This window comes from Tauraco erythrolophus, chromosome 22 (assembly GCF_009769465.1).
Source record: "Tauraco erythrolophus isolate bTauEry1 chromosome 22, bTauEry1.pri, whole genome shotgun sequence".
NCBI classification, from domain to species: Eukaryota; Metazoa; Chordata; class Aves; order Musophagiformes; family Musophagidae; genus Tauraco; species Tauraco erythrolophus.
Window position 1 is genome coordinate 9646710 of NC_141486.1, and position 143164 is coordinate 9789873.

Sequence of the window (143164 nt, forward strand, 5' to 3'; positions counted from 1 at the left end):
ACTTTATAGACTAGAAAATTTCTGGGAATAGAAAGCTTTTTACTCTAGTGCAAAGTGACACATCCAGAACTTGCAGCTGGGCAAATTCAGGCTGGAAATAAGATGTGATGTTTAAATGGAGGTAATTAAAGAGTGGAACAACTAAACTCTCAGGAACTGAGCACAGCCCCCATTAGCTGGTATCTGGAAGAATGGTGCTTAAATCTGCTGCAGTTCAAACACAGGTTCTGGGTCTGCTGCAGCACTCACTGAACGAGAGTGTTTGCTCTGTTATGTCAGAACTCTAATTAGACAATCTGCTCTGTTATCTGTGAAACCATTCTTCTTGGTTTGCCTATTGATCAGTTTTATCTACTGATATTTGATATTGTTGCTGGGCTGGCAAATCTCCATGCTGTGGTTGACTGGCCAGTTGTGTTTTCAGTGTAGCACGTGCTGCAGTATCGACCACACTGCGTGATTAACAGCCCGTGTTGCCTGAGGGACGAAATGAGAATTAAAGTCCGCTCGAGGTGTCTGTTGAGATCAAATAGTTGTGGTGTTTGTTGATTGCAGCCTGAAGGCTGCCTTGGCCTCTTGGAAAAGAACAGGGCCCTGATTCTGAATGAAAGGTTTGGGAGTGGCAAAGCACAGTGTTAGTCCACGTTTACCATCCCATCCCCTCGCTTTTCCTTGGAAAAGCAAAGGGAGTTAAGGTAGCGGTTTGCTCCTCAGAACAATGTGTCTACCTCAGGCTGCTGCTTTTGCCTTTCCTTTGAGAGCTGCCAAATAATATTGCCATAGAAACATAAAAGGGGCACCTGGGAACCCTTCCAGCCCGGGCTGCCCACAGGACAGCACATTTCACTCACACCTATCGAGGTCTCTACAAACTTACTACCTTTGTACCAAACAGCGCAACTAACCAAATCCACGTTTTCCTACCGAATTCCTGCGTAGTGCTGGCACTCCTTGCTCACAGTGGCTCAGCCCCTAAATAACCATCATTTCCAGGTGTCCAGGATCTCTTCCTTCTCTCAGTGAAGTAACACGCCTACCAACTTTGCTGCAAGCAAACAGAAATTCCTCAGGGTCAGCTTCTCTACTTACGTAAACTGGGATAGCTCTATTTACTGGCACAGGGCTGCAGCGAATTTATCCGTCAAACATTGCTGTGTTTATTTTCCATTGGAGGTGGCTGTGCAGCTGCTATCTATTTTCCTTTGCACTTAGCTCCATATAGATTAATTTTGTCAATAATAAGGCAATATTTTTGCTGGTTTACATTCCTATCCATAGAGACAGAAAAAAAAAATCCCAGACAAACAAATTCCAGTCACAGTCATAAATGCTCTCGGGTTAAACGGCTGTGATCTCTAGCATCCCAGGGGATGGCAGCAATGAAACTCTGGCAAATCTGAGGGCAACCTGACTTGACAGAGCATAACATAGCAGAAGACAGTCTGTTGTGTTAGCTTACCCTGCTGTTTCTCCATTGGCAGTATTTTGGGTAATCAAGGGGAAATTGGGTGAATTTACGAGCAGAGGATCAATGGCCCCAGAGAATGTTCTTAGTAAGTGGGATGTATAAAGGTCTTCTGCTCTCAAAACCTCTTGTAGTCACCCATACTGGTGTCCTAACTGGGGCTGGGTAGATCAGCTCTGATGCAAGACAGATGTTGTGCATCATAGATGAGCTGTCACACTGCATCTGTACACACCACAATGCACTAGCTCGTCCAAGGGTTTCTACCTAGGTAATTAGATAAGCTTCTTGCTGTCTCATTTGCAAATGATGCAGATTAATGGCCTGCAAATTGCTGAGTAGATATAAAGAACTGAAAGGTGGCAGGAGAGATTTTGAAAGCCACTGAAGGTCCAAGGAAAACACTACAGAGGAGAAAACATGCAAAAGGGAAGTGGAACTCTGGCTGGCAGCATCTGCTGTGAGGGCAGCACTCAATGGCACAGAAACAGGCAGCAGCAGAGGTAGGACATGAGGACGCAATTCCCAGATTTTGGCTGGACTGTTTGGATTTTGAACATATAACTCTTCTTGAAGGAAGAAGCCAAAATCTTGATATTCTTGGTAGCTGTTTGATGCTTTGTTAAAAGGTTGAAGCAGAACAAAGTAACATTTGAAGAAAACGGTGTGGAGCACAGTAAAACACGCTTACAGAGTGTCCAGAGCTTTGAGTCCTTGCTGCCAAGGGCTTTGTGTTCTCCAGCTCAAAAGGAATACTCCTTCTCGTATTTAGTGTCACAAATACACCCAGGTGTGTACTAAACTGCGTATTTAAATCCAGTCACACCAAGCCCAGGACACATGGTAAGTCAGGAGATTTTGAGCTTTGTTACTAGATGTGGCAACACGGCAAATTACTGAAGCACACGCAGTTCTGCAGGAACTGATGACCACACTGGCCCCATGGTGGCTCCATGTGAGTTAGACTGAACCATTGCCTGGGAGCAGGATCGGACCAGTGTACGGTGTCCGATCCAGGAGAAGATTATGTGGCACTGTCAGTCAGGTCTTGGTAATGTATGGTGATGAAGGCAGCACTGCAAAAATGTTATTGCTGTCTCATACCACTCCATATATCACTGTGCTTGAATGTCAATAAATGGGAGAATCTGAAAACAGAAAATCATTCCCCACTCAGCTGATCCCTTCTTACAGAAGCACTGTTTGTGGCTTATAGCACACTTTGTCTCACTTACAGGTGTAACAAGCTGTCTGGGGGCCTTTACCAGATAGACTCTTCCCCAGCTCCAAACCGAAAACACAAACTGGGCAGAATTCCCGAGCTGCAGGGTCTACCATCTGCAGGGCTGGGTAAGCAGGGAACAGACTCTGCTTCTCCTCTATCTGAGTTTGTTGGGCACAGGTACGGTGCATCCTTGTGCCTACTGCTCTGTTTTGGTGCACAGGGAATGGATGCCTGCTTGCCACCAAAAGCCACAAGAATCTTCACATCAGCTTCTGCGGGTTTTAGGTCAGGCTTTAAGACAGCTCGTAACTTTGTACTCTTGTAATTCTCCCAACCCCAATACCTTTCCTATTTCATTTTACAGTGCATAGAGACAATGTACAAGGAAATGTGCCATTTTACCTGTAGATCGTTGATTTAAATTGCCTAGTCCCAGCTCGGTGCTATAAATCCTCTCATGCAGCTGGAGAGCCCCGTTTACTACAGCGGGTTTCCATGGCAATCCTGCACTCCCACGTTCGGCTGCACAGTGCAGGCAACCCTCCTTCTTCACTTCAGATTCCATTCACATAGTCTTCTTTTGATAGGAAAAACCCCAAACAGGCCATGGATAGCTGTTTGCTCTCTTTACACACTTGCCCCCAGGAACTGGATGATACAGATGTATTTTAGCACATAAAGGGGACACTTGCCCTTTTCCAGACATCATCTAGCACGCAGCATATAGTCCACATATTCTGAAGGTCTAGTCTTTCCTGACACATGTTATTCTTGTTATTTTAGGAATCAGTAGGAAAATACAAGCTTAATATTTCCTTGTGTTTCTGGCTGTAATCACTGCAAAGGAAGTGTATCTCTCTGTTGCAGCAAATCTTTCCCTAGGCTTGGGGCAGCTTCATGGTAGCCTCCCACCTGCGTTTGAGCAGTTCTCTGTACAGCACATGGTGCAACTCAGTTACTGAGTGTGTGACACAGACCATGGGAAAAGCACCTGCTTATTCCTAACAACATGGGAAACAGTATGAGCTCCTTGGATCAAAAAGAAAAAAAGAAATAAGATCAGTGGTACCAGCAAAAATTCTGCAGCCAGGGTCAGACTCCTCCCTCTGTATCTCTGAGTGTTTTACATGAATATTGCTATTCTACAACATTGCCAGTGGAGGAAGAAATTTGTGTCTTATCTCAGGAACTGTGACATGGTGCCATTAATGGGGCAGCCCATTTATCTCAGTCTTATTTTGCTGCTGATTTGAGAGGTGATACGTACCCTCAAGAATTACTCCAATATGTAGTGGTCAATCCTATGCTCTTTGAAGGTTCAAATCAAATATGCATTTATTAAGTGTCTTTATCCCTTTTAATTTCAGCTCATATTTTGTGACAGATTTCAGTGGGTGCAGGATTGGGCCCTTGACTGTCAGACTTCAGAGCAGTACACTTTTTTTTTTTAATCAACTGCCTCTTCCCACCATATGCTTACTATAAAATTCCTGTCACATCCAGCTTGTAATCGAAGTCTAAATTTGTTCTTTGATTGTTTGCTAACTGAGAATTGCTGTGAAAAGTGGTTTACAATGTAAATTGCTTAGTCAGGCACTGTAAAAAAAAAAACAAAAACAAGCAAAACCAAACAAGTACCATTTCCTTTCCTTTTAGCTGGACATATTTCCCAAAAGTGAGAGAACTCACAACACTCTTACAGAGCAAGGCACGCAGAGCGAACCAGCAAGAGAAAGAAAGCAGTGTGTCTGCCAGAGCTGGGAATTATTGCTTGTAAGATCCTTGGAGTGTATCTGGTGGGCGCCAAAGTATAGCTGCATGATACACAGCTGTTTCAAAACACAGAGACTTAGGAGGAATTTCTGGTTTTGGTTCACATACATATGTGCTTCCTGAATTTTGCTAGGCCTTGTGGGTTATTGGTTTAAATATTTCCTAAACAGTGACGGTGCACAACAGCGGAAACTGAAGCCGCTGGGAGGTGAACCTGCAGCCTGAACCATGTCAAAAACCCCTCCAGGCTCCAAACAGCCTTGTACAGGGTTGAGCAATGACCAAGCCCGCTTGCCTTCGCATTGCAGAAACACTGGAACACCCCACTGAAGCTCAGAGTGCCACAGCATGGCAGAGCTGGGCACTTCTAGTCCCACTGCATCATTGTGCATGCAAGTGTAACCATAGTGGAAACTGCTGGTTGGGAAAAGGCAGAGACTTGTGTCTGGACAACATGTGTTCTCTGTGGGATAATCCCATGCGATGGGTTAGCAGCATCTCAGATTCTTAGCTGCAAGAAACTTTGCAATGTCCTTTCCAGAAAAAGCCTAAAGTGGCTTTTGTAAAACCTCCACTGGGTGTGCGATAGCCTGTAGTCTAATTTGCTAAAATGAGTAGTTGCTAGTCTGAGTACCTCCGCAGGGGAAATTCAGTGTCTGAGTGCTGATGCATCATAAATGCCATATGAGTGAAAACACAGGGTCTAATTTTGTTTTAGTTCCAGAGCTGTGGAGGCCAGAACCGTACATGACTGGCTCATTTTGTTCATTTAGATCTAAAATACAAATCCAAATGGATTTGCTCCTATCTGCCTCAGGTCACGCTTGGCTCCCTGTCTTGGGAGTTTCGCACACCACGGAAGTGGGATTTGGCCCGATGATAGGTTTCACTTCATCTCTCAGCAGATTTGTAGTCTAACACTCCAAGATGTGCAGCATAACACGCTGGCAATCTGTCACTCTGCTGGCTTTCGTCAGATCCAACAGCTTGCTGAGGAAAAATGGTGCCAAAATAGATGCCAGCCTGACCTGAGGGACTTGAGAAGCGTTGTCTGTGCGCAGCTGAAAACTCTGCCTGTCACAGCACGTGCATTCCTGCTCTGCTTGGCTCCTCCATCCAGCCAGCAGGCTGGGACCAGCCTGGACTTTCCTGGTTCACTGAAAGTTGCCCTCCCACTGCTGAGGTTTCACGTTACTGTTCTTTCTTCTCTCTTCCGTGGAGCAGTTCGCTTGGCACGGTGGCTGCCTGCGAACCCCAAGACTGCAATGAGGGCTCTTATCACTTGCGCACCCTGAATAGCTGTGGCTTCCCTCCTGGACAAGCTCTGCATTCCCAGCACTGAAACCTCTCATCAGGCCAAAACATTGGCTTGGAACAGCTTGAAACGGGAACTTCACGACTCCAGCCTGCAGCTCACAAATTCCTTGTTTGGATAGACTTGAAAGGCTGAATGTTGGGGATATCTGAGCACAGACTGCAGTGACATTTATTAGATTAGGAGTCTGGTCTGTTTCTTCAAGAGAACTTCTCTAGAGACCACAGGGATCCATGTACATGAAAGATGTGGTGTCGGTGTCTTGCCTCACCATCTGACTACTTTCCAGTAATAACGAATGCTTACGATACTGACATTGCTGCCTAGAGCAGATCTGTAGGATTATAAAGCATGAACAAATGACTGAGGACATAAACCAGAAAAAAGAACCAGATACAATATACACCAAAATGCTGATGAAATAGTGCATCAGTCTCCTCTGCTCTGCAGTGAGGTGAGGATCTAGAAGAGGATGCAAAGCCTTTTCTCAGGGTACTTACTGAAATTCAGCCCATGACAGCAGTAAGTGATGGCCACTGCTGTAGGGTAACAAGAAATGTGTTTTATCCCTATTTGTTTGCCTTTATCATATTCACATGCCTTTGATGAATATCTGAGCCAACAGCAAGTATGGCCTTGAGACCTGCAGAATTTCAGCATATATGAGAGGATATTTGTGGGAAGCAGATTTACAATTCAGAAATGGAAAAATTTCACAGGAAACCAATGTCTAAAGACCATCCAACTGAGGAAAAGAAGCAGCATTGAATGATCAGCCTTGTCTTGGCCATTATACGTTGATTGTAGTAGTTTTGGTTGTAACCACAGATTCAGGAATTCGCCGTGAGTAACTGGGGCAAAAAGGTGCAGAAATCAAGTCTCCCAGAGCAATGCATGTGCAGCATGCAAACAGAAGGCAAATTCACCAGCTGAGATACACCTTATGGGATGCTGAGCCATCTGCAGCCATCATCTCAGGAGGGTTTAAGAAATGCACTGGCAGGTCTCAGTCCAGGACGTCACTGCCCACTGAAGTCCATCAGAGTTGCCCTGTGAAAAGGCTGAGTATGAAAATGAAGAAGAGAATGAATCACTGCTATAGCAAGAGTTTTCCTCCTGCTGCCCACTCCAAGTTGTCTTTGACCAAGGTGGCAACTGCCGTTATGGGTTGTCCTGGCATAAACTGGGGCCTGGAGCGACTCAGCACCGAGAGCCTTTCGTCTCCTGTCTGCGAGCTGAGTTTGCCCTCTGCTGTTTGCCGAATAAACTGTTCCCTCTGGTTAATCCAAAACGTAAGAAAAGCAAGACCTGAAGAACCAGAATGGTGACCCTCAGATTTCAAATATTTGATTTTAAAACCTGTAACACTTTAAAAATGACACCCACAAAGGTAGAAAAGCCTTATCTGAGACTTCAGCATACACTTACTTTATATTCTCAAGCTTTTCTTTATGATCACAAAGACCAGAAACCTTTTTTTTATTTTCCCTCTAAATAAAAGCCAATATTCAGGATAAAGCCCCTTGCTCTCTTGAGACCAGAGATTCAGGTGTGACAGGGAATGCTGCTGAGAGCAGGATCAAAGGCTGGAAGAGCCCACAAAGGAAGGTGTGAGGAGAGGTGCCCTATGATGACAAGAGGTGCCCTGCAATGAGGAAGGGTGTCCTGTGATGAGGACCCAGATAGGTCTGGTTTCTCCCCCTGTTCTGGCACCATATTCTCTTTCCATCCCAGAACTGCAGAGCTGCTTTCACCTGGGCCCCATGTCGGTTGTCCTGCTCCTCTGCCACCCTACTCTCCTCTGCAGCCATCCAGCCTCGGGAGCAGTCATCGCCACGATGCCAGATGCCCTGGAAAGGACACAAGGGCTTGTCAAGAAAGCTGCTGGCATCTTTCCACATGTTTGCAAGCTGAGATCAGCCTTGAGGCTCCTCTTGTTGCTGTTTGTTTTCTCCTCTTGTTCCTAACTGCCTCTCCCTGTGCTGTCACTACTGTCGCCCTGCACAGAGGGGCTCAAACAAAGGTGTGGCGACGGTTGATGGCCTCTGGACATCCCCCCCACCTCCCAGTGCTCATGGGCAGGGCAGGGACTGACCTGGTGCTTGTCTCAAAGGAACTTCTGCGTTCCCAGCTGGTGCCAGGGAGCTGGTGCCTGTGGACGGCTCAGCTCAGGGAAGGAGCAGCGAACGGGATGATCAGCACTGAGATCTTTCTTACAATTTCCTTTGGAATTGGCTTCTGGGTTAGCCACTGCAGAAAGACTGCAGCCCTCCCACAGATCGTCTCTAAAGTGCTTCTCTAGGTGCTTTGGTGCAGCTCCTGAGTGGACACTGTTCCATGCACGGATGAGGCTACAAAAGGTAAGCGTTAACCAGGCAGTAATAGGGGGACATGGGAGGGAGGTGACTTTCTTGACTCTCTGATCATATAGTCATTGCCTCAAGTGAGCACAGCAGAGTCCAGAGCTCCCAGGGCAGCTCTTCAAGGTGTATTGGCCCAGAACAGGACATTTACCAACTGTGTCATAGCCCTGTGTCTCCCCACGACTCCATCGCAAGGCTGAAAAAATTAATGATAGCAGGTAACATTTGCAAACACCACAGAAGTGTAAATGATGGGCAGTCAGCAATTACAGATGAGAAAAATAAATAAATTGACCTAGGCTATTCTCAAAGGACAGCACTGACTCGTCCTTTTGCGTGGTTATTTCAGATGTGGATATCAAGTAAGCAGAGCTCTAGCACAGCTGGAAAATGGACAACAGTTTTGCATCTGGAGAATCAGATCCTCTAGCTGGTACGTGGGTAATGAGCTTCCATTTCCCTCTGTATTGTCATAGCAGAGACTTGGATAATTTTATTTTAAATCAAGGATTTATCGCTTATTGAAATGCTTTAGCACTTAGTTTAAACTGGATTGCATGACTTCAGACGTAATGGAGCAAATATTTTGAAGTTTGGAGAGTGTTGCACAGTTTTTTAACTGTGCTTGTAGCTCTTACAGCAACACCAAAACTCCCCACTTCATGCTGCTTTCTAACAGGAATCTGCTCTGTGAATCTTCCTCAGCCTGAAGTCAGCAAGAGCCAATTACTGCTGAATGCAACACATCCACACCAGAAACTTCTCCCCATGTGTTGTGTTGCTTTTTTTTTCTGTTAAAAGGCACGAGCCATTCTTACTTTCACAAGTATTCCTGTATGGTTTGGGTTTTTTTTGTAAGTAACTACTACCAAATAACACTGAATGGAGTAATTCAGCTCAGTTTTTCATAAATACATGCAAAACTACCAGGTAGTATCAGTAAAGATTTTGCTGAATAACCACTCACATATCTCAAAGAGCATTAGCTCTGACAGAACTAAGCACACATGGAAAACAAGCCGTGTGTAAAAACAATCCAGACAGTTTTTCAGGAGCAGTTCTCTGTTTCAGTCACCAGCTCTATAACCTGTTCTGGCTTGGGCATGAGGACAAATTGTCTATCATGAAGATGCATGTGAAGAGATGCTAAAATAGGTCTTTAGTCCCTTGCTTCCACAGATGTGGCCTTGGCTTGGAAGAGTCTCCGGAAAGCCAAAGCAGCGGTACGTGCGGTTCAGGGAACACTTGCTGTCACGTACCTTTATCCCTCTCTGTCAGTTCCCTGTGCGTCACCTCCACAGAGTTTTCTTTCATGGATATAATGTAATTGATAGTGATGGAAACATGCTATTTTCGTCCTTTTGCAATTAACCTTTTTAATCATCTGCTAAACAACAAAAAGAGGATAAGAAGAAAAGCAAGGAGTCTTACCAAATTTCACGACACCCTTCAAATGAATTACAAGAACAGATAAAGGTTTGCCTTGCTTGTGGTTGAAGACCTGAGCAGAGTAATAGCTGACACTCACTGAGCTGGGACATCCTCTGAGTTCTCACTCTTATGTTCCTCTTAGTAGGAATCACAATGATATTTAGATGAGGCACAGCAGCTGCAATCATAATAGTGAAATTGCTCAGATGAATGCATAGAATTACCCAAATGCATCCAGTGCTGCTCATGCAGTCAAGGCCTGACACTGGTATCACACCGTTGAAGCTGCTGGTGGCTGGGGTGACTTCCAGCGTATGCTGGTCTTAAAACATCAGAGCAACTCTGGTAAAAATCTGAGGCGCACATACATACAAAGTGTAAATAATGGAGCGAGGTGATTTCATCTCTTATCTTCCCAGTCAATTGCATTCTTTCCAACGGTAGGAAATACCACATGGAACATGCTCAGACATGCCAGTATTTACAGAGTAACTAGGAGCTGCAAAATTAATCAGAGAAGCAATGTATGCCAGCAAAAGGCTACCACGGAAAAAAAACATATGTCTCCCTTCAAAAGAAAAATCTGCCTTTTCACAGCTACAAAGGATTGAAAACAAATTTTATCATCAAACGTGGAGCTGTGCCAAATCACAGGCAGCCAGAAGAGAGCTTTGGCACGAAAAAAGCTTTGGTGAGTTCTGAGTTACTGGGAAAATGCTGCGACAGGGGACTGCTTTGGTGTCGAAGGGAAGGTGACAAGAGCTAGTGAAAGGCTCTCTTTATGGAGGAAAGTGTACATTTTCATCAGCTTTCTACTAATGCTCCCAGGAGAATGTCACAATGCACAAGGAACGACACCTTGCTGGAGAGAGCTCAGGCAAAAGATGCAGCATTAATACCCACCAGCTACAGCAAAGTAAAAGCTACTTCTGCTTGTCCTCTGAGGCTTTTTCCTAGAGATATCTGAAGTGATGTAAATACAGAATTTTGTTCATTTGCTTTCGCAGGAAATGCATAATGTGTTTAAAATCAACTCTAAATGCAAAGTGAGATAAGAAAAAAGCAGGAAATTTAAATTCCGCAAGACTCTTAACAACTAATGATAAGAATAGACTTAAATTGTTTTTATTTTTGCATCTGCTGGGTATTTGTTTCTGAGGTGGCTTATTGGCTGGGGCCAGTTGAAACTGCCAGCCTTTAGCATTTATGGATGCTATTTCCTTCCTAAGTGGGGGGGGTTGTACCATGCTCATGGAGATGGCTCACTGCCTGGACCCTGGTCTCAGCAACGAGGATAGCAAGAGAGGTGTGTTAACAGTCCCCAGTAAAATGAACTGGTTTAATTTAATAGTTGAGGAACGTTCTTGACGTTTTGACATAGACATAATTTTGCTATGCTGTAGATGACGAGAGGAACAGACATGAAACAGCTTTGAATGAGAAAAAGAGCAATGAGATTCCTCCAGCCTGCAGGTAAAAAATAAACTTGATATACAGCACTTGGTGGATGAAGAGGCGAAGGCACACACAAACGGATTTAAAATTCTGGGATGCAGGACTTCTCTTCGTTAGTCTATCTGCCGATGCTTGTAATAACTTTTATCAGACCACAATTCACTTTGCACTTTCCCAGTTTGCCAGACTGCTGGTAACTGGCAAAATGCTGATCCTGTGGAGACTCTGAGATTACCATTGGAGCATGTTGTAGAAACTCAACTGTCAGTCATATTAGCAGTCTATGGAACAATTTCATAATATGCTCTACAGACTCAGTCTTGTTTTTCTTTTTCTTCAGAAAGAGAAACTGCTGCTGTCTCCCCTGCTTGGTGGCAGTCCTGTTTCCTCGAGACCCCTGCTGTGAGCTCTGGCCCATCCAGAATGACCCCTCTGTTCCCCAGGGGAGACCCCCGCTCAGCACCTTGCAGCCCTGCCAGGAGGGAGGCTGCAGATGGCAAAGGCACAGCTGGGACATGGTCTCCTGCAAAGAGCCTTTATAAACCAAGAAGGGACAACTTCAGGGAGCAGGCAGATTCAAGAGGTTGCACAGTACAAAAGGAAAAATCTCCCTGCTCTCTGCATCGCCCACTTCACTCTCCTGCAGGGATCAGTCCATTCTCAGCTGTCCCACATGGCAGCTGGAGCAACGCTCCCATGCCCACGGCTGTCCTGCTTCCTGCATACCACCTTTCATCAGCCAGCAGGCCCAGTGATCAGAAGCTGGAAGAGTCATGCAAAAAATCACCCCCAAATAAGTTAGAGCAACTCAAGAAGAGAATCCAGGAGCAGAAGCAAAAGAAGCACGCAGCCTCTCAGGAGCAGAAGTGCCCGATTTCTGCCTGTGCTAAAGAGCTGCTGCAAAAAAGACCCCTGAAGAGAAAGGTGTGCAAGGTGGCATCTGCTCCTCCTGCTCTGGTTTGCAAAGGTCAGTAGCAGCCTGGCATCTATGGAGAAAGGCTAAAACCATGTATTACCCAGGAGTGCTTTGGCACAGCTGAATAGCGAGCCGCCCACCGCCCACTCCACATTTTGGTTTACGTTGGGCAGTGACCACGTTCGTGTGATAAATTCATTTACCTTCGCAGCCCTTGGGGGAGCTGCAAACCGCCCTGTGCTACACGTATCAAACTGCTACCGAGTTCACTCCTCCACTGGATTTACTCCCTAGCATGCACAAATGTATAAATTTATTTCCACAAAATAGTTAAGAATTTGCTGCAAATATATTCTCTTCTCCCCTTTACTTCCACATTCTTTCTTTCGCCACGTATAAAGCATGAAATGGGAAGCAGCAGCACAGCAGTGTGTAGAGGCATCACAGGTGTTTGAAGCAGGAATTGTGCAGGTCAGAGGCATTACAGAGGATTTAACCGTTCGTTCAGTGGAACTAGTGTGGATCTGAAAGCTAATACTATTAGACTTCCTTATCCTGCTTTGCTGCTAAATTTGGGCCTGAAGTACCATTCATCCACAGCTGTCACTCTAGTTTAGTGTGATTTAAGATCTCAGGTTGCTGTGAGAAATGCATGGACTCAAGAGCAAGGGTTTCCTGCGGCTCTCCCAGTTAGCCTGCCCGCTCGGCAATCTTTTCAGCCCATGGGGGATTACTGAGGGTGTACTGGACTAGAGAAGACGAGCTGAAAAGCTGTACATAATAAATCTTATTGCCATAATAGCATTAGTGTTAATTCATTGGGCACTATGATCACTGCCACACACCAGCTTCCACGGGCATTTCCCTCAGATTTGTTCCAAATCACCTTTTACAACGATGTACGGAGGTATTTTATGGCTCTTACCTCGGGTCAGTGCGAGCACACGTCCGTGCTGCTGTGCCCCCCTTTCAGCTGAGCCAGGCAGCGCTTTCGACCACCGCTGCACAGTGTCCCCCCTCCTAACGCCCAGAAGCCCAAGCCACAATCCCTGCTGAGCCTCTTTTGAACATTCTCAGGGGGAAGGCTAGTTTACTTTGGTTTTAACCCAGATCATTTTACGTAACTGAGTTGGGGAACTACCAGACAAACAGTCGAACGTTTAGCACAGAGGCAGCCTCTGAGGCTGAAGAGTAACAGCTCCAGACACTCGGTTCAGCTGTAGCTTGTTCAGTTTGTCTGACTGTACCACTGAAAACAAGTGTGTGTCACAGCTGCTCTGCTCAATATTACCTCTGTCAGATACCTGCAGCCTGGCCTAGGAAGCCTGCTTCTGCTCTTCACACATAGCTCAGTGCTGTGAGCTTGGAACCTTGTAGCAGGTTTCAAATATCTGTTTGTCCAGGTTTCGGTGCTGTGAACTTGAGGTCTGCTCTTTCCTTGCCTGAGGAAGAGCACAGAGTACCAGGCAGAGAAGAATTTACCATCCCTGCACAAGGGAGGGGTTATAAAAAAAAAAAAAACAAGACCCCAGGTTAGCAATACTGTATGATAACAGTTTGCTACAGGCAGCTTGCCTAAGCCCGAGGTGTTTGTGTGTGCTACAGAGAAAGGTCGGTCTGGATCTCCAGAGGGACACCAAGGGCAAGGTGTCCCTCTGCACACACTGGATGGGCCAGGAAGGTCAGGGCCATTTGCACGGTACAGCATTGTACGTGTAGACCGGGTAATGGACACGACCCCAAGGATCCAGGCCAACGCTTGCTTTACTGGGACATCTCCAGAACCACAAAAAAAATCAAGACCTGCTTATTCTGGGACCAGTGTCATTAGAGACCTCCACTTTTGCGTTCCAAGTGAATAGAACTGGGTTTGGTTTGTTGGTGACAGCAGTTCTGTCCAAAGTTTGATATTAGTTGCACACTAATTCTTTCCATATTTTTTTCCCCTCCTGATTAAAGACCGAAGAGAAAGAAGCTCGGCACAGAGAATTCAAAAGCAAAGCCAGAGGCAGCCTTCACCCAAGCCCTCTGTTCTGGACAGAGCAATAACAGATAAAGGTAAGGATGAAAATAATGAGAAGTAACATAAATTGATGGACAAAAGTGCTGGAGGTCAGTGGCATCTGGGCACTCATCTGCCAAAATCTTTAGCTGGTTATTAAAATAATACCCAAAATCCTGGGATCCACAGTCGAAAATCAGGGCCTACTTATACCAAGCAGGTAACAAAGAAAACCACTGAGGGAACAGACAAAAACTGACATTTCTGCAAGAAGGCAGAAGATGACCATAGGCAGCACAAAGCTTAATTTCTGTTTTAGCTGCTGGTGAATCATGCGGAGGCCCATAGGATGGGTGATCAGACTGGACACCTGATAACACTTTCCGTTGCTGAATTTTGGGGTGAACTTTGGCAGGTCACTTCCTCACACCCTCCCTCAGGCACTCCATGTGTAAAGGACTTGCCAAACGCTTCCTGCCTGTGTCTGTGGGCATTAGCTAAGAATCTGCCTTTGTTGCTTTTGCCTGCAGCAGCTGAATTACAGACCAGCCAGGATTAAAAATCATTAGAAATAAAATTAAGCTGTACATTGGAGGTGGTGAGAGCTGTCTGTCACTTATTCAGTTCTGTGTTCCCTAGTGAACTAAGAGTGCCATCAAGAGACAGGGATTTCCTGGCCTGCAAAATAGGAACCAAATCAAAGCAGTGAAAAGTTGGATGAATTATCCACAGCCTTGCTACAAAGTCAACAGTAGGAGCAGAAGTCACAATCACTAGTTGTCACTTTTCTTTGACTGGTAAGAGTAAGTGCAGGTTTGAATTACCCATTCAATGCTGTTGCTTTGCACTGGAAATGGTTGCGTTCAGACTCGGTGGGGAAGCGCTATGGGTGCTGCTCACTCAAAGCAGCTGTATTTCACACTAGCCAAGGCACTAGGTATGCAACTTGTGTGAAACAGAGAGAAAAAATCCAAACTATCTAGTACTGTGCAGACGAAATTATGAGCAGAGTGGCATCATGTGCTTTACTACCTAAGTACTATTTAAAATGCATGAAATATATAATAATTTCCTTCTCTCTTTTTTTTTTTTTGTTTTAATGGATTGTTTGAAAAATGGCTTGATCTTCCTCTGAGAGTGGGTCATAATAAGACCATGCCACATGAAGCATTCATCATTGTAACTGCCAGTGTCATGGTGTCTTTATTGGCTATTAGTTTCTGTCAGTGAAAGAGCCAAGGCAGGGCTACAAAGAGATGAATGAGGGGCAGGGGTCAGAGCCACGGTACTCAGGAATTTGATGAATTATAAATTTGCTGTAGTTAACAAAAAATTAAGTCACAGCAGCTATAAAATATTCATGTTTCATAGGTAGAAAAAACTATGAGAATATTTAAATCAAAATATTTCTTTCTGGCAAGTATTTTCATCAGAAATGCAGGCTTGGACTTCAGCTTCAGCATAATAGTTTCTGTAGTTAATGAACACTGTGTAGATAAAAAGAAATTTAACTGAAATCAGACAACATAGTGAAGCAAAGATTGTTAGAGTTACATATAAATTTGTCAGTTACACTCAGAGGAACTAAGCATAAAAATAAATGCATCCTCCACTTGTAATACTGCTAAATGAGAAAACAAAGTAGTACAGCAGGGTGTTTCACTAAAAAAACTGGTGGATCTCAGCTGTGCCGAGTCCAACAGATTTTGCAATTCCATGGTTTGTGCTGTCGAACACTGAACTGCGTAGACCTAGTGGAGAATTCCACTGAAGGCTTCCCAAGTAAGTCCATGTGGTTATAGGAAGCGACTTCAGCCTCACAGACATTGAAGCTCTTCCTTGTCTGAAAAACATCATTTCTCTTGTGACACTACCTAAACTGCACGATTAAGATGGGCCTCCAGAGCGTGTCGAAGTCTGCTGCAAATTCAGCTGCTGTGAGTGGTTGTGACTCTGCCGGTGGCTGACTCCACCAGTGGCTGTGACTCCATAGGTGGCTGTGACTCCACCAGCAGCTGTGACTCCACCAGCAGCTGTGACTCCATCAGCGGCTGTGACTCCACCAGTGGCTGTGACTCCACCAGTGGCTGTGGTCAGAGCCCAGGGCTGGTAGCTGAGAAGCTGTTGCCATCCAGCTGTTGTTTGCAAAGCCAAGAGGAATCTGAGGACGATCCCATTAACCAGTCTCTGAAAGCACTTTGTGTCCAGCAGATGATTCTCAGAGGTGCTGCACACAGTCAGCTCAGCCCACAGACAAGTTTACTGAACAGAAGCTGGAAAAGCCTCACTCAGCACTGAACATCTTTGAACTGAGGCTGACACCTACATAAGAGTAAAATATTTTCTTAAAAAAACCCCTTGAATATTTTCATTGCAGTACGATTTGGTGGGGAGTTTCCATGAAAAAAAAAAAAAAACCAACAAACAAAACCCAAATAAAAACTGTGTAGTCCCCTTCTGCTGGAGAAGTGTTTGCAATAAACACGTAATTATACCAGTGCAAGTATTGGCATGCTGTGAATGCAATCGGAAATTATGAAGTAAAACAGTGATAAATGTTGTCTATTATGTGACACCACCTATTAAGCAAGAATAATTTGCTTGTGCTGCATACTGCACAGTTTATTTTTGCATTATACATTGTCCCTCATCCTGTATTGTTCATTGATTCTTCTACACTGCATCCTGCTGATTCTCACCAGTTTAAAAATGAATTAGTTTACTCTAGTGAGCTTGAAGTAGTAACAAGAAAAATTGTATTTCGCTATCCCCCTCCCTCCAGTTCTCAAATCTGCTGGTACCCAGTAAGTACCAGCTGTCTGCAGCTGCCATCATAGAAGGATGCTCTCAGATGCTCTCAGGTCAGTGTCCCGATCTCCTCTTAGTGTTCTTGAGCACTCTGGGACTCAGTGGTTTCTGAGTAAAACTTCTAAGAACTGTGAGCATGCGACAAGTATTAAAGGATAGAAACGCTAATGGTAAAGCCTTAGGAAATCACTGAACCTTCATATGTTGTCCTCATCCAATTAATGAACCGGCAGAGTGACAGCCTCCAAAGTCTGAGTGCTTTAAAACATTTTTGTTATCAAAGTAGCCTCAACTTTTTTTTTAAACCTGCTCTGACTAAAACTTTTTAGATCTCCGCACACCTCAGGTGTGATTCCTGGAAATCACCATTAAAAAGATTTATAAGAAGAGTTACAATTTTCTTTCAAAGAAAATGCGAGGGTTTAATAATTCAGTACAAATCCTCTGTTTCAGGCGCAAAGCTACCTGGTGCTTCTGCATGGAGAGAAGGTCAGAAGTTAGCTAGAAAGTTGCTTGGTCCACCCCCTACATTTCCAAACCTGAGGAGCACAGATGAAGAGCAGACCACAGCAAATACCTTTGGTACAGCTGCCTCTCTGCTACACTAGTTACTTTGGCACACAAACAAAAAAGCAGTTTATTAAAATTAGTTGAAACAAAAGGTTTTGAGGCCCTTCTGAGCACCTATCTGTAATGACTCTTGCAATAACTCACTTGTCAGGTTAACCACCACCCAGAACAATTGCTGAAGTCCATGGTCAACTGGCACAATGAAGCTATTGTGGTTTTGAAGAGATAACGCAAATGCACTATGTCCTTAAAGTAAGACTTGTCTGTGTGATGACACAGGTTGTGTCTCCCTAGCAGAGACACAGCATCAGCTCCACGTCCTGCACATCCTAGCAAACTCTGCTTTTCAGCTGGGTTGGTTTGCCACACACAGCTGTAGAGATTCCCTGGCTCTTCCAATAGCTGAGGCTGGCCACTGAATTCTCACCGTGCTACACTGGCAAGCATAAGAGATTCACGAGATAAAGCGTTTCACTGCCCATGTGTGCTAAATGCTATTTATACGGAAGGGCCACACACTACACATGATTTGTACAACTGGCCACTGCAGCTCCAAATTTCGCCCTTCCAGATTTATCTTCTCCCTAGAACACTGCCGATTTTACAACAGATTTACAAGCCTGGGCTACACATGCAAATAGTCCTCAAACCTATGGTAGGAAGCAGGTTTTGAGATGTACATGAGAGATACAGGAATTTATACATTTCTGATATAATAACACCACTGTTGTTTCCAAATGTTTTCCGCAGAACCTGGTAGAGGATTTGTAGCCATGCCAGTGACGGAAAACAGCTCCAGAGGAAAGGGAAATGAAGCTGTTGGAAAAAGCCTTGAAATCCAAAGCTGCATGCTTCCCTCCAGCAAGCCTGTTGAAAGGGACAGCAAAGCACTGACCAAAGACACAAAACAAATACTCAGGAACCTGCATTTGCAAAGCCAGTACCGTGATGAACACAGACATACCAGGCTCCCAGAAGATATTGCAAAAGGAAAGGTACGAGTTCTGCAGCAATACCTAGGGATCTGTTCTCCTTTATCTGGACCTCGGGCCACAACTCCCTCTGCCTTCAGTGGGGAAAAGCTACGATCTTCCTTAAGGAAAGCTGGAGCCAAGCCCAGCAGCTCAGGAAACTGCAGCAGAGGAAAAAGCACATCGCCTCAGAGACAGAAAGGCTCAAGCAGCCCTGCACAGAAAGGGTCCGAGAAAGAAAACCTGAAGCACTCTTTAAAGAGGAGGGTAAATAGTAAAAAATCTCACCCCTACAGCCCTCAAATTGTTCAGGAATTTATGTATCGAAAGAACGAAGAAAGGAAGAAAAAAAGCCTAGAAGAGAAAAAGTCTTTGGTGCAGGCTGTGGAGACGAGGAATAAGAGACTGCAAGAAGTATACAGGAAACAGAAAGAAGCTGTGGGAAAGAAAATGTGTTCTGACCAGATGCACAAGCTCATGGCTTCTGCAAAGGAAAGTTCTCAGTGTAAACTCGAGCAAGTAAGTCATAAAGGAGTGGCAGACTGAAAACTCTCCAATCTTGATCGGTACAGCACCCTGTAGGAGATAAAACACTTCATGCAAATGCCTTGAAGTTTTTTTGAAGGAAGAAAAAGGTTTATCTGGAAAAATAGAGTAATTAACTTCTAATTATGTCAGGAATTGCTGAGCTCATTAGTAAGGTTGGAACCTTAGAACGTAAAGGCCAAAAGCCTGGAAATCTTCATTGCATGAGCTAAAAGTTTTCCAGTTACATGAACCAATTATTAAGTGGAATAAAAGCCAAATGTTACCCTCATGTTGCCCAGCTGTTTAGTGCTTGCACTAATGGTCACTTCTGTTTCAGGAGCAAACCAGTGATGGAATGCTGGAGCGGAGTTCCATGGCCTGGATGGATAAAACATCCTGTACTCTATTTAAAGATCACAGACACAGGTACTCAGACAGAAAAAGTGTCCTGGAGAGCCTCTTTCTCAGCACACGCTGCAGACTTTTCACAGTATTCTGTCGTACACTAGAAAAAATAGAAAAATGGACTAATATACTCTCGTATCTCACCTTAAAGTCAGCCTCACTGCACCCAGTCCAGAGCAGTTACAGAACCTGGGAGTGTCTGGGAGTCTTTTGAGCATGAAAGGACACCGATGCCCTGGCTCTCCAGGTTGAGGCAAACTTTTCAGCCTACTTTTATGCTTTGTATTTTTAAATAATAATTATTCATTGCCAGCCCTTGGCTGGTTCTTCTCCGCATCTGTCAGCAGTTCATGCTGCATCCTTAATCTGTCATTTGACCAGAGTATCTATAGACAGGGAAAACTGTTTCTTTTCCTTTTGTGAAGTGCTTTAGCTGAGGACACCGGTCTGTGCAGAAAGCTGCTGTTACTTTGTCTTTATAATGTGCCATCTCTCCTTTTTGTTTAAACAGGAATCAACTTCTAGAAACAGTTCAATCACCTAAAAAAAGAGAGGCATTAGCTTCTCCAGCACCACTGGAATCCAAGTGCTGGTTTCTCAGTCCTCTGAAATGTGAAGACTTGAAGGATTGCTCTCCCTCTGCTCTGCATATGCCTCCCCTGAGCTTTCCCTTTCCTCAGAAAGATGCAAAACCTCACTCCAAGAACTTGGCTTCTAGTCTTTCTCCATACAGAAGTAAACAGGATCGAATGAAAGCCATACATAATCTATCCAAGGAACTTGCAGAAAAGATTGAGATGGCAACTAAGAGACTGAATGCAGCAAGCTGGGTTAAAGACTCTGCTGACAAAACATGGACAGAGACAACTTTGGACCTCTACAACGAGTCATTTTCTGTCCCAGAGCCTGAGACATCCAAGGATGAGCAAGACAGGACAATGACTATTCAAATGCTTCTGGACGCCCCAGATCCTGGTGTGTTACATGTGTCCTCAGACAGGGAATTTCAAGGACTGGGCAGGATTAGCCTTGTGGGTAGCACTGAGGGAACAACAGCCCTGGACAGATGGAAGGAAACAGCCACTCCTTTGCCTGTTGGGAGTGCTGTGAGCAAAGAGTTACCGTGGCTCACTCGTGATGGAGGACAGAAGCATCTCAACACTGCGGAAGACCTGAGCAACACATTGCAAGGTAGATCATACTGACATCCTGCAACAGTGAGCCTCAGATGCCATAGCCAAGTCTTTCAAAGCTACAAAGCAGTGTTTAAGCCTGATCTCCCCTTGGCTATTGCAAGTGGCGTGTCTTGGAAAATTCCTGAGCCGTGGGTCTTCTAGGCTGTATCCATACTGCTCAAAGGGAGTGGTTGCTGGAGCCTTGAGTTTTTGCAGGCTTGTTCTCTGCACAGCTCACAAATCTAATGCCAAGAAAAGTCACTTGCTGAGTGACTTCTCTCATTGCGCCTGTGAAACCACATCTCTTAATTTTACCTGTGGCTTTGCCACTGATTTTGGACACATCACTTCACCTTCTGGTTCCTAGGCTTTCCCAGAAGAAAGGAATTATAAGCCTAACCCCATGTACTTAAAAATCTGTGGATCAGAAGAACTATATGGAAGTTAAGTGCTCACACATAAGCAGGCAGAGAACAGATGGCGAAGCTTGGGCCATTTCATTTCTACAAAGAGCATATTTATTAAATGCCTTCATTTGTCTTTTTAAAAGGTTTTCCTGTGAATAAGGGCTCCGAGGTGGACGTACGCCTATTGCAGGAAAAGCCAATAACCAGTCCAGCCTCTTCACCTGACAGATTCCTCACTAGAAGGTAAACAAATCTGGATATATCATTCTCTGCTAAATGCGCCACACACACACACGTAGCTAAAATAAATAGCACCAATGCAGCATGGAGCCACGCTGCTCTTTGCTCCTTACCCAGGGAATTGTCAAGCACGCAGATTTTGACACCAGATATACTGAAAGAGGGAACCACCCATTTGCAGCGAGCTGGAAGATGAACAAGAAAGGTTCAGCTGGGCTTTTTGGGAGAGATGGATCTCCTCTATAGGAGTTTTGCCCCAGATGCAGCCTCCCAGCAGCGCGAGGAGTCTGGGGGGCTGAGGGGCAGATTTCCTCCCACGCAGCCAAGCCCTACCGACCTGCCCGAGGCAGCTCTGGCTTTTCCCCCCGCTCCGGAGCAGGGGCAGCCCCGGGAACGAGCTGCGGCGGGGCTGGGGGCTGCGGCCGCGCCGGTGCCGGTGCTGCCCGCCAGGGGCCGCCGCTCGCCGCGGCCGGGGGACGCGGGAGAACACGGGCCCCGGTCCCCCCCGGTGCCCCCCGGTGCCACCGTCGTGTTTGGGAAGGGGAAAGGAACACGTAGCTCGTGCCTCCCTCCCCAGCCCGGTGAAACAAACCTCTCGGTGTTTTACCTTGCGGCATTGGCAGAAGAATTCACCGATCATCTGAGTCCCGAGCTAAATCCCCACCGATCGACCCTTTGCAGGCGATTCAAGAGTGATTTAATCAGCTGAATGCTGTAAATTCATTTTCAGTAACTGTTCTCACGTGTTTTGCTCCAAAAGCGCGTGAAAATTCCGATTGCTGCAGCTCTGGAGGTTGTGTGTGTGCGGAGCAGGATCTACTCACGAATATTACGTTTCCTTGAACAGGACGTGTGTCAGAGCGTGGTGATTGTTATGGAAAATAGGTTTTGAAGCAGGAAGTTTAGAAAACAAGATTGCATGAATGTAGGTTGTTTTCAGACAGCCTTCGTTAATTAAATGTTTAATGTAGACGGCAGTCGATAGAAAACTCAGCGTTTGGCCTGTACCTTAGAGAGCAAAGACATGTTTGTGTCACTGCCCCAGGTGAGTCATCTCTGGTGACAGGGAGGACCATGAAGGGACTTAACTAGTTCAGATGCAATCACCAACTGCAAACCAGACCGTGCCCCTGCCCAGCCACGGAGAAGGACAAAGCCGGAGTCCCCTGAGGGGCCACACATCTCTGCAGAGACATCTTCCCTCAGAGGATAAATCCCCTGAGCCCCAGAAGATTAAATATGACCTGAACAGGCATTACCAAAGTGCAGCAAACTGGCCACCGTGTCCCCAGCTTCCCGTTGAGAGAGGAGGGTGAGGTGTGGGTACTGCGGGATCCCTGCCAGAGCGGGGATGGTGTGGCTCTGCTTACTGGGCCGTTCACTGGTGCCTGGGACAGAACTGGTTGTGCCAACCTGCTGCAGTTGAATTGCAGAAAGACTGAGTGGGAAGAGAACTTTTTTTTTAACTTAAGGCAGGATATAAGGCACAGTATTCTTTTTAAGATTGTTTATAGCTTTACAGTGCAAGGTAAACAAGAGGAAAATGAAAATTGGAGAGAGAAGTCCAGACAGCTCAGCTTACCAAAGTTATGAACCGTAATTACTGGAATTACTGAGAGTTAAAACCCCGTTCTTTGTGCGCAGCTACCACATTGAAAAGGCTGATTCCTGCTCTGAGACATCAGTTGCAAGGATTATGGAGCTGTTCTGTCACACAAGACGGCAAATGTATAAAACATGAGCGCTCAGCACTCAGAGCAGGCAGCCAGGAGAGCCAGAGCTGTGTACATGCTGCACCTTAGAGAGCACAGCCCACCGGGCCAACGAGAGTGGTGGGGTCCATTACTCTTGTCTTGGTGCGTCCGTGTTTATTTGCAACTCTAATTTCCAGTAATGGAAGGTAGGTGCAGGACCCCCATGGGCCCCGAAGGGAATAGCCCCTCAGCTGTAATGGACAAGCATCAGACAAAGTAGAAATAAGACAGATTGCACTGATCTCCTGAACAATGCAATTACTGAGAAAGCAAAGCTCCCATGTGTTCGAGCGGTGGCGTCAAACAAAGTCCTCAGAGCATCACGGAAAAAAAAACACCAATAAAACCTCTCAAACAATAAATCATAACCCTGTTGCCAGTGCTGTTTCAAAAGATGAGGAGAGCTACAAGCAGGTAAAATACCACTGTATTTAGAGATTAGGAGTAGAAAGTGCTGCTGTATTGTGAACAACTCCAGACTCATTTCCTGCGACTTAAGGGCTCCCTCTGATGCGGCAGTAGTGACAGAAAGGGGATGATATAAGGGAAAGACCACCCCATGTCTAACCCTTTCTTAGCTACTGCTAAAGTGGATAATGCAGAGGTTCAGAGAAGAATCATAGAATCATAGAATGGTTTGGGTTGGAAGGGACCTCAAAGATCATCCAGTTCCAACCCCCCTGCCATGGGCAGGGACACCCTCCACTACACCAGGTTGCCCAAAGCTTCATTCAACCTGGCCTTGAACACTTCCAGGGATGGGGCAGCCACAGCTTCTCTGGGCAACCTGTTCCAGTGCCTCTCCACCCTCTGAGTGAAAGAAGCCTGCCTTTGAATTGTCGTCAGCTTTCATCTGCATGTGATCTAGATTCTGATTTTGCACCGAGTCCTGAAGCCTGCACGCTCACTTATGGGAAGCAAAAGTGGGTGAGAGCCCTTTGGTACGCATGGGTAGGCAGCACACACCCGTAAGGACAACATGAGAGTCCCATGATCTAGCTGCTCCTGAAGTCGCTCTGGTATCAACGGATTCCCATGCCTGCTGAGGGCATACATCTACGATCTGATCAGACAGAAAGCTCAATGGCAAAGGAGCAGCAGTGTGTTAAGGAGGTGACTGAGGAACACGCTTTCCAGGGTCATAAATTCTCCTGCTCCAGAGACGTTTGCACATGAACTCCATACGGGGGAGCGTTAGCAGGGAGCGAAGGAAGCCAGCCTCTTGACTAGCACACAGGACTTGACACGACTCTGCTAGCAGGCAGGGGGAGTGCTGCATTCTTAGCCCTTGGTAAATCTGCACCTGCATAGCTCATCACCAGTGTAGCTAGAAGTAGGTTGGAAAATGTGATAGTAAATGCAGCTGAATGGGGTCTGTGCTCCGGCTTCTGCTGTTGCTACCAGTGACATGAATTATGAATCTGCACTTGGCGACAGTAGGTGTTCTCTTCAAGAGTTCATCTAAACAAAGCCACCTGTTAAAAACTGACTGTTTGCCAGCCTCGTCCACAAGCACAAAACATCCAGCGTCACCACATCGGTGCTCTTGAACATGATCTTATCCACAGCCAGCTTCGACAGCACAGTTTGATGTTTACATGTTTAATTACGGCTGTGAAAACAGAGACTCATGTTCATGCAAGAAATCCCGCAGGTGCCTCTTTCCATAAGAAATGTTCCCATTTCATGCACGGCTGCTCTGCAGTCTGCAGGGGCGGCTGACGGAGATTTGTTGCAAATGCAAATGACTCACTGATGGGAATTCTCCAAACTGCCGGAAAATGTTTATGCAATTTCGTCCTTATTTTGATTCCGTTACCTATAGAAGTGGCTTTCTGCTACATTCTGCATCTCTGGAGAGTCAAAAAGATTGTGACGCTTCTGCTGTAAGTTCAGTTTTGAGAGTGCCCTGGGCAGCCTGGCAGGTGAGGGCAGAGCAAGCAGCTGCCACGCAGAGGCCCGATGCCCCGAGCTGTTGGATCACAGCTCTGCCTCCTCCTGCGGACCCAGTAATGCTTCCTCTTTAGCCAGTGCAAATCCAGAGAGCCTCATCTGGGAATTGCCATGGTTTATGCCTTCTGCAGAGCTGGTTGTGTCTGGAGGAGAGGGGTTGCTAGCCACTCCTGTTAATCCCAGTATTTTCTGTAGAATCTGCATTGACTTCCACTGATGTTGGCAGGAGCCCCCCCCAAGAACAGGGCAGGGTTGGATTTGGACCTTGACATGAGTCTTTCCAAGCAGAAGTTCTCAAGAGCCAAAAGAAACAGTGGCATTGACTAAAAACTTAACATGACAAATATTAGAACTGCTTTTTAAGAAATCCCTGTTACCTCTTCTTTCTCATCCACTTGTGCTCCCACTTTCTGAAGACTACATCCAAGACGCGTTAGTGGAAGCTGTTCTAATCATTTTAGCAGTTTCTGGGTCATGAAAAACAAAGAAAAGCTTATTAATGAGAAAAATGAAATGAGATTTCCCTAAGCTGATTACCGATTAAAAAAAAATTTCCACATTCATTTTTCTGTATAAAAAAGAAAACATCTGTCACCGTTTCAATGCAACTCAGTGTCCCCGCATGGGTTTCAGCTGAGGCTTGATCAATAAATGCCCATTTTCACACCTTTCTTCCTAATCTTTTTAGTTAAACTCAGATAGTTACAGATCAAAACGAAGTAAAAACAGTTAGCTGAGACTGTTCATCAGGACTGTGGGACTTGGTGCTGACATTGTTTTGAAATATTAAAGTATATATAGAAAATCTTAGTTGGGCCACAGCCATACTCAGCACGTGTCCCAGCAACGCTGGAACAGAGAGCAGTACTTGGTGTTTCTAAAAAGATTTCAGATAACTTTGCCAAGGTTCAGAGCTAGATTGTGCAACCAAGTCCTAACAATGGCACAGATTGTACGATGCAGCCCTCATAAATTAAGCTTCCAAACTGCAAGGTTGTCATTTCTATTTGTCACCAGGCTGAAAAATACCCAGCTCTTTCCGAGCAGTATCTAGAGTAGGTAAAGACGAGTGTTGTCAGCTTTCCTGACAACATCAAGGTGCAGGAAGGGGATTTTGTGCATTGGCAGGTATGACTTTTCAGTGAGTCTTTTTTTTAAAAAATATTAAATGATAGCTTCGCTAAAATGAAATAACCATTTTTCAGTTCAAAAGATTGCTTATACACATACACTGTCTCAAAAACTCTCTAAGTAATTGTTGTTCTTGCCTTGACACAGTCCACAGAGAGAACTCACAGCTCAGAGAAATCACCACCGGTGTGAGACTATTTTGAAAGTTCAGAATCAAGAGGAGATTGCCAACCAGTCTCCCAGAGAGAGCCTGAGGACGCCCACCAGCCTCAGGATACAGCCCTCCGTCACTCTGAGCCCCGGAGCTGAGACTCACAACTGCTTTGAGCAGGACTTTGGTAAGGTGGCATTTCCCAAAATGTCAGTGCGGTGGTTACTCAGTGCCCTCGCAAGGTACTTCTTACGCTATTGCAAACGAAAGAACAGTCCTTCGTTGCAAGAGAATTCTTGCTAAAGGAAGACATTTTTCCCCCTGAGGGTGGTGAGGCACTGGAACAGGTTGCCCAGAGAAGTTGTAGATGCCCCATCCCTGGAAGTGTTCAAGGCCAGGTGGGATGAGGCTTTGAGCAACCTGGTGTAGTGGAAGGTGTCCCTGCCCATGGCAGGGGGGCTGGAACTCGATGATCTTTAAGGTTCTTTCCAACCCAAACCATTCCATGATTCTATGATTCTGACTAGAACTGAAAAATCTTCTAGGGTGAGGGGGAATTTCAAACAGCTGGTTCATGTTCCAGAATTTGAAGATGAAGAATGAATATGTGAAAAATTGTCCCCTCAGCCTTCATGTCCAATTTAACAGATGCATCCACTAAAAAATGCAATAGAAACGCTTTGCCTTTTCCATGCGTTGCTGTGCTGTCTCACAGGTGGGGATTCAGCAGTGTCACCTCCCAGGTTGCTCCTGTGCTGAGTGACACAGCGACAGCCACAGACAGCCCCTGATGGACCAAATCCCATTCAGAGCGGAGGCGTTTTCAGCACCTTGCAGCTTCATGTGAAGGACTCGAGGAGCCTTGCAATTAATTCCTCGTAATTACCACATGGGATAAGTGTGGGATATTATCCTACTTGTACAGCAAGAGATGTCAAGGCACGGAATATTCACAGGGGCTAACAAAGGCTGAATGGAGAGATGTGCTCAAGGATCCTGCAGGGCTGGCCGAGGCAAGCACGGGGTGCAGGGCATCACTGCTTCTGCTCAGAACAAATGTTTGCATAGAAACAAGGGAAAGTTTGTGGCCAAAAGGGTTAAATGGCAAACAGTAGCACGCAGGCCACTGTCTGAGGAGATCTCTGCTTGCTTCCACCAAACAGTAGCAGATGGTGCATTGTTTTAAGGGCTTTCCCGAGACAAAAGAACAAGATCAGATAACCTTTCCTCAAAGAGGGTACTTATAAAAAGCCTTGCTCTTATTGAGGATTCTTCATTGTTTTCCCCACAAAATTTTACAAATAATATTGGATTTTGAGGTGGTGGAGAAGCCAGTATTGTTTACTATGCTTCTCCCCATCCCCCAGAGACTAGGAGGGCATCTTACACGATTGGACAGCAAGTCTGTTGTCTGAAGTGTTTACCACAAGTGAAAGACATTGTATTTATTTAATATTAATAACTAAGGGTCCCAGTTCTGGAAGCTATCTGGCAAAAAGCCCCTGCCACCCACTGTTCACCACATGAACAATAGGGACTGCTGCCTCGCGTCTGTGCCAAGAGAAACCTTTGCCTTCTCCGAGCATTTGCAGGAGCTGACAGCCTTTGAGGGAGCTCCAGCCCAAGGCCTGCCTGTCAGTCCCACTGTGGGCCATGTTGCTGCAGATGAGGCACAGAGCTGTTGTTCTGAAGACAATGTGGGTTTGAAATATGGGTCACGAGCGGATCTGTTCACCAGTTTTACCAGGAAAAGGGCATTCAGACTCAGGGCTGTATTGTCTGCCATGATGCATCGCACCAGCAGTCGATTCTGTTCTCTCACAGAACACAGAAGTCGCTGTGCACATGCAGCATAATGATGTGTAATTATGCAACTGCTGCAAAATATCAATATTTGCCTTTAAAAGATACTTGCATCACCTAGCCACTGATTGCTACGCAAAGACACAACAAATTTTCTGTAGAAAACATACTTTGCAAAACAACCAATTTCATTTTCAAACACATTAAAGCACAGTATAAGAAGCAGATATGCACAAAATATTTGTAACTATTTACTGCCTGAAGTAAGACAGTGAACCTGTCCTGAACTGTTGAATTTTCTTTTTAAACACAGCCAGGATAAAATCTAGAATTGCAAATGCCATAAGCACGTGCTGTGGTGGACACAAATCATCCCCACAGGCATCACTGGGAAGTATTTCACATAGTTCCTACACGCATCTCTGAGCAGTTTAGGCACAAAACTTGGTACAACTGAGCGAGCTGATGGGGAAGGGGTTTGCACATTGTGCTTATCTCAGAGACTACATAAAATCTTCCCATCATTCCAGCCAGACTGCCAGGTCTCTTCCACAGGTTTCTGAGAAGATGAGCTGTACTTTCCTTGATACTGCAGCACTCGCTCTGAATGCAGCCCACAGTGCCCAGGTTTCTGTGCTGCTATCAAGGAAGGGAACAAGGTGATATAAATAAAGTGTTTTACCTGCTCCCCTCTCTACAGCCTGGAGGCTGGACGAGGTGCCAGATTAGGCTAAATGAGCCAGAAAGCTCATTTCACTGGGCCAGACTCTTAGTTTTTCATTTTTTGTATTTGAGACACAACAAGGTTTAAGCTGAAATTAATTGTTTGAAAAGTATTTTCTAAATGTTGGAGCCTAAGCATAGCTACTGGTTTCACGTAAACTGCATTAGGAAGTCAAATGGCGTGCCCTCCATTATTCTTAAAATGCAGAATTTTAACCTGGATTACAAAGAAAACATATTCATGCGTAGTGTCTTTCCCTCAACTAGTGATTGACACATTTTCTCGTGTCACTAGAGGGAGCTGCCTTCTTGCTTGTAGCAGAGGGAGAAAAGATTAAATTAGTGGAATCGGCAAAGAAGTGCAACAGCGTGGTTTCAGCCAATTGTTCTCTGATTGATAGCTTTGAGATAAGATCTCTTCGTGGTTTGCTTCAAAATCCTACACTGTCTCTTGTATTTTACAAAATTCTGCTTGGTGAAGCTTCAGGGAGCTCCATCATCAGCCTTCAAGTATCTCTGAAGCAGCCTGCAATGATGGCAGCGCTGAAGCACAGCCTGCTTCTTGACTCTTGTGACATGAGAATTGCTCTGGAGAATTGCTCCCGCTTCCTTCGATACCCGTTTTCTCCCTCTGAACTAGTTTCTTTCCGTACCCAGAGAGGCTGCATTTGCACTGCTCATCAGCTGGCTGATGAACCATCCTGCAGCTTGTGTCTGCGTAAGAAGTCAGGACTTTGTCCCTCTCCACGCTGCTCCAATAGTGTGCTGTTACTCGTAAAATCCCACTGCAAAGCAGCTGGACACACGTTTGGACAACATGGACAACATTTCTTGCTCTGTGGCATCCAGTGTTGCTTTGCCGTGCAGCTTGGGGCTTTGGTATCCATCCTGCAAGTGCAGTGGGCTGAGGGAATTTAGGATAATTGAGTGAGAGAAGGAACATTCCATGGAAATTTAGGGTTCTGGCGAGGTCCAGATTCAGGCCCAACTCTCTGTTGCTAGCCTGCAGCAAAATCTGCTCTGCTGCTTTGTATGTTGCATGGCACACGTGGAAGGGGCAGCAGCAGGGTGAGGTACTGCCATGTGCTGCAACATCTGGCTGGAAGCTGAACTCCAGCCAACCCTCGGCACTAAGGGATTTAGATATAAACACAAAATATGCGAGGGACAGGAGCGGCAGAGGCCACATTAATCCCCCCATTTAGCAAGCAGCTACTCCTCAATGACAAGTGGGGTACCAGACGTGTTTGTAGAGGAAAGAAGAAAGTGATTCAGCAGGCGTGGAAATCCTGATTCTCCAAGGTGCTCAAGAACGCAGATCAGCCCATTGATTTTCCTACGTAAACAAGCACAGCCTTCAAGTTTAGAGTTTCTTGCTGAGAGACTGCTCTTGGCTCACAGATTTGCTGGAAAAGGGCCAAATAGGCATCCTGTTCGCCTGTGCTGCACATCTCAGCTGTGGCCAGGAGTTAGCAAACCTCTTTTCTGCATCTCCATTTCCCTGCCAGCACTACAGCTCAGTTCCTGCATGTAACAAAGTACCGAAATGCCTGGGTGACACTTCACCATCCCTTCCCTTACTTGAAGAGCATCCTAAAATAATAAAGCAGTTGAGCTAGCACAGTAGTTTTGGAGAGGGGAAGGATTGCCCTGACCTGGGTATCAAATGAGTCAATTCCTTCTGGTTCTGTTGCTGCATTCCACTGCAGCCTTTCAGGACTCTTTGCACCCCATCTTCCTACAGCTCCAGGCAATAACGTAGTCAAAGTTGTGCTTACATCTAGAGTTGCAAGTATGTATTTTTGTAATAACTGCTTTGGACTGATTGCTGACATGGGCAGAAAGAGAAAAAGCTGTCCTTGAGTAAAGCAGCAGTAAGTGCTTCTGCCTGGCTTCAAGTGATTAGAAAAATGAGACTTTTAGCCTGGCTTTTTTAATTATATGTCACAGAGATTCTACAGGGCTTTAGTGAGATTCTGCAGGTGCAGCGGAAAGTGATTTAATAAATAGCATTTTTTTAAAAAGACTGAGTGTATGTACATTGAAGCTCTCTGGGTATGCAGCAAAATGCCATTCATCATAACGTAAGAGGACATGAAGTTTAGCCAGATGGTATTTTCTTTAACGCAGCATGTAGCAACACAAGAAATGCATCTGAAAATAGCCACAATTAGGAAAATTGTGTTCAAAAGGAGTGAAAACAGATCAGAACAAACTTTTTATTCACTTTGAGATCAATACCATTGGTTAGGCTTTGAGCAGAGTAACAATAATATAGTTCAGTTTGAGGCACCATTTGAAAACATTTCCCAATTTTAAACTGTATCCTAATAGATTCCCATATTTCAGAGTGGCCTGGACATTAGTATCAAAAGCTACTGAGACAACTTAGCGTCAATAAATTTAGCCTGCAACTTTTTTTTTATAAAATGACCTTATTTGTCTGTATTGAAGGTGGCATCCTCGTCTGGCTTTTGAAAGTGATGAGCTGTCTGTATACCTGCTGAAAAACAGTTCACTTGTCTTTTTTCTATTATATTGCTTAAAACCAGCAATAACATTTCCCTGTGGAAACAACAGTTCTTTCACCCACAGGATTTTCCTAAATATAGCATTTCACAAAATCATCTCTGGCAACTATAAGCATTAAAGAGTCTGATTCAGTCCTCAGAAAGATTGGGGTAAAACAAAAAAATTTTTTAAAAGGATGAACTCTTTATTGGGCATGAGATTTCTAGGTAATTCAGTATGATTTTTCTTTTTCAAACAACCCTCCAGAACCAGGAGATACATATTACTGAAATAAAAGATGAGATTTTCATCCAGTCTCTTGATTCTGAAAAGTAGGAGGTTAAGAACTTACTCCTATAGTAACACTGTAAGGAGTAAGTGAAATTTGCAACAAGCTGTTTTTATAAACAGAGCAGCATTCTAATAGAAAATCTGTGTCAGGCTTGAAGCATTCACATTTTATTTCTCTCACATGCACGTAAACACAAAAAGCAGCCTGCCATGCAAAGCAGCCCGCGCCTCTGATCCTTCCATGTTAAAGATCCTTCAGTATTTGAAGCAAAACCAAACCTCACATGTCGTGGGCTCGTCCTGAGGCACGGGGTAATTTGGATTCGGACAATCGGGATAGATATACAGATTTTATCTCAAGTTTCCAAGTCAAACCTATTTCTATTTATGACCCACACTTCAATTCATCTCTGGTTCTGGTTGCTGTGACAGTGGCAGGGCACAGAGTAAACACACAACCTGTTTGCATAAGCTTAGCAATTCATCTGAGAGGCTCAAAGCAGCCAAGAACACATCCCTGGTCAACATTACATCACCTGCACTGTAAAAGACAGACAGGAGAGTTACGACAAGGAAGTAGCAGTGAAATAAGTGCACTGGGAACAAGAGTTGTTTTCCTCACTTAAAAGCAAAAGCTTTTTTTCACAGGCTTGACTGCTCCATGACAAAAGAGAGAAATCAAGCCTGCACCCCCGTACGGGGAGAAGCTGCAAGATGGAGGGGGCACGCGTGGTGCTGGTCCCAAAGAGGTGACCAGGTTGGGTGGCTTTTCTTCTTTTGTAACCAGCGGGTCTGATCCTGCTGGTGCAGTAAAGGGGCAGTGGGAACAAGAGTGGCAATAACCCATGCTCTGGACTTCGGGCTTCAAATGGGAATTGCTCCCCAGTCCTTCTTCCTGGCACAGGCCCTCTTGAGTCCTACCTCTTCCCCTCTCCCCAGTACTCGCAGGACTTTATGCTAACAGATGTCTTGACAGGATGTAGGTAGTGGCATTTTCCTTCTTCAGATACAGTAGCAGAAGTAAATGTATGCAGAGAAGTTATTCCAGGAACAAAGGCAGATGTCAGATTTGGGAGGCTTCCAAAAATAGGCCCAGGGAGGATTCAAAAGGAAAATGCAGTTAGGGATGATGCACACATTCCCCCTCCCACTTTTGGTGATCCCTTGTTGAAGTCTGTGCGTTAGGACTCAGGCATGTTTTGAGAAGTGCAGCCAGGCCTGAAATGCAGCAAAGAATGCTGCGAAGCAGATGCCCTGCGACATGATGCTGCTGGATTATTTACGAGGTGCACCTAGCAAGCCAGCCCTGCTAGTAAAATACTTAGCAAGTGCTTAAATCGCCACGGACTTTGACAGTGTAGAAACACATTTTCAGGGAAGCATCCAACTGGAATCTGAAGGAAATCTGCTTCCACTGCTTCCCTCTGGTAAACTCTGATACTTTCTTCAGCTGGCACCCCTTAAATGGAACACGGATTTTAAAAAATCTTTCTAAACTGAGAAATGGTGACCATTACCATTTATTTCCTAAGCTTCTGCTGGTGAAGGAGACCCTAGCTGCACTGCACTGGAAGAGAAACACAGAAGTCATCTGGACAATTTAAGGCAAAACTCCCTACTACTGGCTCACAAACTGAAGGTACAGTAAGCAACCTATGCAACAAGCAAAGAGCAATTCCTGTTCTACTATCCCAGGTAAAAAAGTGCTACCTCTTCCTGGATTCAGGTGTATTCAGGTTATAATCAGTTGGCATCAGCTGACTCTGCATCAGGATTATAAACCTGATGTAGCTGCAGAGGAGAGGTGCTAACCTTAATTTGCTATTTGGAGGTATTGTTCTAGCACTGCTGGGCCAGAATGTATTGCTCTGCTGCAGCCAAAGCAAGAATTTGTGCTGCTTTCTGAAGGCAGCAGGAGGCAAAGGCAGTTGGCTGTGCAATACCTGTGCTGCCTTCTCTTGGAGTTTGCTGCCCTTTGGCCCCCAGCTCTGGGGAATCAGGTGACTTGGTTAAAAATATTGTTTATAGCATGTCATTTCCTAACGCAGGCCCATCAGCTCCAGCAGAAAGAGCAGCTTGCAGTGCTGAGGGAGAAAGCGAAGCAAGAGGTTCAAGAAAGCCAGAGGTTTTTGAGTGACCTGCTTCAGCACAATTCAGAGGTAAGTTATTGCTTCACACTCTGGGCTACTGCTTTTGTGTTCAGCAAAACGTTCCTCCAACTCCCTCTGGTTTGTTTGGTTTTTTTCTCATTCACAGTCACTTAATCAAAAGGGGGTTTTGAGCTGGTAAAGAACTTGGGTCAGGATAACTTTCTGGAAGTGCCCAAGTCTCTTAGGGAACAGAGCCCCTGAGGCTGTCATTTGGGCAGTTGATCTGAAATCACATCGCAGCTTTTGGTGCCTATGGCTGGTTTTGCTGTAAAATGGAGAGAAGGGTTTTTAAGTCCTTGAGAGATAATTGCTCAGACATGACAGCCTAGTTAGACGCTAATCTTGACTAAAAAGTATCCTTTTAAAAAAAAACAACCAAACATGCTGTTTATTTGTTGTTTACCTTCCAGCCTGGGATTCTGAAGTCAGCTAGGAACTGGGGGACTTAAGTGTCTATTTGTTAAATAAGAATTTAGCCCCATGTGCACAAACACAAGCTCAGATCTCCTGCAATTCCAAGCTCTCCTTACATGGTTGGGAGTATTTGCTTTGGAGGATGCTTTAGCTCAATTAATGTCTCTCAGTATGTTTGAACAGCTCAGACAGAAGTGATCTCTGTATGTTTGGGTTTTCTAAAGCCCTTAGGATGAACACAGTACCCTGACTCCCATCAAAGCAGCTCTAAATACGCAACAACTTGTGAGCTGTTGTACTACTTTACTTCCATATGCCCACACAGTTTTTTCACTGTAAGTAGTATCCAGCTCATTAGTTAATCCAACTCTTCAGAAATCATTGGCATGTGAAAAACTTTATCTACAGTGAAGGGCTTTCCCCAGAAGATGAGGGAAGAAGGCTTGGGAGTTCTGCCTTTCAATAGATATTCAGGTCTCTGGACAATTTCTGTGTTTGCAGGAGTGCAGTGGCTCCAGAGGCAGTTATTCTTCTGTGCCAAGATTGGACCATGCAGAGCAAACACGGAGAGGACACCAACTGGAAGGTGACAATGCAGCTGGCAGGTATGGAAGGCAGTGTACAATGAGGCACTCCGATAGTGTAGCCTGTGGTTTGACTAGATGAATGACTTGGGGCACTAAAGCTTTTGCATTGTGTTTCTAAAATGGATGGTCACTTCAAGTCATTTAAGAACAGCTTACCTGGCCCTCACATTATCTTTTAAGACTATGGCATAACCATTTTACTCATTCAGACCTCTGCTGTGAAGTATCCATCTTTGCAATACAATCTTTCTACTCGAATTTATGCACCAACTATAGTATGAACACCTTTCCAATGTTGCAGAACATTTTGCATTTTTTAAAAGGCAGAAGCTCCTTTGAAACTTGTGGGGAAAATACAGTTTTTCTTATTTTGCTTTACCATCGTATACCTTGCTATGAATGAGAACATTGTATGTGTGCTCTTTTACATTCATTTAAAGTGGCATAGATTAAAGACTTGAGAATTGCTTCTAGAGTCTTATGGATACCATTACCTTTGCATGAGTAAAACTTCCAGTATTCCATAAAAACGAGCACCATGCTAGTTTGAAAGACTCAGACTCCACAGAGGACTTTGCTGTGAAAGCTAGGAATTGAAATAGTATCTCCGGCTGCAATAAGAAAATATTTCCTTCCTTTCTTACTTTCAGTAATCGAGAGATGAATTCACTGAAACAATCTACATTGAAGATAGAAAGAGATCACAGCCCAGTGGATCCCAAAATAGCGGGAGAAAGAAGACCTCTGGGAGGAAAGGGTTCATATTGCTCCGTGCTTCAAGAAGGTGAACACCAAGTTGAAGGATTTGGTGGTACTGGGCAAACAACACCACTTTCTAGCACGGCATGAGAAACAGCATAGCATCCAGGGGCTGGAACACATAATCATAAAATTCACTAATTTTCTAACTGATTTTGACCTAAATACTTTTTCATTATGTGTATTTAAACCATACCAGTCTCCCTTTGTACCCCTGACCATTCTACAAAAAATATTCTTGGGAGTTGGGAGTTATTTACCCTGTTGATAGACCCCTTTTTCTTTTTACTTGCTTACCATGATTTCACTTGGCAGTGAAGCTGGCGTTCACAATCTGCTCCTGGAAGCCAAGGGCTGTGGGGTGACCCTCCTCAGGAGGCAGCGTGCAGGCCCAGCTGCCGGGTCCTTGCGAAGGCACCTTGAATTCAGGAATGGGTGCTGACTGGTGTACTGTGGGAGCTGCTTGGGGGGGGTCTTTTTTCCTTCTGTTACAGAGAAATGTTTTACTTACAGTGACTTTAAATCTCCTTAGGATCCCTGCCAGCGGAGCACGGGGAGCCACTGCCTGACCATCAAACCCCAAATCTGTTGTCGCCTCTGGTGAACCTGCCCCACAGTGAGACCTGTGCAGGGCACGACTCTGGAGAGAGCAGTGAACCAGCCAGCCGGGTAACACCAGCTCTCACGCCAGTGAGGGCATTCCTTCGTTTTGGCGGGTTTTTGTGGCTTTTAGTTCCCACATCAAACTCATCACCCACACGGCACTTCTCCACTAAACATGATACTCTGCTCTGTCCCCAGCAGAGCAAGGTCGGCCGGTGCTATGGAGGCTCCAGCACCTTCTGCAGCTTCAGCCTGGCCATGGCGGAGCAGTGTCTGAGGGGAGAAGAGCTGCGAGCTCGACACCAGGCTGCCCTCCTCAAGCTCCGCAGAAAAGCTCTCCGGGAGAAAGCCAGGGCTGAGCTGGCCTGGCTGGGCCACCAGAAACGGTGAGGGGCAGACGGGTGGGCAGGACAGCACCGGCCCGCCCTGACGGGGACAGGTCCTTCAGCAGGAGGTGGCGGTGCCACTGTCTGCTCAAAGCAAGACAAACTGTCCTGGCTTGGCTGCAGAGAGCAAATGTAACACACTCCTCTTGCAGGATAAATGCAGGTAAAGCAGGAGGAGAGGGGTCTGCGCAGTTTTATTCTCTCCAGAGCACAGTCGAGCTCCCTATTGCAGCCTCCTTCAGGTGCGGCGTGAGCCCCACGGCGCTGACTGGGCTGAGGTGCCATCAGGGATGGTGCGCGGTGTCCCGCGGCGCTGACTGGGCTGAGGTGCCGTCGGGGACGGAGCGTGGTGTCCCTCTGAGGTGCCTTCAGGAACGGTGCGCGCTGTCCCTCAGCGCTGACTGGGCTGAGGTGCTGTCGGGGACGGTGTGTGGTTTCCCTCAGCGCTGACTGGGCTGAGGTGCCGTTGGGGACAGTTTCAGCCCCCCCAGTGCATGGCGTCCCTCACCAGTCAGTGCTGTGTACTGAGAGGGCTCAGGGAAGCCTCGTTGCCTCTGGAGAGGTCTGGGTGATAAAGCCCCGAGGTGTCCTCCAAGTCTACCAGAACCTTCTGCAGAGCCTTCCACAGCTACTGCTGCTTTTACAGCTGCTTTGAGGGGCTCTTTGCTCCTATCCCTGGCATTGCCTTCTGAAGAGCATGAAATTAATGGCATTTAAGTATCTGATTGTGATCCTCATCCTTCTCTGGTCTCCAGGTGTCTGGAAAACCTGCAAGATAGTCAGGCAGCCTCCGCCATGGCTGCAAAGCAGCACAAAATCCTAACAGAGCTCAAACAGGAGGAGGTAATGCTGCAGCAAGAGGAGCTGGATTTTTATTTTATAGACAGTGGGAAGATGCAACATGGGGAGGTGCCTCTTGCTGCTGGAGCAAGTGGGGTTTGTTTTTTTTAAAAAAGCTACTGGTGTCATTTCACATGCATTATTCTGCTTTGCTTCCTACTTTCAGTGAGGTGGTTTTTGTGCCAAAGTCAGCAGTCTGTAAATCTTAGAGAAAGAGAAAACACCTTTTCTTTTTTTTTTTTCTGCTACACCACTGTTATTGTGGATTTTTCTATTTGTGCCATAACAAACAAGTCGTATAATATGAGTTTCCACTGATTTATGCTTCTGATGTTGAAATATATTAAATTAATCTGACAGCTAATTTTATAGTCTCGGTTCCCCAGCTACTGAGAGGCATGCTGGGCTCATAATTACACCTGGTAATCAGAAAATTTCTGTCCTACTCCTTATGCAGTACAAGCCTCTCCTTTACTTCAAGGAATTCCTGTGCAAACCGAGTGTAAACAACAAGCATCCTGTAGTTTTGAATGACCTGAAGATAATTCGTTTCCAAAGGTCTTGCTTCTCAGACACCCCATCTCTCAGGCAGTGAAATATCTCCTTAACTATAATTAGTTTTCACCGGTAACTCCCTGTTAACATAAGTGAAACACAAAACTGCAAAAATTTTTTACAAAAAAAAAAGAAACAAAGCCTGCATATTGAATTTTCAGGATATTTTGTGATCAGTATTGCCTTATGTTAAGAAATACTACATACATTTTTAAGTATGTCTTTCTTCTGTTATCTTAGTTCTTTTACGCTCCTTTCTTTTTGTTTTGTGTAGGCAGAAATCCAGCACCTGCAAAACCTCTACAGGGCAGCCCATCAAGAAAGAAAGCTTTTATTAAAGCAGCAAAGAGAAATCTTAATGATGCAGCATTCAACAGCACAACTCCAGGAAAAGCTGCGTAATTTGACTGGAAGGCAAGAGGTTATGAAGTCACAGTCACTAGATGTCTCGGTGGGCTTTTTGAGTGGTTGATAACTGAAGTCAGAGCTGACACTGCAGCTAAGGAACCTAGGTGAAACCTTCTGTATTACCTTTTCCTTTTAGCTTACATGGAGCCCAGCAACTGAAGAAGCAATAAAGCTGAAGACAACAGGGATTATTTCTAGCCCAAAGTTATACCCCTCCTTAGCAGAGTCTGCAGCCTACCCAGAAAGGCCTGATCTGTCAGGGAATAAAGAGAGTTGTGCCCAGCTAAAGAATAAACAAAGCAAGAAATATGATGAGGGGTGAGTAAAACCCTTTCCACGGTGATAGCTGATAGTGGAGAAGATGGAAGTAGTTACATCCTAGATAATTATGTGAGTTTTAAATGCTACCAAGAGGGAGTTTTATCATGATAAGTTTTGAAAACCTCTGTGTTCAAGCAGTTGATGCATCAAGGTCACTGCTTATCATTCTGACCAATATTGCCTCACTGTTTATTTGTGTCCTACATATGTCCAGTCTACCCTCTCACGTCCAAAATGGTAAGTTCTTTGGGGCAGGGACCAGCTTATGGCAAGGTAAGTGAACAGTGTCAAGTAAATTAAGGTGTCTGGATCCATAGCTGGAGATCTTTTCCATACAGCTTACTAAATTCTTCAGGTAGAATACATTCATCACTTCACTATATTAATAAGAAAGAGTGTATTTATTTCAGACTTTCCATTCTTTAAAAAGAAATACTCTTCTGTGCAAGGGGAAAAAGTGGTGTAGGTGAAATCATTAATTTTACCAGAAAGTTGTTTGAGTCTATTTACACCAACTGTACTGTTTATCAGGGACTGCTTCTTATGTTAGAAAATAAAAAAAATCTCCTGATGGTTACAGGGAGTTACATTATGATCTCAGTATGTCTCTGCCACAAATATTAACTCCTTCAAATAGAATAAGCTCTATCTGATCCTTAATCCTGAAATTTAGAGTCTATGTATACATCTGTCTGTGTTTGTATACATACACCTGTAATCATGCAGTACTGTGATTTGGATATATCGCTAGAAGTTGGACAACTCCTTTCCATGCTGAAAAAAGCCATGGTTTTCTGCCATCATAAGCTTATTGCACATGGAAAGGGCTGCACCGGGGAATAAATTATTTAACCCTGTGTGCAAAAGATGGAGTAATACTTGTTGCCGAGGCAGTTGTGCTTTCATTGGAAAGGCTCCATGCTCTTGCACTCAGTGTCACAATCCTCTGTGCTTGAAGAAAGCCATTTCTTGCAGGCTTTATATGTTAAACTCTGCATTTTAGTGCAAGCAGGTGAACATATTTCACTATGATTACCTGTACCATAAAATGTTAAGCAGTGGTGTTTAAGTCTTTGGGACTGGGGCCTGTCATTGCAACGTTAGGAACAAATGTAGCTTTAATATCAGGCCTGGACAATTAATTTATGTAGCACTAATAACTAGGATACTTTTTAATGACGCCACACAACTGCTAATGACAATTCACATTTTCATAATGACTTTTAACTACAAACTCAAAACATTTTGCAACTATATACTAATTAAACTTCAAAATACCCACACAGAATGAGTAGAAATGTATTGATTTAATTGGTGAAATTCACTCCCTTGTCATCCTCTGGCTCTAATCCTGTGTATCACTTAACCTCTCAGAGCAGGTTTGTGTTTCACTCAGCATTTAACCACAGTAGGCTTTTGTACTACATGTGGCTTAATTTTGTGCTTAAACTGAAGCACAGAGGTGTCATGTAAAATGCCCGCAGTCGGAGTTTATCCAGGAGTTGAGGCAGGCTGTTCTGAGAAAGCACGGGGCTCCTGTTCCCCAGCATCCCCCTTCACTTCCCGCTGAGGTGTGCAGATGAGGACTCGGCAGTATCCACGCTGCTCAGAACAGCAGTCTTCCAAAGCAGGCTCAGATGAACAAAAATCTAGTTTGCTTCAGGGGGGAAAAAAATAAAATAAATGCAGTTAAAGACAAATCCATCTCTATATGAATTAAAAACCTGTTCATTCAGAGTTACCCAGACCTTTAGCAGATCGGTGAGTCAGGTTTGTGCATTTACTTAAGTCCCCACAGGGAAAGGCTTTCAAATAAATCCCTGCATGGAACTGATCTATAATTCATGGTGCTATTGATTACAAGTCACAGAAATCTTTAAAAGGTTTCTTGGCTGGGCTTTCAGTTCTTATTACTGACGAGCCTGCTCATAGGAGAACAGTGAATATCGGCGTCAGTCTGGAGCAGACAGGGCCTGGTGGAACTCGCAATGCACCCAAACTCTTGCTGCTGGGTGATTGTGTATGGATCTCTTTTCTCTGGAAGAGTGCAGAGTGGTAATTATGCTCTCCATCCACCAGTGCCGGTGTCTTCATGTCTTATACTGATCAGGAAGCCAGCTGATGGGCTGTAAGGGGACAGAAAGGGACTGAAATAATAAATTACAAACATACAGAAAAAGCTGCTGGTTTGGGGTTTTGTTGATGGGTGCTAAATACTAGAAACAAGGAATATAGAAACTTGTAATTAGTATTAATGAACAAGCTTTTAGCTGAGAATTGGGAATATATCTTCTGAATTGCAATACTTATTTTGAAGTCCTTAAATGTTAGTGGTGTTGAATACTCTATAGGCCTGCTTTTTTCACGTTAAAAAAAAAAAAAATTGAACAGGGATTTAGCTTCTAGACACTGTCATATTGTTAATTTTAATCTATTTGAGAACATATTTAACTTTTTAAACTGTTATTGTAGTAAAAAAAAAAAAATCCACAAACCTCAACTAAACCAAAACAAAAAACCCACATGCAGGTCGCTGTGTTTTCTGCTCAACTGTGTGTTCTAGAACTTGTACCACTTAATGGAAAAGCCTGTGAATATGAATTGTGTTGCCTTGTGCTTTTGCAGTAAGCAGACTCTTTAGAAAGTTCAAAGTCACCATCACAATCAGTATCTGATGTCTCAAATGTCCATGAAGTTGTGGTGCTATATTTAAAGTGGTAAATTTAATGAGATCTGTTGATATCTGGTACGGTATCGTGGATTGGAAATGGAGGAGGCATATAAGTTCAGATTTTGACCCTAGTTTTGCCTTTTCAGCACTGATGATTTCTTCACTCTCTTCCTGTTTTTGTCTCTGAAGATTAGAAACGTGACTGTATGAAATACAGTATCAAGTGAGAGGGAGGGGAATGGAGAAATAAATACACTATTCCGAGTGCTTCTGGCTTTAGTGACCTGCTGGTTTATAAACATATGTGCATGTGAGCACTCTACAGGTACTATCAAGCACTACCAGAAGCATTGACTTCATATCTTTATTGACTTCATATAGATTTGTCATGATTAACTTGGGAACACGAAACCAACTTCCAGTCATTAATTCCTTGTCTAACTGTTTACAGCTTTTCTACTGAGAACAAGCAAACACTGACACAATACCAGAAACAAGCTGAGGAGTCCTCAGGTGTGGAGCAGTCCCTTGGTGTGAAAAGTCCTGATGCATCGGAAATGGTGGCCAAGAAAGCGTGTGGTGCCACCAGTCAAACTACAGGCTCGGTCTTTATGAGTAAAGATTGCAAAACCACAGGTAACAAATAAAGACGACTTTGGTAGCAAACCATGTTTGCGACCACTTAGTTAAACTGAATGACTCAGGGCAAAAGTTGAAGTCTTGCTCTTTGGAGCAGTTCAAATCATGTTTCAGAAGAGGACTGTTGAGCTAATTAGCCCATGAGAGAGAAATTGTGCTGTTAGTCTGTTCCTTGGTTACCTCCAGTGTGGGTTTTGGTGCAAGGATCTATTCAGGATTAGCAAGAAGGAGGTGTAACAAAGGTGTAAGTTGTTTTGTTGAGGTAGCAGCTACGCACCGATGAAGAAAGAGAATCATAGAATCACAGGATGGTTTGGGTTGGAAATGACCTCAAAGATCATCTAGTTCCAACCTCCCTGCCATGGGCAAGGAAACCTTCCACTACACCAGGTTGCCCAAAGCCTCATCCAACCTGGTCTTGAACACTTCCAGGGATGGGGCATCCACAACTTCTCTGGACAACCTGTTTCACCACCCTCTGAGTGAAAAATTTCTTCCTTATATCCAATCTAAATCTGCCCTCTTTCAATTTAAAGCCATTGCCCCTTGTCCTGTCACTACATGCCCTTGGAAAAAGTCCTTCTCCAGCTTTCTGTAGATCCCCTTAAGTACTGGAAGGCTGCAATAAGATCACCCCGGAGCCTTCTCTTCTCCAGGCTGAACAGCCCCAACTCTCAGCCTGTCTCCATAGCAGAGGTGCTCCAGCCCTCGGATCATCTTAGTGGCCTCCTCTGGACCTGCTCCAACAGCTCCCTGTCCCTCTTGTGTTGGGGAGAGAGAGCGCAGAAATTTCTGGAAGTGGGCTTTACAGTTGCTACCGTGCACCTGGATGATACGTAAGGTGACAATTGGAGAAATAAGGTCATTGGTCCTTTCAGCTTCTGTTGGTGTGACAAGGAATATGTAGGACAAAACTAAGTTACTCAAACTATAAATGTCTTTAAATAAGCCTTTTTGAGTGAGCTGAACAAAAAGCTATAGTTCTATCACTCATGGAAAAAAAAAATGCAGCATTGGAAACATTGTCTTTTGATGTACCTTTCAGAGCTTAACGCTCAGGATTTTGGTTTACTACCTCTGGAACACACAAATTCGGCTAGAATGGATGAACCTATATCCACACCCATTACAAGAGAAGGCAGAAAGCGTGCATTTCAGGTAAGGATCACCTCTGGAATTCTGTTTCTGCCTACAGAAATGGTGCCACAGGTTGTTTGCCTTAAGATAGGACCCGCACAAGCCTCATTTCGCAGTTATGAACATCGAGTAGAAATCAGTCTTGTGTGTTGGTTCTGTGCACTTCAGATGGAGACTGAATTTTGACATGGGCTGAGCTTCCACAGCCTTCCTGCCTTTCCATTTTTTTTGTTGTGAACTGGTGACAGGACGTTTAAGCCACCTCCTGTAGGTAAGTGCTGTGCTGCTCCAGGAGAAACTAAAGCTGCTCCTGGAGCAGTGAACTCTTATTTGCCCGTAGCTGCTGCAGAGACCAGTCCCTTGCCCATTTCGTGCACCAGTGACACAGCCCCAGCATGGGTATATGTGCACAGGAGTCCACAAGCACTTATATACCTTAGTGAACATGTAGATTTAACTCTGATATCTTAACTATTTTGTGCCAGTCTGCCAACAGCAATGTCCTTGTCTCTTAAGACATTAACTCTATCTCTTAAATATTTGCATTCTAGGAATCTGTGCTGAAGGAAAAGGCATTTATTTCAAACCCAAAGATAGATCCTAAAGACAATGAAGATATTAATCCCTGTGACAGCAAGTTCACAGTGAAAGGCTTGGGGATGCTTTCTGCTTTGTGTAACTTATGCCTGGTTCAGGCAGAAAACACTCTTCAAGGAACTGGTAAATCATATTTAATGCTATTATGTCCAATCTGTTTCAACCACTTCAATCAAACTTTAATCCAGACAGAAAGAGAGACAATCTTCTCATTTATTACCTAAGTGTCTTGCTCACTATACCCAATTTATAAATCACTGCTAGGCAAGATGGTGGAGATGTCTCAAAGGTTTATTATGAGGTATGATTATATTGCTTCCTCAGAACAAAATCATAACTTATTCTGATTGTGTCATTAACAATTTACTCTCTTTTGAGGCATTTTTTAAATAATTTAAGGATATTCTTTTTAAAAGAACATAGATCAGTTGAAGATAGACTTCGACAGGACATACTGGAGTTATTTTTGTTTCCAGGTTTTATCCTCAGTTCATATATCTTGCTCTCAGTAGGACATATAAAAAAATAAAACTGGCTGTTTATATATGAGCCAGTTATATCATTTATATAGTTCTGGGTATGCATAATCTCTGTATTATAAATATTTACATATTGTGGCAATATTTTGTATTTGTGTTCTTTTTTTCTAATGAACTATCTTTCTGCATTTACTCCTAGATACCACAGTGAGGGAGACTATAGATTTGTGTAAACAAGACTTAAAAAAAGTGGTCTTGGTGATAGAAGTTTGGCACCTTAACTCCATTTTCAAGCCTAGCTTTGAGCATGTGGACATCAAATCGTCCAAAATAAATCCCATCCCTCAGGCAAAGAGAACTTTTTCCATGGACTTCAGTGGACCATGATTTCACCATTAGTGTTTTGGCTTCGTTTTTATGTTTGGCAAGGAGTCTTGAGCTGCTTCATAGCCTAGAGTGTCAGTGCATAGGCATGGCCATAAACCCTAGTAGCAAGCCTTAGATCCTTGTCACGGCTACTTTGTGTGACTGAGATGAAGAATCAGCCTGTATTTGCTTTCTGTGCCGAATAATCTCTGTATTTCAGGTGATGCTACATCATCCTTAGAAGATCTGGAGAACGAGTCTCTGACAGTGGAGAAAGCACACAAAGAGCAGAGAAGTCATAAAGCTCTGAGAGAAGAGCAGGACCCCTGCAGTCCATTCCAGGCACGTGGCAAGCTTATAATTTATCTTAACTGGGTCCTTTTGCACATAAACTTTCAACAGAAGAAATCCTCAGTATTGGCTGTCACGGAGATTTTGTGCTTGGAACTCAGCTTGCAGGCAGAGAAGCTGAACTCATAGGTTTTTTTTTCAAATCCAGCAGCAATTCACTGGTATTCTTTAGGTTTCCTGTATATTCAGTGATTCTTGATCACACTCTCTGCAGGCTGAGAAAAAGAAGAAAGTTCTTTCTTCTGATGATGAAGATGAGGAAAGAAGATCAACACTGATTTCAAATGAAGCTACATTAGTGAAAACTGGGTTGAGAAAAGAAAGATCATCAGAAGAACAGAGGTACTGTATCTGCCAAGGCCAAACCCTTCAGTTCTACCCTCCAGTGTTCTTACTGACGTGTCAAGCTTTGCTTGTTTTACGCCCATCATTGTGGTTGTCTTGTGGAAAGAGGAGGCAGACCTGACTGACATTTAGCCTGGGATTTTTTTTGTCTTGTATAGGTTAAAAAAACAAACAACAAAACCTCATACATCCTCTTCCCCCACAAAAAAAAAACCCCAAACAAACAAACTCCTTTTATAAAAAAGAGTTTGACATAATACTTGTCAAATTCATCAAACATTGCCTGCTAAGTTTTCTTAGGTGATCTAATTCATTGGAGTCAGTTGAAGCAGTATTGAAATCAGTTTGAGAGCAGGGGGAAATTGTCTCCAGAAGGCTTTGGGCTGGACAGAAATCATCTGAAGTCAACAGCTAAACCACTTTGCGTTATGCTGTCTATAGGCAGCTAATACCCCCAAAGAAATTTAATGTTCTACTCGACATTCCTGAATGACATTGTGCACCATACACCTGTAATTTCAGTTTAATCCAGCTGTAATGTTGTATTTTCAGGTTTAGTGCAGATTCTGAGAGAAAATTGGAAATCATACATATAGATGAAAAAGCACCTTCTGAAATCCCTTTGTCAGAAGGTAAGAAATGCCTTTTTCTAATAGGGTTTCTGTAGTTACTTAGCAGTCTGAGTAACAGCTCTTCCTGGAGTTTGTCCGTAGAGAATAATAGCCTACTACTTGTATCAGGTAGTGAAGCTAATTTTGGGGCTAAAATAATAGGGATTTTAATGAAAATCCTGCATTCAAACTCTTCTGATCAACTACATTGGGCACTGTTGTATTTGTTTATCTGCAACATTACTGAGTTCTTCATCTTTATTTGGTAAGTCTGATTTTTTTATTTTATTGTTTTGTACAATCATATTAAAAGTAGTTCCAATCTTGACTGTGCCTTTAATGCTACTGTCTTCCGAATGCAATTTACGGATGAAGATTACTGGATTTGAATCCTAAACTACCTGTCAGCAACCTCTTCTATAAAATATTTTTTTTTCTGAAATACTGATATTATTTTTTAAAATTTTCTTTTAAATATTCCAGTTAAAGAAGTGGAAGCGCCTGTCCCTTGTGAGATCCATCAAGTGGATGGTAGTCAGTGTTTGAAGCATTTGGACCATATTTCTCATGAAGCTTCTGATGAAGAACTACATTTAAAAGCGTTTTCCGAAGGATTAACTTCCACTGAATCATCGATCAAAACAAACAACTTCTCACTGAGATGTGAAAGTGCCAAATCAGACTCTTCACTCCCAGAATCTCAGAAAGTGTCTGCAGTTTGGATTGAGATTTCAGAAAGCTCCATTTCAGACTCTGAATTAGAGCTGAAAAATGGAGAGGACACAGATGTTGGTATCCCAGAAGAGTTTGCCTATGACAATGGTGATGCATTTCCTGATGGTTCAAAAGAGATGCTAATAGCAATAAGTAATGGAAAGGAAACGTTACCTGGTGACAAACGTGATGAACATAAAGTACCTGAAGATGACAGCACTGAGACTTCACCACACTCACAGAAATACCCTGGAGATGTTTCAGATCATGGCTGCTCTGATAATTTGCTTTGTTTCATTCCATCAGACAAAGCAAAGGCCTCCAAAACAAAGTCAGCAGATTCCTCCCAGTCTGATAACCCTGCCAAGGGAATGGATGAGTCACATCTGGATGCCTCAGAAAACTACCATAGAAACAAAACCTGTTCTCAGGACATCACAAACCAGAGCAAAGATGCAGTTGCCAGCTCTTCATGCAGTGATGCTATTTACTTACCTAAGACCTATGAGCAGCAGAAACCTAGTTCTACAAGTAGGGGAGAAAAAGAGGATGGTGGAATTAACAGTTTATTTGTGGATCAAAATAGACACCTAATGGGGTTTCCACTGACAGGTCCTTCGAAACAGCTAGATTTGGTTACTGACCAACTTAGGAGTACTGTCTCTTTTCCACCTGACAAAGATATTACAAATAACAGATTATTAGCCTGTCTATCTTCAAGAAACTTATCGGTTTCAGGAGGCGAAAATAATTATGCACAGCTTTTGAACGGGACACTTGCATCCAGCAAACTCAATAAGATTGTATGTCTGCCCACATCCATGCCAGGAATTTCTGAGGAAGTCCCTACAGAAACGAAGTCATTCACGTCTTTGCAAAGGATGGCCACAGAAAATCAAAACAACTCCACAACTGAATGGCAAGCCATAAAGGAAGCAAGGAGGGGACTGTTTTCTTCTGTCTCCTCAAAAAAGCAATCATTTCAAGCTGAGAACTGCTCTTCCAAAGGTGAAGATGATACAATTTTTATTAGTGATGCAGGTCTCCCTCCAACTGATGAGGATACCTTGTCAGAAATACTGTCTCCTGTTGATGAAGTATTGTCCTATGGAAGTGCTGACTTGCCATCCTCTAATAAAAAGGATTTGTCATTTCCAAGTGAAGACCCTCCTCCTCCCCCTTTAGGTGCAGATGCCATGAAAAATGATGATTTTACCTTCAGTATGGATGATTTCCCATCTCCACCAGAACAAATGACAGTCTCAGAGACCAGACAGTGTATGGATGAAGATGTATCACTGAAAATGGATGCATTACCCCCATCACCTGATAACGCTGTGCTTGAAGAATTTCCCCTGCTCAATCGAGAGACAACTGATGCTTTTTCAACTCAGGATGGTAGTGGCTCAGAACAACCTTTAGTTAAAGATATTTCCAGTTCAAAAGAAAGCTTATTAGAATACCAGCACGGAGAACACAAGACGCCTTTGCAGCATTTGGAGTTTCTGCCTGTGTCAAATCCTGCTTCTTCTGGTCAGGCCAGTAAAAGTCCTGACTTCATGATGAAACAATGCAAAACACACTTAACACTGCCCAAAGCTGAGGAGGACAGCAGCAACCCGTTATTATCGTTTGAAATTGGAGACAGAGTGTTAGTAAAGCACACCCAGCCTGGAACCCCAATGTTCCAAGGACGGACTTATTTTGATAGTGGCCATTGGGCTGGTGTTGCACTTGACGACACTGAAGGTGATAATGCTGGAACATACAAAGGGGTGAAGTATTTTGAGTGTGCTCAGCACTGTGGTATCTTTGTCAGACCTGATGAGATTTCATACCTGTTGGGGGCTAATGAAAGTGCTTCCACTTACATGGGGGATGAAGATTCTGACTCCTCCTATGATGGCGAATCCTTGAAAGGAGACTGCAAATACTCTGAAGATGATGAACAAGGAGGAGGGCTTACAGAGCAGAAAGCAGAAGACACAAACGGTGCAGGAGGATCAGAAGTGAAAGAAAACCAGTCTGGGTTACACACTGCCTCGCTGTCTGGAAAAGGGCAATGGCTTCCACATTCTGACCAGTGTAAGTGTAACAAATTCCTCTGTCAAAATAACGTAACACGCTTGGGATCAGACACAGAAAAAACAGAGCTGGCACAAATAAAACAAAGGGTTCTTGCAGACATGTTTCCATTGAAGAGCAAGACCAGTAACACAGATGAGGTAAACACAAGCAGAAATATTTGTTGCTTGGTAGAGGATCAGAAAAGAAAACTCACTGATGATATTGCAAGTGAACTCAGTGAAAAACTTCTGTTTGACACTTCAATTGCATTTTCTGAAACAGCTCAACGCAAGTATGGAAGTGCCTTTGAAAAAGACATGATGGATTACTGCAAAGGCCTAAGACGAGACAACAGCCAGAAACTGCTTCTCCTCAAAGCCAATGCAGTTGCTGTCTTACGCGAACAATCAGCCAAGGCTTCCGACGTTTTGCTGTGTGATTTCCACACGCGTAGCGTTCACGGTTGTCACGCAGCAGCAGAAAGAATCGTAACTAAAGTTGTAGGTGATGCAATTAAAGAATATAAGAAGATTAAAAGGAAACATGGATCAAAAGCAGACAAGATACTTAATTCAGCTTCAGAGACTTCTCCAACCAGTTTGCCAGTAAGTACAGTCGGAAAGTTTTTGTCTGCTTCAGTGTTGGACCTGAAATTGGGTCTACTCAGGCAAGCATTTGTGTTGCCCAGTTGTTTTTATCATCCATAAAAATTATATCAACATTTGGAACCAGATCGCCCACTTAATGTGACCCATTCCTCGTTTAAGGAGTTGTCCCGCAGCCAGGGGACAGCATGTGGAGAGGGGAAAGGATGAGCCGAGCATGGGGATGATGACTACAGCTAGTCCAAACAAAGAAAATGGAACTTTTTGTTGGAATCTGTCAGTTAGACAAAACCAATAAATCTGTGCAAATGTCCATTTTTATTAATTTCAGAGCAAACCTGGACACCTGTCAGCTCACCTGCCTGACTCCTTTGCAGCTCCTGGCTGTGAGACCTTCAGCTTTCCAACTCTGTGTTAGCTCTGCAAGTAGCTTCTAGCCAAGTCAAGACTCTGAGCTGCCAGACTCGCTTTTCACTCAGCCCCCTGGGAGACTGGCACCCCAAATGAAATGGAAGCTGCTTCCAATCCCACAGTGTCTGATTTGTACTTCCTGATGGACTGTTTAAGAAATAATATGACAGAAAGTTTAAAAAAAAACACAACACATTTTGCTTTGGAGAAATGGGGAGAATAGTTCCAATTCAGAACAAAAATGTTTCAAAATGTTAACAATTTTCATAGAACTCCAAATTTAGAATTCTTTCCCATTCTGAATTCTGCCAAATACATAAACTAGGGGTTTTTCATGATACATCAGTAAGCTTTTCTCTGAGCCCATGACTAAGAAGATGGTTTTAAGTGTAACCTTAATCAGTTGCTGATAATCACAATACCTTTAAAAATTGTGGCAAAACATGGAGTATGTCACCTGGTTTTTCTTTTTCTCTCAACTCAAGTTCCTTACAAAAATCCTTGATGCTGGTGTTTTTGGAAGCTCTGAAGACTTTGACCAGCCTAATTCTGACCAACATACGCTGGTGAGACAAATGCAGAAGCAACATTTGTACAAACTAGATCAGTGGCACTCAGCTCCTTGGAAGAAAACCGTGGAAGTTCCTCTTGTGATACCACATTACAGTTCATACGTTAAGAAATTGTCTGCGTATGCTGTAGAAGAATTATGGACCCCAGAAAACAGATATTCAAATTTCAGGAAGATCAGTGTGCCAAAGCACTTGGAATGTAAGGATCTCCTGGGGAACGATTTGGAAACAGAGAGCAAGAGGATGTATAATCAGGTATTTTTAAAGCATTGAACTGTTATTAAACTTTTCCAGTGTTCTGTGGGCTGACTTGTACTAGCTACTAATTAGTACTATTAGTAATATTAGTACTTAATATTATTCTAGCTGCTAACACTAAATATAGCTAAAGGAATACTGAAAGAGGTATTGCAAACATTGCTTTTGGAATAAGTAATAGATATTCCTTTTAATAATGAAAGGAACATCAGTGATGCTGATGACGTTGGGAAATTTTGCACTGAGATGCAAACCTTCAGAAGCGCTGAGAAAACTTTTGAGAGGCCATCAAGGAGAGACTCAGTTTACGTTGGTACTGTGTTTTTGTTGTTACAGGTTGTATTTGATGTGACCCATGAGTTGCTACGTGCAGAATATCAAGCAACTGCAAATCCAAATACATCTCCATGGATGAAAGAAAATTTGGGATCTCACTGTTCCAGGCATCTTTGCAGAAAAACAGGTGTCAGTGAAGTGAAGGTACATTCTGGAAACAGAAAGCGTACAATAAGTCAGTGAAGAGAGCAGCTATTGAAATGGCAAAAAGGCAGAAATGTGACATTTGGGAGGATTATGGCAGTGTAACTGAGGCGGTTAGAGAAGAAAACAGCATTGCTCTGAAACGCTTGAATAAATAAAGACTGAGCTAATTAGTCTAAATATTCCACGTGTAAGGAGTTCTGCAGAGGAATGGGAATTGGGCTTCTAAATCTTCCTGGTTGTGACTATCTCGGGTATAACCTCTAAAGTAAACTTTGTGCTGGTTGGCCAGTATTGATCAACTGCTTCTAGATCAGTTCCCTAAACTTTCAGATGTTTCTGGATTTAAAGCTGGATCTTCACACTGGCACCTGTCACTCATTTGCAACCTTCACAGGGACAGAATTCCTATGAGAGGAATTCTTTTCACCCTTTTTTGTTTTTCAGGCGTTTGTTCAGGGTGAAATTGTTAAGATAATGAACCTGGAAAAGAATGACTTAGAAATGAAAAGAAAATTCCTTAACGTGACCAAGTATGGAAACAGTAAGAGAGACAGAGTGGACCTTATTCTGGTAAGCTGACTTCCAAACGGAGATTTGTTTCCTTTCTCTGGGTTTAAACTAGAAATTCTCATGCTTTTGTGAGAATCATTTTACTTAAAATAACCACGGAACTTCAAGATATTGCCTTCCTTTTCCGTATGCGTGCAATAACAATCCAGTGTTTCCAGTTCTTGAGTGGTTTAAATTAAATAAATTAACAATGCATGTAGAAAGCTGCTGGATTAGGTACAGAGTTTGGGCACCTCTCAGAACTGTGCTCTTCTCCTGACACAAACATTCATATCCATGTTATGTTTTAGATTCAGGAGCTCCGCAAAGAAGAATCTCAGTGGACTTACTATGATGATGATGAATTAACTGTGAAGATGAGAATGACTGAAGACATATTTGATAGCTTGATCCTTGATACAATCAGAGTCCTTAACAAGATTTATCTGAGAAAAGCCTGTAATTAGAAGTTTTCCTTAAAAGGCCCTAATGGAGGGATGTTAATCTCTGATTTTTATTTTTTTTTAAGGCAAGAAATGCATGATTTCAGAATTTTAATTCTGAACTTGTACCCGATACCTGTGAGGCCTTGGCCTAATTTATATGTTCCTGTTGACAAAGAAAGGAGGCAAGCAGAGAGCAAAATATTCCACAAAATATTCTTCTTGTGTGTTGTGCTTTGGGAATGCTCATTAAGATCAATGTTCTTCTTAGACTGATGTCACACTGAATCTAAAGGGTAGAAATTTTATTCTTGCCTGTTGATTTTTTTGGTCAAGATGACACTTTATTTGCTTATGCACTTTAGGAGTACAACATGTTTTGTGGTGCTTAGGGACATGGTTTAGTGGTGGACTTGGCAGTGTTAGATCAACGGTTGGACTCAATGATCGTAAAGGTCTCTTCCAACCTAAACAATTCTATGATTCCAGGTTTTAAAATTGTATATGTCTTACACAAACAGGGTTCAAAACCAATTTTCGTCTAAATTATCTTTTGTTATCATGTTCAGGTTGTGAATGACAAGTGAATCATACTTTGAAAATGTTCAGAAAATCGTGGGTGACTGTCCTAGTAGCATAAATGTGCAGATGGAATTAAATCTCCTAGAAACTGAATTGCTGTGGGCCTCTGTAGTTTGGAATAAACTCTAATTGGAACAAGTCTGAAACTCTTCCTGATGGGTGCAGCAGAATTACAAAGGTGACTGTGAACTATTTTATACACTGTGGAACTGGTTAAAAGTAGCCTGGAAGTGGCTTCAGAGATGTGGCACATGGAATGATCTTGCCCTGGCAGGATCTAGAGCCAGCCATTCAGTTTTAATGTCTACAACTGGATGTAAATGAGACAAATACTGATATAATGCACTTGAAATGGGACAGTTTTCTCAGTAACTCACATTTCTGAAAATTAAATACGTGAATGTCATTAGTTATTTACCATGCCATTCACACATGCCCTTTGAATTCCTACAACGTCCACATGTAGGATGCTGAGGATGTACCTTAATTGGCAAAGCAGAGGAAATAAAAAATCCTCTTCTTTTGTATTGGCAAGATTGGAAAAATCAAGATTTTTAACAAGGAAATACAAGCATTCCCTGAGCATGGTAACTTTTGACTATGTATACTGCTGTGGTCCCAGCTATTTTTACATTAAGAAGACCAATGACAAATTATTCTTTGTTGGGCTTTTTAGAATAAATACTGTGCAAATATTTCTTACTGGATTTCAGAAAATGTTCATTGTTGAATAATAGAATTAAGTAGATCTGATTTATTCAAATCCCATTTATTCAGGGTGTCTTTCAAATAAAATGAAAAGCAGAACAATTAAATATAAACTGTGTATAATCTTACATTTAAAAATCACAATATTTACAATCTGGGTTTGATGGGGAAAATAGAAATACATTTTACGTTTCCGTTTTTAAATACTGATGGCTTAAGTGTGTTCACACTGAATTGTTTGTTTTCTGAATAAACAAAATAAACCCTAGGTATGTCATTTCTATTTATCTTTGCTGAAATCAATTAAAGATGCAGATTATATTGTATACACTGCTGTTCTCATCAGTGAAGGGAAGAGGTCGTAGTGTTCTGCAGACAGCTCCCCGGGACATTAAGAAGCCCTGTCCTGCTAGCTGCCACAGGAACAGAAATAAAAAGGCAACTTCTGCCCCAAGCTCATTAACTGTTGATCTTATCCTAGAAACTATTCTCATGTCCCTAGTGGTACATTTTCTGAAGTCTCTGCCTTTTATCCTCATTGATTAATTAATCCTGATAAGTTATTTGTTCTAAGATTTATGTTTCCTTATTGTTGGTTTGTAGTAGAATTTAACTCTTTTTTTTTTTCTCCTGGACTTAGGACAAATTGTTAGATACAATGACAAATCTATATATTGAAGCACTGCACTTTTTCAGTTTATTGTCACTGTGGTTTTGCAGCAGCAGCAGGATCCTTGTCATGTTTGGAATGAAAGCTATTAAAAATATCACTTACATGAACGAATAGCTGAAGGACTCATTTTCTTTCAGACTGGTGCCTTATGTTATACTACATGTTACACTGGAGGAAGATAACCATTTTATTTGGAATTAGGTTTGTGAGGGAAGCCTGAACCCTTGTGAGATGCTATACACAGAAGGACATAACTATAAAGTAACTACTGCTGATGAGAGTAAGAAGTGTACACAGAACATGTCAGACACATTTAATATCCCCCACTATTTTGCGTTCAAAACCTTACATTCTGGCACCCAGATATATTGACCTGTTCAGTCAGTGGCAAGACTCCAATATCAAGATTACTCTCCTTCAAGGTCTCACATTTTGTTTGCCTTGGTTTTGATCAATATTAACCTCCCGGGTCAATAAATCTTGATACTAGCCTCAAGAGGAGTCATTATCTTTCATAGAAAATGATTATTTCTCAGTTAAACCCTACATTTAATTTTCCTGTAGTCCATCTCTTTCATCTTCATGCATTTTACAATTCTTCTGAATAAAATGCACTCTGCAATATCTTGGGCACTGCAGATTTTTAAAATCCCAATTAGCAGGTGCCACAAGATTTTTCAATTCTTCCAAGTGGCCGGACTCTGCTATTGTAACCATCTGGTTCTGCAGCTTACAGCACCCAGGAAAAAGAGTCGGAAAACCCCTCAGCTGGGCTGGGATGCAAGCAACGGCATAACTTATAGCTGTGGGTGCGGATGCAAAAGATGTGCTTGAATCACTTCAGATGTTAATGGTCAAGAAGAGAGGACCAGGAAAAGAAAAGGTCAAGGTGGCAGAATCCATTACTCAGCTCTCAGAGGAGAGGATTTTCCTGTATACGAGATTCCCACCCTTGTACCATCTGTGGATTACTGGCCAAAACCAATGATAAACCTCTGGATTCACACTGGTGAGCCTGAAGGACGAATTTGGACTCATTTGCTTCCTAATTGTTCTTGAAGGATTAAAAGAAGCATTTGTGAGGAACAGAAGCAAGAATTATCTTTTCGCAGACCTCAGCCTTTCACTACCTGAGTTTTAAACCTCTTTGAAGTTGTCCTCTGGGGACGTCTTCTGCCTTGGTTTTCTGCTTCTGTTAATGCAACGAAAATTATTGAGCCTGGATTTACAAATGAAAGGAGACGCTGGTGCTGTGGCTACAGCTACGAAAGGTGCTAAAATCCATTACTAGTGCACAACTCACTGAAGGACAGAGCTTCTAACATCTTCTAACAGCCTCTTCAGAGCTCGCAGTGATCTCCGTGCGGCCTTTTATCGCATTTTGAGTTCTGACCAGCCACGGCTCTTTCCTGCCGAGTGATGCCCTTGGGGATGAAGCAGTCTCAGCCCAAAGGCTGTGCTATTTTAATCTCTTCTCAGCGAGCAGCTTCACGGAGTTGAAACTTCTGTTTCTACAGCAGACTGCCGCACAAAATCGGCCATCGAGCTGTCTCTATCGTTTCAACCTCCTTACTTTTACTTTTTCTCTCAGACGGTGCCCCTCAGGGAGGCGCGGCTCTAAACACGGCTGCCAAGGGTTTATTTGTGGCCTGTCCCTGTCACCAGGGGTTGGTAACACGCCATGTCGCTGTCCGCGGCCTTGGGGGCAGCGGGCGGCACCGCCTCGCTCTCTTTGCACGGGGGACCCTCGCTTCCCTCAGGAGGAAAGCGGGGCCAGGCCCGCCCCTCCGGCCGCCAAAGCTTCGGGAAGCCGAAGCGGGCAGGAAGCGAGGGGGTGCGGGTCGCAGCGGCGGCCCGGCCCAGCGGGGCCGCCCGGGCACTAGGCCGCGTCGCCAGGGCCGGCGCGTTGCTAAGGGGCGGCCCCGCCCCGCCCCTCGCCGCGCGCCGCTGGCGTCCCAACATGGCGGCGGCTGGCGGCGGCGGGCCGCTGGCGCTGCTGGCCCTGCTGCTGGCGGCGGCGGCGGCGCGGCTGTACCGGGCGGGGGAGGACCCGCTGACCGTGCTGGCGGCCGGCTCGGTGCGGCGGGCGCTGCTCAACTCCTCGGCCGCCTGGGTGGTGCAGTTCTACAGCTCGTCCTGCGGCCACTGCATCGCCTTCGCGCCCACCTGGCGCGCCCTGGCGGGGGACGTCAAAGGTGAGGCGCCGCCGCCGCCCCCTCCGCGGCGGGCTCCGGCCGGGCCCCCGCAGCCGCGGGGCGGTCCCCGCCGCCGCCGCCCGGCTCTGCGCAGCTCCGCCCGGCGTGAGGCCCGGCTGCCGCGGGCCTGAGGCGCTCCTCCGCAGCGCCCCGTGACCCGCGGGCTCGCTGGGGTCCCGGTGCCGGTGCGGGGATCGGGGCCCTTGTCGCACGTGCTCGCCCGGGAGGCGCTCGGCTGCAGCGGGGCCGGGGGCACGCGTGGGGGCAGCGCGGCCTCGGCTCCGTGCCACCCGGGAGCTTCGGGGCCGCCTGTGCCACCCGAGGGTCACCCCTCGGCTCGCTCCGCTGGTGGCGGGCACGGCCCTTCCCGCGCCGCCGGAACGGCGGGCAGGGCACGGCAAGGCGGTAGCAAGTCTCCAAATTTAAAGGTTTCGCAGGAATCCAGGGAAAACCCGCCACCGCCTCCCGCGTGCTCGCGGGGGTCCCGCTGCGGGTTTGCGCGCACGTGTTGCGGTGCTGAGGCGCAGGAGCTGCGGTTGGAGTCCGAGCCCTTTGGGGCAAGATCTTTGTCTTCTGAGGGTTTTGTAAAGAGACCGGTCTGGTTTAGAAGCTAAATGGAAAATAAATACTGCGGCGCTGCGGGGGCCACGCGTGTATTTTACTTGTATCCTGCAAATTGGATACAGCATGAATGGACTAGAAGGGAGAAAAGGGCAAAATAATAAAGGAAATAATACAAAAATCAAGCAAAGCGGAGTTTCAGGTTTAGCACATAGTGACTTGAAAAGAAATGGTAGCTCTCCACGAGGGAGATGTGCCGTGCTGTGTCTGACACCGCTCGGGGTTTTTGGCAGGTGCTGAAGTGCTTTACTCTGTAGATCCAAGGTGAGGAGACAAATGGGGCCCCTCGGGTAGTAGTTAATTCCGTACCTCTGGTGGGGTGAGGACCTGCGATCAGATGTGCAGGGAATGGTGTGCGTAACACAGTGGTGGTAAAGGCTTTTCAACTGCTCTTAGTTTAGTGTTTGACCCAAGAGATGCTTCCAGGATGGAGACAGCAGTTGTAACACGTTCTCTCTCCAGCTTTCCTTGGGCAGCCTTGGATGTGGAAGGTGTTGATGATTAACACGAGATGCAGGTGCAGTAGAAGGCATACGTGGTTTTAGATGGACGGAAATGGAGGCCTGCCCAAAAATAGGTCCTGATGAGCTCGTCACATGCTGTGGATTGCTGGCGGACGAGCAGAAACTCAAAAACCAAGAAACACAGAGCACTAGTGGATTCAGAGCATTTCAGATGCTCCTTACTTGCATGGGGTTTTTTGTTGTTGTTTATTAAAGCAGTAGCTTTTTTCTGTTTTCTTTGCATAAATTTGCGTAACATTTTCACCTTCTGATATGATTTGCTTGTGACCAAAATAGTATTAGATTTTCTTCTTTTTTGAAGAAAAGTGAAAGCAAGGAGGTGTTCACTGTAGTGAAGATCCTGAAGAGCCTGAACTGACCAGAGCTTTTGTCAAAATAAGACAGAGACGTTTTTATATGTTACTACAGCAGCATGATACCTTTGTAGGCAATATTTTTTGTAACTTGTAATGACCTCTTCAGATATACATATTTTTCCTTCATCTGCAGTCATGGTAACTGCAAATCATGTTATGCATTTGTATTGCTATAACCAGTTAAAGGCCTTTCTACTCTTTAATCCATTGAGTTGTTATGAAGACTTTCATTTAAAAAGTGAATTTTTATGTTTGTGAATGTTGGCACTACCAGCAAATGCAATTGGTTTCTGGTGTTATTTGTCAGCAAAATATTTCCATTTTAAAGTTGGAATGAATAGATTTTAGTAGGAGACTGAGAACTGTCACGCTTTTTGGTGGTAGCTTAATCCAAAAAAAAAAAACCCTCCAGAAACATTTTCCCCCCCTTAGGCTGTCTCAATATTTATTTTTAAGAAATATTTACTCATTTGCTAGAATATTATAGCTCTCTTCAAGGAGCCAGACTCATCTATGTTAGAGAACTCCTAGATGAGTGTGGTCGTGTTTGCAAATTGGTATAGTCCAGTTAAATTGGTGCAACTACTTTGTCCATAAAAGGCCTGTGCTAATATGCTTAATTTTAATTTCATTTCTCATTTGTAAAATCCTGGCAATACTGTCATTACAAAGCTCATAGCAGAACATAATCCTCCTGAAAAACAGGAGCGGTGCGTGCTTTTGTGTAATTTATGTTTCTCCCTCTCCTCTCCGAACGGGCTTGAAGCTTAGAGTCATTGCTGCTGCATTCCTAATCACACATTTAGTTTTATTGCAGTAGTGGCCAAAGTGGCCATTATAGTTAATTGTACTTTTTCTGTCTTAAAAGATGATTGAATCTGTCCACCAGAATGCCTGTGGGCTGCAATTATGAGTAGTAATTTTCTGTGTAGAAGTAACAAACCCTTGGAAATCCCATATATGACAGCCTTTGAATTATATGCGGAAGTAATTTTTTTTTTCTCCTGTCGTTCCAAATTTAGCAATAATGATTTCCTTCTAGAAATTGTTCTTGAACCACACCTGGTGGTAAACTGCAGAAACCTTGTCATCGTTCAGGTGTGTGTTAAACTACAGGACTCGAGTAGGACGCAGGGAGAGGTTCCTTGGGATGCATCTTTATCTCCCTGACTGAAACTTGGTAATAGAAAAATAACACATGGCATTGCATCTGCTTGCTGCAGGGAATACACAAGGTTTGTGCAAAGAAAGTATGTTCCTCATGATGCACTGTGTCTGCTGTGTTGGTGTTCTGTAGCATTTAAGCAGGAGGTTTGACCAACCTGATGGATTTCCAGTTTGTCCAGTACATTCGTGTCCTTCATTGGAACTTGTTTAGCGTAAACAGAAATAGTGTTGGTCGATATGATACCGCTTATCTACCCTTTATATATAGTTTGTGCGTCAGTATTTCAAAAATACTAATGCTAATTTAAAATTCATCAGCATTTAAAAAAAAAAACAGTCTGGGCTACAGCGCTGCTGTAAACTTGCACAGCCTGGGCCGTGCACTCTGGCGACTTTCACATCCTCTGGAAAGGAGAAGCTTCTTTTTAAGCAGAAGGAAATGCTGAGCAGCACACATCCCAGCTGGTGCTCTTTAACCCAAGTGTTGAGCTAGAGATGGGGTGGCATTGTTGTGAGTAGGCAATTTGCATCAGTTCATAGTGCTTCTATTCATCGTAGGGAGGAGGATCAAGACAGGTGGAAAAAGGAGGAGGAGTGGTGAAAGTTGAATGAGATAGATACCCAGAAGCCAAACTTTCCTTTTTATTTTGCGTTTTATTTGATGAAATGGACTGTTGTATCTTTTGTGCTCCTGTGAATGCATACCCATCTGCTCTAGCATGCTTGTAGTTACTCCTGGTGCCTGGTCAGCTGTTGACATGTTCAGCACAACTGAAATTCTCCATCAGCTGCCCCATCCTCCTCCAAAGACAAGTAAAGGTCAAGCTTAATTTCAAAAGCGGCGAGGTATGCAACTGTCGATCAGATCTTGAACTTGATGAAGCTTTCACGCTCTTTGCTATAAAAGCAAGTTTAGTTTTAGTGCTTTTTAAATTTTATCGGTGCTTGGGAATCGTGGTGTACCTTCAAATTCTGCCCACAGCTGTTTTGATTTAGCTTAGCTTTAAAAAGTAACTGTCTAAGGAGTCTCTTGGAGTGTTTCTTCCCTAAAGTGATTGCTGCAGTGGAGGATGGCTCCAAAAGACAAGTTTCTAGCAAAATGAGAAGGAAAAAGCTATAAACAAGTTGAAAGCTTTTATTGAAGTTATATAAGCATATTTATAGAAATACTTGAACTCTTGTGGTTGTTGCTATGAAACATTTATAAAGGAAACTTACAGTGATGTTCAAACTCAGCTATTTAGCACTCGACTTAAGACTCAGATGTTTTTTGAGGTGTAGCTAATGTGTTCCAGAGCAGTACTAAAAGACAAAGACAGCTTTCAGTAGACAATTCCGTGAGCCTTGGGTTGTGTGCAGTTCTGGAGCTCTCTGAGAAAATGGTGAGTTCAATAAATAGTGTGTCCTTGTTCAAACAGCGGTAGTACAAGATGCATCAAATTTATGGTTTTGTAATTGACAGCCATGTGGATGAGGAGCTGCTGGATTAATTTTATTCAGTTGTATATATTCTGCATGCTTTATTTTATGAGCTTAGCTAATGGGGATAGCTAGGGAATACAATCTGGTATCTTGCAAGTGTTGGCTTGGCCCCTATTTCATCTTCTTGGATTCAATAAACTGACTTTGGCCCTGAAACTGCTACAGCGTGTGTTGGAAATCTTCTTGTTTAGGTGTATTGAAAATAGTGTGCAGCTAAGAAAAACAAGGAGGTTTTAGTTGTTTTAAAAATCAGTAGATTGTATTACACTTGAGGATAGAAATGAATAGCAAACGAGAATCGACCGAGGGCTTGATTTTTGTGCCACTGGAATCTATTGGACTTCTGTTGTTGATTTCCATGGGAAGCAGAGTAATCCATCAGCTGGGATCCGTGATCGCGTCTGCCGAAAATTGAAAGGTATCTTTGTTTTCAGACTGGGAATCTGCAATTAAAGTTGGTGTGCTGGACTGTGGGGAAGAGGAGAACTACGAGACGTGCAAAGAATACGGTATTCACTATTACCCAACTTTCAGGGTAAGTGGCATAATGTGTTGCCTGAGGTAGATGGTGCCTGCTTTGTAGTGACTAAAACCGTAACAAACGTGCTTGTGGAGAGTGTCACAGGTAACTCGGGGTTCTTTGGATGGACTTTTGCTTTGCTTTTGCTGAGAAAACTGCAGAGTTGATGAAAGATTAATTGGAGTTCTTCCTGCTGAATGCAATAGCTAATGCAGTTGTTTATAGCAGTAATTCCTCACTTCTGAATCTGAAAAATTCTTATTGAAAGAAGATCCCATTCTAGAAAGTTCTGTATTGTTACGTTTATATGACACCTAGTTGTGGTATATTCATTGGATAAAAACAGTTTGTGTGAATGTTTTTCAAATTCAAAAGTTCGTGATTATTAATAGGTGTTTTGGTTTCGGTAGGTGAAAGTAAAGACAATACGTTGAAATTGCATCATGAAATCAGCTGATTTCATGACCAAAGTTTTCCCTTAACTGATCATTTACTATTTTCCTGATTAATTTCTTAATTTGCTTAAACTGGCTTTCAAAAGGGATCTCGTGTTTGCCAGAAGTATCTACCATTGTTCATTTTCAGATCTGAGTGCAATTTTTATCTTCCCTGTCTTTGCCAATCTGTATAATCACCTTAATTAACTGTAAGTGTGAGCAGAATGGGATGGATGAAGAGGATTGAATAAACTGTATTCGTTATGACAGGAGAGGGAACAGGAGACATTTCACTGTAGAATTTGTGATGTTCTACCCTGATAGAAAGAAAAACTTTTTTTTTTTATTAATCTTTAAAGTTTTGGGTGCAAATTGGAATGCAATCTTCATTAGACACTGCATCTTTTCTATTTTATTTTTGTAGCAGAACATAGTCAAGCTCCATTGTATATCCTGTTTAACCACTGGAGGGAGTTGAGAAGATATGAATAGTGTTCTAAGTATATACACAGTTGGTATCACTGATTTGGTAATCAGTTAATTCATGTTTGGGTTAATGTTTGCAGCAATGGATCAATATACAGTATTGAATTATGCATTGTGGGTTTTTTCCTCTAAAAGTTGGCTTTATTGTGTATCAGAGTATCAGCTGGTACCTGTGAGCTACCCTCGTATAGTTGAGAAGCAGATCTTTGGAACTCATGGGCTGAGAGGGAAAACTGTTTTCTGAACAAATAGATAAATACGATTTGGAATTAGAGCTGGAAAAAGTAAAAATTCTTGAAAGCCATTTTTGTTTCTAAACTGAGCTTTTCTCTTATGCAGTGAGTTATTTTCAAAGCAATAATACTATTTTTTCTCCCACATAGTTCTTCAAAGCATTTACAAAGCAGTTTACTACTGGAGAAAATTACAAAGGTAAGAACATCCTACTGTAAGAAATCCCCAAAGCAGTTATCCTATCAGCCAGGAACGTGTTGCACAATAAGCAAAATCCCTTTGCCTGTCAGTTAGTTTAGACAGCCAGAGATGGGATGGACACTAACCAGCTCTCTGAGATATGTGACATGACAAGTACTGTATGAAAATGGAATGTCAGGCAGAATTTTAGACAGGCAAAACGTTTGTTTAAGAATTTAGGGCTCACATTCCTCATTTTTTGAATTGTACTTCTTAATTGTCACAAATTTCTAGGTATTTTTTTTTAAATTCCATTTTTCTACCGCACACCTCGTTAGCATGAGATCCAATTTGCTCAATCCTGACCCTGGTGCTTTTTGATCTGTCAGCCACTTTCCGGGCATCCTGAAATCCTGAACCTCACTGGGAGGACCTCTATTCAGATGCCAACCGACTGAAAACAGGCTTATCCCGTGTGTCCGATGGGATCACAGCTTGAGCTGGTTTGTCTGGGGACAACAGTAATGTTGTCTTTTTCAGTGGATTAACTTTTAAAAGGCCAGAGGTCAGAAGAGAGACCACCTGCAGCATTAACTCTTCATGTAGAAGTACACCGTAGTGGTACCTGTTACTTTTTGGCATTTGTGAGAGTTTCTGCTTTTTAATTTATTTCTTTTAAAGCAAATAAAATATCCTCACACTTCAGTTACTTCCTCATGCTGTTATGTGGCTTTGTAACTGCATCTGGCCCGTTTGGTTAGAATGGTGCACGATGAATAAATATCCTTATTGCAAAAAAGTTACTGAAGTTACCCACACCAACTGCTGTGAAAATGAGCACAGATTTAGAATGAAACGTTGTTTGAAGAGAAAATCAGTAAGGCAGGCAGATGGTTATATTTGGAAAAGTCTGGAGGTTTTATTAATTTTGGGGTGGGATGACAGCTCTAATGTGATCTCATCTCAACATGCAAATGAAATCCTACATGCTTAGTCCCTGTTCTTCAGCCAAATAGTATCCTGGGTTTTAAGTCCTAATTTGAAACAAAAACCTGACACAGAAAAGCATGAGAATGTATTAAAACCTCCATGTGAGTAATTTTTTCCCAGTTTTCTGAAGTGGTGTGGTTTTTTTGTAACCTGTGCTCAGCAGGAGCAGACCGAGAGCTGCAAACAGTTCGTCAGATGATGATTGACTTCTTACAGAACCATTCCCAAGAGCTGAGACCGCCTGCGTGCCCACCGTTGGAGCCAATCTCGTAAGTTCCTTGTTTAAGATACAGCTGGTCTATTCTTACTGTGTTAATTAAATAAAATGTAGAAGGTCCTGTTAAAGGTGAAGTAAGCTTTTTTCTTATTATCAGTTCTGCTACAAGATTGTAAAGGGGAATTCCATCAGTAACAGTGGGTGTCTTGCGTTCTGTCTGTGCTAAATAGCTTTTCTTTTCTTAAAAGGTCCAGTGATGTTACTTCTCTTTTTGAGAAGAACAGCCACCATTATACTGCCATCGTGTTTGAAAGTAATAACTCCTATGTTGGACGAGAGGTAATGTGTGACTTCGGAATGACATAGTGAATACGAACGAATGTCATCATGACACAGCTGAATTTTATGTTATTTAGCCAAGCAATAAAATTTCTGATTATAGGACTGAATTGAAGGGTCATAAAGGGCAGGTCATGCATATCTGAGATATCACCAAGTCAAAGGATTATATAGGGCTGTTGTATTTAGTCACACAGAGGAACTGATGTCATGTTAACTTCTTCCATTCACATTTTAGTGAAAGATTAATTTTTTAATTTCATTTTTAGCGCAATTCTTTTTTCTTTGAAGATTTGGAAGATCGCAACAAAAGAATTGTCAGATTAAATTGTCATAGAATCATAGAATAATTGTCAGATTATGTTACAGTTTTGTTACTGCTAGAGAACTGTTCATAATATTCATTCTTCTGGGCATCCCTGGTATTTCAACTGTTTATAGTAATCTAAATTCTCTAGTTCTCTTCCTTCACATATAGGTTTTAGGAAATTACATTCTAAATTGACAGGATAGCATAAAATTACTTTCACAGTTGTGAGGAAGTGGAAGTCTGGTTTTTTGCTTCCCCCACCCCCTCAATAAAATATTTGATTTGGCATCATTTCACCACCTAATGAGCCTGCTGTTAGCTTAGACAACTGTTACTTTTCTCTTCCTGCCAAGATCTAGGATAAGTAAAGAAAATAAATTGCATAATTATCTAGGCATAATCTGTGTAGAAACATCCAATGTCTGTGAAATGTTTCTAATTAGATTTGATGCTGAGATGGCCCAGTTGCATAAGTGGAGGAGAGTGTGCTGCCAAAAGTGGGAATCACTTTGGGAAGCAGGCTGCTTCCAGACATTTGTTCTCTGGAAGCTGCTGTGTTGGTACAAGTGGGCATTATTGAAAAGAAGAAATGTGATGATTATCAAGTTCTTCAGCTTTTTATCACACTCGCTTTAATTTTATTACCTGCTGTTATAGGGAAAGACTGAGTGTCATCTGATTAATAGAAAGTGGAGTCTGCTTTCAGAAATAAAAATGTTTGTTAATTTTATGTAGTATTTTAGCTTTATAGAATGGTTTAGTGAAATAGAAAATAACATTGTTTTCAAGTTTACAATATGAAACAGTATAGACAAACCTGATAGAAGTCACAACAGCTGAAGAAAGGAACGCCATGCGTTTATCACTGATGGAAAGAAGGGTCTCTTAAATTACAAGTTTGAAAGTGAGGGAAAACATAGCACAGATAATATTCACCTGAAAGGGAAAAGTGTAGTGGAAACTGTGAAACTAACAACAGGAGAAAGACATAGAAGATGCAGAGAGCGGTAAAAGCAAACACATGACAAGTAGAAATGTAAGTGAAGTGTCAGAAGCATGGATGGTTTTGTAGGTAGGAATTGAACATTTGAAATGGCAGTATAAGAGCAGAGGCTAATGGAAGGGTGTGAGGAGTGTGGCCACTAGAATGGCAAATGAGGATGCCTTTAGCAGTGGGATCTTGAAGGATTTAAGAAGGAAAGAAATTAGTATTTAAGGCTTTTTTTTTTTACGTAGCAAATTTTCATTACTTGTAACCACGTCGTCATATTTGTAGGTGCAGCTTTGCCTGTAGTTGGTCAAGAATTTTGATAGTTGACTCCTGGCAAATCTTTGAGGCCTCCTGATGTTCCCACCCTCTTCTGCCTCCTCCGCCCTTGGTTGAATTTTACACTTTGCAAAGAAATTTGTACCCTCTTCCAACCACTCTAGTGTAGAAGCCCAGCAGCAGGTTTAAGCAGCTGATGAGGATTGGTTTGAGCTGAGATGCTGGACTGTGAGGTGGAACTCTTGAGATATGGGCACCTGTCCCTGTATGGAGTCTCTGCTATGGCGTTGGTGAACAACACGAGCTGAACAGACAGCTGGGTGCTGTGACACCACAGACGACACGGCTTGATTTGGCAGGGCTTGCCAGGCAAAGCCTGAACTCCTGCAGAGCCCTAATTGTTTTCCATGTAATGGGCTTTGACATCAGAACGCCGTAAAACGGTGGGACCAATGTTTCTTCGCTACCTGAAAATTTACCTTTAGACTCTTACATATATAACATGAAACATAAAACTGTTGATGCCTGTAGAATATCCTCTGAGCTATTTTAAGGTTTATGAGGACATTTTGTCATTCGTTCTTAGGTTTTCTTCAGATGTTAGACTTCAAAGAGGAAAGATCAGGATAGACTAAGAAAAAAAAAAATAATTTCCAGAGAAGAGTAAATCTTTAACTGAAATGACTAGTGTCTGCAGAACACTCATAGATGTACTTTGTTGGTGAAGAGCTTAATGATGCCCTTAAAAGATGATGCACTTCACCTGTTTATATGTTTTTTCCTACAAGATTGGATATTCCTTGAACAATGTGTAATTCATGTCATCTTCTCGTTACCCAGGTGATCTTAGACTTGATCCAGTATGAAAACATCGTTGTAAAGAGAGCGTTGAATTTTGATAAGCCTCTTCTTGAGAAACTTGGTGTTACCTCAGTCCCTTCATGCTATCTGATACATGCAAATGGATCCCATGGATTAATTAACATGTAAGTAACTGTCTGAGGAATATGGGGAGGTTTGTTTAAGCTACAAAACCAGTTTCCATAGCTTCCTTTCGTACAAAGTATGTGTTCTGGCATGTAATCAGCACCTTGTACTGACTGAAGTTGTGTGTTCCATTTCTTTGTGTTTGAAAATCGCCTGTCTTCAATACTCTCTAGCAATTATTAATTAATCTGCCAGTCTTGTTATACAGTTTACTCTTTGGGAATGCTTGTAATATACAGACGTGGAGTATTCCAGTAGAAGTTAGACTTCATCATTTAGTAGGGAAAACTAGCCAAAATGGTGTGGTGGCTAAATAATTGTGTCTTTTGGCTGCAGTAACACATTTATACTGCTGACAAAACTCGCTTGTGAAGTAGATGATTTGAAGCGGTGTTTCTAGCTGGAAATAAAAGCTCTAGGCCAAGGTTGGTTGTTTGGAGTTTGATCTCCTGAGAGCAATGAGCTGGTGGTTCTTAATGAACCATTTAGTATTACTACGTGTGATTTTAATAAGAGACCTAATATTACTTTTGCTTACCACTGTTGCGTATTTATAGCTTTAACTTGGTACTGTGATACTTCTGAAAGGAAAACACTTTGGAATAAAAGTGGAAAAAAAATAATGAAGCATCTTAGAAAACATGCTTCTGAGTGAAAATACTTGTTCCACGTGAATACTGCCTGTGTAAGGCAAACTGACATTTTGATGAACATGATGTGTTCTTATTTTGAATGGAATTTCAAACCACTAATCCAAACGGTTGTTATTACTATTCCTAAATTGAACACTGTTTAATTTCACTTGGTATCAAAACATAATGTGTTGCACTCGGACTGGAAAACATAAACCAAAGTGAATATCTCATTTTATAAATACGCTGATTTGCTTTTGGGCATGCACTTAATCTGAGATTAAAAGTAATCTTTACTCTGTCCCTTTATGTGCAGTTTGAAGCCTCTACGGTCTTTCTTTTCTTCATATTTAAAGTCACTGCCAGGTGTAAGAAAAAAACTTCTTTTGCCACTCCAGCTACCTGTTCAAGAAAACAAAGAAAATCAAGAAATCAAGGTGTGGAAAGAGTTTGATAAGTAAGTGGTCCCTTCGATTTTCAGATCAATGCTTGCTTATTAAAATTGGCTTGCAGTTTCTTCTTGCCGTGTGGGAAGCTGTGCTGTAATTTATTATAAAATCCTAGTGCAGTTCAAAATTGTACTTCATTCCATCCCAGGTGATGCACCTTGAGTTGAATAGGTTGGTTACTACTGAATGATCCGTGTTCTTCTGCTTAGTAAAATTAAAGGCATTCATCGTGCTTAACACTGGAGAAATTATGGCATCAAAGCTGAGAGCAAAGCTTTCGGCTGTCGCTTCAGCTTCCTCCGTTTCTCAGTATATTCAGGTGACACTTGTGAATTAGTCCAATTCCAGCATCAAGGTTACAACTTCTTAATTAATTAATTAACAAGCATCTGCGCTGCTAATGTTTTTCTCCAAAAGTACTGTTAAATACTTAATTGACTTAAAAATACCAAGGACTTATCCAATACCTGAAGTATATAGATCACTGATTTGGATTGTTGGAAAACTTTAGCAAGTAATCAGTGTCCCTGGAAAAAATAAATAGTAAAATAACAAGCTATAACATTTCTGTAGAAAACGAGAATTTTGTGTGTGTATAGCAGTGAAGCATTGCTCACTAAAAAGTGACTGTCAAATGTGAGTGTAATAGAAAATACTAAAGTCACTGTAAAAGATGTTTATCATACCAAATCCAGTAAGGTTTATCTTCGCCCTCTTTCCCTCTTTGAGAGAAGGATGCAAAGGCTTTGCAGAGAGATGATCCCTCAGCATCTTTAGATGGAAAAGATGTAGGACTAAGTGCTTTCCTTTCATACTTATTTTCCTTTCATGGACGCTATTAGTGTCATCTTCTTTCAATGACTATTATAAAATATTTTATATGAGGCATTCCGTTATCAAAACAGCTTAGTTAAATCGAGCTGCTTTTCAACAAGGCAAAATCTTGTTGATGTGAATCTCGAGTCCAAGTATCTTCTAAATAGGATTCTTTGGGGGAACCTCATGCATTCACATGGGTGGCTCTCTATTTAAGAAACTCGAAGCGGAGTTTTGCTGTTCTTTTAAATTTAAAAGTAAGTATCTTATTAAATAAGGAGGTAAATTCAGAGTAAGTCCATAGTTTGAGTTGTTAAGAATATAGAGTATTCTATGTTTTAGTATGTTATTTCCTGCATGCTGTTTAAGAGGTAGGGCCAGCCAGTTTCTTGAAAGATTGTTTTTTTGATTCTATGTGTTTTTAGAAATGATAGTGCTGCTGAACTCTTACAAGAAGTGTTTAACTCTGTTAACTATGTGAACTTATGTTTGTTTGGTTACATTGCTCTGGATCATACTGTCTAGAGTTTGTACTCTGAAAGCATTGAAAGACAGGGTGTTTTGCCTGATACTTTGTAAAGTCTTTTTTGTCGTTATGAGGATAGTTGTGAGAAGAACTCTTAAAATCTTTCATTTGTTTTACTTTTACCTGTCATAAGGTTCCTAATTCTGTCTTAAGAGCTGGTGTGATTAAAATTGACTGTTAAACTTGTATGCAAAGAACCTACAGTAAAACTACAGCATTTGGGAGAGGATTTCTAGTTTCAGTCCTTTCCAACATTGACCTTTTTCAGTCTTGTTTGCACTCCAGCTGTACATATATAATCTACTTTTGTTCAACATAGTCTCCCTTTTTTCATAGCATCTCATTTTTCTGTTTGTGGTCAATCCTGAAGGGAAGCTGTAATTTCTTTACACTAGCTGCTTCCTTGCTGGCAATGTCAGGGTTATAATTTTCATTACAAGGTAAAGCTGGCTGAGACGCAAAAAGTTGAGTCAAATAGAAAAGAAATTCTTGTGTGTGGTTATGCTTCATTTATCTAAACTCTGAAGAAAATGACATTAAATTACTCTTTCAAGAGAGTTCAGTGGAACTCATTGAACTTGACATTCACCATACTGAGCACCTGAAGTAACTGCTGTGTCTTCCCATACCGGTGTAGGATATACTGCAATCACTGTGGAGTGGCAAATGTTGAGGTTTTAATGACACCTCCTATATATCAATTTTACCTTCATGACTGGTGAGAAAATGAGCGAAAGAAACCTGCCACTTGATAACGTTATATATGTGTGTTTCAGATCCAAGCTGTACATGGCTGACCTTGAGTCGGGATTGCATTACCTGCTCAGGGTAGAGCTGGCGACGCACAAGACGCTTGAGGGAGCTGAGCTAAAGACCTTCAAGGATTTTGTTACTGTCTCTGCCAAGGTATATGCTTCTAGTCTTTGGTTATTTGTAAGAATGAAGTGACTCTAACATAAAATTTATGACGTGACATAAGTCTCTCAAAATGTCTTTCAGGATGTTTAAATATATGCTTCCTCACTAGCTTAAAAAATAGCTTTGTGGGTTTCTTTAAATGTTATTTTTGAGTTATTGTGTGCTGTTCTGACATACTGACAGGGTTGAAATGCATTTTAATTTAATCTCACAGGGCCCAAAATTAAAAAAAGCTTAAGTAGTTGGCAGCGTATTGAACAAACTGTAAATATAGTCCATTTATCAGATTTTCAGGATAAGTAGCCATTGTAACTGAGTAGAATTAAAAAAAACTTTGGTTTTTATTCTTCATATTTGGATATCGTTAGTGCATACTTGACAAATTATGTTCTATTTGGAGATATAAGTGACTTCTGTCTAAATTTTGAATATAATTCAGGTATTGAATTTAATTGAGTATTTAATAAAGATGCTTAAACATTACATTTGAGTGAAGGGATACATATATGAAATATGGCATATAATGTGACACAACTTGAAAAAAAATTATGTCAGCCTACTGAAATGACCAATTTACGTACTGAGCAGCTAACGCCTCATTTTATTTTTAAAAAAGTGAATCAATATCTGTGTAAGGGAATAAGACAGCCTATATGAACTATTTCCAAATATCTGGATTTATCTGAAAATCAGACAGACAGTTCCTTGCCCCCCCGTGGCCTTCAGAGGTCAGAAATCTCTAGCTGGCCTCATTTCTTTAAGAAAGTGTAGTGGTAATCTTTCCATCATATTATCCCTAAAACATCCTCTGTCCTTCCTGATGGCTCCTGGCCAGCTGATGTCATTTGCTTCCCCAGCTATTAGTGCATAAACGGGGAATGCTCTCTTTTAGTCGCATGCTGGTCTCCAGACTGCCCGTGTACAAGTGGGGGCTGCTCCCCCTTATTGGCATTCTCTGGTCGTGTTAGTGCTCTCCTCGTAGTTCTCGTTCGTGATTCTTAGGTGTTTCCATTAGAAAACTTTTACACTGTCCTCCTGTGTAACAGCGTTTATAGCGATGATAAATCCGAAGTCACAGAGGTCTCTGGTTCCCTGCTTGGGGAATTTTCATTGTTGTCAGAATTAGGTCTTTTGGTGACCCGTGCAGAAGTCCGTTATGTTTTTGAATCCTCGATAAGACTGACACCTACCTGAGATACTGTTGTCTTTTAGATAGTAATGCATGATATTCTGGGGCTCCTCCAAGTGTAAATGGAATTATAGTACCCAGTCAGTAGTTCAGAGGTGTGCTAATTTTTTTACAGACTATTCAAGAGTTGTCTTTGAAGCAAAACAGAGCACAGGGTCCCTGTGTTAGATAAAATACAGACAATTGGCAAAAGGGAGTTCCTGCCCGTTAGATTTGCGTAGTATCAAGTAAGTGTTCTATGAATTAGAGATATTATCAAGAGTTGGACAACGGCTGCAGAATGACTAGCGTATGTAGAGCGTGTTCTCTCATAAATTGCTTTATGTGTTTAATGTAGCAGATACAAGGACTTTATTTCCCCATCTGTTGAAATGCTGCTCCCTCTGGAAGGGTACTTAGAGGATGGTATGCACACTCTACTTAATTCTATAGTAATTATAGCCATCACTAAAGCAAAATAGCATTTCTAGTGTAAAATAATGGCATTACCTCTGATTTGCAGTTCCTCACACTCATCTGCCAGACTCTGATTTCTTTAAGTTGCAAGTTAAGGAAGTCAGTATTTCCAAATCACTTTGGAAATCACTATTACACGTATGAAAGGGAAAATGCTCTTCTGGATAACAAGCATCATCTACTTCTACAGAAATGTGAACAAATATTTTATAAGAACTAATTTTTGTGATTAATCTTCTAAGAGTAAGAAGGATTTCAGCCTCTCTGATTCACTTGAGTGTTATACTCCTTCCTGAGCTATACACTGAGCTGAATTACCTTAATGCAAAATTATACGTAATCTGTCAAAAGTTGTTCTGTAGTGTTTCTGCCTGTTGTTTTACTGGTTAACATTTTGTGCGTGCAACTTGGTAAATTTTGTAAGCAAAATTTAGTGTGAGATGGCTTTTTACTGAAAGCAGAACAAGGAATTGATTTGCTCATAACAAAAGAAAATGTGAAGCGTTTTAAAGACAGGAAAAACACAATTTAGATAAAGACAAAAGTGTCTTACTGCTAATGAGATTTGTGCTTTAAAATTTGGGCATTTTATTCTTTTTTTCTCTTTTTTCCCCTCAGCTTTTTCCTGGCCGTCAGCCTGTGGTAAAGTTGTTAGAGACCTTGCAAGAGTGGCTGGTGAGCCTTCCATTAGACAAAATCCCTTATGATGCTATCCTAGATCTGGTCAACAACAAAATGCGGGTAAGCTGTTACTAGTTTCCAGCAGAAAATACAGCATTAGTAAAGGATAAGATTCTCTCTAAATCCAAGACATCACTTACTGAATGTCCCTCAGTTGTAATGGAGTTATAAGAAGGTTAAAATGAAAATAAAGTGAAATCATTACCAGGAAAAAAAAAATCCACATGGAGGAATTGAAGTGAGAGAATTGAAATACACAATCCTGTCTCAGTTTTATAATGAGCAACCAATCACCGACATACACGTGTTCCCTAATGTCCACTTCCAATGATGCAAGATTCCCAGCAGATGTTTTTGAGTTGCCTTTGCTTGCCATGCCTGCTGTCAGCAAGATTCTCTCGAAGGTCAGAGTTTAAGTGATGGGAAATTTACTCACTGAAATGGGCGTTATTCTTGAAGAGTTTCCCCAAATACTCTTTAATTTCTTGGCCCAGTAAAGGACTTGCTAGGAATCCCATCTCATTTGGTAATGCAAAACCCTGTCATAGGCCTGGCTTTGTACAGAAGTTGATGTGAGTCTTTCTTCCTGTGAAATGGAATTGAAATTCGGAAACCTGTGTATTCTAGGAAGCAGAGAGCTAAGTCTCAGAAACCAAAATCTTGCACTGGATTTTAGATATAATGAATAAGTAGTGGTTTTGTTTTAAGAAGAAATAATAATGAATTCTACAGCTTGGCCTGTTAAGGCTTTACCACTGTAAGTCATGTGGATCTTGCTGAGTAATATGGAATTTTATGTGCCCAGGGGAAACTGTAGCTCTGTCACAGTAGTATTTGTGTGTGTTGTGTTCATACTGTGGTTAAAAAAGCCTTTATGAGTTAAGCTACTTAATGAATTCTGTCTGACTAATTAGACATTTGTGATATGCATTTTAGTAGGTTCGACATCAGGGACTGTATGTTGTAAGTCATGTAACATGTTTGCAAGCAGGATGGGTTTTGTAGTTGTGTGTCAGAGTATCTCAGACTTAAGGGTTGTTGTAAGTTTAAAACTTGTTTCCCTTAAGCATTCATTAGCAGCAAGTTTACTGTTCTTTATCCTTGGATCACCTCAACTTCAAGGTAGGATCAACTGTGATTGCTGTTATCATCAGTGGTGAACTTAGGTGCCAGAACTGCTTATATCTTAAATAATATTTTTTTCAGATTTCTGGGATATTTCTCCCTAAGAAAGTTCAGTGGGTCGGATGCCAGGGCAGCCGACCAGAGCTGAGGGGTTATTCCTGTTCCCTTTGGAAGCTGTTTCACACCCTAACGGTTCAAGCTGCGCTGCGACCCAAAGCTTTGATAAATACAGGTAAGCAGCAGTTACCTGAGACACTTGAAGGACAAGAGAAATACATGCAGCAGTTCTGTGTAATAGAAAAAATAACAGATTAAAGCGAATTTTTTTGTGTGTAAATGCACGATACAGCGGTGGAGGACAGTGGCTTTCGAGGTTCAGCTTTCAGGTTTGTACCAGCAGAGGTCAGAGCATCGCTTTCCTGCAGCAGGAAGGCTTTGAAAGAAAGCCTGTCGGTTTGTCCTCGCTTAGAAATGTGGTACATCAAGTGTGCAGCCCTGAAGATGTGAGCCACAAAGCAGAAAAAGGAGATAATTTCAAAGAAAGAAATTCTGAACTACGTGAAGAGGGAGGAAGATTGTGCAGGTTACCTGAGGCTGCCTTGTTAATTTAATTTGAGAAGAGTGAGATTTAACCGTACAGTTTAGTAGCTATAAAAGCTGTGCAACCATTAGCCAATCCTGTAATTTTATTTCTTAAATACTGAACGTTCTGACTGGGGTTTTTTCAGCTGAATGTACCTAGTGTCCATTAATCTGCGCAGTGATATGCTACTTTGCCAGCACTCTGTAAAATTGCTTAATTTTTAGACTTGCAGCATCTTGTGAAGAAGCGTTAATATTGTGATAATATTGTTAATATGCTGATGATTCCTATTTAAGAAATGTGCTGGATATATAATCTATTTTCCTCACACAATGGAAATAGAATTACTAATGCTAAAATACTGGCCTTCATATGGTATTTTTCTTGCCAGGACAGTGCTTTGGTTATCGTTCTATTTAGTTTACACTTAAAGCCTTTTTTAATGTCTTTTCCAGGGAATATAAGAATGCTAGATTGTTACTAGATCATAACACTCAGAAATTTGCAATTTGTCAGCTGCTGATTCTATGTTTTTTTAAAAAATAATATTTTATTTCAAATTATAGATACCTAATGTTTATCCAGCATTACTTGCAATCAGTGAAAACATCTCAATTCTTGATATTGAATCTCCTGCAGAATAGGGATTTTTTTTTTGATAGCTAATCATCCTGTTGTTGATTTTTTTCTCTCTCTTTGTTTTCTCTTGTTTTGTTTGTTACTTGTGGGACGGTAGGCTGAATCCCTTTAATTTAGTTCTGTGCTCTGCCTGGTGAGTTTGGGGCTTTTTTTTATACTGGATGATATATTAGCTGTTCAACAGGATCATGCATAAGTTAAATTTCCCCTTTTGTTCCAATTGCCAGGAGTGTTCTAATTAAAAGTAAGAATATTCTTAGCATTTAACTGTTCAAAATTGCATCTTAAATTACTCTCATGTTTGAAGCATGAGCTCTAGTCAGTCTGAAGTTAAAAATACATTGCAGAACCTGAAAACTCTTTGGCACACTTAGCCATCGATTTAAATCGGGACAGATATGTGATGATCACTTCTTATGGCGAAAGAATTGGGTCAGTCTGAGACTGTCGGATTATGTCTTGGGAGGTTTTCCTCTCCTTATTGCTTGTTTAAATCCCATCTACTAAAAAGCATGATGTACTCCCTAATCCTTCCCCCCACAGGTAGGGTTTTATGGTTCTTGTCCACTTTAAAGATTAGGGTTACCCTGAATTGCAGTAGTTTGGGAGGAAAGAGAAAAGGAGGATTACACGATGATACATGGCAGATGTTAACAGAAGATTCATCTCTGGGCTGATAAAAGAAAAACAAACAAAATGAGCCATTTTGCAATTGTTTGTTTTCTTTTTAAAGCAGCTGTATTTTTCTTGGTAGTTTCCTCTTCTTGCAGAGTCTGGTAGTCATTGTGAGCTCGCTATGGCTTTCTTGATGTAATGTTTTTATTGGTTTATATTCGACACGTTTTCGTGTCCACGGTGTAATCTGAACCTGCAGTGCCATCAGCAGAAGGGGATCCAAAGGAACTCTGAGCAGAACTGCTCACATCAGAGGGTGTGCAAAATCAGTGTGGAAATCTAGTCCTGAGCATGCTTAATTGTATCAAATGTGGGTTTAAGTGGTAGAATCTATTGGTATGAATAAGACAGGCTTGTGGATTTTTTAAAAAAATTATCTGAGTTCTGTTTAATCTGTTGCTGAATTTGAAAGACCTCCCCACAAAAATGAATTTTCGGCAGTGTAGCATTACACAGGACAACACATATAATCAGATTTGTGTATGAATCTCTCTTCCTCCATAAAGAGATTGTTTGCTAGTAGTTACTTCTGTTGTGTTTTTATTTCTAAATACATATTTTAGTCTATATGGTAAAATTGTTTTATCTGAAATTCATTTCAACTTTCCAAAATTATTTTTCAGCCTTTCTTTTAATACTGTAATTTAATCTGCTTTAATCTCGTAGCTTTTATTTATACATGTCTATTCAATCACAGATACTGAATGTCTGAGTAGAGATTGTTTGGGTTTTATGATTTCTCTTTGACTTTAAAGAGTGTTTTTTCTGCCATGTTTAGGAATATAATGTTGTTGGTTTAAATCAAGGTGTTCATGACAATCTTCATGCATTTCTTATAACGGGTAAGTACTCTGATGGTTTTGAATAGGTTTTGTTGAGTTTTTTTTTTCCAAGAAACAGTGCACATACAGACAGCATACGTGCTACCAAAGTGTTTGTTATTCACTACCAGAAGAGGACAGTGAGCAAAGCACCGTAACCCTTCACTACAGAACCGTTGTAAATTACTCGTGGTAGAGGTGTTCAACTGCAGGAGTCAGTAATTTGATCAATCTGCATCATAAAGTGTGTTTTCCTTGACAAGTGTGTGTTTGTGGTAACATATAGTACGTTTGTAAGTACATTTTGGCATAATTTACTAGGTCAATTAAGCATGAATCAGAAAATCTGTGAGACAGAGACGAAACCATTAGGATTTTAATGAATTATATCAGGTATTCAAGCCACTTACAGATGTAGGGACCACCTGCTGTCACAATAAAGGCCCAGGACAAAGTTCTCAATTTGTAAAGACCTTTCCTTACTTCTGAATAAAATAATGATTTTTTTTTTTCATTATCTTTAACGTAAAAGTGTGAATGTTATAGAGATAATAATGTGTTTGTATTTATTTTAGGAGGAATTCCTGAGTTACTCTTGAAAGTTCAAACGTTGCTAAGTAGCTACTATGTGTATGTGTTCAGTGCCTGACAAAAAAGCTGTGGCATTAATAACTGTCATGAGATTGTGGAATTCTGTAATACCTCAGAGTTAACGGAGTAACAAACAGATACCACAGACACCTTGTGAAATACTGATCAGAGGGTTTTTGACTCTTGATTTTTCAGTAGCAAGGCCAGCATATCTTAGAGCTTGAGCCTAAATGTAATGGCGAATGAGTAACAAATACTTATTTAGTTATTGGACAAGATGCTGGAAAGAGTCTGTGCTTCCAGAAGAACTGCGTGGAAAAACGGACAGCGTGGACTTTGCATGTTTTAACAATTTCAAAATGTACTCTCATAATGGGCTTCTGGAAAAAAAAAGTCTGATTTTCATTTAGCTGAGTTTATTTCCCCCCTCAAATTGTAAGATAATCTCTGAAAGGGGAAATTTCACTGTAAAGAACACTTGACCTTTAACTCTTGTTTTGATGTTCAGGGTAACTTTGAACACAATTTTATAGATTAAATGTGCTAGTGTGTGTTGGTATAAATAGCTGCTTTGCATTTTTAATAACATTATTGCTCACCTAGCATTTTTTTTGAACCTTTGTGTGTTTGAACTAATTCCCTTGTAGTTGTCTCTGGTGTCCCAGACAGCCTTTCAAAACAGGATGTTTTGAAACGTGCTGTTTTGAGATCGCTTTAAACTCTACATTAGAAACCAAATTCTTTGGCAATGATTAAAAAAATGTCTCAACTACTTAGTGACAATATTAAATATGTATTTTGTTGGGGAGGGGTATTTCTCCTAAAAACTGTGTGAAGCTTTTAATGCTGCTAATGTCTTTGTGAATTACTGAGGTGTAGATTCTGTGTGATGGCACGTGTGCTATGGAGATCTTTAATTTATAGAAGGAGCTCGTTTCTTATATCTAAAGTGAAGGTGTAAATTTACATGGAACAAGAAGGCAGCAACTTTTCCTTTCTTTTTCCCACGGTTCACTCGTATGTACGTTAAAGCTCATACATTGAAGCTGTGTTTGTCCAGATGGTGCTGAATGCATCTATCATCTGTCTTCCTAGGTCTTGAAGACAGTCCTCAAATAGTCCTTCAGATCATGCGGAGATACATCCACCACTTTTTTGGATGCAAGGCTTGCGCTCAGCATTTTGAAGAAATGGCTAAAGAGTCCATGGATTCTGTTAAAACCTTGGACAAGGCTGTTCTCTGGCTCTGGGAGAAACACAACGTAGTGAACAACAGGCTTGCAGGTATGGAAAACCCGTCAGATGCAGCTGTGTCTGGAAGACAAGGCTGTGGCATTTTATACAACGTGGTTTGTGTTTGAACAAAGATATGCAAATTAGGCTCTGTAATGAGTTTGAAACAGGAACTGTTGTTCCAGCTTGATATTCCTTTATTAAATACTGACTTCAAAAGGCTAATGCCACCTTTACGTTGGTGTACCAACGGATAGAGCCAAACCTAGAGCGTCCCAGTAACTACGACTCTAAAGACCAGCACGCTGACCTTTGTATGAGTGAGAAACATACACTGTCCTCCAGTAACATAGTTATCTTTTATGGTATATAATGAAAAAAAGTCATATTTCTCAGAGATACTGCTGCTCCTGAGGTTTCACCTGTTGCTTGATGAGAGGGTCTTTCTGGAGTACAAATCAAAAGTGTTTTCAAAAAGGAGCAGTACAGTTCAGCTCCTTGTCGGTGGATAACATATAATTAAATTTCTTTCTGTAACAGTTTGAAGAGATGTTAAAACCTGTCTTTGTTTTGTTCTGGAGAGATAGAAAATGATGATAATTGAACAGAAAACTTTCTCAGGATAAAAGGGCCTTAAACTATTAGCAGATCAGCGACTGAATAAAATAAAATTACTGTATGAAGAAAATCTGTTCCCCCACTACGCTGCTATGTTTTCAGTTCGACTAAAAGTACCGTTAAAATACGGGTTGTATTTAATCCATTCTGTTATGGGGATATCAAGTGACTAAAGCACTAAAGAAAATTGGTTTCTCTTTGTGCTTAATCCCTGTCTGCTGTTATGGATCTGTGTAATGTAGCATTAGTTACAATTTAAATATGCTACATTGTGTTTATATTGTAGTTATGCTGAATTCCTAAGATGTACGAAGTATTAAATACTGTTGTGAGTATAAACAGTTTATCTCCTTTCTCCAGGGAGAAAAAAGTAAATTATGAGGTATTAAATAAGAACATCCTCTAATGTTTGTTACCATTGCCAGGTGGAACACAGAAGAAGGTAGTCCTGTTGACTTGCAGTTGCTAAGTAGTGGAGCAGTCTACTTATTTAGAACATTAAGTTATTGGAAAACTCCCATGGATATTGATTTAGATGATGCAACAGCCAGCTAAAATACCCTTTTAGTAAGAAGTATAAACACACTGGAATAAATAATGATGTTAAATGATGCTTTTTAAGTTTGCTAAAATTTCTCTTTGAGACAGTGACTTATTTTAATCCTTAAAAGCTGTCTCTCTATTTCTGGTACTATATATAGCTGTCAATGAGAAATGATGTTTGACTGGTCAATGAAAACGCCTTGGCACAGCCTTCAAGTGTGGGTCCTGAGATTGTTGTATATGGCTCTGCCCTGTGTCATTCTTTCCTGTTGCTTTGGAATGTACAGAATTTATAGCGTTCTTCTCTTTGGCAGGAAAACATGAAGTACAGTAAGTTTTCTGTTGCTGATCTTCCCATGAGATGTTTTATTTCTACTTTCTCTGCTGAAACAAATTGATTACTAAGTGACCTTTATTTAAGATATCTGAGATGCAAACTTGCTCTCTTACTTGTAAATATCAAGGGGACAAATATTTTTAAGCATCCTTTGAATCCCTAAGCAATGTTTTGCTCAAAGTCATGGAGAGGTTTTCTACCTTTAAAAAAGATACAAATCATAATAAAATAAGAATCTGTTTCTGAAATATTTGAAGCGTTAGTGTGCTAATCAGCTAAATAAATTAGCTTTTTTAGCAGGTAGAGATTTTTGTTCTAAAAATTATCTGCATCCACTTTTTAAAATGTTATTTTTTCAGAGCAAAGTGCAACGCTGGTTACAGACTTCAGCTCTTTGCCATCAAGACTGAAAGGTGGTCAGAGCTGTGAGCAACTGAAATGTTAAAATTGGATCTAGTTCAAGGCAGCGTGATATTTTTAAATGCTAAAAAGCGAAGATGCTGAAAAATACAACTTAAATCGGAAAACGGTTCTTAAAGTACTGAAAATAGTTTGTTGTAGTAATAATGCCAGCTGTGAAAAATCGAGCTTAGGATGGAGTGGTTCACAGTCCAGAAACAGGAAAATATCTGCAAGTCTTTGGCCTTGAAACTGCTTGCTGCAAACCAGGCTTCAGGATTAGGGAGCATTGAGTGCAAAAGAGCAGTTTGTTTTGAACCATAATTCAAGTTAACCCATGAAAGGCCCAGAGGGTGATGATGTTTTCGTGCCTTCTAAAAACATAGCACTTGTAGTATCTTCTTTTGTTAGAATTCGAGTGCCACAGCTTTTGTTGAGAGAAAAGGAAAATAACTATGATTTAGTGTTTGTCTTTTGAAACGTGAAGCAATACTGCAGAACATAATTGATGCATCTATAAGGAAACTAATGAATTTCCAAATTTGTTATGATTGTCTTCAGTTTAATACAAACATTATTGTGCTGTGGGCTTTTTTTTGCCAACCTCACTATTTATGAGTGGAAAATGCTCTCTGCAGCTTCTGGTGAAATGTCCAATGGTCCAGCTTTCCTAGTTCATTCATTTACGATTTATTCTTTTTTTCCCTCCTCCCAATTAGGTGATTTGACTGAAGATCCAAAATTTCCCAAAGTTCAGTGGCCAACTCCAGACATTTGTCCTGCATGTCATGAAGAAATCAAAGGATTACACAGCTGGAACGAAGCCCAGGTTCTACAGTTCATGAAGTATCACTATAACAGTGAAAATATTCTGTATAAATACACCGAAAGCCAGACTGACTTCAGTGAACCTGAACAGGGAGATACAAGGGAGGTGAAAGACAAAAGCCTACTGAAGAATCCAAGTGGAAACAGAGAAAATAAGATCCAGGATAAAGAAAACACACTAGATTCTGAATCTAAGGTGTTAGATAAGCTAATAGCAAACCTTGGACCTGTCAAAGATAGCGGTAAAAGCGCGGTTGAATCCGCTGACCTTAAAGAGACGAAGCCGTCCGTGTCTTTCTTAGGGATTGGGTTTTCAAACATAGACATGAGTCTGTGTGTCATACTGTATGTAGCTTCATCCTTGTTTTTAATGGTCATGTACTTCTTTTTCCGAATGAGGTCCAAACGGTGGAAAGTGAAGTATCACCGTTCGTCCGTATAGAAGTTTAAATCTGGAAGCAAAGTTTTCGTTGTATGTGGCTGTTCAGTACCAGATACAGCTTTAATATTTATGATCAGGGATTTTATATACAGCATTCCTTGTTTAAAAGCCCATCCTTCCCAAGTCATTTCCTGAGTGTTCTAGCTTAACATGTGGAGCTCGCTGTAAGAACCCTCGTCTTTAACTGCGGCACCTAGTGCTGTCGTCAGGCGTCCCCGGAAGCAAGCACTGCGTTTTTCCGTTAAGGTTTTTCCATGACTTACCGCCCAGACCCTTTACTCATTTTCAGAGTAAACATGACATTATGCAATCAACTGTGCCTGGTTTTAGAAGGAAATTGGATATTGTTTTGTGTACTTCAGGACAGGCTTTTTTACCTTATCCAGAGCTGATTTTGCCCACCAGAGTACCGAACAGTTATGCTGTTACCTTGGCTGCTTCATTTGGAGAAGCGAGAATTCTGATTTTTTTTTTTTTTTCAGGAAATAAGAATTCTATTCCAATTAAATCAATTCTAAGTCTATGTGACTTTCTCAATTATTTACACTGCATATTTAAAGTAGAAAGCATTACATGTTCAAATAAGCCTTCCGTTCTCCCATGCATTCCAGCCAAGGATGTGTATGTCTCTGCTAGGATGAGAGTTTTGGGGCAGTTTGTACCTCGATAAGCAGCCTGATTCAGATTGCTAATGCTGTCATGCATTTTAATGGTGTTTAGATGGAAGCAAGGGCAGACTCAGACCCAGTGTTTTATTTGCTCCTCTAGTGGGTGTGTTAATGGAGCATTAGATCACTCATCTCACTCATTCATAAACCAGAGAAGTAGCTGGGTAATTACTGTCATGCAGATGTGAGCCAGTTCTGATGCACTCCTGTAAAGAGGAACACTGTCTGTAGTGAAGGACAGTGAGATTTGCATCAGCGTGCCAGAACAAACGTACACATCTGGAAACACTAGGTTTCTTGTGATATTGGATAACTTTGTTACAATATAGTAATTTTTCTTCCTGTGAGGTGGCATGAACACTTCACTGGGTATTTCCAGTTCTGAGCTCACAGAGAGTTATCACCTGCTAGCTGTAAAGTTGTCCTGTACTTGGAAGTACAGCCCGTTTCTCCTGCCCTTCTGCTGGAGTGTTCCTCTGTTTGGGTCAAGAAGGATTTAACTAATGGTTAAGTCCGAGAGCTCCTCTGTTCTGGGATGTGGTAGCAATTGGGAATATGGCACTTGCCTTTATGGATCTGTCTGGGGTCCTGGCTGGCAGCAATTAGAAGAAACCGTGAGAGTAGGAGTTCCTTTCTGATCCTAGCAGTGGAGGATAATTCACGTCCTGGATAGTGAAGTTTATAATCCTATCCAATGTAATTGAGCATGTTCTAGTTATCCATTACCTAATCTTTAGTTAATCCTAATAGGTTTTGGCCTCAATGTTTTCTTGTGGCAGTGAGTTCTACAGATTAATTATGTTATATAAAAAGGCTTTTCCTTTCAATTCTACATTTGCAACTTTTAATTTAATTGAATGTTCGCTAGCTCTTCAGTTATGCGAGAAGGAATAAGTAGTCCCTGGCCAATTTATTGCATTTGTACTGTTAGAGTGTCCTGCTCTGGCGTAAAAAGTTAAAACCTAGCAACAAGAGTGGTCTGAAAGCACAAAAACTTAATGTAATCAAATCTTGTTTGTTCACAAAACCGAACATTTCTGGCACGAGTTTCTGCAGCTTCCTGTCGGAGGAAGAAAATTGAGCTTCAAATATTTACTGCCCCTTGTTCCTTAAGTTTATCAAGACAACATACGCATAAAGCAATAACCTTCTGTGGTTGTTGTAAATGTGTCAGAGGAAAAATCTCTGTTCACGACACTGTTAGTCTGATGCACAGAGGCACATTATCTCTCATTTTAACATTAAGTCTGTGACATTTAAGTCAGTCTCTCCTTTTAAAGGACCCTCGCTGTTCAAGAGCTCTGGCACAAGGAGCAATCAGGAGTCTCATCTCTTTTAGAATTTGTAAGACTGCCTATAATTATAGCACCTGGCCTTTAATGTTAGAATAATATTAAAGTAACTATTGTTACTTTAAGTAGAGTAACTAGAATGATAGAGAACCAGTGGTGGAAGGTGGTCCAGGCTGGCTTGTCAGTGCCGCGTGCTTTGTGCTGGAATCCAGTGAGGTGTCCTGGGAGAAGGTTAGTTAAGAGGAAAGCCAGAATTTCCCAAATTTAGTGTTGAAAATTGGGCAACTTTTAAATGACTGAATCTGGGGAGATGTGGATATTGACCAACAAGCAAGGACATTTAGCTTCTAAAATAAAAAAAAAAACACCCAAACGCCAAAAAAAAACACAAAACCGCAGCATAGCAAGTATTGGAGCTGGAAAATCTGGCCAGCTGCTGTGGGACTGTTGAATTTCCTGCTGTCAGTATTGCAGGTTTTCAAGTTGAAAATCAGTCATTACTGCTGCTGTTTAGAACTCTAGCAAATATATAGACCCGAGTTTGTCAGCTTTGACTCATTCTGCTGCTTTTCATCTGCATATGAAAACACAAGGATTTGAAGGTTTGTAGGGATGATTTTGCCAGTAAAACAGCAGCAGATACGGGTTTGGAATAAGGTGGGGATTTTTTGCTACACATTATTAATTTTCATGTTGCTGTGACTCTGCTGGAAACATGACAATGAACTGGAAACCTCCAGTGTTGTGTTTTGCTTTGTTTTTCTGAAGAGTGTAAAAGCGAGAAATTAGGATGTTGGTTATCTGCGTTGATGCTCTAACTCCTGTTGTCAGTTAACTGGCCAAGGCTTTCACTTCAATGCCTGAGTGACCTCATCTGGAAAAGTTTTCTTGACTTTGAACTCAGTTGTGTCAGTCTTGATTTACTTATTCTTGTTTTCTATCATGACAAATGACATCCTTTTATGTACTCTGACTGTAAAGATACGTTATGTCCGTTGGGGAATCTGAGATGCTGCTTTGCCTTGGTGCGTTATCGGTGGGTGAGTTACAAGAAGGTGCTTCCTTTTTGAAAACCGTCTCAAACCACCATCTCCTCCATCCTGAAGGTTCTGTTCGTATATTGTGTTGTGCCACAGCACTTTCTGCAATGCTGCTTTCGTCTGTGGATCATAGCATACTGCGGGCAGTCATTCCCAAGAAGGATATTGTGGCCCTTTGTAATTCATGGAGCCTTCTTTGCTCTTCAGGTGTTTTTGAAGAGGAAATATCACACCTGCGTAGAAAATAAAAGTACTGTGGAATGTGCCAGGAGAGAAAGGAAAGCTGCAAGTGCTAAAGAAACCTAATGAAGTTATTCCTGAGAACCCTTGATTTTTAATTTCCAGCAGTGTATCTGTCTTGCTATTCTGGTGCAGACCGGATGGGAGGTACCATCTTAACTGAAGGTCCGAGGTGTATTGTCTGGGTCTGCGCGTTGCATATGAAGTGTAGAAAATAATGAATATAACGGTTCAGTAATTTAAATGTGTTATTTATTTTAATTCAATAACTTGACTCTTTCAAGTCTATTCTGGTTTGGTTTGTTTGGTTTTTTTTACTTAGTTTCATACCTCTCCAGGAAGGAAAAGTGACCGTTTTGTACTAAATTGTAAACTAATGTGCTTGTTTAAAATAAATCGCAAACGTTTGGTCAAAGTGGTACATTTTGGCTTTTTTACCTGTATTTTCAAGTCCTTTTTAGCTAAACTGTATTGCAAGGATAGCTTGTATACATGTCCATTTGAAACCATATTGGTCCTTTTATGTAGGTACTTAATTTTGGAAAGTACCAGGAACAGGTAAACTTTTACTCCCTTTCTTTCACTGTTATCCCGTAACTTTTTTAAATAGCAGTGAATGTTTGCAGGAGTGATGGACAAAATTGTTGATTTCTGACCAATTAGTTGCACATTATATATACAGACATACACAAATCTTCCATTCCCTTACACCTGAAGATCTCTTTGGCCAGGATGGTGCCAGCCTCCCCTGGCTGCTTCGCAATCTCTGCAGCTTGCGCTGACATCCACAGTGCCACTGAGGAGGTGGGGCAGGTGACTTCTTAAAAATATTGTCTTCCTGCACCAGTACTCCCAAGGTGTTTTTAGAAATCGGTAAGATTTCTAAACCTGTAGATAAGGTTCTTGGAAGTTTGGCACCACAACCCATTTCTCCAGGGTTTCCTTGCTGGCCTGTGAACTTGCCTGGAAGACACCCATGTTCCCCTGGGGAACCTGAAGGATGGGCTCATCACCTACATGCCTTGAGGGCAAAGGCAGAGCCTGTCCATGCTGGGGCAGGGGTAGTGGCGCCCTGTCCTCACCACCCAGAGGTAATGCACCTGCTGCCTGGTTTTAAATGGGTGTGGGGTCTGAGGCCCAGTACAGCCTGAGCAGGAGGGTGGGAGCGTGTGCAGGGATCATCCCAAGGGGCTTTTGTGGAAACCTGCCGAGAAGGTGCTGCAGCCCGAGTGGCTTGTGGGGCTGAAAACACGAGGCTGTGCAGGGCTGGCACGTGTCGTTGGTGGTCTCGAGCGAGACATCGGCCACCGCCTTCCGCCCTGCACAGCCACGACTGCCACAGCCCTGCCACATGCCATGTGCGCTGGGGAACAGCCACCGCACACCAGCTTGCTTAAACTGCTTCTTCCTTAGAGGATCAGACTAAAAATCCACTTATAAAACAGCTTAAAAGAGTCCGTGTGGGTCATCACCTGTCCCCCCACCCCCTGAAGATGTTCATGGCCCTGGGGAGGGTCTAGGTGCCCCAGTGCAGCCAGTGCTGGTGGTACCCAGCCAGACTCACTGCAGTACCCAGGATTACTCCAGCACAGTACTGGTGATGCTCTGCCAGTGCTCTGCCCGTACCCCAGCTGTATTCCAGCCTGACTTTTCCGGGTACTTTATCTTTAGTTGGGGGCCCCAGATCCTGGTCCCCAAAACATCCCCCTGCGTTATTTTCCAAACACACGGGTCTGAGCTGTCCCCCAGGCTGGGACCTGTCCCCTGGACGGATGAACCATCAGAGGGGACAGTCCTGACCCAGCTGTCGGCACCCACGCCACGCAGGATCCGGAGCAGGCTGGAAGGCAGCCTGGCACCCAGGGGTGCTCAGTAGCAGCGCGGGGTGGTTGCGGGTGCTGTGACACTGGGGCCCTCAGGGGCTCAGCACTGGGCCCGCTCCCCGGCTGCCCCCACAGGCGGGTGAAAGTCCCTGCGCTGCCGTCCGGCAGGAACATATGTGTGTTCGGAGGCTCCCGCCCCTAAGCTGCTTTTATTAATTTGTAATCCCCTGCGAGCAGGAGGTAAAGGGATTCGGTGGATTAACGGGCTCACAGTAACAACCACAATTATCAGCTCCGGCTGCCCGGGGCAGGCGGTGCCCACACGCACGGGGCTGTCTGTGTACCCTGGCACACAGACACGCACAAGTGTACAGACGTGTGCTCACACCCCTCTGTGCACACTCGAACGCCTCTGCACGCACAGACACACAAGGACTCACGGAACAGAGCACAAGCACACAGGGACAGATGCAGGCACACACAGAGAATCCTGCACACCCCTGCTTGCACACTCACATGGATACACAGGCTGGCACACGCACCCCTGGCACACTCACTCCTGGCACACACACCGCTTGCACAAACAATCGTGCACACACACAAACTGTACACAAACAAGTGCACACGTACACATGCACACACACGACTACAAGCACAGCCCTGCGTGTGCACACCCCTACACCTCATGTGCACACGCGTGATCCCGCGCACCCCCCCACACGCACCCGCTTGCACACACAAATACACAAACACACACACGCGTCCGCGTCCTGCCCCGTCCTCAATTAGTGCAATTAACCTTCTCCAGCCGCAGGGCACTGATTTCCATGGGTCAGATACGAGTCCTCCCCCGTTACCTCTCTGCGCTCATTAACTAATTAGTGGAGGGGGACGAGCGGGGGGAAGCTCCTCGCGGGCGACGTCGGGGGAGACCCGCGCCGCGGGGGCAAACGAAATCCGGGCGCAGGGGCGGCCGGGGGGCGGCTTGTCCCGGGGGGAGCCTCCCCCGGACGGCGACTCCCTCCACCCCGGGCCGCGGCGCGGTGCCGCCGTCGGGAGCTTCGCGGGGGCCCCGGGGCCGCTTTTTACGCCCCCGGGCAGCGGCTGCAGCCCCGGCCACGCGTGGGATGTGGGGGGACAGTGCCTTCCCCCTCCCCCCCCACCCCCCCGCCACTGCTTTTGTGATGCTAAAGAGCCCCGCGGCGAACCGCGGCCCAGCTGCGGCCCGGCCCGACGGCGCGGTGCCGCCCCCAGCCCGCCCCCCCGCGCCGGCCCCGCTCCGCCCCGGGCGGCGGCCAGCGGCCACCCCCCGCGCCGCTCCCTGCGCTCCCCTCCGCGCCGCTCCGCCACTCCTCCGCAGCCTCCCGCGCATCTCAGACCGCTCCCGACGCACCTGCGGAGGGCGCGATGTTGCTGGAGCGGGTCCGCGCCGGCTCGGAGAAGGCGGCGGAGCTCTGTCCGTTCCCGCGGAGCCCAGGTGAGGGGAGGAGCACGCAAACCTCCGCGTCCCCCCGCAGAGGCACCGGTGGCGGCTCTGGGAGCCCTGGTGGGAGAGGGGCAGCCCGTGGGAGACGTCCCGGCCATGCCCCCGTTCCGCGCTCCCCGGGGCACCGTCGGGGCCGCAGTCGGGGCTGGCTGCAGGGGAGGGCGGGCGGCCCGACGGCACCGGGGGGGTCCATCCCGGTCCATTCTATCCGCCCCACGCTCCTCTCGCGCTCTCCTGCCTCGTCGCCGACAGCGGAGACCACCCCGCTGCCCCCCGCACGCCGGCGGCTCCGGCCCCGCTCCCGGCGTCCGTTTGGGTCCCGTCGGGTTTGAACTGGGGCTCTCCGTCCGCTCCAGGGGGGAAGGCGGCTGCCCCGGGCTCACCCCCCTGCCCATCCCCGGCGGGAGCTCTGCCCCGCACCGCGGAGAGGCGGCTCCTGCCCCGGGGTCCCGCCGCTCGCCGCGCAACGAGGGCAGGGACGAAACGGTGAGTTTCTACCCGCCGGTTTGCCCTCCGACGGTGGGCACCCCGTACGGCACCCCGCCCCGCTCCGACCCGGCTTTTTCCTCCTCTGGAAAAACTCCCGTTAACGCCTCTCCCAAATGTTTTTCCCTTCAGCTTATCGAACGGAGACAGCACTGTCGGGGGAGGGAGAACCGGGCCGCGCGCCCTTGGCGTGCCCGGGGCGCCGGGGGGTCTCACGGGGGGCGGCAGAACCGGGTTCAGGGCAGCGGGTCCCGTCCTGGGGCGAGGCCGTCCCAGTTCTCTCCAGTCGACGGGGGCTTAAAAACCAAACAACGAGGAACCGAGGCGGGGGTCCCGCCGGTGTGCGGGGGCCGAGACGTCTCCGGGAGCGGGACCGACCTCGCGGGCCGGGCAACACGGCAGCCCCCCGCCGTCGAGCCGGTGCCCCCGGTCCTGCCCCGGGCTTGACGCCCGGTTTATTTCTCTGCGTCTCTCCCCGGTGCGGATATCGCATCCGCGGTAGTTGCGCGTTTGACCCGGCGATCGGGAGATGCTTTTGCTGTCGGGGGGAGGGCGCGACATCGCCGAAAACGAACCCTCGGTGGAAAGAATGACGCGAAAACGTTGTTTCCGCGCAGGACGCGATGCTCGTTCGTGGGGCCGTGGCCCCCGGCGGGTTCCGTCGGGGCCCAGGGAAGCAGGGGGAAGGGAGCAGCGGGACTCACCGGGGCTTACCGTGGCGGAGGGCCGGGGCAGTGCGGCGGCAAGACCGGGCCCGGAGCGGGTTTCGTGCCGCCGGAGGGGTCGAGCCGCGCGGTGCTTTGCCCGTACCGGGGGCAAATCCCGAGGTTTGCGACTCACAACGAGCTCGGGGCAGCGGCCGGCGCTGCCTCCCACCCGGCTTGGCCCCCGCCGCCCGCTCGGCCCCCCCTCCCGTCGCCGGCCCCGTCGAGGGGCGGCCCCGCCCGGGGTTTCGTTTCCGGGCGCCCCGGAGCCGTCGCCCTCCCGCCGTGCCCAGCCGGGAAGGGGCGGCGGGAGGGGATGTGCCGCCGGCCCCGGGGCGGGGGGATTAAATACAGCGCGCCGCGATGCCCTGCCCGGCGCTTCAGACCGGCACCGGCGGGGAGGGCCGCCATCTAAAAATAACCCGCTTTAGCGAACTAAATCCCCGGCGCGGCGGGGGTGGCAGCGGCCGGGGGGGCGCAACTGCTGCCGTGCTTCGGGGGGGGGACGGCGGGGGGAAGCTCGGCGGTTCCGCACCCCGGCTCGACGGGGCGGGGGGTCCCTGCGGCGGGCGCGGGGCTAGGGGCGGCGGGCGCTGCGCCCGCGCCCCGCGGAAGATGCGCCAGTGCCCGCGGCACGCCTGAGGGAGCGGCGCTGCCGCGGTCCGCGGAGTCGCCATGCAGCGTAAGAGCCGCGGGCCGGGGCCGGGCCGGGCTGGGCCGGGACCCTGCGGGGCTGTGCCGGGCTGTGCCGTGTTGCCGTGCCCGGGCTGTGCCAGGCGCTTGCCGTGTTGCCGTGCCCGGGCTGTGCCAGGCGCTGCCGTGTTGCCGTGCCCGGGCTGTGCCAGGCGCTGCCGTGTTGCCGTGCCCGGGCTGTGCCAGGCGCTGCCGTGTTGCCGTGCCGGTGCCGGAGCTCGGTCCTCCCCGGGCAGACCGGGGCCGCTGCCTTTGGCTCTGCCGTTATTGGGGTTACTTTTTTGAATTGTTGAGGAGACGATTGATACCTATAACGATATCATCTCCACCTCTACCCCTACCCGCAGCTGTACATCTCTATATGTCTCTATATAATTATCTTTACATAGATACTCTATGTCTGCATGTATCTATATATATACAGCCATGCCTATATATCTCTCCGTCTGTATCTATACCGATAGATCTATATTTATGCACTTCTATAGCCACATTTTTACCTACCTATCTATATCTATACCTATATATCGATATATGTATACTTATATCTATATATCTGCACATTTTCGTTCTCTGTCTACCGTATCTATTTATCTTTCTGTTTCTGTTTCTCTATATCTGTATCTTTATATCTCTGTTTCTCTGTATCTGTATCCTTATATCATGTATTTCTGTATCATCTCTGTCGTTATCTGCCGGGCGGCAGGACAAGCCTACCTTGTTTTTATTTTCAGTGCAATTCTCATTATTTTTGGCAGTTTCTGTCTGCATTCCGCCCGGGCTACCCCGCTGTTATTTGCAGGTGAATTTCGGAAGTGTAGGAAAAGGAAAAAGAGCCTGGAATAATTGCGTTGCAGCTTTGCCGGCGACTCCTCCCGGGGGTTAATTCCGTTACCATCAGTTCCCTTCTTGTTTTCCCCGGTGCCCCCGGGCGCTTCCCCCGTTGTGCGCGGCCGGCGGTCACTGCTCTCCGCGGCGCGGGGAGCGGCTCACACGGCTCGGCGCCAACGAATTTGAACGAATACTAATTTTTTTCGGGGTCTTTCCCGGGCCAGCCCCGGGGCCGCTGTCGGGTGACAGCAACCCCGGTGCCGGCGAGCCGGGCCGGGCCGGTCTTGTGCGGCGGCGGGAGACAGCGGGCCTGTCGGGTCAGCGGCTGATGGGGGACTGCCTCCTCGCAGACATCCCGCTGTGCGCCGGCTGCAACCAGCACATCGTGGACAGGTTCATCCTCAAGGTCCTGGACCGCCACTGGCACAGCAAGTGCCTGAAATGCTCCGACTGCCAGGCGCAGCTGGCAGAGAAGTGCTTCAGCCGCGGGGACGGCGTCTACTGCAAGGAGGACTTCTTCAAGTGCGTGGGGACGGGACGGGACGGGATGGGACGGGACTGGGGGCGGTCGGGGACGGGAAGAAGCCGGGGCGGGGGGCGGCAGCCCCCGGCGGGTGTTGGCACCGCGGGCAGCGGCGCGCACGGGCAGCGGCGCGGGGTTCAGCACCGCGGACAGCGGCGCGGCGGGAGGGTTCAGCACCGCGGACAGCTCCGGGCCGCGCCCCCCCCGCCCCGCCGCGCTCAGCGGCCGCCGCTTGTCCCCCCCCCGCTCAGGCGCTTCGGGACGAAGTGTGCCGCCTGCCAGCAGGGCATCCCCCCGACCCAGGTGGTGCGTCGGGCCCAGGACTTCGTTTACCACCTGCACTGCTTCGCCTGCATCGTCTGCAAACGGCAGCTGGCCACCGGCGACGAATTCTACCTCATGGAGGACAGCAGGCTGGTCTGCAAGGCAGACTACGAGACGGCCAAGCAGAGAGGTACTCCCTTGTCCCGTCCCTGCCACCTCCCAAGGGCAGGAGGGAGACGGCCCGGGGCCCTCCTGCCCTCCGGGACACGGTCACGTAGCGGGCGGGAGGGATGCTGGGAGCATCTGCCGTCCGGGGGTGGCTGGAGGGAAGACGGGAGTCCTGCGTCCCCGGGGACGCTCCGTGGTACCTTCCCCTCTAACTCTCACTGTGTCGGCAGAGGCTGAGTCCACGGCCAAGCGGCCCCGCACCACCATCACGGCCAAACAGCTGGAAACCCTCAAAAACGCTTACAACAACTCGCCCAAGCCTGCTCGCCACGTCCGGGAGCAGCTCTCGTCGGAGACGGGGCTGGACATGCGGGTGGTGCAGGTGAGTCGGGGCGGCCCTCGCCCCCCCACCAGGTCGGCCCGGGCCGCGGGGCGGGAGGCGGCGGGGAAGGAGCCGGCCCCGCAGAGAGGGAGCTCCCCGGCGTGCCCTGCTTGCAGGTCTGGTTCCAGAACCGCCGGGCCAAGGAGAAAAGGCTGAAGAAGGACGCGGGGAGGCAGCGGTGGGGTCAGTACTTTCGGAACATGAAGCGATCCCGAGGGACCTCCAAGTCCGACAAGGACAGCATCCAGGAGGAGGGGCCCGACAGCGACGCCGAGGTCTCCTTCACAGGTCGGTTCCCGGAGCCCCGTTCCCAGCCGGAGCTTTGCCGAGCGCGGTCTGCACCCTCCCTGCAGAGCTGCTGTCCGTGCCTGGGCTCCTTTCACCCCCTCGGTGCTGCCTTCATAATTTTCAGCCATAACACCATGAGTGAAAACAAGTGCCCGAGGCAGGAGGGGTGCAGAGCTGCGGGATTTACCGGGTGCGGCCCCGTTCGCCCGGCCCTGGCAGGGCTGCGGGGCGGGGGGAGCCGGAGCCGCGGCAGCGGGGGGCAGCCGTGGCTGAGGAACTGCGGGGGAAACTCCGCTCGTCCTCCGGGGGGGCTGCGTCGGGTCCGAAAAGATGCAGGGAGAGCAGGGAGAGCTCCCCGGGCCGGCTGTCAGAGCCGCTGCTCGTGTTCAGCCTTTCCAAGGGCTTCTTGGAAAAACAAGAAACAGGGAGTGCGGAATCACTGAACGTTTCTGTGGGGAAAAGTATGTAGAGTTTGTTGTCATCCTATTTAGAGGTGGATTTATTTGTGTAGTTACTAGTCAGGACTCCCTTCCCAGTTCCGTGGGAGTTGTTACCCCTCCACCGCGCTGTAAAGGGGAGATGCTGCGTGTCAGGAGGATTCTGCGTCGGAGGGTCCCGTTTTTGGAGCCAAGATTTCTGTTGACAGACCCAGGGATATACCTACTCTTGCTCTTGACCTGTGTAGCCTCAGCCCGTGTTCTCCAGACCCAGGGCACCTGCTGCAGGAGCAGGATAGGGCCCTGTGTGGGTGCGGGGGGGCTGGTGCCTGCAGCGCTGGCCGGGGGTTCATTCTGTGCGGCCCCAGTCCCAGCCCAGAGCTGCCCAGGGGGCTCTGTCGACCTGACCTGGTCTGAGCTACTGCAATGTCCGAATGTGCCTCTGTGTGAGTGTGTTGTTTCTAGGAACACAGGAGAGAAGCTGAAATGCAAAACTCTGTGTCCATATTTGCACAGACACGTCTACAATGTGTGTATGTTTATACACACACGGCTTTGCATTTCAGCTCCTCTCCCGTGTTCCTAAAAAGAATTTCATTTTCCAGCCTGTTTATGCACACTGTGCAGCAGCGTCATTAAATATGAATATACTATAAATAATAACTAAAAAATCTTGAACAATTGTTGATAGCTTGATGCCACAAACAGGTTTGTGTCCCAGGCAACAGCTCCTGCTGTTTGTAAAGCCCCTAACGAATGCAAACAATTTTTATCAGTAAATTAAAAAATATCACCCATTTTCCAGAAGTGTTTTTAAGTTGTTCAGGTACATTTCATTAGCCTGTTCCTGAGCAGACAAATACTGCCAAGATTTAACTTTTTTTTTTTTTTTTTTTCTGAGTAATGGAAAGTTTTTCTTGCATTGGTGAGTGTTCAGGTAGCTCCTAAAAATTATATCAAAATTCAAGATAAACCTCAAAACCAAGGAGAAATGCAGAACAAAAGGTGGAAAGACATTGAACTCACATTGCCCTTTAAAGGATTATTTTTAAATCATAGTCTTATATTTTAATATCTATTTCTGGTGCATATTTTTAAAATCCAAAATGTATTAGATGTTTGTACTAAAAAAAATAAAAATAATCCCATGGCCTTCTATGAAGACCCATCAACAAGGACAGGAATAATAAGGAATTACAAGTGGCAAGTGTGTGACTGCTCAGCTCCCATCCGTCTAATCTATTTATACCCAGAGCGTGCAGGAGCTCCCGTGCGACCGCTGCCAGCCACAGCTGTTGCTCTCCCAGTAAAACCAGTCCATTTCCCTTTCAGATGAGCCCTCTATGTCTGAAATGAGCCATTCCAATGGGATTTACAGCAATCTCAATGAAGCGTCCCCTGCTCTGGGGAGACAGGCTGGGACCAACGGGAGCTTCGCTCTGGATCACAGCAGCATCCCAGCTCAGGACCAGTACCACGACCTGCGATCCAACAGCCCTTACGGGATACCCCAGTCACCAGCCTCCTTGCAAGCACTGCCCGGCCACCAGCCTTTAATCTCCAGCTTGGTTTACCCAGACAACGGTTTAGGCATCATGGGACAAAGCGGACAAGGGGTGCCCCAGTCCATGAGGGTCCTGGCTGGGAACGGACCCAGCTCCGACCTCTCCACCGGCAGCAGTGGGGGATACCCGGATTTCCCCGCCAGCCCGGCCTCTTGGCTGGATGAAGTCGACCACGCTCAATTTTGATACAGGGTCCACCACCGTGCAGTGGGAAGGGAAAGGACTCGGTGCTGCTCAACGTCATCTACTCTCGGAAACGAAGGAAGAACAAACGGCGACTGCTGAGCGGGGCGGGAGAGCGTGACGGCACGGAGAGAGCGGACGGGCTTTCGGAGGGCGACCCAGCAGCGGGTCGCAGAGGACGGTGGGCAAAGGCAGTGGCACCGCGGTGATCAGCATACGGAGTGTCCAAACGAAACTGATTCTTGTGTCTTTATTAAGCACCAAGACTAGTGCTTTACAGATTTGATATAAGGTGTTTCTCTTTCTGCTGTCAGTGCATTCTCCAAAGCGAGGACTTGCTTCATCGCCCATCCACACCGAAAACTTTTTAAGAGAAAATAAAGTCCTCGTCCACGGTGAAAGGTGTGTCAATGTCTATATTTCTATAGGAGAAATGTTAATAGTGAATCACTTCAGAAATCCATGGTAGAAAACTTCTCTGTTCTTCCAGCAGATTTTTTAAAAAGCGCACCGATGCGGTATGTTTTGGTTTATTTTGAATTTAACTTTTCTACGATGAAATGCTCTTTGATATGCCAATCGTTTATCAACAACCCTTTTCCTTTGTAAAATGAAAATCGTATGTTAATTCTGCTTCTCATCTTTTTAATTTGTAGATTGCTAGTTTTATTCTTCCATATGAGCATTAAACCACGAATAGGTGTATTTATTACCAAATAATGACACTTCTATCACGAGGTCAAGCGGTGATTTTTCTTGACCCAGGAACAGTAGCGGCTCTGAGTTGTGAATCTTACACTTTTCTTTCAAATTCCTTTGCAACAGTTTTACTGCAAAGTGTCTCAAAAACCACCCTGACGTCTTGTTGCCAAATACCTTCGGGGGGGAGGGGGGGATCTCTCAGCAGGGGGTTTCAGCTGGTTTATTTCGAGCCATTCTCCAGGCACTGCTGGCAGCGTGTCGGAGCGAGCACACGCTTTCCTGGGGACACTTCTCTGTTCCAGGCTTTGTGTATTTCCACAGCTATCATGCGAGCTGAGCGCGAGGAAAGGCAAGACAACATGTATATTGTTCTCTGTAAAAAAAAAATCATTGAATTAACTGTAGATTATGTGAATGTCCAGTGTCTTTTATTTATATTCTCACTTTCTCTCTGATGATCAAATACTTCAAGATTGCAAATAAATTTGTCAGCTAAACTTTAAATAGTCTTTTGCTAAATTCGCATCAAAAGCACCAGCGTAGCTAAATACAACACCTGAAACTAAAAGGAAAAGCCCTCAAAACTCGACGCCATGACTCGACAAAGTGTTGAAACACATTCTTCCCTTTAAATACAGGAGCAAACCCACCAACACCAAAATGCTTTCATAAGCAGAAGCATAAAAATGTCAGTTTTGGAGGCGGGCAGCCCTTGGGAGATGCGAGCAGCGCTGCTCCGTGCACGCACAGGCTTCGATCGCGGTCGGGCTGTTTGTGATGGGTCGTGGTTATTTTTCAGCGTTCCTCGCAAAGGCGTAAGCAGAAATCTGTGCTGATAAAGTGATCGAAAACAGCAGAGTCTGATGTTGTCTGTCTGTGAGCAGAAAGTTGTGCACATGAAACACTAAAAGTCAGATAGTGGAATATTTCAAAGAGAAATCAGAAAGAAAAGAAAAAACTCCTGAGGAACTAAGCTTAACTGGACGTACACATCCCATGTGTGTGTGCATACACACGTGAGGCACGTGCACACGCATCTCTTCATACATAAATGTCTGTGGTCCTGCTCCTCAGAGCAGAGAGAAGGGCTTTGCTGAAGTCTCTGATTCAAGAATCGGATGGGAGATGCTTTTTCAAGCACATGGGCTTTGAGCCTCTCACTGCCCCGGGAAGTCTGGGAATAATTGTACCGGGCTCTTCCGTGCATCGAGCATCTTTGAAAGCGTGTGAATTTGAGACTGGCAGCACGCTTTGGCAGGGGGCAGCGCCAGGGACGGGGGTGCAGCTGCCTCTGGCCTCGGCCCCGTGGGCAATGCTCTGGCACACGTCGTCCCCACTTTGCAGGGCACCCCATGGGAAGAGCTGTGCTGTCCCCGGGGGCTGCCAGCGCCCAGCACGGCACGTATTGTCCTGGGGACTCACCAGAGGTCAGGCGGTGGCACCTGGCAAGTCCAGGCTTTTATTCCTTGCCTCGTCTAAAGGACACACCGCCACTGCCGGAGCAGGGTGACATGTCGTTGTCTCCGTTCTCTGGCTGCAATCACCCTCGCTGTTTTGCAGCGGTGGGGGGACGTGTGTGCCATAACACTCGGCCGTTGCTCCTTCCTTCCTGGCCGCTCTGGGCCTTTGCTCGATGCGGTGGGACACTGACACCTCTGGAAGCTGGCAGGTATTGACAATATTTGCAGAAAGATGCAGATTTGCAAAATCCTTGTTAACCAGCAGCACTGCATAAGCATCTTTACAGCTTTTTCCCCTCGTTACACACGTATCGCATCTGAGGAGGAGAAACATGTCCAGTTTCTGCTCTCGGGGAGGTATCAGAAGCCTGCCCAAAGCAAAATGGGTACATGTACACTGCCTTGGTGCTGCAGTATCCACCCAACAGAGAAACTCACTCTTTTTTTCAGGAGATCCAATCCAAGAGCTACAGCAGGAAGGGAGAAACCCTGCTGAGTGACATCATGGGGCTTTTGGTGTAAAAACACCAAACCAGTTTGGACCCAAGGGTCACCTGTGCAAATTTGCTCGTGTCTCTGCTCCCAGGGCATTTTCCAGATGGGTGAAGCTGTGTCTCCTGCAGCCGAGGCAAAATTTTGTCTCATTTGGGTCTGAGCCCAGAGCTGGGCTCAGCAGCAAGAGTCTGGAGCTGCTTTTTTTTCCTCCTCCAGAACTGAGTAATAAAGAGACAACTGTTGCTGCTAGCCCACAGGTACATCATGAGGAAAATGGAACTTGTGGAGTAATTAGAAAATTGGGGGATTTTTTAAAGCAGGGTACAAAACTTCACCCAAAGAGAAAGCAAGAGTTTGTGTTTTCAAGAATTCTGTGATTTCTGTCCTCTTGCTCTATGATCTGGAAATGCTCTCACCAAATCTGGGTGTTATGCATCAAAACATTTTGGATATTCAAGTATAAATCATATTTTCCTACAAAAGACTAAAAAAGACTCTTATTTCCTAAAAAAACAAGAAGGAAATAAGAACAGAAAGACAGAAATGTAGTTGATTTTAGGATAATGATGCTGTTATAAAACCACCGTCTAGAAACTGTAGTAATCGAACATGTATTTCATAGGTCTTTTTTTCATCATTTCCCTCCCAGCAAATAACGGGCACTGTTGTTCCTCTCACCCCGGGAATTCCCAGGGGATGGCTGAATTTAAGAAAGGAAGAAATGCAAATTTCCCCCTCTGCCTTTGTGCTTTGCTCTGAGAGGCAGAACGGGCTGAAAGTTGCCGGTGCTCGTGCTCGTCTGAACACGGAGAAGAGCTCCTGCATGTCCTGGTATAAAATTCAGGGATTGCATTTCAGCCTTCCCTTTCAGGGCTCAGGGATTTCATTAATATAAATGCTTTCTTCCCGTTAAAAAGAAAACCAATTTGAAAGAAGCAAATAAAACTAATGCTTTCCAACTGACTGACAGCTTGTAAAACCCAAACAGAATTAGGAAGCGGGGGTTTGCAGGTGAGCTTTACAACCTCTGCCAATTTGTGTGAGCGCATGACATGGGAGGCAGGAATTTTTTTGTGCTCTCAGCGCAGAAAATCTAATGTATGAATCTTTTTTTTTTTTTTTTCCAAATGGCATATTCATCTTTTAGAAGCAGTTGTGCCTAAACTTGCGTTCCCTGTAGACACAGAAAATGATTAGATTTAGTGTCAAACAGTAGAAGTAACTTATTTTTTTTCTTATTATGATTTCCAGTGAAACCAAACCCCTCATGCTAGGAGGGAGAGACACACCTTACCATTAAACATTTTCTGCAGTTTCTGCAGGGGTGTCAGCTCTGCAAGGGAACCTGTTTATTGCAGCGGCTGAGGCTGCCGGCGCTGCAGCGGGCAGTAACCCAACGCCTGGGAAGCCGCTGGGAGCAGCGAGGCCGGCGGGAGCCGTGTGCCGGGAGGGCAGCCAATCCGCCCGGCTCCGCTCGCACAGCTTCCGTGGGAGCTGCAACTTGAGGAGCCAAACAGGGCTGGGGCACGCGGGTTTGATCAAGGGGAACGAGGTGGTGAAAGAGGGGTGTCCTTGACTGGGGTCCCAGTGCTGGGCTGGGGACAGCCCGCTTCCCGCAGCGCAGGGTTTGGGGACCTCAGTGCCCCTTTGGGGATGTAGGGCAGGTGAGACCCCTCTCCCATGGGAATCAGGGAAGATGGCTGGGGCTGGGTCATCCTCAGGATCCCCTCCTTGACTGTCCTCCCTGGCTTCTCCCAGATGTGCCAGAACATCAGAGCAAAGGTGTTATCACCGCCCTGCACATCCCACCTTGCCTCTCCCTGCCTGCACCAAGGTCCGTGGGAACAAGGCAGGGAAGTGGAGACCTGCACGATTTATACGATATTTAAAAGCAGCAAATGACTTTGTTAAAACCTGACAAGACAACCAAGCTAGTAAAAATATGCCAAGAAAAAAAGCAAAGGGGTTTAAATAAGGGTTTTTTCCTTTCTGCCATTTTTATTACATGTCTAAGTGGAAGTGCCTTTTACACTGAACCACACGTGGAGGTGCGTCCGATGGCACACAGATGGAGTGGATAGGGAACAGCCTGGGGAAAGTGTTGACTTAGAATGCAAAAGCACTGCTTTTGTGCTCAGCATTTTGCAATCTGGCGATGAAAAATAATTTAACAGTCAAACGTGCGAGGCTTCTGGGTTTGAACAGACTTGTCCATTTTGAGTACAGTGACTTTCTGTACGTTATTTCTCTTGCAGGACACATATATATACCTGTGTGTGTGTGTGAGTGGAGTTTTGGGAAGGTATGTGTACTGCCTACGGAAACCACAGACTGTGATCCTCTGTCAGAAGGTGCTATTTAAATGGTCTTTTCTGGTCTATAAGCAGAAACCGTATATTGGTTATCAAGTCTTCTTTCTGCTTTGAATGAAGACTCAGGTAATTTCTAACGAATGAATAAAGGAGACCTGGTGTAGCCCCAGGGGCTCTGGGCCAGGCAGCTGGCAGTGCTGCTGCTGGGACTGGCACCAGCCAACACACCCTCACTGCTGTTCCAGGGCTCTGGGAACAGCGATGCTCCCAGGGAGGAATATCTGAATGGAGAGGACCAGGGTCCCTTCCCCTTCTTCTGACAGTTTTGCTGTGTGTGAAGCACTGAGATCCTTGCTCTGAACCCAGGGAAAACACAGAAGAAAGCCAACAAACGGCTCAGTCCTGGCTCACCAGAGATGGTTTTTGACATTTACGTATGACCTGGACCCCCTCCTGCGGCGCGGGCAGAGCTGCCTGCTGGGGTGAAGGGAGAGATCCCAGAGATCTGAACTCAGTAAATATTCCAGCAAAGATACTGCATTTTAAAAGGCAATTTTGATCACCAGCAGCCCCCAGCTCAGACAAAACCAAACTCCACACCTTTTTTTAGCTCCCCAGTTATTTTTCCATGGTGGGCTGAACAGCAGCTCTGTCTCTCCGGGGAGGGCAGAGCCACGGGCTGCCAGTATCTGGCTGGACATCCCGCATCCCGCTCCCACCCGGGCACTGGCCTCTTCCAGCTCCTCCGCAGGAGCCTGTACAAAGTCTCCGAGTCAGCTGGAGGCGAGTAAATCATTCCTGACAGCTACATCTCTACAGGGCAGTTAGAATTAATGTAACAATTTGGCGTTTAATGAAGCAACAACATGCCGGGCTGCAGAGAATAGCTGGGACCTGCTGCAGTCATATTATAATCCCTGAGGGACCCAAACGGCAGAGACTTCATCAGATGCTGACTTGTTAGGCTGAGCAAACTGCCATGTGGGAGGCAAGCGGAGCGGCCGGGAGCCGGCAGCCCCCTCCAGCTGGGAGCCAGCCAGCGTCGGGCAGCTGAGCGCGGCTCGCTGGGACCAACCTGCGGCTCGGAGCCCAAAACCATGTGGCCTTGTGCTGCGGGGATGGGCATCACTCTAAAGAGATGGAGCAGCCCAGGGGATGCGAGGGCACGTTGGTCATGCGTTGTGGGTCTCCGCCGGGAGCTGCGTGCCGAGGGTCGCGGGGAGCCCTTGTCCCGCGGCAGCTCACAGAGATGCTGAATCCAAAAAATCTTCTGAAGCTTGTCAGAAGAGTAGAGAAAACAAATCAGTGTTGGAGGTGCTGAGTGGGGGGGCAACTGGCAGAACAATGTGTTTTGTAAATGAAACCCAGTTTGATCAGATGCTCTGCACCCAGAAGTCTCCGATTTCTGCAGAAGTTGCAGGTATTCCAGCCCTCTCCAGGATAAAGCCTTTTAAAAAGACTCACTGCACGAGGGAGGGAGGGGAAGGAACACATGCAAATGATGTGGGAGACAATCTCCCATTTCCCATGTATATACATACCCTCTCAAAGCAGAGCAGTTTGCAGCAGCTCAGATGCTTTACAATAAATCATGGAGTGCATTTTTTTTTCTTGCTCTGAAATGAAACCATAGCATGAAACAACATCCCCTCACTTCCAAAACCATCCACGCAGGTTCTCCTCTCCGGGGCTGGCCAGTGTGTGTGTGGCCACAAACCTCGGCGGGTTTTGTTGTGAAGCCTCATGGTCACCGGCTTTAAGGGCTTGACAGGTTTATAAAGTGCTGAGTGTCCCAGAGGGACCGTGGCACTGTTTGCAGAGAAGATGAAGCGTGCCGTATCCAGCTGGTCTAACAAGGCAGCGGGAAATCTAAATTAATTCAGGAATCACTTCTGTTTTTTCCGAGGGAGGATGTTGTTCTCAATCTATGGAAATAGCACATCAGAATAGTTATTAACGGCAGGCACGGGGGGTGCGACGCCGGGCTCCCCTCTCTCACAGGGGTGTAAATCAGGGGGCGTTTAACACAAAGGCAAACAGCAGAGTGAAACGGGGGCCCAAGGGCTGCGTCCCCGCACAGACAGGGGCTCACTCCCACTCAGACACCGCGCTCGGGGCTGGGCAGGATTTGGGGTGGAAGGTTAATTTTCACTTGAAACAACTGATTTATTCAAACCTGCCTGTAAAGAGGGACCAGCCTCAACAAGTCCCACCTGGGCTCGGCAGGTGAGGCCAGAGGGAAGCTATTTAATGGCTCCTGGCTGCCCTTTTCCCAGGGTTCTGGCTTTGCTGATTCCTGACTTCCTTTAAGTATCATGGGATGATGGTATTGCCTGGGACCTGGGAGTGAGTGCTTCCTCTGCTGAAGGTCAGTTGTGTGGGCTGTGGGGCTGGGTTTGGGAGAGGTTGTTGCAAATTCATGGGTTGTGGGACTGATCTTGTATCTGGGACACGGGGCTTGGTGTTTCCTTAGTCCCGCTATTCATGCAAGCCACAGACTAAGCAGTATGTGTTTCTTTATATCATAGGGAGGTAGGTTCCCAATGTGTGATTCTTTTCTCAACTGAAAAAAAAAAAAAACAAAACCCTCACATGACCTCAGCTTGATGTACAACAACCTTTTACTTCAACACAGTCTGAGTTTGAGGGGTTGGAGTTGTTTGCTTGTTCCTTTTTGTGAGGCTATGCAATGCTGAGCTGTGGCTCCTCTTCCTTTTGTGTGCTGCAAGTCGAATTGGGATTTGGTTTGTTTTCTCAAAGGCAGAAAAAATTCTGGAATTAGGATGCTGAAATTCCTGCTTGCTTGCTCCTGGAGGCAGCTCTGCTGTGGCGTGGCTGCTGCCTCATCTCTGGGGAGGGACTCTGTGTGCTGAGGATGGGAAAGTCCTGGCAAATGAGAGGGCCAAACCAAGTGATGTCTGTGTGTGCAGAAGAGGAGAGATGGTGAGACCTTCTGGGTAAGGAAGGGCTGAATGCTGTGTGTTGCTTCACCAGAACCACTGCTTTCTCAGGTGCAGTGGGACGGAGGACCTGCAGCCCAGGCAGTGCCTGGTGGGCACCTCTGCAGATGGAGCCCAGTGAGGCTGTGTGTGCTGAGCAGAGCCAGGCTGGCAGAAGGTGGGGGGTGTGGTGGCAGTGGTGTTAAAAAGACATTTGTTGTGACCATGCTCTTTGGCAAGTTAAGCTAAATATCCAGTGTGGTCCTCAGGACCCTGCTCGTGTCGGTCAGCCTGCAGCCCCCCAGGCCCACCTCTAGCAGCAACTGCTCTGATGGCTTTGGCCAGCCCTAATTGAGAGCTGCAGGGAGCCTTTAGCTAAATGAGGGAGGTTTTGGACAGCAGACCTCCACGTCTGGGATCTGGGCTCCAGTTGTTGAGTTTATCATGTTGAATTGGCTTCATATTTATAGGGGTGTTTATGAGACTGATTGAGAAGGAGCAGAGCCAGATCCTGCTTCTGTTCCTTGCCACCAGCAGTACTCGGCACAGCCTTTTCATTTTCTGAACATACCCTTCTTGCTGTGGCCTGTTTCTGACAGGAGGCTGCCATGAGCTTTGAAATTAATTTTCCTGGACTATCCTAATCATTCTAGTTGAAACATCCCCTTGTTATGCTCTTATTGGGACTTGGCTCTGGGGGATAAGGGTGTTTTGATGAACCTGCCTGATGTGGCAAAATTAAAACTTATTCTGGTTTTAATTTGTACTAATCATACACTCACAAATAAAGAATTGGTCCCCCAAGTGTTTTTCTGGACTAGAGGACCAGGCTCATTTATTTGCATGGATTAATATGCTGCATGCTAATTGCAAGATGCTGATATTAGCCATGCCATGGCAACAGGGACAGCGTGACCACACCGAGTCAGTCTGGAGACATTGCTGTAGCCCAGATCCATTGAAATACAGATTTGTGCAGGTTTTTGTCACTAGATTTGCCAACAGGAAAATCATCATTTTCAACAATAAATTCCCTTGTGTTAGTTGAAGCATCTTGTTAACTCAGAAGAACTCTCATCAGATGTGCTCTGATCAGGTGGGATGTTTCTTTCCCACTTCAACAGAAAGGACAGTAGGTTATGTCCAAGCACAGTATGATGCAGTGGGGTCCTGAGCAACCCCATGATATGCAGTGTTCACAGGAGCTGCCACTGAAATAACAGAGCTCAGCTCAGATTTTTACAGGCTGGTGCCTGGTATCAGGCCTGGCTGGGATGTGCAGCTGTAAGACGTGTCCTTGTACCCCAATGTCCACCCTGGGGATAGGGAGACCCTCTGTGCTCAGGGGAGAGGTGCAGGGCTGGGTGAGGTCCCCCTGCTCCACCTGAGCGTCTTCCCCTACAGCAGCAGCATGCCTGGTGGGGCAGGATGGAGAGCTGGGGCCGTGGGTGCCAGGAGCTTCTGCCCTCCTGCGTGTTGGCAGGGTTTTCAGTCTTTAGCATGGCCCTGGAGTCAAGGTGAGCCTGTGCTGCTCCTGCAGGCACAGCACAGCTGGAATACGTTCGCTTTTGTGGCTCTGGGGGTTGACGCATTACTTGTCATTAATATTAGATCAAGGTGAGCAGAGATAGAGTTGCAGCACGTGGAGCCTTCACACAGTTGTGCTTTCCCTGCTGTGCCCAACAGGCTGGTGGGAGAGGGCTGGGGTGGAACTGGCAGCAGGAATACAATGGAAGCCTGTTGAAGGCTTGTGAGCCAGGACCAAGTCTGGCTCCATCACCCCGGCTTACTGGATCTGTGGGTTCAGGAGTCACTTGGAATTCGCCTCCTGCAGAGGATGGAGGAAGGGAAAACTAGAATCCTGTTTGTTTTTTTTGAAGGCCATCCCTGCGCCTGCTGTGAATTAGGGCAGGGAGTGTGTCAAACTTTATCCTACCCCAGGGAATGGCTTTGTAAAGCAGCAGGTCTCTCTGCACCAGCACCCCTTAGGGCAGAGCCACAGTTGTCACATATGGCTCCAGACTCTGTGCGTGTGTTGGGTGTTACATGTCCCCCGTTGCACTTGTGTGCAGGTGTCTTTTCTGAAAGATTTCTCTGTAGCTCTATCAGTTGCACAGCTACAGCTCCATACACACCTACAAGTGTGTTATATCCAACACGTACACTACGTGCACTGGGCACCATGTGGTGTGTATGCTGTGTGCTGCCCCTCACCAGTGCGCTGGCAGTGGGGGGATGCTCCAGTTACAGATGGGAAAGTAAAGCCAAGACTTATCTCGAGTATTTTTCAGCTGTCATAGACCAACCAGCAGCCTGATGGTGATGGCAAGCCATCAGTTTTGAAAAGTGGAGTTGAAGGGACGTATGCTCGAGGCAGGAAGATGCTGGTGGTTAAACCCCAAAGCCAAGTGGCAGGTTACATGAGCCGTGTCACTTCCCACAGACCAGCCAGCCGCGCTAATGAGAGGGCTCGCTCTGAAGTCACCTCTCCTCCATTAATTAAAGCTGTTTGGTGTGAAGCAGTGAAGAGGGATTGAGGAAGGGCTCTTGACACAGTTACACTCTCCATAGATGTTGCTGAGTATCCATTATGGCCCGTGAAAGCCTTGTCAACATTTTTCCAAGGAAGAATGAAAATGTAAATAACTTTAAAATGATTCAATGTCACTGTGGTATGGAAAAAGGTCATGCTGCTGGAGACCATTTATCTTTTTGCCGATTTAAAGAGCTTTTTTCCTATTACATTTTTTGAAATTAATGTTTTTAAACATTACCCAAAGTAATGCTAACAATCAGGGGGTTTATGGGATTGATCGTTAGGCAGGCTGGGATTTAAATTGAAAAAGATTTGTTTTAGGTAGCTGTTGCTGGGGGGGGGGTTGTTAACAGACTTTTTGATTTATTGCTTATAAAAATGTTTGCATGATTTAATGAAAAGACAAAACCCAGTCCTGAGTTCCCACACAAATATGAGGGTAGAATATTCTTTGGGAGTGAGTTTGGGATTCTGGAAGCAGAGCTTGTGTGTGCATATAGATGTTAATGTATATAAATCTGAGGTGAGCCTGAAGGGGCAGGGTCCTTATTTGCAAATTAAGGGTTGAAGAGAAGATAGGTCAGAGATTTAATTTCCCCTTAGCGCTGTACAGTGCTGCTCCTCACTGCTGCGAGGGCATTTGGACCCCTCTGCTCTGCAAACCCCGCAGGGCAGCAGAAAGTCTGTGCCTGCTAATGCACTCAGCAAAGACCTGGTGCAAAGCTGGAGTTCAGATGTCTGTCTGGTGTCCCAGTGAGCCAGGGCACGAATGATCTGTCGCGGGTTTTCGGTGTCTATGACCTGCCAAGCACCTACATGGGTGCAAAACGCTGTATGGACACAGACTGCTCTGAAGAGGATGGGCCAGCAGGGACCTTGGAAATAAGCATTAGAAGTTAAAAATTAATGTTCAGGCTTGTCAGTGTGGTTTAAAGGAAAATGCTTGGAAAGAAGGGTGTAAAGATGCTCTTTGCATCGGATGAGGGAAAGCCCTGCATCTGTTCCACAAGGCAACAGTGCCGGTGATGACGGGATGTCAGGGAAGAGGGGACGTGGCCTCTTGCCTCCTGCAGTGGCAGAGCCCAGCCCATGGAACAAGGTGGGCCAGCACCTTCTTGTTAGCTTGTTTGCTCCAGCTGTCCTGCAGCAATGCTGACTTGAAGCTAATCTCCCCTCGAGTCACTTCTGACTGGGAAAACTGGTGATGCTTGTGCGTCTTCTGCACAGGAAGAATTTCAACACTGAACCTTGGTTTGGGGAAGGGGGGGGAAAAAAATAGCTGTGCTCTTAATAGAAATGCTTGGCCTGCTGAGATGTACTTGCATTTTTCACCTCTGTTGCCCCTGCTACATCAAGTGTGAGGGAGCAGGGGATGCCACAGCTGGTGCTTTGCATGTAATTTTCACCCTCTTGTTAATGACCTTGCAGGGATTAGCATGGCCTTCTCCATATGCCAGTAGATTATGTCTGTTGGCAGCTGCTACTACTGGAGCAAAATGGGATAGTTTTCATTAGGAGTGCTTGACACTAGGTTGCCCTGGGTGTCGTCAATCCTAAACTGTCAGTGCCTTTGAATAAAGCAGCGTACAGATGTGATTTATTAGATGTGTTGCTGCTTTGCGGAAAATGTGGTGTTTTCAAGTCAGCAAGGTCTTGTGGAAGTGTGAAAGGGACCTTCTTGCTCTCCCCTGCTCACTCACCCTCCCACCCCGCAGGCTCTGCAGGGTTGTCCACTAGTGCTGGATGGAAAATCTGCCCCGAAATGACTTAGTGAAATGGGGACTTCTGTGGAATAACCCCCCTACACTGTTCAGTGTAGCTACTCACTAGCAAATACCCGTGTGCTTGTGTTTAGTGAGGAGAAACTGTGTATTTTTCAACAGTGTTAACTTGTAAGTATTTTCTGAAGAGTATTTCTACTCACCTTGAATGGGGGTGGGAGGAGCAAGGACTTTTTTTCAGTGCTGAAACATGACTTGACATTAAAATGATTTTTATTCTGATGATTAATAAAATATTCAGGTTCACCACCCAAACCTCTCCCCCTTCTAATTCAAGTAGTGCAGAGGAAAGTCAGATTTCAGTATTACTTTATTCCTATAACTGAACCAAGGGCTCAGGAATATTTTTGCAGACTCAGGTGGACACAACTTGTTTCTAGGGTGCAGGGCAGGGGCAGGAGGTGGGTGAGATCCTCACCCAGCTGCTGGGGAGGGATGCTGGGAGGCACCAGGCTCTCTGTGTTCTGCAGGGTTATTAATCCTCTGTTTATCCTGTTTTAAAATAAGCAGTTTAAAGGAGGCTGCCAAAGATGATAGGCCACAAATCCATGTCATTCTTTTGATTTGCAACAGCAAAGCTAAACCCTTGTGTGTCCCTCCCTCCTTAACAGAATGAGGACTTGTGCTCCCCAGTGTGCTGCAGCAACAACCCAGCCCACCTTGGGCAGGACTGCTCCTTTGAAAGGGCCCAAGACTATCCTGATGGGGATAGCATGGGGAGCATCCAGACAGCTAGCTCATGGAATTCAGTGGTGTTATCTAGGGCTTGTGTCCACCTGACAGACCCATCCATCACTGGTGGGATGTGGCTTTATCGAACAGCAGAATTGGGTGCGGGACCAGCTGCTGTGGGAGAGTCCCAGAGCTCTTTGCTCTGTTTGACTTTGTGTCCACTCTCAAGAACGGGGCCACCGGCCCTTCTGAGCAATACTGAGCAGAACAGCTTTGGTGCAGTTTAACTACTGAATGACTCTTTTTGCAAGTTCAGTAACCACCAATGAACCATTTAAGGCATGCCAGAGGAGGGCTAACAGCCATGCCATATACTGGGTATGATTATCTTCAGTAAGTATGTCCCTTATCAATGGGTAATTACTTCATCAGCAATAGTTCTGATTAAATCTAAATTAGTAGCATGTGTGGGACATCTGTTTTAAAAGTGGTACCACAGTGTTAAGTGGATTTTGTTCATCATTTATTGCTGTACAAAAGCTAGTGTTTGTAACAGAGCAGCAGAGCTGCACCAGCCCCAAATACCCAACAGGCACTGCCAAAAAAAGGATTGTAGAATGGTTTGGCTAGGGAGAGACCTCTAAAAAAAAAAAAGAGAAATATATCAAATTTGAATCAAGCTAACTTAGTGGCCCATAGTAGCCTAAAAACATTCACAAACATTGTCCATGGGCAAAGCTTCCACTTCCCAGGGGCCGAGGGAGGCTGTTGTTCAAGTCTGCATGAGTTGGGCACTGGGGGTTGTTTTGTGCCCAGGATCCCCAGGGGCAGCTGGGGTGGGGGCTTCAGGCACCTGGGGAGCAACTCACTGTGAGCCCTGCACAATGTCCTAGTGAGAAGATGACACTGAGGAGTGGTGAAAGGGTGTGAGCAGAGGATGATAAATGAGGGAGGAGGGGAAAAACAAAGAATGGAGAATGTGAAAAGAAGTGTTTGAACTCTGACTGCAGTAGCATTACACCACAGATGGGTTTGACTTCTGTATTCAGCAGCAGGAATAAAACATCACCCTCAGCAATTAGAGGCAGGATCAGCACAGTCAGTTCTTGGGAGAGAAGAATAAAACAGGTTAGTTAACAGTGAGAGTTCTAAAAAGCCCAGGTGGTAATTACAACAGTCTCTTCCTTGTATGTAAAAACTAAACTCCAATGCCAAATAAATACAGAATAAAAACTAATAATCGTAGCTATTGTCCTGGGTGCTGTAACATGACAAGAAATGAATCCCATCAGCATGTGTCTATCTAGTTGTGATGCGAAGGACCCTGTGAATGAGGCTGCAGTGGGGATCCTCGCTGGCTCTGGAGTTTCTCAGATTTGTGGCTCTGGCTGTTTTGTGCCTGTGTGCCCAGTCCAGGGAAGGCTCCGATCTGGTGTGGGGTGACAGACCCAACCCCAGTCATACCATCTGGTGTCTGCCAGCTGGGCCATGACCAGGGCGTGATCCTCACATTAAAATAAATGGGTTCCTCTTCCCTGGCTTTCCTCTTGTTGGAAGTCCCACAGAGGTGTTAGGGTCCAAGTAAAACCACCTGCTGTCCTCCTGCCTGGAAATTTCCTTTTGCAGCCATGTTGAAGTTCTCTGAAAATATCCTGAAAGAGGAGTGTGTGTTCTACTGGCCATGCTCATGGTTGGAAGGGCTCTTCCTCACTAGTGGTCTGCCTGACCTCTTGGCTGCACCCAAAGCTCCCTCTGCACGGTGCTGAAGATGCTTTACTCCATTCCCAAATCCCTTGATCAAGCAGGGCACGTAGGAAGATGTAAAACTGACCAGCCTGATTGCTGTGCTCACCCATGTTCCCATGAGGATCTTGGGGGGAGAGAGTGCAGAATTTTTACCTGCCTTGTGGTCCTGCAGGCTGTGGCTCAGAGACAATCTGCTCTTGCACCACGTAGATTTGAGCCTGGAGAAAATCTGGGTGTAGAATTGTAACGCTACTGTTTGCCAATTGAGTTGCTCTGCACCTTTCAGGCAGGTGAAGGTTTTGGCTTTCACCTCCAAAAAGCGAGTGAGGCAGATGAAAACTGCTGTAGGAATGTAAGGAGTGGCAAGCTTGCTTTCTTAGAAACACGGATGGAAAAATTGTATTCAATCAGTTTTGCAATAGGATTTTGGGGATTTCTAGCAAAAGGTGACGGTTACTGACAACATCTGGGGGTTTAGAATTTAATGAGGCAACTTTCATCAGCCAAATTCCTTTTTTCATTATACTAAGTATTGTGTTAGTTAAAATAAGGAGATATTTGAATATAGTGGTATTTGCAATATGAAAATTAATAGTCATGGTAAGAGAGTCTTATTGCTTTTTTTCTCCACTTTCATTCTGTTCTCATTAGAGAAAAGCTGGTTCCAAAGTTTAGTTAATTATTTAGACTACCGATGTAAACCTTGTTGAAAACACTCTCTTGACATCATATGTCTAAATTAGAAAGAGAATTGACATGAAAACAGCTTTAACACATTGGTTGTCAACACCTAGTAAATATATGATGTGATTTTGGCATAGTTAACATTCTTGGTACCAGGATTGCAATCTCATGCAACATGACATCAGCCAAGAGAAAGATGTTAGGGTGATGAGAGTGCTTGTACCCTGAAGAGACTGAAATCCCAGTTTAAAAGTAGAGTGCAACTGGTGTCCACAGCCTGGCCTGGACACTGGCTAGACCGCTGTGTCAGACCAAGGCATGTGGGAGAGCAGCAGGGGCTGAGCCAGGACTGTGCCCTGTAGGTCCTGCACCCCTTGGCTCCCCTCTGGCTGCACAGCTGTGCCCTGTGCTTCCCTGGCACCAGCTTCCTGCACCTGCCCTCACCGGCCCTATCCCAGCAGCTCACCACCATGGTGGACTCAGCCTGGCATGGGTTTGTGGTGCCAGTTTTGGCTGTATGTCTTTTCTAGGGGAGGGCATCTGGCACCTCCTATCTTCACCTGCCCATTGCGATACCCATGGAAGAGTTGGGGTACATTGGGAGGGTGGCTGGCTTCTCCAGTGTGTTTTGTGTTGATGTGGAAGCAGCCTCCTTCCTACAGCATTCAGAAGTGATGCTCCAAATGCCTCCTTTCCCAGAATTCAGCACGTTCTGCAGCTAAGTTTATCAGGAATGAAAACTACTTGGTAGAATATTAGGGTGGGGGGTAAAACACAACTCCCAAATACCAGAGATCCTCCCTGGGGTACCACTGGGTTAAAGCCTCCCCCGAGGTCTCCAGACAGTGCGAAGACCTGGCTCACATGGGCCTGCCCTGAGGTCCTGCGGAGAGCGATGCCTTGCTTAGCAGGGGCAGAGGTCCCAGTTTCAGGGACTAATTAACTGTAATAGCCTCTGGATTAAGATTAGTCACAAATATGCTGAGGAGTGGATATCTCTGGGTAGGAGCAGAAGCAAAGTGTTGAAAAGCTCCATTCAAAAAACCACCCAGGGACCATCAAGTCAGTCAGGACACTCTTGATTCTTGACTAAATATTTTTATTTTAATGAGGTGCAAGTCTGTAACCAGAAGACACTAAAAAGCAATTGCATTAAATCAAGAACTACATTTGACTTTATGGATTGTTTGTGATCTTTCTTTTATTAATTCTTTATCCTTTAATATTATAAAGGATTTGTGTCTACAATAAATAATGTAAAGTTGCATTACATCCTCTTTGGCTTAAAATTTTAATATTCCTATTGCCCATCTCCATAAAGAAATTGTATTTGAGGTCATTGCATATGTACAGCTACAGTCATAACCCTAATGGAATTACTATTCAAGCACAGGCAAGATTAGTATGAATGCCAAGAAACTACTTGTCTGTCAGGGGAAAAGGTAAAAGTTCATAGTTCAGCTTGCATCCAAATTATTTATCTCCCTAATAACTTAATAGATTGAATATATTACTTGTCAGTGACCTTGATGTACAACAATAAAGACCCCTTGGCTGTGTCAGAAAATATATGAGACTATAATAAGTAGTACTTATGTAGTAGAATAAAAACATATTCTTTATGATAATGAAGTCTCTTCCCACAAGGACACCACAAGGACACGTGAAGCCATGTAAATACAAACACCAGCCTGCATTTGACGGGAGCTGGACTGTGTTTTCTCCCCTAAAGTCAGCTGAAGAGATGCTGGTGTAGGAGGCTGCACCCACAACAGTGCGATGGGTCCCTCCCCACGCGTGGCGAGGGGTGGCTTGTGCCCTTTGCTGCTTGTCCAGGCACGTTCCATCCTACATCTCCTCTTACAATCACTTTATGCCAGGAGTTAGTACCTTGCTTTTTCAAAGAGTCCCGTTGACTTCATGCCATTTCTAATTATTTCCATTCTGGATCTCCCAAGCATTTAAAAGAATCGTTTAAATTAGAGTTTAGGATCAAAGGTAATACTGCAAATAGGCGTGTTGTAAACATGCCTAAAAATAGGAAGGTAATTTCCCTGAGTGCTGTGGTCTCTGTAACAGTGCAACACAATGTCTCTATTTCTTTCTGTTTCTATGTCTATTTTTCAAGGCTTCACATTATCTAAAGGGGAAAACAAAAAGCCTTTGAAGGATATTGTTCTTTAATAAGGCTTATGATTATGGATTTTTTTCTTCCTCAGCCAGCACAGAATCACTATTAATGTACTCAAATGGAATGAGTCTCTCCTCTTTAATAGGTCATTTTAATAATATATTTAAAGTTTTACTTGGAGATAGAGGAGGAGGGTGGGAGGAAAGACAGGAAAAAAAAAAAGGGAACTTATTTTATCTGTCTGTTTTCCAATTAATCCTCATGGTGTGCCCACCCACGGTGCCTAAGCCAAGCTGAGTGCAGTGGTGGCTGTGCATCTGGCTCTGGTACATGCCAGGAGCGGTCCTCCTCGCCTTCCGGGTGGGAACCACATGGGAACTTGACGGGATCCCATGCCCAAGCCTGAACAGCAGTCTTGGTGAAACAGTGTGGCATCCTGTCTCTAAGGTCCCTGAAGCTATAAATCCTCCTTGATTCCTCCATCAGCAGTGCCGCTTGCTGGGCTGAGCCTCCAGCCCTCTCCCCAAAAGTGCAGGACCCAGCCTGGTGCTGAGTAAGTGTCTGCAGGCTCATCCCCCTCCCCAAAAGCCCGCTAGAACTGGCATGTGTGCGGTTGTGCTCCCATTCCCCAGCCACTTATCCCAGCAGCCTCAGGTTTTTGATTGTATTTATGGCCACTTAATCTGTGCTAGCAGCCAGGATCAAATATATCTCCAAGTATTGATCAGCTTTAGGCTGATAGAAGTTCAAGCTCATGAGGTCTCGGTCTTTGACCCTCAAATAGGATATGAATCTCAATCCAATAGACTGATATTCACACGCAGTCGCTGCCCAGGGTTGCAGGCTGCAAGGGAAAAATCAATGGAGAGTGCTAATGATTCACAATTTATAGAGCAGCTGCCATTTTAATATTAGAATAAATGTTATATTGCAAAGGGATGGGAACATAGGTGGTGGCATGGAAAATATTTCTTTGGAGCCTTTTCTGCGAGAAAATGATGTGCACAGGATTTTATGAAGTATAATTTATTGGCCTCATTTAGACTTATAATTTAAAACTCCTTATGAAAAAGGTATTTAACTAGAGTGGATTGGGTAAGGAAATGGCAAGGGCAGAGCAGGCTGTCTTAGAGTGCTTCAAGCACATGCTGGTGGGGAAAGGGAAGCAATATCCTAATATGTGAGATTGGAGGTAAGAACTCCCCTTCTGCTTAACCATCCCTGCAGCATCTGGCAATGTTCTCTGACCTGCCTCTTCTAAGCACACTTATAAATGAAAAAAAAAATCTATGATGAGTTATATGGAGCACATTAAGATTAAATAATGTATCGTGTCAGAGTGGAGGGGTAGGGCAGAAAACTCTGCTGAACCAGTGTGCGAGGGCTAGAGAGTTACTGAAGCCAGGGAAGGAGCAGGCTGGAAGACAGTTCTAACCATGGGAATGTAAGAGCCCTCTGTCCAGATTACACAGGTTTTATTGTCTCCTCAAATAACTCATTTCTATTTGCAATGAATTACAGTTTCCTTTGCTGAGGTTTCTTTACAATAGCTCATGGGGACAAGTAATCTCCAGACTGTGGCAGGGAGGCAGGAATGACAGGAGAGTGAACAGGAAAAAAAAATGGAAGGTAAACTCTGCCCTTTTACCTTTTCCTTGGCTGTGATACACCGGGGACTGGAGCTGTGAGTCTTTCTGGAGAGAGCAAGGAGGAGGGAATGAAACATCTTCAGCTACTGCATTTCCCTGGGTGACCCAATGGCTTGGGCCAGGATGGTGCTGGTGAGCTGGAGCCCTTCCTTGGGGAGGTCAGAAGTATCCTGGGAAGCAGCGTTGCTCCTGATCATCCAGTGAGGTGTCTTGGAGGATGGCTGCTGGAGCTCTTTGTCAGGAGATGGTGCTTTTTACTTGTCTATAGAGTGCAGCATCCCCATGTTGGTTTGCAAGCCACCCTTACTGGACAAGAAAAGGCTTCAACCTGGGAAGGCTACATCTTTTCCTCCAGCTTCCAGCCAGAACTGCAGGCTTTTGCTTCTCAGTTCTCATGGGTACTAAGTCTTCACCTGTAAGTCCAGTTCGCAGGACACTATTTCAGTGTATAAAAATGTCTTTCCCTGCACGGATGCAAATGATAAAAGGATTTTCAGTACAAAGCACCCAGGCTTTTTAGAACAGACAAGAAAAGATGGAAATCCTACATCAAAAACACAATTTATGGCATCCGTTTTGGCCATCTCTGTATTTATTTTTTATAGAAGTGAAAAGAACTTAAATAATTCATCTGCCTGAGAGCTCATAACTCTCTGGCCTGCGTAGAATATCTTTCATATATCTCAACCTAGAGCCTATTGACAAACTGTATGAAAAATAACAGCCCTTTCACTTGCAAAAGCAAAATCCAATTTATTGATTGTAATAGTCTAAATAATGGCATTTCTATTGACCAAAAGGTATTGCCCAAACAGGTTAGTTTACTTAACTCAGGGTGTGAAATGTCCTGTGCATACCATCATAAAACCAAAATTTACTTGTTTTTTCCTTCCTTGGTTATACTGCCACTGTGACCAAACTATTTTGGAAAGAAACTTGTGACAAGTGCTTAATGAAATTAAACACAAGATCTTTGGGGGGAGAAACAGATCTGGAGCAAGAACATGATTTTTTTTTTTTTATAGTTTGACAAGATATAGCAAAGGCTTATCCATAGCATACACATACAGCTGCTGTAGCAACCATTAGGTGCTCTGAATTCACAGATTGGAGCTTCAGGGCTCTACCTGTGGCTATTGGGTACCACCACCAGTCTCGGGGAATCCCATAAATGGGGTGCAGCTTGAGTGGAGACAGCTGAGTGTGCCTGATGGTGACCTTCAAATTCCTTTGGGAAGGGCCATGGAAGGGCTCACAAAGCAACTTTCCAAGATGATGAATTTGTATCATCTGCTTGTGTGTGGATTCAGAGAGGGGAATCCGAGGGAGAGCCAAAGGACAGGGAGGTTTCCAGCGATGGTTTCGCAAGGATGACGATTTGTGCTGCTTTCTCCGCGGTGTTTGTGCTGTGTTCACTGCTGCACGCTGCCTGCGCCTGGCCCACCAAGTAAGTCTCTGCATTTCATCAGTGGACTCTTCACTGGTTTTCAGCAATCTGGTGCTGCCTCTTTTATTAATGGTTAGAGGGGGCTCTGGTGCTGACTGTGAGGCTTCGGTGCCATGCCAGTAACAGTCTGAAAGCAAGAACCTGTCCTGCTGCCATGAGGGTGGCAGATGCCAGTCTTGAAGTGTGCACCCAGATCTGACCCTTGAACCAGCTGAAGTTCAGGGTGGGTTTGTTCCAGGGTTCTAAATTTGCACCAAGTTTTGCTTTCTCCCCATCTTGACGGATTTCTGCTTTCCTTTGTGTTTTGTGGTTTGTTTTTCTTCTCACTTCCTGTCAGATTCTCTCTCCTCATTGGGCAACAAAGAAATTGTTACAGCCTCATAAAATACTGAAAACCCTTCTCCATCAACTGTCTGTTGCAAAATGTTGTTCTCCAATCCTAGTCTTGCATACATTCTGTTATTTAATTCATAAATGTTTAAATAGGGGCCTAAGAGATCCCAACTGTGTCTTTTTACATAATGAAATTACAAGGAGTCATATGTTACTACCAGCCATAAACTTATTGTGCACTTTACATAAAATTCAGATCGAGTGGCTCTGCATGCATGCATATTTTACATTTTCAACTTTATTAAAGAAATGAGTGGAGTGCTGGAAAGGCTGCTTTGCTGTATGGTCAATTCAGATCCTGGAGGCCATAAATCTGAAAGCCTGTGATTTGTTGTTCTTTGCTCACAATAAATTAAGTCTTTCTTGATGGAAAGGTTGGCTACATTTGTTGCAGTTTAGGTCACGGTATTTGGACAAAGATGCATCTGGATGTGCCGGGAAGGGAGTTTGTGGTGGGTCCAGTGAGGCAGGGAAAATTGTTTTCATTTTTATCAAGCTGCTGGAGCTGGAACCCACAGCTGATTCTGTGGCACAGGTTTTCAAGTTAGGATAACTGAGTGAAAATGATTTTCAGCTGAGGGCTGATTGCATTTTAAGGGCTTTTGATGTGTTCCTTGGAGATTGTTTAGCCTGGATGAAGCAGTGCTTTAACCAACAGGTAGAAGGGCAGAGCTGGCTGCAGATGTGACTTGGGTGGGACAGCCAGCAGCTGTGTCCTCATTGCCTGACCAGAAAGATGCCACCAGGGCAGTGATCAGGAAACAGAAACAGGCAGGACAGCCTTGCCTCCTGGGTCAAGCCAGCCCTGTGTAGCACACACAGCCTGCCATGGCAGAGGTGTATGGGCATTATACAAATAAAACCATGTAACTTTATCTCCATTGCTAGTAACAAGTGTCCCCAATTGCTACTTAATGGTGTCTGCTGGGTAAGGTATGGGTTGATATGCAGGGTCTGGTGAAGCAAAAAGTATTGCTGTTTCCACCATGAAATCATAATATCATTTAAAAACAAATCATTTTAAAGTGCTGAAGTCTGTCACGTCTAGCATGAAGGATGAGTTGGTTGATAGTTGCTTATATCTTTCCATTAAGAACAAATAATCACTATTCCTAGCTTTTTCTTCCTCATCTAGATTTAAACCTTCTTTTAGCCAGAAAGGAAAAACGTTCTTGCTGTTGAACAAGACAAAGGGCTGTTCTGTTGAAATAGTAGCTAATTCAGAAATAATCTCAAAGCAATGCTTGAAATAACCAGCTGTTCTGCGAAGGCTAACCCCAGAATAACTATCCTCCCCTGCCACAAATGCAGGTTAGCTCACAGTAGTACATTCTGTTCCTTTCTTTTCAAAGCACCAAATTTTTGAATCAATAAGGTAAGATGAGCTGCAAAAATGCAAAGGAAATGATGGAATTACCAAAATGGCAGGTTTGTGTTTAAAGGGGAAAAAAAATAATCCTAGAAGTGACTTCTTTTCCTCAGCTGAAATAAGATCAACATTGGGAAAGGTGACATTGTGACAAATACAACATTCCCAGCTTATTGGTCTCAAAACCAACCAAATGTAAGAAAATCTGACACAACTGCTGATAAATTGGCACTCAACCTTTTTCCTGGAGATGCATTTGTTGGAAACAGAACTATGCCAATACCTGTATACTAGAACAGATATATGTATGAACTTACAGCTGTTTAAGAAGTCACTAAACAGCTCAGGGATATTGGCATTAATTTTACCATAATAAAACATAAAGGAATTTAATCTTTTTTGTCATATTACTATAACACAAGATTAGTAGGTGTGGGCAGCACATTCCAAATCTGCTCTGAATAAATATCAGGTGAAGAAAATAAGTTTTGTTCAAGTGAGGAATATATTTCAAGTTTAATAGTAAAGTGGCCAGGTCATGTCTGTCCTCCAGCCTGGAATTCACCCTCCCAGAAAGGCAGGACTTCCAATTGGATGTTAATCTGCATTAGATGCCACATCTGTTCCTTATCAGCATGGATACCTCTCCTGAATTCAAGTTTAGCCTTGGCCCATTGAAGGGGTGCCCATGCTGGGAAGGTCTGGCCATCCTGTGTCTGCTTAGGGCACTCAGTGCAGGTGAGACATCTCTGCTGAGGTGTGCAGGGCTCTCCTGATATCTTCTCCAGGCCATGCTTCACACCTTTACCTACAACTCCTTGACTAAAGACTAGTGCAAAAAGCCTCAGCGAAGTGCTGCCCAGCTGTGCCTGTGAGATGCCAACATGGCAAACCAGCTCTGTTTCATTTCTGGCCAAAGGCTTTTCCTGTGAATTGCCAGGTGGTAATTGCCTGGCAGGTGCTGGCTGAGGGACCTGATGTTACTGTTAACACCACAGAAAGAATGGATGGATTAAAAAGAAACCAGAAGAGAAAAATGAGAAACCTGAGCTGGCACCTATGAAATGCTTTTGTGAACGTATTGTGACCCCCGTGCCAAGGGAAGGCTGCTCTGACCGGTGCAACCCGCACATCTCCAGCACGAACACAAAGCACCTGCCAAACTCTTCCAAACACCAGCCCGGAGTTGAGGGGAATTGCTTTTGCTGAACAGCGATTATAATTCCTGCTGTATATCCAGATTTTGACAAGTAAATCTCATATTTTAAACACAGGATTAAAAAATTTTATTACTACAGTGAGGATTAAGTAGTAAAGCCTCAGAATGTAAGGCTGCAAAGTAGGAAACACAGGAAAATAAAGTGAAATCTATTGTTCAAAATAACTCAGGCTTAACCCTTTGTCACCTGGTGCAGACCCAGATTGCAATCGGTACAGCCCTGTAATAATTATCCCTGGGTCTCTTGTAACATTTCACAGGACAGGTAGGGGATATGGAATTTCTTCCTGTTGTTTTTCAAATCCCTCCATTTCCAGACTTGGCTGCACCATCATGCTCAGAAAGAACAGTGGCATTGAATAGCATCCAAAATGAGAAATTCAAGCCAGTCTCATTTGCTGCACTGACTTGTCTGATTACAAAGTGGTTCATTTCCGTTCCTTCTTGTTTGTTTTTAGATGAAAGTCTCTTTATTAAGAGCTCCATTGTAAAAGTGCAGTAAATATAATAACTTACCAGCTAACAAGTTTTCAAGCCTTTGGGTGAAACCCTGACCTCACAGGAGCCAGCAGATATCTGGCCCTTCCCTTGGGAATTTTACCTAAAATGCCTAATTTTGAACCTGCTCCCCAGAAGGGTGATCTTGGGAATGAAGCAGAAGATGGGGAGCTGGAAAGTGGGTTCTGTTTCCTAGCTGTGTACTGCCTCAAAACCTCCCTTTTCTAAAATGATGGATAATAATATCTCAGTACCTGCCAGGTGGAAGCTTAATTCATCTGTGGCTAGTGTGTGATTTGAAATCCTTGGCTGAAAGCTGTTATGGAAATGGAAATAATAATTCTTCCCGGATGATTTGAATGCACAAATTTAGAGGCTGCCACCTTACACCTCCAACTTCAGAAAGTGAACTCAAAAGGCACTGTTGTCACCCTGCTCAAATTTCTCCCAAATATTCCCATCTAGAACAATGAACAAGAATCCTCTTCCCCTAAGAGAACAGGAAACTTCACTGCAGGGGAAACACCTAATGGAAAAAACATTCTGGTTTTGGATGAATAAAGATACTGCTTGATGTTTACTACGTCTTTCTTCTCTCCCTGAGCTCACACATATTTGATAAACTGCATTTTCCCACAGAAATGCTGGATGTCAGCAGCTGCTGGGCTCAGGACCACTGCAGAATTTAGAACTTGGTGCTGTGCTATACAGCGCAGAGCTCTATCAAACCAACAGCGCCCGCTGTTCTTAGGATTCAGCTATTTTCTACCAATATTGCTTTTCTGAACGACTAATGAGCACCTAATATCCAATTAGCTCTCTGTTCCTTCAGACAGACCTTAGGAATCTAATAAAAATCACAGGCACAATCCTAAATCTTATGAATCTGGAATCCTTACTCTTGGTTCTTCCAGATAGTGAGAATTCTGACAGGTTTTTTTTAATGACTTTCCAAAGGAATGTTTGTGTCTCAGGCAAGGCTGTTTGAGCTTTTGACTTGTTTTTAGGATTAACAGTGAGATGGTTGATAAATGTAAGCCTTCAGAGATTCCCCTGCTTTGCTAAGGGAGGTAAATCTATCTAATCATAGGTTAATTACCAGCTATTTTCACACTACCAGAACATTCTTAAAAAACAAATCAATGTCTAATAAATGATTTGTGTGTGTCCAATAATTAAAACCTTAATGCTCAGCACTCACCAACTTTTACCACGCTGAAACTGTCAGAAGATGCTATTTCATTCTGCAGTATTGGCAGCACAATCCTTTTACATAACACACTGATTCTTGCATAAGAAAATAAAATTATTGAATATATGATTATTTAAACCCTTTCCATGCTAAGGAGTCATGTCGTTGAAATAATAGATGAATACAGAGTTATTTTGCTTACTGGCATTATCAGCTGCATTCCTATTTCTCCAGGGAAAGAACACAAAGAGATCTGGCTATACTGAACACAGAAGCAAGCTGCAGGCAGGAGTAGAGGTCATTCCGGGGCCAGAGAAATTTTAAGTTTTTCTTTCCATGTAATTTTAGCCGCCTTTTGATATGGTTCTTAATTAACTAGTAAACTCGTCTTTTCATTTCCAATTAAATGTATTGATGGTGCATTCTGACTTGGCTTGTAATCTACTGTTTTCCCTTTGGTGTAATCAATACAGAGATGGCAAAAAACTTACAGGTGACATTAAAAAGAACTTTTCTTTATCCCACGTAATTAATTGCCTCTCTATCTCCATTCCATTATATAATGAATGTAACAAAATAGACCATAAGGCTGCCTTAGAGGGAAGGTGGGGCAGATTTTTTGGTAGTACTGGGCTTCCTTGGATGAATCAGAGCTGCAGTTTGGAAAAACAAAGCTTATTTCTTTGTATTTGAGATGAGCTTTTAAGAGGAACACAAAAATATGGGAAGCTATCATCTCTCCTCACCCTACAACTTTTGTGCTAGTGAAATTTTTCTTTATTACTTCAGAATAAATTCAAAGCATGTAGCCACTGGCTAGTTCTCTGGGCAGTTTGAAAGCCAAGACGTGTAGTAAAGGAGGAAGCAGTAGGGAAAGCAGTAACAACAGTTCTGTTCCCAAAGAAAGAACCCAAAGTTGGCGAGCAGCTCAGGTTTGCAAGTTAGGCATGCAGCAGGAAGATATAAATTAGACTCTCTGCCCTCAATCAGAGCTTTACCCTGGCTCGTTTCTGCGTGCTCTGCAAAGCCCGACCACCCCAGAGGAAGGGCTGCCTGGCAGTGTCGGAGCCCATTGCGAGGGGATGCCCGCTGCAGTCCGTGTAATTAGTTTCAGAGCTTCCATTACTCAGAGGAGCTCTGCAATTGCAGGAAGAGGGACTCTGTGTGTGTGCAGGGCATGGTTATGGGAACGCAGGATCCGCTCTGCTTGATCAGACTATCATCCAGTCTGGGGTCCTGCATTTGTTTCGCAAGCCTAAACTCATTGTGGAGTTTATGCCAACTTCCCAGGGGTGAGATGGGCCTGGGGTGTGCAGGAATACACCATGTGAAGCCTAAGGTAATTCTTCAAGATGAAAGATTTAGCTTTGTTTGCAATTTATTTTACTAGATTTAGCAGCTGAGGTTGTATCCTAGAGACTGAAGTCCAGAGGTGGTTCTGGGTGATGTTGCTGAAGCCCAGGTTAGTTGGAACTGAAAAGCTAATGGAAAAAAAAAAAAAAAGAAATTCACACATCCATTATGTTTAGGGGATGACTGGATCCTGCTAACTGAGGGGTACAGCCCTTCAGCAAATTCTTACATGAGATGGGACTGAATCAAGTTGTTCAACAGGTTGACTTCATAGTGCTTCTCTTGTCAACTCCAAAAGTACTTGCTGATAAATAATAGATAAATACTGGGGGATAATGTTGCTCTGCTGTCACGAATGGCACAGAGCTTTTATCATCTCTTAATGCAGGCTTTGTCGTGGGGCTGTTACTTGGGTAAAAGCTCTGGGATTTACCATAACAGAAGGAAAGAACAAAAGATGACAGAAAAGGCAAACAGAGGTTATACTTTTGGTTAATTAACTTCCTTCTTGGCCTTTACTTTCACTGCTGCCAGCAATCCAACTCCCTGCTTTGCCCACAAAGCCCTGTAGTCCCAGGTGACTGATCCCGGCGGGAATTTGTGACGTTTAGGATGAACACGCGAAAGAAGCCGGAGCTGATGAGTTTGGAGCCGCTCGCTGAGCAGCCGCGCAAGGGGAAACTGCGCCTTCCGCGGGCCCGGGGCGGGCAGGGATAAAACGGGGGGAGAAAGGCGCGGTGCGGGGTCCGGCGGAGCGCCCCGCGGGCGCGCACTAACGGTTTTAACGGTTTTAACGGCCGCGCCGCCGTCCCGCAGGCTCTGCCGCCCCCTGTCGGCCCGCGCGGGGCCGCATCGATCGCGCCGCGCATCACCGCGGCCGGGGCCAGAGCTCGGGGTTTTAGGACAGGTTCACCAAATTGTCAATTAAGTGCAAATCAATCCCGAGCCATTTATCACCGTGTTAATCCGTCCGCGCGCTCCGAGGCGAAAAATCGATCGGTTCCTGTCACCGGGGACCAATCGAGGAGAGCTCGAAGACCAACATCTGCTGTATCAGGGCAACAGCTGAAATTTATAATCTTGGAGAAAAATTGCTGCTTGCCAAGAGGCCCATTAGGAAGTTGGGGAAGTTGAGCGTGTGTGGGGGGAAGGGGCCGTGACAAAGAGCCTGCGCAGGGAGCACGGTGCTGGAGGGGCCCCGGCAGGGCCAGGAGGAGCCACTGATTCACCAAAGAGAGATAAATAAAGATTGCTGTTAACTCAAAGATCAATGCTTTAATACATGCGGCTTTGAGGCTTCCGAGGGCAGCGTCAGGGCTGGTGCAGGTATCCTGTGGGTGAGCCCAGTGAGGGGCTCCTCAGGGCCCCCCGTTTGTCTCAGGTCCAGGGAATGGGGTAACAGAGACATCCGGATCTGCCACTGCGTGTTGGTAGCCCCACGCAAGAATAATTGAGAAGCGTTATTTCCCCTGACAAAAACTGTGTTCGGTCTGTCAGCGTTGTGAAAAATATCCACAATGATGCTCTTAATGCTGTATCCCGATACTGGAAAGGGTGTCAGAATGCCCTCGCTGGAGGCTTGCCAAAGGTCAACGCGGGCACAGCCTCTTCTGGAAGAGTTCACCAAGAGAAGTGACTGTATCAGCGAGCTCATTTCTTGAGCTTCCTTTAGGGTCTTACTGAACGTGAAGCCTGAAATCATAAGCACGAGCCAAGAGCTGGGGAATTAAAATGATGAAGTGATTATTAGCTTAAAGAAGTGAACACACAGTTACTTCCTCTGAAAAGAATGGCTGTGTGCTGGATGATGTGCTGAGCCTCTGGAGATGTGGGCCCTGGGCTGACTTTGCCCCAGGACTTTGGGGCTGTATTTCTCATTTGACAAGTGAGGTTGAAACAAGTCCCCCTGGATGCTTCTGGGGCCTGGCATCACCTCTCACTAGCAGTGTAGAGCAGCTGGTATAACTGTATCAGCTGGGGTTCCCTTGGTACAATACTGAGAATGAGGGAAAGAATCTCAGCTCATAAAAGGAAATTGAACCAGACAAGAAAAAGTGTAGTCCAAGCCCTTGTGGTTTTTATTTCCTTGGTCCAAGTGAAAAAATCTATGCTTTTTTTTGTTTGTTTATAGTTTAGTTCCAGACTCAGGTAAACAATTAAAACCCAAAATTTTGTTTTAAAATTTTAATACTGGCAATTTTCACAGCTGTAATCACATCGTGTTTCAATATAAACCTAATTGAAAACTGCCATTGTGTGTCTTAGTTTGTTCCTTGCCGGAATCATAAATGGCTAAGTGCAGTTTTCTTGTAGAAAAGAAAACTATGTCCAATCAGGATTTGTATTTTTTGGTGATGCCAGCAATCTGGCTACAGATAAAAAAAAAAAAAAACCAAACAAAACAGCTGCTGAATATGTTATTGAGCTCTTTAGAAACATCTATATTTCAACTAAAAGAAGAGGTAGTTTTGGCTTCTGCCATTTAGATACTCTTTATCCATAATGCTGTGTAGTTATTTGGGTTAATGGGAGGAAAGGAGAATCACGCATGGATCTTCTCACCTCCAGCAACATCCATTGGAATGAAAAAAAATACTGAAAAGAAATCAACCCTTATTTAGGGGGAGGGGTATGTGTGTGTTACATTTTTCTTGTAAAATTTGGTAAAATATCACTCAGAGTCAGGTTGGTTGGTCTTGGTTCCCAGATTAAGGAATTAAAGATCGACTAAACTCTTCTCAAGTATTTAAGAAATGAACCATCTGTATAAGAATCTAGGACAGATTACACTTAACCTTATTCTGCAGCAAGAGATTAAGATGAGAACAGCTACTGTAATTAAGATGCTGCAGATGCTGTTCACTAAATATTCAGCAAAGGAGATCCTAGACTCTTGTACTGTGAGAGCGAAAAACACCACAGGATTTTTTCTAAAAGAGCCTCAATATTTTGTGAAAACTGTATCTTTCCAATAATTCTTGACTGAAGCCGTGAGGTTTTCTCAGGCAGTGCTGTGCTAGGGTTTCATTGCTGGGCTCATTTCCTGAGGGCTGTCGTGATGTTCACCACTGAAGGCTTTAAAACAAGGCCAGGTGCCTGTCAGAAGGTTGTTCTCTTGCTCAACCACTGCAAAAGCTGCTGGAAAAGGGCTTTAGTCCTTTTGTGGGAGGTCAAAGGAAACAGGCAGGCTGCGCCAGCCCAGCTTTACAGCTTATCCTGGGATTCTTAGCTACAGCAGATCCTTTTCTCACCTTTTTTAGACAAAATTTACAATTTCTAAGAAGGACAATCACTCAGACCTTCAAGAAGGCCTTGGAATTAAGATGGGAGAAGGGTTGGTTTGGTTGTGGGGTATTTTAGTTTTCAGGTTTTAAACGTTAATGCAATAAAAGGATTGTCCTGAAACCTTTGTTGGAAGTAACTGACTAATCAAGTGACAGTATGAAATGTTGTGTGTAGAGTCAGTCTACCTTGTATTTTGCTGGGCAAAAGGACTCCTTGCTGATGCCTGCAAGAAGTCCAGGCTCCTCCTAACCGCAGAGAGCTTCGTGAAACGTCTCTAGACTAGCAGTACATGGATATTGCTGATTCAGGGATTTTTCATGGATACACATGAAAGTCATTTTCTGTGACCTTTGTAACTGGTAGCTAAGATTTTTGGCTGCTCTGACTCTTGGGCATACCAGCCTGTCAATCTAACTGGCCTTGAGAAAACGGCAAGAATTAACCTGGTTCCCATTGGGAAGCCCAGGCCTGGAAGTGAGCAGAGTGTTTCCACGTGTTCATCTGTGAATCGTGCCGTAATGCATCACTCTGCTCAACAAAGTGTTTATTATATAGCGAGCTTCCAAATCAGACTAGGAAGAGAGAACTACATCCCTAGCAGTCTTCCAGCAACTTGGGCTCTCAAATAAGGCAGGAACTAGAAATAAACCCAAAATGTTTCTTAAAACTTTTTTACCAGCATTTGTAGAGAGATCTAACTATTAGCGGTAAGAATTTTCTTTCGCTTCCCAAGTGAGAGGTTTTCATTAAAAAAGAGAAAAGACAGTGAAACGTTCCCTGAAGGAACTGAAGTTATTTATCAAGTGGGTGAAATTCAGAGGCATCCATCGCATGCCAGTGAAATCAACCTGGGAGAATGACCACAGGCTCACTTTCAGGTGAAATTGTCTGGGATGCTCGCATTTATCAAGTGAGGTTATCTACTTAAGCATCGCTTTTCCTGCTAACAGAAGAGCCTTTCCTCATCAACAGACTTGGTCTACTTGAATATTGTCAGGGAGTGAATATTTTCCTGATCCTTTCCCAGCTCAACAGCAACCATTGCCCTTTAGGCCAAACCAGTTTCCTGGAAGAGAGATGGTCCGTTCCCCCAGCTGCGTTTCGAAGAGCCTGCTGTGGTATGTTGGGTTTGTGCGGTGCTTTTCACGCATTGCTAGTTCTAAAAATGCCAGTGACTGGTAAAAACACAGGTGTGCCTCAGACGGAGTGGGGAGTAGCTACTACACCAGCACACAGCACTGGGAAATAGTTCTCCCGGTTGCATTTATGGCAAACACAGAGCTTTTGCAGTCCTGCCTGTGCTTTGGGGACGTTTGCCCAGCCAGGCCTTGGACCACACTGTACCAGGCAGACCTGCATTCTTATGCTTTGTTATCCCAAAAGCCTCACCTGGAATTAGGGGGGGAACATCTTCAGAATATTATCTGTGCTTAATAGAAAGCAACACATTTGAAAGTGCTCCAGAAATGAGTTGTGCATTATTTAAAAGGAGAAGAGTATTACTGCCTTCCTTGGATCTCACTCTTCTTGCCTATCAGATTATTTTTTTCTTTCCCTGGGATGGCAGGGAGTTGCTTAAAATGAAAAATTGATCACAGTGAACAGCTGAAAACTGGTTTGCATAAGTCAGGGTTATTATTCAGATATTACAATGCAAGGCAGAGAGACCCATGAATACTCGCATGGAAGCATTTAAATATAAAAGCTTAGTACTTCCAACCCCAAACAATCCCTGCAGCCTGCCAACAAACGAGAATCTTACTGGAATACACATAAATCATCTTGTTTCTGACAAATCCTGAAGAAGCAGGGGGAGGGGGAACAGAATCCCTTGCTAATTCCCCCAAGCTGCTGTTTATTGAAATTAGGCAGCAAGGATAAACTATAGCTGGATCAATAATTATCTGTCTAATATAATCAAGTGCCTCCTATGAGAGACTGCCGTTAAGCACAACTTCCTGCTAAACCCTTGGACAATGTGTCATGCAAGGAGCCATCAGGTGATTCAAATGACGGGAATGCAAACCAAGACGTGTCTTGCTGGACCGCTGCGGTTCTGGAGAGAGGCAGCTCCCTTCAGCCATGGACCACTCGCTTTCCACTGCTGCTCCTGCCACTATTACTGGTTGTTTGATGATGATGGCACAATGCCAGGTGTGGTACAAACATACAGGAAGGGACAGGTAAAGTCTGACGGACTCACAGGCAACGAATCACCTTGATCCTGCAACAGGCTTGCACTTGGAGCAAGGCAGGAGTGGACAATCCCCTCATGTAACACCAAAGGCTCAATTTTTAGCACGTTTTTTGTGTTGCAACCCTTCTGGCCATTCCTGTGCAAAGGCTATGATTCTTCTACCACCAACCGAACTGCATGCTTGCTCAGAGGGCTGGATCTGGGGGCCTGCATCTGTACCCCTGAGTCACTGGCTGCATTGATGGAGACCAACTTGATCCGTAGAGATAAGGATGGAAACAGTGAGTGCAGCTGCCAGTTCTGAAGCGCGGCGCAGTTAACCAGCACTCCCGTCAAAACAAATGGACTGTGAAATGGAAATAAGCACAAAATGTTTCTTCTAGTGAGAAAATGAAGGGCAGAATCCATTTTGCCATATTCTGCCCACAAAGCCCTGTCGCTCGAAACTACTGTATTCCCTATTCAGGTAACGGAGCTGCTAAGACTTCAGGAAAGGCTGGGGTTAGATAGCTGTACAGACAGAGCTAATTGAAACTCTCAGGGATGAGGATGAAAGCAGAAAAGTATTCTGTTAGTTTTCTCCTTCTCTAAAATGCTTTTAACGCTCATCAAGAAGTTCCTCACATTTTTCTGATTTTTAGGCTTCCTACTTGAAGCTTCACATCCGAGAGTTATTTTGACAGACAACCCAGTTAAACCGTGAATCGGGCATTTACAAGCAACTTTCTTCTGTTTCCACAGTTCAGCTGCAGAATATTAAAGGCTTGTAGGTGTTACTGATAGTCATATATTGCAGCAATAACGTGTCCTACTGCTATGAACGTCACTGCAGAATTCATCAATTCCATGAAAAATAGTTCCACGTGCACGAGTGTGGAAGTTCACTGCAGCGCTTGTGCCTGGACCGTGCCGACGCTGCCGACGGCAATAAACATAGATCACTACATGACACTGCTGAATGCTCCTCCACATGCTTATGAAAATGTCTCTCTGAAATGGAATTCACAGTTTCGGACCCTTCCCAACACCCCGTAGGTACATATGTTCTTGAAGCCACTTAATGTATGTTCTTCTGATAGGCACACCCTTCTCTTTAATACCTCCGTTTAAGATAGTCGTCCTGCCTGTTCTCAGCTTGGATCAGAGTGTGATACAGGGATGGGTGTGAAATCTCCAGAAGTTTTGGGTTAATATAGGGATTCTCATTTCTTTTGGATTTTTTTTATTTCTTATGAATGAAAAGCAATTAAGTAGTGAACATGAAATCAGAATAAATACACAGGTGCGTATACGCTTGCTCAGTACTCCTGTTGGTGCCATCTGCAGAGGTACCTGCTCACTAGGTCCAGTCAGGATGAGGCCTATATAATTAAAAGCTTTTATGACTAATATCATTAGCTATGAAGGATCTCTCCTGTTGACGAAGGCCGCTTCTAATGCTCAGAGAGCTTGCAGCAGGCATGTAGACTTTTGCTGGAAGCAATAAGCTAATAGATCTCTATAACACGTCCTGTTTGGTATTTGTGTTTCAGCTGGCCATACAAATCAGAGCAGGCACAACAGCATTCAGACACAAAGTCATTTCCTAGCTAGCTAGCAAAAGTCCTAATTAATTCTGTACAAAGGGGTTTCTCAGACCTGCCTACTAAACCTCTTCCCAGCAAGCAGAACCATGCTGCCTGCTGGGCAGAGACTCAGGGCTCTCTTTACAGCCCACACCAGTGTAAATGTCTCCAGGTAAATCCTATTCACCAGCCCCCAGAAAACCTTCTCCTGGGGGCTGGTGGGCTGGGAAAAGCCCTGTGAGATGGTAGCCTTTTCTTTCCTTTCTGTGAGCAGATACTGAATAAACTGTATAGTTTCTCTCTTTGTGAAGCTGCAAGGGCTGGTTCTACTGAAAGGTACAATCTTAGAAGGATTTCAGGAATGGCATTTATTTTAAAGGAGCACAAATGGGCACCCTAGACATTGCTGGCAGATATAAGTTATGCTAGTTTATAGAAATATCCTATAGAAGCTCTGAGCTATAGGGATCTGAGTAGATTGAGCTCAAGTTTGCTCTAAAGGAAGAATTACTACTAAATAAAACCTTGTATTCAGAAAAAGTCTCCTTAAAATCTGTCAAGAATAGGAGACTTTAACACCTGAGCAGATAAAACCAGCTACCAGCTTGTGAAATCTGGCTCCTCAGAAATTGCCTACCAAATGAGTGCAAGAAACATTTAAAATTCTAATGCTCTCGGGCTACTTCCTGATCTAATTTTAAACTTTGGTGAATAAGTTGAGCTGCTTTGTATTTAGCCAAGTGTAATTTAGATCATTGTCTGTGCCCCCTCCCCTTCTGTAAAGGCATTAGGCAAAACGTAAGACTGCCGTGAGACACAAAGCTGTGAGGGGTGAGACAGCCACAACTGTGGCCCAAGTGAATTCATTTTGGGTGTGTGGATGTCCCCTGTGCTCTCGCAAGCTTTGCTTTACTGTGCAGCTTTAGTTAATAGAAGCTTTAGCAATAACGAGCTAATTGACTTTTGATAGATACCTGTGATTAAAAAGAAATGAAAATGCTTTTTATTCTAGAGGAAGAAAAATAAACTTAGATCTCTCCAATGAAACAGCAGTTTGGCTGTATAGATATCATGGAAGTAGCCTTAAAACTGGAGTACTTGGACCTGGTGATTTGTGGTTCTGCTGTTCTGAGAGCTCTTATTCTCAAAGCGCTTTATACAGCAAGAGGTCAATTCTGGCTGACTTCTGAGAAGATAATCCAGCTGCAGTAATATATAAACTGAGAAAGATTTGACCTCTGGACTGTATTTACTGATAGGCAGAGGGCATCTTCGCCTATACCTCAAAGTAGGAATGTGCAAATAATAAGATTTGTTAAATTTAAGCCGGACAGTCTTTCGCTACTGGACCTCTATGCTGGCTTACACTGAAAAACCTCTGCAAACAGAAGTCCTGTTCATAAAATAACAGAGCTCAGGAGGAATATATGTAAAGTCAGACATGCACATGTATATTTACAGGGCTGAAGCCCTCCACAAACACCCTGCTCAGTGGATGCAGTGGTTGAAGCCATGAATAAAAGATCTCCGTTTGGCTCGGTGGTCTCTCCAGGCTGGGTTGGTTCATTTCTACTTACTGATTGTTACTCACCAAATGTGTAGTCTATGGAAATCGAACTAATTTGTTGTTGTTTTCTGGTAGCTGCATCCTGCTGAGTTATTGATTGTCTGGGCTCAAGGTATGCATGTTATTGTAATAGGCTCCCGAGCTGTTAGCACACCATTGATTCAATATTTCTCTGGAGCAAAAGCCTGCTGCCAAGGAATTTCCAGGCACTGGAAGGCTGTAACTACTTCCCTATAAATTTTCTTCTTAGCACTTTGAACTCAGAGGAAACTCTTCTAGTTGTTGCCAGAACAACATTTCTCGTTATTAGCAGTAGAAGTGGGAAACTGATTAAAAAATGAGAGTGAGAGAAACTCCTTTTCTGATGAGAAGCTTCTAACTGCGTTTCGCTGACTGCTCCTCTGTTCTCTCTCTTACCAGCCCCTAAGCCGTGGAGGCAGGACACCCTTGGGACTAGAGTGCAGAAGCAGAAAATAAAAACCACTCAGTTTTGACCCCAGCGGGCTCTGGGACCCCGGAGTCGGTCCTGCTCAAGCTCTTGAGATCTGAGGTTACTCATTATTTTTCCATGCCTCAGTTTCCCTGTCCACAAACAGAGATGGTGCTGTCGCTGCCCCGCTGAGGAGCTGTGCACCGTGACTCACAGTCCTTAAGGGTGTTGAGTTAGAGGCGGTTAGAAAAAGTCCGTTTGCTCTTTGTTTTGCCCTGCACCTCTGTGGTTTTGGGAAGGAGCTGGAGCCCTGCAGTGGCACCGCTCAGTGGAAGCCCAGGCCTGGCAGCCTCCCTTGCCAATGGGATTCTGTCCCTCCATGGCTGTTGGTTGCCAGGAGTTCTCAGCACGGCGTTACTCCTGTTTCACAGGGTCACGTGCAGAGGTTTCCTCGCTGAGTAAGGTCTGAGTAAGGAGAGTGAGCAATCCTTGTGCACTGTCTTCTTAATTGTTAGTGAGGTGCACGAGCAATCAGGAAACATGTAGAAAACAAGCGTGTGTGTGCAACACAAGCATCAGTTGATTGCAAGGCTCTGCAGGATCACGGCTGGAGATTCCCTAACTTCTCACATACACACTCATATTCAATTATGTGCTCGGTTTTTCTTTTTTTTTGGTTGGCAGAGTACTTCTTGCAGGGGATGTAGCACCTTCCATGGAACAAGTGACAATGGGTGGGGTGAGGGCTTTATAACCATAAGTAAGGATCAGCTCATATTTGTCGGCGTGGCTAATCCCTTGCCTGTTTCATCGCCGATTCTCCCAGCTGAGCAACAAACCCTGCAAGGAACCAACTTCCAAAAAAAAACCCACCAAAAAAAAAAATCCTGCATGAAACTAAAGGAAATCAAAAGCAAATTATTTTCCAGATTATAGCCCTCCAGAGCTGCTGAGATATTGCCCATTTTTCACAGCAGACAAAACATTTTCCTGGGGATCAATTTAGCTTCCAGAAGTCGGCTCCTTTCAACCCATAATCCATCATATTTCCCCATTTGCAATCTCTCTGTGTCTGAGTGTTTTAAGTTTCCTATGAATTATTTTATAAAGAGTATAAAGAGGCCTTTCTTCCTGCTGAAATGAGGGAGTTGCCTTTCTGCCCTACCAGGTCAGATACCATTAGACTGTTGTACAAGGGGGCCCTGCCATCCATACCTCCATATTGGCAACTACCTTAGTAGGCTCATCTGTCAAAGAGATCTAGTAATCAATCACTGCAGTGATCAATATGCAGCTTATGCATTCATCATTCCTTTGAGGAGACTATTAGGATGAAGTTGTCAGTGAAAGAGGAACAAAGGGAGAAATATACTGAGATGGCTGAGGGGTGTGAATGTGTATTGGGGCAAGAAAGAGGAGCTTAAAGAGAGGAAATACAGCTCTACTGGAGAAAGGAAAGAATTTTGCACCTTGAGGGAAGGAGAAGTTGTGACAGATTTATCTGGATGCCCAGGAACGTGGTGCAGAAGGTGACTCATCTTTCAAGAGGCAGAGTGGTGTAAAAATTTCCGGATCTCTTGATTGGTGTGTCACAATGATTTGTGGGCTGCTCTGCCAAGGTAAAATGGGTACCACGAGGAGCTGGGCACAAGCAAGCCAAGGAGGAACACGATGCAGGAAAGCTCGCGAATGAATTCATGAGAAGCACGTTGAGGCAGGGAGAGGACTATTTATTTATTGCTCTGAACTCACGCCTTTATTCCATTTAATCTGAGCCCAGGAATTATTACAAACATTGATGATCACTTCTACCTTGAAAAACACACCAGGGGTCCCTCCAGGTCCCAGCAGCACAGGTATTTGGAGGCATTCTTGATGAGCATAAGCTCTCTGCCTGGGGCACTCTGACCACCAGCCCCCAGAAGCCCACGTTAAATCTTCCTGGGAGGCAGGGGGACGTTTCCATGTCTGCCCTGCCAGGCGATGCTCTGTGCCCACCCTGAGCTCTGTGTCCACAGGGGCACGGCATGTTTTGCACGCTGGAGGGGAGATGGGTGTGTGAATTGGTGGTGCCAGAGTCAATACCTTCTGGCTGTGCTTCCCTGGGGGGTGGGTGTCCAGCTTGGACTGGTGCTGTATCTTGGAGAGTGGGAAATAAAGGACACATTCCTGTGCTCCACAGCCAGGTGAAATGCTGGCCTCTCTCAGCAGGTACCCCAGCACAGTGTACTTCTCTTCTTCCACTGCTCCATCCACATCCTTTCCCAATGTAATGAGCATCTGGGCCCTCTTCTGAGCTTGCTTTTGGGTTAAGCTGTAGCAGTTTGGGATCTTGCCTTCCTCTCAAAGTGTCTCTCGTTGAGGCGGCGGAGCCCAGCGAGAGATGCAGGGAGAAGGGTGTCCTTCCATGGTGACTGGAACAACAGATGTTGATTTCGTTGGTAGGTCACTGCAGTTACTGTGATTGCTCTGGTGTTGCCCAGACCTTTCTGGATGGTGGTAAGGGCATGAGGTCAGGCAGACTCGGCTCCTGCAGTCAAAGGAGCATGGCTGGTACCCAGCTCTCACACCAGGTCCGGTGGAGTCGGGGGAAAGGGTTAAATCATTGGCCCTTGGGAAGTTGCGGGCTCTCTTATGATTATTCCCTTATTCGATGGCAGAACCATTATTTAGTCACTGTAATAATTTACATTAATTAGATGTAATGCATAACAAATTTATGAGACTGGGGCTAGGCTCAGCTTTTGCATGAAACTCATCATTGTGATGTGCTGACCAAGCACAACAGGCTCAGATCTGCCAGTCAAAGGAGAACCCGTGCTGGCCCACGCTGCCCAGGGACAGGAGGGAGACGTGCTTGGCCCTGGGCCGGTGTGCAAACAACATCTCTGTGTAGCAAGGCCACGGCCTCTGCAGAGCCATCCCAGGGAAAACGCAGGGGCAAGGAATCCACTTTTATACACATCTGGATGCTGCTGAAAACCCTTCGGCTGCGGTTGCTGTGGGGCCCTTATCATCGTTACCAGCTATGGGGATGTTTCTCCAGCAAACAGGAGCAGCACGTGAGAGCCCATGATAAAAACAATAACAAAACAAATACAACAGACAAGTGAGAGTGTATTCCCATTGTCTTCCAGCCACCTCCCTAATGCCTGTGGAAGCCCCTTGCTGGTTCCTGAGGCTCTGCTCTCCTGGATAGGTGACCAGCATCAGCCCCATCAGACGGTGGAGTGGGGCTGCGTGGCCCATCTGGTGTCCTCACAAGGGAGTGAGCACAGCCAGAAAAAACACTAGGCAACGTGCTATAACACTGAGGTCCTCGTTTCTTGATCTCTACCCTTGTTCAGCACAATCCTTTAATGTCAACTCCTTCCAGATAATTTTTAGATAGAAGTGTGTATGAGGACTGCCGTGAGAAATGGCGCGCCATGCTGAAACTCTGATTTGGGAGTATCTCGCTTCCTTCCCAGCTCTTCACATCCCTTCTCCTCCTGTTGTGCTGAGCTGCAGGCCCAGCTCACACCGTTTGCAGAGAAGGATACAGCTGTGTGTGCCATGGGTTGTCTCCTGTGTGGTTGCAAGTTGCAATGAAAGAGGAAGAAACCTGGGGGTGTCTTCAGCTGAGTGTCTGAGCTCAGCCAGGGGTCCGTCAGCCAGATAACTGCAGACAAGTGGGGAGTGGGAGACTCTGATCCAGGGTCAGAGAGGACTCGGAAACAAAGAGAAAAGGGAAAAGCCTGTGTGTGATGTGATCCCCAGTGCTAATTAGCTTGACCCCAGTGATTGTGCCTTAAAGCAACACTGGTGACCTCTGACCGCCAGGTTCTTCAACTGTGATCCAATAAAAGTTGCAGGAATGAATTTTGCTTTGCATGTGGCCCCAGGGTATTTGTCTCTCGACTAATTTGTAAGAAACCTGGGAAAACATAGAATCCTTCCATTAACCTTCATATCCGTACTTTACAAGACACAGTTTCCTCCTCTGACCTAATGACCATTCATAAAAACATCAGTCCCCTCTGACCTCACAGCTCGGCAGCAGGACGCGGGCACGGGCTGCTCTGCCGCGTGCGGACCGCGTGGACATGACAGATGCTCCAGCGTGCCCACCCAGAGGAAACTCTGCCGGAGGCTCTAAACTGACTTTTTATGGAGATAACTGCTGGCAGAGGGGTATCGCTCTGCCCTGACCTCCAACATGCCCCAAGGACCAAGTCCTGCTGGGCTGGTGGCTGGTTCTCTTTTGGGTGCTTTCTTCCCCTGGTAACCCCACTCTTTTCCTTGCTGAGGTCTCCCTACATTGGCTGTTGACCCCAAGCTTGAGTCACCCTACACTGAGACTAGCAGGAGCAGAAGTAGCTCTGCAGTCAGCTCTTTCTGGAGGTGTTGTAGCTGTTGTTGTACCTGCACACAGCATTCACCTTCCTGTCGTCTTCCCCAGGTGCCTTAAGGAGCTGAACGATTATTTTGCATTAAACATTGTGCTAACTGTAAAACTAACCCTCTCTGACCTTGGTGCATTGATTTCAAGGACTTGTTTTTTGAACCTTTCTTTGCTTCTCTGAAGCAGATCCTAAATGAGGAACACCATTTAGCAGTAGCAGTTCAGATCTTAAAAACTGGTGCAGGCAAACTCCTCATGCATGAATCAGCCAGATGAGGATGCCAGCTGGAAAACAAGCCAAGCCTCCAGGTCAAGTGGTACAAAGTTTCCATCTTTTAGGGACACTTTTCTTTCGCGCTGAGATAAAGAAATGTCACCTTGGCATTTTTCTAGGCAGGATCCCTGGAAAGCAATGAAGAAACTGCCTTGGCTTTCCCTAAAGGCTGGAGCAGAACTGCCATTTGCAAAAGCATCCATGTCCCCAGATGCTGTCCCGACTGCAGAGCACTGCAGAAAATGAGGAAAGGATCTGGCATCTCTTCTGCTCCATGATGGTCCAACCAGTGACCAGGAGTCTGAAGTCCTTCTCTCTTGACAGTCTCTTCCAGGGTGCAATATATCTTAGTCATTTGTGCTAATAATTTATTACAGAATTAAGTGTATTGCATAGGAAGCATGCCAGTAATGCTTTGCCAGTATATGTACAACACTTTGTTAATTAAAAGTATTAGGCAATATAGACTCCATTGTTGTAAATTAATCAGTTTAATTATGAAGAGAATTAAGTATCATAGTTAAAATAATAGCTTTTGTCATACACCAAGATGAACACCTGGCATGTGATACATTTTTTTTTTCCTTTAAATAGTAAATCATTGCCCACGTTTGTGTTTTCCTTCCCCACCGTGCTGTGTGGTCACCAGGCTGCTGCCAACGTGGAGCACGGGGGGAGCAAAAGGGAACGTGCTCCAGTTTTCCCCTGTCTTTAGCAAACCCAAACCCTCTTTGGAGCTGCTTTTCAAAGGATGAAATCCGCTGAGCCTGTTTCCTGAGCGCAGGCTGAAGGCTCAAAGATTTCTGAGTGTGTTGCCTGTTCCAGTGAGATGCTGGAAGTTTGGCTCAGGGGAGAAGAGGTTCACCAACAAAAACCCTCACCTGCACTGTACAGAGCGGGGCTGCTCTTTCCCTGTTCCCTTCTCTTGTCCACCCTCCTTCTCGCCCAGTAATCATGGCCATAGACCTTTTTTATTGGGAATAATGGGATCTTTTTCACTCCAAGAGGAAAAGATCAATTTGCTCTCTTCATTTAAAAAATGATTTATCCTCCTTTTATTTTCCCTTCATAAATCACCCCTGGCCCAGGCTCCGAGAGGACAGGCTCTGGAAAGAATAAAATGCTGAAGCTTGAGGATGTAAATAAAAACTGAATCCCAAACAGATTCCAGGCATCTTCTGGAGCCAAAGATTCATCTCAAAGGAAAATAAGAGTATGGTGTGGGTTCAGGGCAGTGACAAGCTCCCACGCCGTGATGTCGCATCGCTTGCACGACCAGCCTACAGCTGCAGTGGCTCTGCCCCGGTCCTGCTACCAGTCCCTCTGGAGTGACTCTCCTGTCCCCAGCCAGCAGGTATGAGGGGGAGAGGAGATGACTTTTGATGTGAGCTGGGACAAATCCTGCTTTACCCAGGGGGATCCGTTTGCTTGGATAGCTGTGCACACGCGATTGCGTGAACACGAGCTGTGCAGCAGCAGTCCCAGGACTTGCTGGTTTGGTAGGAGCTGCGTGTGCCCGAAGATGCAGGGGAGCGTGGGAATGGGGAGCGATCCCGGGGCCAGTACAAAACCAGGGGCCGTTGCCACGAGGGACGCTTGCTGGCCCAGCAGCACGGAGCTCTCGCTCCTGCTCCGCTCGCTTCAGACCCGCGGGTGTCAGGGCGGAGGGCTGGGTGCCCGTGTGACAACCTGACGGGGCTGCTGTGCCCATCGAAGTCTGCTTCCCTTATTTATTTGGGGGATTACTCTTTTCTCTCGGGCAGGAGTGGAGCGTGAGAGGGCTTGGAGGAGGTTTAATCCCCGAGACAAGAGGAAACCTTGGAAAAGGTTAATTGCTGGGCTTTGCATTTCGTGTAGTGCGGCTGCTCACGTTACAGCAGCGATGCCATCTGCTCAGCGCAGCCGCTGCCCTGCATAATTCACCAGCTTCGCAGGTCGGTGTTGGGAGGAGGCCGGTGGGCTATTCATGGGGAAGTCACCTTTAGGCAGAGCTCAGGTAACCGGTTACCCGACACCCCAGACTGACTTCTGCTCTCTTGTCCTTTTGCCCTTCTCGTTCCTGCCCCCGGGTTGTGGGAGTTAACAGCCAGGAAGGAGGTGGTGGAGAGGAGCCCGCTGGGTGGTCTGTCCCCAGCCTCCTCCTGCCATGTCCCCGTCCCCATCCCGTGCTGCTCCCCACCCCACCCTGCCCAGCCACCACCTCCCCGCTGCAGCAGCGCTTCCGAGTTGCTCGCTTGCAGCTGGACAGCGGGTTTGATGCTATTCCATATCTCAACCATCTCCTTGCCCTGTGCGTGTGGGCATGGACGCATCCTGGGCGAGTCCTCCATTACAAGCTGAACCCATTTGGGAATCCCCTCTTGCTCCTTTAAGGGCCACAAGCTCATGCAGGACTTCACTTGCTGCCCGGGGTGTGCTTTAGGGGCTGCCCAACACGCCACTTTACCCAGAACATCGAGGTAATTGGTGTACTTCAGCACAATGTGATCGGGACTTTTTCCTACCTCTCCATGCCTAGACCTCGCATGGGGTAAGTCATTTCCACAAGGGTTTTTCACTTGATATGGAGTCGGTCTCCTCTGCCAGCGCGTCCTTCTCATCTCCACTGTGTAACCTGAGTTCTCGCCCCTGGTTTAATAGCCGCCTCTCCATGAATATTTAACCAAGGATCTTAGCAGATGAGCTCCAGCTAACATGTGGCAAACAGATTTCCAGTACAATAGGGCCTACTGAAATGATGATGCATAAAAGAAAACCTGGAAGGAAAGGGAAGGTTCATTTTCTGGAAAGGGAAAGGCAGTTTGTACACGGTGAGCAACAACTGGCTGCTCCAATTATCGGAGAAAGAGGAGCACCGGGGGCTCTGGCAGAGCACACACAGAGTGCGTTGGGGAGAGAGACAGAAACAGCTCGGGCAAATAAACTGGAGCTCTTTTCGTTGGCCTAAAGCCTTGTCTACATGAGTTTGGAGTGGTTTAATTCGAATCCCTGCAAGATACTGGAACCTGCCCTGTGAGCATCCCCAGCAGCCCCTCTGGCCCGAGAGCCAGCAAATCCATAGGGGAAGAGTTTCCAGAAAGGACAATCGTCCTGTGTTCAGTGCTGCCCCTCCAGCCTTCAGCAACCCGCTGCCTAGAGACCTGCGGGGTTGAAAGCTGGAGAGGGACGTGCAGTACACAAATGTGCACAGTCTTTTTCTAGCTCCTTCGCAGTGAGAACTTCCACAACATCCTCCAGCAGTGAGTTCCACAGTTCATTAATGCTCTGGGGAAAAAATCAGCCTACTGCCTGGTGGTTTTGATGTGTGCCACTTAATTCTTCCACCAAAAGGAACCAAGAATAATTAATTTTTACTCCTTTTCTTGGATGCAGTCATGATTATTTGCAGACATCTACTGTATACAATTTCTCAATATACTCTACCCAGGTATATCTGTGGTTCTGAGGTTCATTAATCATGAAAGTGAGGATTAATTTCACATCTAATGAGAGATTAATTTGGCAATTTCCATTCACCAATGAGGTGAAAAACAGCAGTGCTGTCAATAGCAAAAGGTCTTTCTGCTCTATTGAACAGCCTGAATATTAACAGTAATATCTGCTGCTCTCTTCAGCCAAAAAAGAGATGCTCTGACCCCACCCCCCAAGGACTCGTTAATGATGAAGGGCCCAGATTACCAAATTAAACGGAATTACTTTGACCCAAGCAAGGGCAACAGGTTAATTTTTGCATAAACCAGGGCTGTGTTAGTGCCTGAATTGCTCTCCAGTCCCATGCCCGAGTGTGGGGCTCGGAGGACACTGAGAGGTGAAGGTCTCCAGAAGTCTGCGTGCTGCTGAAATATTGGTTATTTCACCGGGTTTCCCTTGTGGGAAGGATGAGCAGGATTTACAAGGCAGGGCTGATTTGAACTGAAGCAGCCATTTGCACAGAATAATTTCCTTTTCAAGCCTTAAATTCAGACTTTATGGCTTTTCCTGCTCCTTTCGGTCTGCTGTGAGTTCTTTCCCCGCTCGCACGGCTTGAAGCTGGGTCCGAGGAGAGGTGGCAACAGCCTGCACTCCCAGCCCGGCAGGGGTAAATCAGGACACTCATTCCAGTTTTTAATCCCCGTATGCGTTTGTATTTCAAGAAGAAATACACCATCAAAGGCAAGCAGCGAGAGCTGGGGGGCTTGAAACTTTTAACAGAGCTGGACTTTGGGTCAGTGGATATGGACACAGCTTCTTGGGAGACAAATCCAGTAGCTGATGAGATGAAGGCTTGGCCACCTTTCAGCAAGTCCAGCCAGGAAAGCTGGCACAAAGCCTGGGTGAACTTCCTTGCTCCTCTCCCTCCTCATACACTTTGCAAAGGGATTTAAAATAATTTTTTTGTGAGAGTGGTCAAAAAATCCCTCGGAAAAACGTGTGAAGCTTTGAAAAAGGAGCCTCAGCTCTTAGGGCTTTTGCTCCAAAATAAGGATGATGGGTAACCCTGCAAACCCTTCTCCTACCCACCTCCTCACCCAGGGACTCCTTGCTCCTTCCCAACTGCTTGGTTTCCCCAGGCCAATGGGTCCTCCAGGGCAAACAAGGGTTCCTGTGTGCTGCAGAGCCTGGGGTGCTGCTGGGGGTGGCCCCAAGGCGAGCAGGGTGCAGGCTGCTCCGTGAGCAGCTCCTCACTTTCTGCTAAGCTCTGCAATTTATTGGTGTTAGTCAGGTTAATGTACTATTACTTTGCATATTAATAATATCTTATTACATTTGTTCTTAAGAGTGGTATCATGTTGAGGCAACGAGGATTAATGGCACCTGGGTAATATTTACATATTTACATTATTAAAAAGCAATACATCTTTCAGACAGCCCCATGCATGGTCTAGAATTGCAGATGCTGTTCCTAAGCCTTCATCCCCGATACCTGTCCCACTCACACCCATCCATTCCAGGTGTTCTGCAGGTTTAGCCACAGCGAGGAGACACGAGCACCCTCTGGGCAGAGCCTGTGGCTCCTGACACCCACCTCCTGCTAAGCCCACCCATCTGCCTGGCCATACTCTTCCCGTCTCCATCCTACTCCATGGTCCCAGTGAAGACCTCAGCTCTCCTAAAGGAGCAAAGGGTGCCCAAACCACCCGCCCCCTCAGTGGTGGGGGGATGCAGCGGGATGGTGGTTCCCTCCCTGGCACAGCTAAGGACGATGGACAAGGGAGCAAAGGTTTCTTCCACGCCAGCAGCCCACGTTGCTCCCCCAGGGAAAGGCTCTGCAACTCAGCTGGAGGCTCCCAGTCACCTCTACAGTCCTAAACTTAATTAAAGCTGCCAGCTTCTAATTAAACCACTTAATTAAGTGCCACATTGTCAGTAGGTAAAGATGGAATGGACTTAATTATTTAACACAATGACATAGAAGAAAAACCCCACCTTAAAAGCGTGACACCTCCCAGGTGGGCAGGAGCCCACCAGCCTTGCCCTGTGCCACCCCGTGGTGCCAGCAGCCCAGCCGACATTCCCAGCAGCAGCCTGATGTGCACGAGGCCTTTGGAGCTATTTTGAGTTTCTCCAGAATGGAGACATCTAAAATTTCTAACAACAGCACCGTACCACTCCTGCCTGGGACACTCTGAGCGGGGTCAGCACCCATCTTCTCACCGGCTCTCTGCCCTCCCGAATTGCCCCCAGATGTTGATCATTAACCCAGAGCACAGGGGTGGCATCCTGACCCCACTGAATCTGTGAGCAGAACCCAGCTGCCTGCTCAAGGTCAGGTCTTTGCCTTGGCCACCTCGCAGCGGCTGCTGGGCGGATGCTCTCCCTGCCCCAGGGCTCGCAGGGCAGCGCTCCGCTCCACCCGCCACCTACTTTGGCTTATTTCAATCTTCCTCTTAAAACTTCTCCGGCTAAATGCTCCTGTCTGAAGGGGTGATGTAACCTAAGTGACTCCCAGGCTGGCATTCTGCAGGTAAGATTAATGGCAATGTCTTGTCGATAAATCCATAAAGACCCCAAAGCCGGTGATGAACGTGCAGAAGGTAAAGGCGATGGTTAATACCTTCAAAAAAGGCCCCACAGCCTTAGAGTGCAGGGAAAGAGGAAAGCACCGGTGACCCTTGTTAATCTTTTTATTGGTTCCAGCAACTATTGGCACCTTTTGCTGGCCAGAAATTTGCAAGTCTTTGGGGAGCAATGATTTCACAGTCGGGGACTCTTTGAGAGAGAAAAAAAAAAATCCCTTTGCTCCTAAAACGGGACCATTCTTCCAAATGAAAATTGACATTTTGGTTTGAACTTCGTGACCTCCAGTAATCACACTAATGGCCTTAGCTGGCTGGCTGGGAGGGAGCTGGACGTGGCCAGGACTGATGGGACCTGTATGGATCGCTGGAAATGGGCCGGGAGATGAGGACAGGGGCGGCTGCTGATGGTGGGCTCTAACCAGCCAAGGCACTGCAGGTTATTTCAGACTTGCTCTACAGACTTTCAGCTGCATCAGGTTTGAGCAGGGGTATCGGGAAAGCAGCCCCTGAGTGCTCTCAGCCATCCATCCACCCACCCGAGCGCCCATCCATCCCTGCCGAGCCGTTAAAGCTAACGAGCACCCCTAGAGCTGCCTGATCAGCAGTACGGTGTCAGGAGCAGGGCTAGCTGGGGGCAGACCACGGCTCCCAGGCTTTCTTAGACACTGGCCATGCTCCTCAAGGACCAGCAACGGCAGGTGAGGATGGAGAGGAGCTCCCTGCCAGCCCCCTCGGCCCCGGGGTCTGAGCCTGGCTGTGCACAGTGGTGGCCAGGAGCAGCACGAGGATGCCAGCTCCCACCACCGTGGTACAGCAGGGGCAGCCCGTGCCAGGGCGAAGCTGGAGTCAGGTGCTTCCCTTTGGCGTCTCTGCGGACACACAGTGAGTGAAGGTGTCTCCCCTCCTCCTCCTCACTCACTTCTTTAAGCAAATGCACTTCTCGTGAACTCTTGTCTTAACAGAAGGATAAATTGTTTAGTCAAAAGAGCGGCTCCCTGCAGTAATCCGCAAAAATGAGCGGGGAAGGAACACGATACGCTGGAGTTGAGACCATAAACCCGACTGAGCAAGGTCTGAGCAGCCCCAAACAGGTCACACTGACTTCCAGGCTGAACAAGTTGAATTGATACTGCTCAGCACTTAGCACTTCACTCCCTGAAAGGTGCTGGGGGCATTTTTTCTAGGTCGTTAGTGTGTTTTCACTGGGAACATGGGCGGCTCTTGTCTTCTCCCTGCTAAGTTTTTTCTTCATTGCTGATTTTAGAAAGCTCATGCAAATATCTCTCTCACACACACACAAACTGGTGCAGTGGTCCAGAACAGCTGCTTTGCTCAGCAGAGGTGTTTGACCAGGCTGTCCTGGGTGCCGGGGAGCGTGTCGGCTGGGCACAAGGAGATCTGGAGGTGACAAGTGCAGCCTGGCGTTAATTTTGCCACGCTCCTTATTTTCCTCCGTGCAAAGCGAGGACCTGTGAGACCTCTCTGAGCGAGGTGTCATGGGTCTGGGCAGGAAAAGTGATGCTATTCCCACTAAAAAAAGGAGAAATGGTTTGGGAGTTGGACGGGAGGGAGGACCTCGCCGGCTGCCCAGCACAGCTCCTCCTCCAGCACGGGTGACCAGGAGCCGGGACACTGTGTTTCCATGATGATAGGGCCAAAAGAAGAGTTTCTCCTTCCTCCTGTTCACACAAAGCTCCCATCCATCTGAAGTGTCTGTCCGTCAACCTGCTTAATACAAAGGACTGATTTTTAAGTAGTATTGAATAAATTTCAATGAAGTTGCTGCTGTACGGAGGCGTTACGCAGCGTGCCTCGAGCCGCCTGCTCCGACTCTCCTGACGGATGGACGCAGCCCCGTGGTGGCTCAGGGCACATCTCGCCAGGGCAGCTCTGCCGAGGCTCCTGGCAAAGTTGGGTCTTGGCATAAGATAAAAATTCTCCGACCATTCAGACAGAAATCCCTGCCGATGGCACGCTGTTGTTATCCCTCTGCGTCATGGCAGCCGGGGTGAGGAATTGGCTGTAACTAAGAATTCAAGAGGGTCCTGTCCTTTTATTTTATTTTTTAATACCTCATTTAGTAGGTTAATATTCCATGTTATTTTAGGCTGCTTTCTCTATACATCTGCCATCCAAGCCCGTACAGATGTTTTAGGATTCTTTAATCCTGACAAAGGACTTAGAGTTAAGGAAAAATGGGTTACATAAAGATCCTTATCTCCTTAAGAAATAAAGCATGTTTTGGGCATATTGTGTACAAAACAAGACTAAAATAGAGGCAGAACATTCTGGGGCCACTTACCAGATGTCCAGGTTGGAGGACGTGGGTCTGGTTTGCCGGCAGCTTCCCTGCCTGTCTCCTGGAGCAGCGCTGCTGGGGTGCCCCGTGGCAGAGCAGCTGCCTGGGACGGGCACTGCTGGGGGAGGAGTGGGGCAAGTTTTTGTAGGAGGCAAAAGTACCAGCTCTGACATGGCACGGGGGAATTATTGAGCTCTCATAACTTCCCACTAACACCAGCCTCCTGGATGAGATGGCAGGAGTTTTGCTGGGCAGAGGACTTTTCCCAGGCAGCACCGGCTCAGGCTGATGCTCGTTCCTCTCTGCTGAGGGCAGGACAGGTCACCCCAAGCTGTCCACCTCTCCCAGCCCGGAGCTGCCGGAGTTTCCAGGCTGATGTACAGTATTTCATCCCGTAAAATTGACAAAGTTCTCACATTTTCATGACTCCAGTGATTGATCCAGCCCATGTAGATTGCAAAAAGGAGTTGCAATCCTCTGGGGTCTGAGGCAGAATATCAAAAGAGCATGGGCTCATGCTGCTTTAATTAAAACTTAGTTTAATTAAAAACCTTGAGAGCTTTATTAGACTCAGTAATTGATTTAATTTTCTTGTGGAATTCTATTACAAAACACTTCCAGCACATTGGCTTTGAGATCCTGGCTCCAGGACCATCCTCTTCTGCCAATGGCACTTTTGCCCTCTCCGAGGGGCAAAACACAAGCTCCTCCTGGGCAGCCAAAGCCCTGAGTCCTCTGGGGCATTCCCACCAAAACAGGTGGCAGCCTCAAAGCTCTCACCTGTGTAAAATTTCTCTCAGCTAACGGGGCAGCCAAACTCATCTCCTCCTTCAAAAAGGAGCTGGGGCAAGGGCTGCCTGTGAGACTCGTGCTCAAACAGCTCTGATCTCTCCAAGGTGACATGAGAAAGCCTCTGGGGTCTCTCTAGGGCTGTGTCGACTTTGGCACTCTTGGATGACCGTGTTTTTGGCAAATGGACTATTTGCAGGGTGAAGGTAGGAAGCTCTAGTCCCCATCGTGACAGATTTTGCAGCAGTTCCCAAAGGTGAG

The 143164-nt window shown here is 45.1% G+C and overlaps 3 protein-coding genes across 3 annotated transcripts; all 3 read left to right on the forward strand.

The window, feature by feature from the left end:
- Positions 1-8531: 8531 nt before the first annotated feature.
- CCDC187 (coiled-coil domain containing 187) lies at positions 8532-51711 on the forward strand. The gene is made up of 30 exons (XM_086625296.1): positions 8532-8574; positions 9321-9364; positions 10170-10263; positions 10976-11045; positions 11372-11994; positions 13903-14001; positions 17207-17335; positions 18074-18813; positions 19160-19248; positions 19739-20418; positions 20953-21052; positions 26035-26225; positions 32899-33005; positions 33415-33525; positions 34432-34535; positions 35168-35301; positions 35809-35945; positions 36078-36265; positions 36418-36507; positions 37021-37108; positions 37935-38111; positions 38205-38386; positions 41512-41696; positions 42745-42857; positions 43388-43556; positions 46069-48971; positions 49868-50209; positions 50549-50692; positions 51140-51265; positions 51556-51711. The coding sequence occupies exons 1-30, from the start codon at positions 8532-8534 to the stop codon at positions 51709-51711; spliced, it is 8358 nt and encodes a 2785-aa protein (XP_086481422.1).
- Positions 51712-55595: 3884 nt separating this feature from the next.
- On the forward strand, positions 55596-80986 carry QSOX2 (quiescin sulfhydryl oxidase 2). Its single transcript, XM_086625094.1, has 12 exons — positions 55596-55845; positions 60430-60530; positions 61822-61870; positions 63003-63111; positions 63308-63398; positions 65816-65961; positions 66911-67051; positions 69162-69291; positions 71567-71689; positions 72836-72986; positions 77159-77347; positions 79913-80986. The coding sequence occupies exons 1-12, from the start codon at positions 55611-55613 to the stop codon at positions 80461-80463; spliced, it is 2016 nt and encodes a 671-aa protein (XP_086481220.1). The 5' UTR covers positions 55596-55610; the 3' UTR covers positions 80464-80986.
- A 5947-nt stretch (positions 80987-86933) lies between these two features.
- Positions 86934-93539, forward strand: LHX3 (LIM homeobox 3). The gene is made up of 6 exons (XM_086625095.1): positions 86934-87003; positions 90077-90248; positions 90501-90703; positions 90912-91063; positions 91180-91351; positions 93121-93539. The coding sequence occupies exons 1-6, from the start codon at positions 86934-86936 to the stop codon at positions 93537-93539; spliced, it is 1188 nt and encodes a 395-aa protein (XP_086481221.1).
- Positions 93540-143164: the final 49625 nt, after the last annotated feature.

Excerpts from the sequence above, each read along its gene's own strand:
- LHX3 (XM_086625095.1), top strand. The coding sequence starts at position 86,934 with ATGTTGCTGGAGCGGGTCCGCGCCGGCTCGGAGAAGGCGGCGGAGCTC. Across the intron at positions 91,064-91,179 it reads TGGACATGCGGGTGGTGCAG|GTCTGGTTCCAGAACCGCCG; the intron begins GTGAGTCGGGGC and ends CCCTGCTTGCAG. Across the intron at positions 91,352-93,120 it reads CGCCGAGGTCTCCTTCACAG|ATGAGCCCTCTATGTCTGAA; the intron begins GTCGGTTCCCGG and ends TTTCCCTTTCAG.
- QSOX2 (XM_086625094.1), top strand. The coding sequence starts at position 55,611 with ATGGCGGCGGCTGGCGGCGGCGGGCCGCTGGCGCTGCTGGCCCTGCTG. Across the intron at positions 63,399-65,815 it reads ACTCCTATGTTGGACGAGAG|GTGATCTTAGACTTGATCCA; the intron begins GTAATGTGTGAC and ends CTCGTTACCCAG. Across the intron at positions 71,690-72,835 it reads TGGTCAACAACAAAATGCGG|ATTTCTGGGATATTTCTCCC; the intron begins GTAAGCTGTTAC and ends TATTTTTTTCAG.
- CCDC187 (XM_086625296.1), top strand. The coding sequence starts at position 8,532 with ATGGACAACAGTTTTGCATCTGGAGAATCAGATCCTCTAGCTG. Across the intron at positions 33,006-33,414 it reads TACTGGCTCACAAACTGAAG|GCCCATCAGCTCCAGCAGAA; the intron begins GTACAGTAAGCA and ends TTCCTAACGCAG. Across the intron at positions 50,210-50,548 it reads GCAAGAGGATGTATAATCAG|GTTGTATTTGATGTGACCCA; the intron begins GTATTTTTAAAG and ends TTGTTGTTACAG.